We start from the raw sequence: 121,491 nt of genomic DNA on the forward strand, positions 1-121,491 counted from the left end.
AAAATGATGTTACGTACTATGAAGTAAACCAAAGTAATTGTTAGCAACTATGAGAACAGCTTTTATTTAATGTACAAAACACCTCGATAATGATTTCTTATTTTGTGATGATTTTACAAACACGACAGTGGGAACTCTTTTGACTTTAGAATCTTTTTACAGTCAAGCGTGTCCTTTTGACCAATGCCAGCTGCTCTGTTAATTCCACCAGGGGAAACAAAAGGTATATAATTAATTAATTTCAGTTAATTGATCTGGGGCTGCATAATTGCCTGTGTAGGCATCAGTCTCAATTACAATCAAGAAATGTAGCCAGATGTTGCGTTTAATCAGAGGCGCTCTTCAAACGCAATACACAATTATTTGTCGTGTGCCCTGTGAGCAACAGCTGAAGAGACCCAGTTATGTTAAAACAGGGACCAGACTATACTTTGTCCTCCCAGTCTCGGTTTGGTTGTACACTGATGTGAATGGGAAAACAAAATGGCAGCACACTGATTAAGTTCTATAGCAATACCGAATTTCTTCATTGAAGAAAAATCTATAGATTGTGTTGAATACAGACATTCTTATTATTTGTAAGATTTTCCCAGGTGTTGTCCTATGATACCTTTTTAAAACTGTTATCCTTATGTGGCACTCATTAAATAATGGGTCACCTGTCACACTTATAAAAACATTGCATTTTCGCTAAGCATCAGAATTATGTCCTATGTTTTTCATTAAAAAAATACAATGTCGCTCTCGTATACGCCCACTATGTCTGAAATTCAAATATGTCCGCGAGCCTATATTGAACAATCCTGTATTTTCGCGCGGGCTACAATTTCTTTTTACAAGTGCCATTCCATAGTATTTCCTGGCAGGCAGTTCTAACTTCAGAGTCGTGCTTTGTATAGCAGCAAGTTTCATAAAAACAATCATTGCTTGTGCGTGTGCTCGTGTAATAAGTCCTTCAGAGTAAGGACTTTGCACTCGCTGGTTGAAATCATATTTTTATCTGTTTCCTTAAATTTCACTTTTAATGAGCTTCACGAACAGAAGCTGGAACAATAAACACTTCTCAGTAAAATAACACACAATATCGGCACTACTTCAGACTCAAGCTCCAATAATAATAGTTAGTCTTTTACTTCGCCGTCAACAACTCTTGCAATAATGTGCCTCAAGTTTCCACGTGGTGTATTCCCATAAGTCAGGACTATCGTCATGTGGGAAAACATTTATGACTAAGCAGGCTCTTTTAAAAGAGTTTGGATACTTTTTGTGGCAAAAAACACAGTGTCCACATATTTACATTAAACTTACACAGTCTAAAAATAATTATATTAGAATGCTTCCCTTAAAAACATTACTTGCTTAGGTGCTGTAGTGTTTCAGAAATGAGTAAAACAATGTCACCAAAATGCTAAATGTTCGTGACTTGTTTTACTCGTTTCTCAAAAACTACAACACCTCATTAGTAAAAAGTACCCAAACCCTTTAAACCGGGTTTCCTTAGATCACGTTTTTGGTCTACGAATGAAGATGCCCAGCAGGCACAATCTCGTCATAATAACGCTATAATGACGTTAATTTCTAACGTTGGATGACGGTTGGTCTGTTGTTTTAAGTGAAAGTTTTTTAGACGTCGGCTCACAAACCAAAATCAGACGTCTTATACTTAAACCATAATCCGACGTTGCATGACGGTCAAAATCTAACGCTTGTTAGACGTTATAAACTGACTCAAATATGACGTCATTATTTTACCTCAATCTCACCATCCCAAGACGTTGGATAATGGTCACCCTATGATTATAATTTAAAGATATTTAGACGTCGTCATAATAACGATAAAATGGCGTCAATTACCTAACGTCGGGTGATGGTTGGCCTGTTGTTTTAAGTGAAAGCTTTTTAGACGTCGGCTCACAAACCAAAATAACACGTCTAACTTGAACCGTAGTATGACGTTGCTTGACGGTCAATAACTAACGCTTGTTAGACGTTATAAACTGACTCAAATATGACGTCATTATTTTACCTCAATCTAACCTTCCCAAGACGTTGGATAATGGTCACCCTATGGTTATAATTTAAAGATATTTAGACGTTAGGTTTGGCAAAAATATTTGACGTCAAAATTTTGACCTTGGATCAACGTCTTTAGACGGTCTAAAATTCTTCTAACGCGAACGTTTCTTAGACGTTATGATACCCGACCCAAATCCAACGTTGGATGAAGGTCAACTTATGGTTATATTGAAAGTTTTTAAGACGTTGAGTTTTTGACAAAAAATTCCATTTCAAAATCTGACTATGAAACGACGTCTTTAGACATTTGTATATCTGACCCTAATTTGACATAAGATGAAGGTCAACCTATATTTTAGTCATCATAGTCATGGTCATCTTTCAACCATTATACGACGTCCATACGACGTTATTAACTTACGTTTGAAACTTGTCGCCAATCTCACGTTGTAATCTAGTAAATGTTGGGTAACCTGACGTCACGACTAAAAATATACCATAATCTGACGTCAGAAAGACGTCGTGTGCCTGCTGGGTGTGAATGAAGATGTAACGTAGAAATAGTATATGTAGAAGTTTCAGCCTCATTATAGCTAGGTAAAAAAGTGAAAATCACTGCTTAGCGAGTCACGCAAACTCGCTATGCACGGGGAAAACGTGCATTTAGAAGCAGTTTACCAGCTGTAAAACAAACACCTTGCATTCTGCATTGCTCAGCATGATTGGTTCCGAGAAATAATGTGTGTCTAAATCATTGTTTTATTCATTAAACGAAATTTGCTATGCGTGATAAGGCTACCCAATAACCTGCTATATTCTCATTACTTTGGCATCAACTGTGTTATTTTTAAGAAAGATGCATCTAAGTCGGATCTATTTTTAATAAACATGGCAGTCGTGCTTCGTTATCATTGCAATTCATCTTCCATTGGCACCAAGGCCAAACCTCACGCAAAATCTCAAACAGAAAAACATTGCTCAACAATTTCCTGCTTAGCAACAAATGAGCGGGTTACCAATCACAAATGGTACACGCGACATGGTAATTTAGCTGGTAACATTAACGACTGTTATAAACAAAATTGTTTTTTTTTGCTAAGCTACTTTTTGTGCTTAAAGGGAAGGTGTTTGGTAATTACTCAAAACAAATATTAACTTAAAAACTGACTTGGTAGCAAATATTGGAGAGCTGTTGATTATAGCATAAAACCTTGTGAGAAACGGCTCCCTCTGAAGTAACGTAGTTTTTGAGAAAGAGGTAATTTCTCACTAAAATTTTACTTTATTCCTATCTGAAAGCACACAAATTCATCCAACAAGGGTGTTTCTTCTTTCATCATTTTCTCGCAACTTCGATGACCGTTTGAGCCCAAATTTTCACAGGCTTGTTATTTTATGCCTATGATGGGATACACTAAGTGAGAACACTGATCTTTTACAAATACCAACCGTGTACAGTGGCTTTAAGCAGCTCTGTGAAATTGATCCATGGTCAGTTGTCTCTGTTGATGTACTTACTGACTTGGTTCATCGTACTTCTTGACAACCTTATTGTGACACGCAAACTGAAGTACTTTTCTAATGACATTTTTTCATGTCATTCTTCATACAGGTTATGCTATAATGTTAAGGTGTACGTTCTGATCATTTATATACTTATTTTGTGGTAACACCATGTGACTGTGTATCTACTTCTTGTCAGGTAGAGTTTGTCTTTTAGAGAACTGTCTTTCTATATTCTACTACCACGGAGCAGATTGATCGGATTAATTGTTGGGGTGTATGGGTATTCGCTTGTTTGTAACTTTTTTTCTAAAAAACAACAAAAACAAACAAAAAACAATCGAACACCCATTAAAATATATTCATAAATACCTCAGACAGTTTCGCTATTCCTATTGGTGGAGAGCGCATCACGTGGGTGTGTAGAAACCTTTTTTGACCAGTAATAAGTGTTGCAACATGGGCGTGACACGCGAGCTTGCACCTGTTCTAATAAGACAGTTTTTCCATTCCTATTGGTCAAGAGCCACAGCTGAAACCTTGATCTCCATTATACTGGAGATCAATGACTGAAACAGTGTTGTGCCGCATCACGCGATACGCACGACGTGCATAGCATTCCCTTATAGGGAGTTGTTTACCCGAGGGCGGCGGAGGGCTTTACCATTTCATAGCTGAAGGGGTGTTGTGTGGAAAGAAATCATCGAAAAATTATAATTTTTGCATTTATTTTACTTTTTGACCTAAAAGTGTTGATGTTTTTAACCGAAAAGGTATATGAATGGGAATCATAGTGTGTTGAATCGGTTTTCAACTAGTGGTTTTAAACCCGCCGAGGCCTGGTTCTTGATAATTTACCCCGGCTTCGTCTCGGTAAAATTATCAAGAACCATGCCTCGTTGAGATTATTAAACCACAAGTTGAAAACCTCTTCACCACACATTGATTCCCTCAGTTAAAACTCTGTAGCAATTTTTATTTATTTATTATACACAAACCTAGGGGTGTGACTTTGCATCTTTGTTCTAGCTGGAAAGGATATGGCATTTAACTTAAATTCATTCAAGGATCAAACAAGTGTAATATTAAGTATCCCTCCATGATAACTATACTCAGGGGCGTCAATCCGTCTTGAAAGGTGGGGGGGGACATAACATTTACGGCGTGGGGTCCGGGGCCCGCTTAGGGCCCCGTGAATTTTTTAGTCCGTAGATGCTCTCTGGTGCAATCTATGGAGTCTGAGGGACGATGTTCCCCCTCTCAGATTTAATGCCTATTTCAAGCTATGATGCACCTATTTTTGCTATCATGGTTATTGTACCTAAAAAACAACTCAATTAGAAGCTTCGTAATATCCATTTTGTTTCTGCATTCTAATGATCAGACGGCAGTTCATCCCTGGTGGGTATTAAAGATGAAGCCTGCTATAAAGCGGAACGCGAAGCCTTTTACGGCCTTGGGTCCGGGCCTAAGGGCTCGGGAAAATTTTGCATTCTAGATGCTCTGAGGTGCAATCTAAGGCCAATAAGAGGCATACAGAATGGCACAGAACATTTGTAAAATGTGAGCAGCAGTAGAACCTTTTGAGTTAACAGCATCTTCAAGTTCGGATCTATGAACCAAGTTTTAGGGGGAAAATCTGTCGAGGAGTGAGCACTCGAGTGCGAAACCTTTACGGCATGGGTTCGGGCCCGCTTAAGGGCCCGGGAAAATTTTGCATTCTAGATGTTCTGTAGTGCAATCTAAGGCCAATAAGAGGCATACAGAATGGAACAGAACATCTGTAAAATGTGAGCAGCAGTAGAACCTTTTGAGTTAACAGCATCTTCAAGTTCGGATCTATGAACCAAGTTTTAGGGGGAAAATCTGTCGAGGAGTGAGCACTCGAGTGCGAAACCTTTACGGCATGGGTTCGGGAAAATTTTGCATTCTAGATGCTCTGTGGTGCAATCTTTAGGCCAATAAGAGGCTTACAGAATGGAACAGAACATCTGTAAATTGTGAGCAGCAGTAGAACCTTTTGGGTTGACAGCATCTTCAAGTGCGGGTCTTTGAACCAAGTTTTAGGGAGGGGGGAATACTGTCAAAGAGTGAGCACGTAAGTGTGAAACCTTACGGCATGGGTCCGGGCCCGCTTAAGGGCCCGGGAATATTTGGCATTCTAGATGCTCTGTGGTGCAATCTTAGGCCAATAAGAGGCTTACAGAATGGAACAGAACATCTGTAAAACGTGAGCAGCAGTAGAATCTTTTTGGTTAACAGCATGTACAGGTGTTGATCTATGACACGAATTTTAGGGGACAAATCTGCCAAAGAGTGAGCACGCAAATGCGAAACCTTTACGGCATGGGTCCGGGCCCGCTTTAAGGGCCCGGGAAAATTTTGTATTTTTAGATGCTCTGTGGTGCAATCTTTAGGCCATTTAGCAGCCAAATGGCAAACAAAATAGAACAATGGGAATATTGTGTTCCAGTGCTCCACAGTTCCACAGTGCAAAACATGAGTTTCATGAGAAAGGTGGTCAAAAGACACGGGGCACAGTTGATACTGTGTCCCCCACCCTTCGAAAATGGGGTGGGGGTTCACGTTCCTTCCACTCTTTCAGGGGGAGGTGCAAATCTGTCAACGATGAACCATGCGTGTGGGAAGCCTTTACTCCGTGAGGTGCGGGCCCGATTAAGGGCCCGGGGAAATTTTGCATTTTAGATGCTCTGTGATGCAATCTATGGCCAATTTTGAGGGGGGACATTTGATATAGTGTCCCCCACCCTTCAAAAAATGGTGTCATCCTTTGCCCACAGGATTAATGCCCATATAGGGACACCGGGTTTCGTCTTACACGGGGCAAAACTTGGGCTTCATTTTAAAGGTGGTCAAACAGGTGGGGGGGGGGACATTTGATATTGTGTCCCCCACCCTCCAAAAGGTGGGGGGGGGGGGGGGGGGGGGGACTTGTCCCCCTGTCCCACCCCTGATTGACGCCCATGACTATACTTAACGTATAAAGGTTCAAGAGATTGAAATGAAAAGCTTCTTTTTTTTTACATCTCATTTATTTTCGTAATTTTAAAGTGAAGTTGAAAACAAACTTGAACAATCTCTATAAAACAAAAGGTGAGGTAACTTACTATTGTACGATGCCACAATGCATTCGAATTGCAATTATGTCTAAAAAATAAACTTACGATTTAGTCAAAAGACTTATATAAACAAGTGATTATTTAACCCCCCCCCCCCCCCCCCAGTGTTTGATCTGGTCAAATTGAAGACGTATAATTTTGACGTAATTAAACAAAAAATTACCGTCGTATGGTCAAAAACAAAAGACGTCTGTGCGGCCCCTAAATGTTGCCAGAGCCCTAAATGTCGCCTGACCTAAAATGTAGCCCCAAAACCTATAGTTCGGACGTAATTTATGTACAGGTTTGGGGCTACATTTAGGTCCGGGCTACATCTAGGTACATGCTTGGGGCTACATTTAGGTCCGGGCTACATCTAGGTACATGCTTGGGGCTACATTTAGGTCCGGGCTACATCTAGGTACAAGTTTGGGGACGTTTAGGGCTCGGGCTACATTTAGGGGCCTTTTCCCTTCTTTTGCAATTTTGTGACTGGTTTTGGGGGAGACGAGGATCAGACCGAATATTGGTGACGCATTATGAAATAGTCAAATATTCACCTTTGATTTTATATTTCGATTCTGGGGAAAAATAACGTACAATACTCCCCGCTTTTCTTATTTCAGAGTGAACATGTTGGCTAAGACAGTATAGCCAAGACCTATACCATTAGGGGAGCTAGGAGTAGAATCAAATGACGTATTGGAGATTTTCTTGAGAGGTATGTTTTTCTCAAATGACTCGTGTTGTGGTTGTTTGATTTCTGTGGGATTTGAAGGTTTACGGTCATCGCCCGAGGGCGGTACTTCGGGTTTAGTCTCCCCACAAGCCGGTCTTCTTGAATCTATGTGAAGCCGAATCAAAGAATCATGTTCCGCATCTCGATCATCGTCTGTGTCGCCATCTGACGAGATGTAGTGTGGTTTAAGCGGCTGATTGGAGACTACGTGTTGCACACGTGACACTGCAATGCTGTCTTCAACACTGCTAATGGTGGATTTAGTGGACTCCTCATCGATTGAGAGGCTGGGGCTAGTCTCTTCACAAGCCACTGCTTCTTCTTGACCTTGGAATTTGAGGTGGATTCTTGGGGTGTCAAATGTTTCTTTCTCCACATCACGGTACCTCGTTGGACTGTATGTCTGAGAAAATGCTTTACGCTGTTGTATTTAAGCAGAACAGAAAACATAAAGACGTTTACAATTAGAATCTAGATGAGATAGTTTTGTGCCAAGTACCTCAGAAAAAAACGCCCTAAAAATATGTGTTCTACCCAAACCGTCTCGCTGCCCGTTTTCATGAAGCGAAACAGGACCAACTTTAAAGCCTAAATTTATCAAATCTCCTCAAAAAATTGAAACACAAAACCCACAGGTTCTGATTACAATTTTCTGCATGATCCCAAAATCATTTTTTCAAAAGTAAATAGGTGGGCTACAGGAAGAGTGGGACTCCGCTGTGTCGTTTCAATGTTCTTGTCGATGCGTTCATTATTTTGATATAGGTGCCCATGCAGATAAGGAAGAGCTCGATGGGTGCATCGCATTTTTCACCCGTCACTTAGAAGAACATTTTTTTTGTGGTAAATTTTATGTCGATATCATTCGCTTGTTACACAACAAAGGAACCCACCAATCTGTCAAAGTTTTAAAATAGTTTTAATAGCATGATAAGTACACAATTTTGAGTCGAGGGTAAATTAACAGTGGTGCGAAAACATTCTTACGAGGAGGTTGAATTTTGTGTAACTTCTCATAAATACCCACCAGGAACGGATCGAGACTACTGAACGTCATGCTGCTACGCTGAGATTTGATCACGTGACAGGTCGCCATCAAAATCAAGAGCATGAAAGTGAGGAGTCCGACAGCCAAGGGTATAAACACTTGGTGTTGTTCTGGAAAATAATATCATTGTTATGCAACAAATGTTAATTACGGTTTTGGGGTTAAGTCAAACATTACTGACTACAATCTAATATTTGCGTTTTGGGTTAATCATTTGAAGATGACCTCAAATTGATGAATGTTTGAATGATGTAAAGCTATGATTACAATGTTGGTAAGCATGGTCGGGGGAAACTTACTGTTGTTTTATTTGAATATTCTTAACCTTCTTGTTAATCTTAACTTTTGGGCAGAAAGTTCACACAAATTAATATACAAAACAACTGCAGCGAGGGCAGCTGATGTTTAAACGCGTTGTGCACACTGGTCAGCGCATTGTGCCATCATATCCCATGTTGGACCACGCCACACGTCCACAGAGGGGTGTCATTTAAGATGGGTCATCAGTGATTTGGGTGAGTGAATGATGAAACTTAATTTATTAGGCGAACAAACTAACTTACAGGCAACAACTGGACATGTAAGAAACACACGTATAGATAAAGAAATCATTGTGGGGAAAGCAAAATAACCCCTCTTAACCTTTGGAAAAAGCTTGGAAGCAAATGCTGACAAAGGGGTTAGACCTTACAGGTCCATCACTGGTACCGGTGTTCATTGAAATTGCTACGGATGGCTGTAAATTATTTGTTATTGAGGTGGACAATTATTTTAGAAGTACACAAAGAAAACACTCACTCGATTGTGCAATGTTCAGGAGAAGGCTCGCTGGTAAACCATAGTCTGACACGTAGTTCCTCCCTTTGGCGATCACAGACACTTTAGCAACGTAAGACCCGGGTTCAAGATCTGAGATGTCAAGGAAGGTTGCGTTCTTGACGTCTGTCTGCCACACTGTTTGGCCGTCAGATTCGATGAGTACACGGTACTCGAAGCTGCACTCCTCGTACCCAGAGGGCGGTCTCCATTCGATGATTTTAGCGGGCAAAGAGGAATGCCTTCGGTTGAGATCTTCTGGTTTAAAGCCTGTCTTAAAGAGACATTGTGACAGTTTCAGTGGGATGTCATGGCCGTCTGAGTGGTCTATTGGCGGTGGACTTAAGTGCTGCATTGCAGATTTTGGGATCGAATCCTGGCCTGTCAGTAGCGTCACTTGTGTTCTTGAGCAATAAATGCTTCTCTCCACCAGGAGTACAAATGGGTACTGGCGAGAGCTGGGGATCGAACCTGCGATGGACTGGCCCCTATTTTGGTTAACTTTTTAGCAAGATGCATTGTGTTATGTTTTTAAAATGGCGCTCGTGCAAATAATAATAATGGGCAACTGGCTCTTAACTTACCGCTGTCTGCCCCCGGTAAAGATCTATGTGAGCTGGGTATCCCGCCTCCCAAATTATTTGCATACACGACAATGTCGTAATTGTCCAATCGGCTGAGAGCACGAACAGTCGTTGACGTCGATGACACATTCATAATGACAATTGACGTCATGTTTTCGTCACCGCCTTTTACTCGGTGAAGTCTAACTTCATAATGAATGCTCCGGCCATTCCAGTATTCCTTTGCCGGAGCCTTATGAGAGAAAAAGTTTTAGTTTTTAGGTTTCAGAATAGAGTTGCGAAAAATTCATTAATTTATTCATTCACATATTATTATTTATCATGATATAAAAACATTAGAACCATATCCCATGTTAAAAACACCACTGTTATCCATAGAAAATACCAAAGAACAACGAAATTTGTTATCAGAGATATCCTTTTAAATTGGTGTAAAAAGTAGCGATGCGACGGAATGTAATTTCCTGTTTTCCTGTTTTCTGTATAAAATTACCACTTTTGGGTACAGCAGCACCTAGTGTAAGAACCTTCCTCATAAACATTAATTTTTGGGGGATGAGTTTGAAAAAAAATTCTACCAGACTTGTGATGGTTTTACCCACCTTCCATTTGATCTGAACATCTCTGCTATTGAGGTTGTTACAGTCAAGTTCCTCATCAAAGGGAGTCAGCAATGCCGGACTCCTGGAAGGGGCTACAACGGGGGAAATCGTGGCGCATATAAATTAAAGGTTTAAAAACTTAAAAACCTTTAGTTTAGAACCCTTATAATATACAAATGTGCCTATAAAAGAACCGAATGTTTCAATATGTTTGCTTCGAGAGCTTTCGGAAAACATAACATTTTCATTACATTTCTATAAAAGAAACTGCTTTTTCGTTGAATAAACGTGCAGTGACGTAAAGCTTTCCATATCTGTGTTTTGATTGGTCAGAGAAGATTTTTCAGCTACACTTTCATGGATTGTGTGTGCATGCGGTGTGCATGCTGTAATGTTTGATGTACCTGTACTTGCATGTTATGTGTTTTATTTTTATATGAGTGGACTTGATGAAAATTGCCGTCTCCTGAATCCCTTATATACTTGATCATGTACCTGCTTCTTTGGTTCGGAAGATAAGAGTCGAGTTGTCTTTACTGTATCTCTTGCCTATTCTTGCCGATACTGCTAACATGTAAAGAGTGTAAGGTGTGAGCTCGGAGAGAGACACTACATTGGATTTAATATCGTCCAGTGATTCTTCATAAACCTGCCAATAAGTGCACAAGCATTAAAAGTGAATGACCTATACATGTAATAATCACTCTAAACTTAATTGCGATAAAAATCTTTTGTTTGAATCCTACGGCAGCTTTCGGTAGTACTCTAATGATTGAGTTTGAAGGGAAACATTTTGAGAAACAAAAATACATTTTCAAGTAGTAAAAATATATCAGTATTTATAGTGAACCTATTCGCTCCAGGTTTGCAGAAATCTCAAAAAACACTGCCACCTTTTGAAATGAAATTTTCGTTTAGTTATTTTTACATCCACATTTAATTAGTTATCTATACATTAAATCATAATTAAAGCCGTTGGACACTTTCTGTAAACAATATTGTCCAAGGCCCACACTTCGTGTATCACAACTTCTATATAAAATAACAAACCTGTGAAAATTTAGGTTCAATCGGTCATCGGAGTCGGGAGAAAATAACGGGAAAACCCACCCTTGTTTCTGCGCGTTTCGCAGTGTCATGACATGTGTTTAAAATAAATCCGCAATTCTCGATATCGAGAATTAATATTGTTTTAATGTTTTCTCAAAAAGTAAAGCATTTCATGTACCAATATTTCAAGAGAAGTCTTTCACCATTACCTTCTGTAAACCCTGTAAGTTATTTGTAAATCTGTGAACTTTTAATTTTTTTCTGTACCGAAAGTGTCCAAATGGCTTTAAGTCGAGTTGTACAACTCATAACAGACGTCAAACCAATTTTTGTACGAGACAGGTTGGCCTTTGTCAGCTGGGTGTTTATATCCCCCGTGTGGGAGTTTGTCGAGCTCCATTAACGGGAAGATCATAGCTTCTTAGTGAGCTCCCCTTCGTATCATAAAAATATATGTATTTCCTCCTGGCTTAACTGTATTGTTTGAAACATGTATATTATTATTGCCTGTTTTACAACGTTAATGTGAACGCAATATAAACCTTAAACCGTAAACCTTAAACAAGCAAATAAACAGAACAACAAGTTAAATTTTCATTTCTTAACCTTATTCGCGTCTTGAACGTCTCCTGGGATGTTCCACAGCGTGTAGTTAAAGTACACGACGGAGATACCACCGAGCCTCTTATCGTCCATCCTAAAATGCTGTTGCGTCTCACTGTCGTAAAACAGGGTCTCCGGGGCCAGTAGGCCCACTTTAATGGAGTCAGACGTTAACTCTGAGATGTTGATAGCAGGTGCGCTAATAGTTGCTGGGGATGAACAGGGTCGAGGTTATAAACAGAGATAAATGACTTCAAAAGCTTCAGTTTGTATAATAGTTATGCAAAAAACTCATATGGTGTGTTTGTGTTCGTTTGATCTCAACCTCGTTGCCTTTGGCCAGCACGCCACGGTCGCACGTTTCCTTACCATTTTAATAGTTATATGGGAAGGCGACACAGTCATGGTAAAAATGGTGCAACATGGACACGGCAATAAGGTTGCTACGATATTTATTTAAAAAAACTTCAGCCTTGATTGGCTTTATGTTTGTTTAAAATATACCCTAGTCCTAGTTTTGTTAGCTTTATCTTTTGTTGCCCTTTCACCATGGTGAGATTGCTGGCAATGTGTTTTGGTAAATATACATGCAAATTTATGGAAAGTACTTTATGGAAAGTGCTCAGACAACTCGTTCGTAGGACAATTCGACCGTCCGGACAACCTGTCCGATCCTAAGGACGGTTCAGACAACTCGACAGTTGAGACTACTCACGGTTGAGAAAACTCGACGGTTCAGCTATAGACAACACGATGGTTTGGACAACTCGACCGTTCGGACAACTCGACGGTTGAAACCACTTTGAGACAAGTCTGTGTATCCAAAGTAAAACAAGCAACATAAATAAATAAACAGCCATAAAAGGCTGAAACCAAGACTTCAAATCTAATTCTTACCATCATCGTATGGGAACACTTCAACAGTGAAGGATGCTGACGATTTTTCAACCAATGAAGGCTGCTCGAGTCTCGTAATGAGATAATACGATTTCGTTAATAGCTTTAGCTTCATTAAGTCTGCTCCATACTCAGCGATGAGGTAGTCTGTGATGCCCGTGCACTCAGTCTTCGTGATGTTAGTACAGTGTGGAATAGACCGCCAACTTTAGAAGAGAGACAAAAAAGAAGTTGTAAACACGGCATTTCGTGAAAACGTTTGGTTGGCCTTCTACAATTTTTGAACCACTTTTTACGTAGTCAAGATATTTTATCGAAAGTGCAATATCCCTGGGTATAAAAGTCCTTGATATCCTAGATTAGACCATTCCATGTAAGTGTGAGGGAGGGCAGGTCACATCAGAGCCGTGTTTTATTTTTGAGGAGCTGAACATATTATTTTCACTAACACACTTGGTGCACAAGATAGTGTGTACAGACTACAAATCTACCTTAAGTGAAGCCATCTAATATAATATGGTGTGCAGCCCCCCCCCCCCCGCCCCTGACAATCCAACTTTTTTGGCTTACTGTGGAGCCAGTAACTAGTTCAACCTTCCTGCATGTGTATAAGTCCTGTTTGTCATTCTTGGACTTATGGGTTTGGAGGAAATTATTTGCCGTTTTGTGGCAGTTGGTGTTGGTTCAGGGGGTGTTCAATAACAGTGTCTTAGTCAGGGAGGATTGCGACCAAACAAACAAACAAACAAACAAACAAACAAACAAACAAACAAACAAACAAGCAAGCAAGCAAGCAAGCAAGCAAGCAAGCAAGCAAGCAAGCAAGCAAGCAAGCAAGCAAGCAAGCAAGCAAGCAAGCAAGCAAGCAAGCAAGCAAGCAAGCAAGCAAGCAAGCAAGCAAGCAAGCAAGCAAGCAAGCAAGCAAGCAAGCAAGCAAGCAAGCAAGCAAGCAAGCAAGCAAGCAAGCAAGCAAGCAAGCAAGCAAGCAAGCAAGCAAGCAAGCAAGCAAGCAAGCAAGCAAGCAAGCAAGCAAGCAAGCAAGCAAGCAAGCAAGCAAGCAAGCAAGCAAGCAAGCAAGCAAGCAAGCAAGCAAGCAAGCAAGCAAGCAAGCAAGCAAGCAAGCAAGCAAGCAAGCAAGCAAGCAAGCAAGCAAGCAAGCAAGCAAGCAAGCAAGCAAGCAAGCAAGCAAGCAAGCAAGCAAGCAAGCAAGCAAGCAAGCAAGCAAGCAAGCAAGCAAGCAAGCAAGCAAGCAAGCAAGCAAGCAAGCAAGCAAGCAAGCAAGCAAGCAAGCAAGCAAGCAAGCAAGCAAGCAAGCAAGCAAGCAAGCAAGCAAGCAAGCAAGCAAGCAAGCAAGCAAGCAAGCAAGCAAGCAAGCAAGCAAGCAAGCAAGCAAGCAAGCAAGCAAGCAAGCAAGCAAGCAAGCAAGCAAGCAAGCAAGCAAGCAAGCAAGCAAGCAAGCAAGCAAGCAAGCAAGCAAGCAAGCAAGCAAGCAAGCAAGCAAGCAAGCAAGCAAGCAAGCAAGCAAGCAAGCAAGCAAGCAAGCAAGCAAGCAAGCAAGCAAGCAAGCAAGCAAGCAAGCAAGCAAGCAAGCAAGCAAACAAGCAAGCAAGCAAACAAGCAAACAAGCAAACAAGCAAACAAGCAAACAAGCAAACAAGCAAACAAACAAACAAACAACACCAGCCAAACTTACGTTTTCTTCTCCTGGCACGCCACTGTGTATGTAGTTATATTGGATACGTCATCCGGTGGTTCCCAATACAAAGATAAATCCAGATTGAGCAAATCTTTCATCACATTTTGTGGAGGCTTTAGGGCTGCATGCATGGAACAAAGTATTAGTCAATTATTTGCAGTAAATAGGTTTTGCGAAACATTCAAACCTGGACTGATTTAAAGCCCTTAAGTACACTGAACACTATTGGTAATTGTCAAAGACTTGGTGTATCTCAACATAATTATGCACAAAATAACAAACCTGTGAAAACTCAATTGGTCGTCAAAGTTGCGAGATAATAATATAAGAAAAGCACCCGTGCCACACGAAGTTGTGTGCTTTCAGATGCTTGATTTCGGGACCTCAAAATCTAATTCTGAGGTCTCGAAATTAAATTCAAATATTTTGTGGATAATCTTTCGCAAAAACTACGTTACTATAGAGGGAGCCGTTTCTTACAATGTTTTACACTATCAACAGCTCTCCGTTGCTTGTTTTAACTTAAAACGGGGTCAGATCTCATATAGGCCTAATGCAAATTTCCGTACATGAACTGGGCATCGACAGCATATAAGTTGCTTTAAAAGAACACTATTGGCACAAAATGAATTAATTTTTCTCACGAATAATGTCGCCAAAATTTACGACTTTGGGCACAAGTCGTGTAGTGGATTTTTTCATGAATATTTACGACAATATAAATGTTCGATGACCCTTCATGGCCACTTATTACATGACATTTACAGTTGAAAGCCAACATTATTTGACTTCTTGTCTGAGATTCGAACTTTGTCTTGTGTGCGCACACAAGGCAAAGTTCGAACTATATTTGTGGGCGGTGAGTCCATTTTCAACCGATCGCGACACAATTTTATTAGTCAAAGCATCACAATATTTTTAACCAAATACATTTACCAAAAGCAGGCCTAGCCCAACAGACTAAAACCAAGTGGTTATGGGCTTTGTCATTTAGTGAGACATTGTATTAAAGACATTCTGGGTCATTAAATTCAATAAAGGATAATGAAAACAAGTCCCTGAAGTTGGTATTAGTTTTATAGGCATTTAATATTAAATTTATGATAGCAGTGTTGTTTTGTGTGTGTGTATGTTTTTCCTTTACTCAATGCGCATACGGGGTACGAGCAAACGACGGTGGTGGGTATTTTGTTATTTCCAGCTTATGGTCCCGATCTATAAATCAAAGTGCTTGATCGCTGTAAAAATTTTATGAGTGCTAATATCTTTGAACTGACAAAAAAAACGCTCGTTAAAAACCTCGCCACCTATTTAAAAAAAAATACTTTTCCTCGTAGTCTCCTAAAGTGTCCAAAATAACCAGACACAGTTCAATGAGACTGAGGTCATAGATCTCCGTGCACTTCAATTAAAAGGCAGCTGACACTATTCTTTGGTAATTACTCAAAATAATTATTATCATAAAACCTTAGGCCTACTTGGTAACGAGTAATGGGGAGAGGTTGATAGTATAAAACACTGTAAGAAACGGCTCTCTCTGATGAAGGACCGTAGTTTTTGAGATAGAGGTATACCGTAGTTTCTCACTCAAAATATCAAAAGACTTCAGGCCTGAAGCCTTGAATTGTTAGACATCTGAAAGCACACTAAATTAATATGCAACAAGGTTTTCGTTTTCTTGCATTACTCCCAGTGCAGCTTCGATGACCAATAAATGAGTCCAAATTTTCACAGATTAGTTATTTTATGCATAATGTTTGGACACACTAAGTGAAATACTAGTCCTTGACAACATAATTACCAAAGGTGTCGGGGGCGATTTCACAAAGAGTTAGGACTAGTCCTAACTTAGGACTAGTCCTAGGAGATATACAAATTGCATGTTTAGTCCCTGAGTTAGGACGAGTAACTGGTCCTAACTCGAGATAAGACTAGTCCTAGACCCAGTAACTGGGGCGCTGTACTCCTTTTCAACAATTTTTGACTTTATCTGTCGTACGACAGATAAAGTCAAAAATTGTTAAAAAGGAGTACAGCGCCCCAGTTACTGGGTCTAGACTAGTCCTAACTCTTTGTGAAATCCACCCTATACTTCTGAATGTCGTAAGGGGCATCCAGCTGTCCGAATGCCTGTGTGCATTTCAGATGTTGTGATGAAACAGGTTCCATACAAAACTAACTAATGACTGGCATAATTATATTGTTCCTAATAAACATGAGATTTCACCTGAGCTTGGGTCAATCCAACCTGTGAAGACAATGACCAGGAGAGGACATAGAATTACAGCTCCCATTTTAGCTGTCTTTGTAGCATTGGTAGCGTAATACCATGTTATACATTCTAGCTGTAATGTTATGCATGTTTCCCACGCCCAACGATAACTATTTTGTGGACAGCTTTCAGCACAGAACATTGGTGAGCTTTGAACCTTTCTATATACACTTTGACTTTAGCTAATGACTATCAAACATGACACCCTTACAATGTTGAACACAACTTTGCGAATTAAAAAATTCAAATCGCAAAACAGATTCGGTGGGGGGGGGGGTGACGGTTGCCCTTTAATGGGGAAACATGCAAATTGAACATCGTGATCTCGCCCTCTAGCGCAACATGGCGGGCAACATAATCGCACATTGCTACGGGGAGTGGTGGCATGGCGTATACATCAAAGCTGCGAGGAACCAATGTGTCCTGCGGTACGCCAAAATGGTGTAGGCCAACCGCTACAAAACCAGTATTGGCACATTGAAGGTTTTCTACCATTTTGCCAAATAAATTGTGTGTGGCGCTACAAATTTAACCAGTATCGGCCCAGGAAAGGTTTTCTATCACTTTAAAAAAAAAAAAAACAGTATTAGTTGCCGAAATGGTTTGCCGCTGCAAAATCAGTATCGGCACAGTATAGTTTTTAAAACTATTTTTTGCCGAATTGGTGTGCCGCTAGTAACAAGTGGCCAAGTGTGGGTTTTGTCATCATTGCCGAAATGGTGTGCCGCTACAAAACTAGTGGGGCCTAGTACACCAGAAGGGTTTATGCCATTTTGCCGAAAATTGTGTGCTAGTGCTAAAAAAACAGTAAAGGCCTGGTATAGGTTTTTCTATAATGTTTGCCGAAATTGTGTGCCACTAGCTATACAAAACCACTGTTTTGGCCTAATAAAGGTTTTTTACTTTTTTGCCGCAATGTTGAGCCGCAACAAAACCAGTATTGGCCCAGTGTAGGTTTCTACCAAATTTACCAAATATTAATGGTGTGCCGCTACAAAACCATCTGTAGCAGGCCTAAAAATGTTTTCTACCCGCAAAGACTCTCCTGGTATCTCCCAATGATCTATTGGAACAAGAGGGCGTGCTCTCACATTGACTGATATCACTAGGCCTTCTGTGGCTCGGAAACAACTCGAGCTTGTAAATTCCAGCATTATAACTCCGGATTTTATGTAAGTTTGGAAACACTGTTTATGTAAACTGATTTATTGTTGAATTTTAAAATTAATCGTATAAGTCTATCCATAGAAAGCATCTTGGGATTCCATTCTCAGTAAGAGCGCCACCATTCGGCCGTGGTAAAATTTATTTACCACACGGTACCGCGCGCCGGCCGACGTACACACACACCGGAGATGCAGAATTCAGATGTAGAATTTTTCATTTTGACTGTCACTCTTTCTTACGTTTTATCCAATGGGAATTGCTGATCATTGTGCCGTTTTGGGCTGCAATAATGACCGACGATATCCAGAAAGGTATGGAGGTGTTGAACATCAATTTTAGTTGTTGTCATGTACAAATTTATGCCTCAAATCGTATACATTTCATGTACAAATTGAAAAATGTTTTCACCACAAAATGTGTTGACTGTAGGGGGGTCCTACTACTTGCCGTCAACTCGCCGTCAACTCACTTGCGCCGTCAACTCGCCGTCAACTCCTCCAATAAACATTTAAAATCCACAAAAGAAGCATAGCACTGTAAAGTATCAGCTCAAAGAGCATTCGCGTAAGTTTTAGGTCGTATTTCGGAATAAAAATTGAGTTTTTTTCTCGTGAAAATTTTTTCTCGAAGCCGAAAAACTGTCGGCCGCCATCTTGCTTTTTCACAATGATTAGTCTTGGCCCAAGATGTCAATGATTGGTACTTTTTTTTTATCAACACAAAGTCGTTTTTGTGAATGAATTTGTACCGAAAACCATGAGAAATATGTAGTTTAGCCCAGACTTAACACTTCCGTGCCCCCTTTTTATAGATTTTCCATGTAAATTTAATGAGTTGACGGCACGAAAATGAGTTGACGGCGAGTTGACGGCAAGTCGGTGAGTTGACGGCAAGTAGTAGGACCGACTGTAGGCGACTGTAGTGTACTGTAGTGTTACTGGGACTTGGCAGACTTAGTAGTAGTACTTGAGTAGTAGTAGTAGGCATACTGCCTGTTTCCCCGCCGGCGGGCCGCCCGTGCCTGACCCCGACGTTAGTAACTAAACTAGTGTAGTTATTGTCATTAACAGCGTTTACAAAGCAGCTACCAAATCAGTTTTTAATGTGTAAGTAAGTACGTGCATTACTTTATTTAACAACTTGACCCTTCAAAGTTCATGAAGTTCAACCATGTCAAGCCAAAAGTTGGCACCAAGACCAAGCTATGTATTGCTTGGTGCAGTGTTTTTTAACTTAATAATGTTAGTCAAAAATAGGCTGATGATGAGTTTGTTTGTATCGATGTCAGACAACTCATCTGTCGGACAACTCGACTCGACCGTTCGGACAACTCAATGATTCGAGACAGCTAGCCTCGACCATTCGGAAAACTTGACGGTTCAGACAACTCGACTTTGAAACAACTTGTGGACGGAATGGATGGCCAAGACAAGTCGACGGTTGAATGGTCGACCACCGTTACTGACAGTGACATGTTAACACGAATTTCCTGTAAATCCTAACCCTTACCCTAACCCTAACCCTAACCCTATACAAGTATTAGTAACCCTAACCCTAACCGACCCGCCCCCCCCCCCAATTCTAATCCTAACCGATCCCCCCCTCCCCCCTCCCCCATGCCCCGTGCTGAGGTCCTCATCACGGCCATCTGTCGATTTGTCTTGGTCCTAAATCAAGTTGTATGACAGTTGAAAAAAAGGTGTCGGGACACTTTGTACCTTTGTCACTTCGTACCCTGGACACTTCGTACCTTTTCAAGGTACAAAGTGACTTTGGACACGTCGTACCTTGGACACTTCGCACCTTCTCATGAGACACTTCCTACCTTCATACTAAAATCCTAAATTGGGATTTCTGCATCTTGATCAGATGATTAAGAAATAAAAGCAAACAAACCAATTATTACTGTTTTGTTGGGACCAAGGAGCCATTTTTGCCGGTTATTGAGTTTTTACGTCAAAATATTTGTAACAAATATGGGCGGAAGATGTTGTCCTTGGCGGTAATTAACTTCAACAAAATATTGAATTCACACTAAAAAGGACATAAATTTACATATTCAAACAAAAATAACAATTAAAGTATTTTTAATTTGTATCTCAATGAACATTAACTTACTGATGAGGAATACATATTTTAATGAACCAGTACGACGTGACTTGGCTGAGGGTAGGAAGTGTCTGACGTAAAATAAAAATGAATGGTCGAGCTGTCACAATCGTCAAGTTTTTCGAACAGTCCAGTTGTCTGACGTGTCTGAACAATGTTTGTATGGTGCCGACATTCCTGGTGCCAAGTTTGCAGGGTGACGATTTATTTTATTCACGATATATCGCCGACAATATATCGCAATATTCGATATAATCGCGATTAATTAAATTTGACATCATCAGTCTTCAAACTCCCAGTACAGTGAAAGTTGTAGAAGAGACAGTCATAGCATGAGAGAGGTGTTCTAATGACCTATGCTCCTGGTTTTACTCCAAACCTATGGGGTGCAAGATGTCTCAGCTAGGAAATACATCGCGATATTGTGATACTTAATCGATATCACGATATATCGCGATATATCGGGATGTATTTATATTTCGATTAAAACCAAATCGATCCGATATCGAAATCGTTTCCAAATTAGTATCGCGATATTCGATAATATCGTGATATCGCCCAAGCTTAAACTGCTGATAATGTTCCAAAATTGGTTCTTGAGAGAAAATATCAAAACAAATTAACACAAAAATTCTTGGTGACCTTTGACCTTGGCCACAGTTGCCCACCAACAACTTAAAAACTTTATTTTTTTTTAAATACAAGTCCTATACAATATATTTGGATCAAATTTTGTTTTGCAAACTCATCTCATTCATTGTTAGGCAACATTTTGCCCATTATGGTTGCCACAGCAATGCAAAGGATATTATGCATACGTACATCATGTATACAAGTTGCATTACACGTGTACATTGTTTCTATTGATCTCAAAACATGGTATAATTTGACAATTAAACCACTTTTTTTCAACAAATAGTGATTTAATCTGATCTTACGCCACCAAATTGGCAGATTACATCATTATTTTACAACAAAAGTAAAAAATTTAACTGATTGTTACCATTTTTTGATTGCAATTTCGGACAAGTACGTCCGACACTGCGAAATGTACGTCCGACACCAAGATATTAAATGCCGTTTCTTAAAATTCAAGTTTAAAAAACAAATGTCTTATGGTGAAGTGTATTAACAGAGGTCTGATGAATCCATAAATAAGAAAAAATTGCACTAAAGTTTGAACACATCACAGAGTTTGAACTACAAATGTTGGTTTTCATAAAAAGGCATTTCTCTGAGTAAGTCCGACACCATGGTGTTTTGGGCGAATGGCATCTATATCCAAAGATGTGGATGAATAATTTTTTGAAAAAATTACTTTAGTGACTGCCTTATACCTCTCTCCAGAATAAAAATTCCTTTTATTTATACCACTGTAATAATACACTCTGTTAAAGTGTCCGAAATGTACGTCCAACCCCGTGGAACTGCCCTGTGCCTGACCTGGCGATGGCATGCTAAGTCAAGCATTGTTTTTGTTGCTTTTCCAATAAATGTGTAAATTGTAAGAGACCTTTTCTTTGCCCCAAAAGCTACTTTTATTTTAAAGATTAAACATTTAGGCCCTATATCCCTCCTACAATCGGCGCCTTTTTGTAACAAGTTGATACACCATTTGAAACCATTCAAGTGAATGGTATTGAATGGTATGATAGCTGTGCAGACAGTTGGTTCTCCAAATGGTTTTGAATGGTGGTGCAGCTGGTACAGAATCCTATGAGGATTGTTTTAAGTGGTGCATCAAGGATCCCACTTTGTCATGACTGAGTGATACCAGGCGGTGTGGGGGTGACCAATCTGTCCTTGGCTACAAGGTTACCATACACTATGTCATAGACACTACAGGATTTGTTAAACAGCTTGCTGACCATCTGAAACCATTTGGCTATGGTAATGCACACAGGTACAGCTTATGCACAGCTCGAAACCATCTGAATGGTTTTAAGTGGTAGTACAGCTTATCATCAACCCTGCTCAAATGGTACTGCCATGTGTGTACAAAAAAAAAAGGGGTTGTAAACGTTAGTGAATTTTGAATGGTTTTGAATGGTGTATCAGTAGGAGGGTTAAAAGGATGATTGATAATGTCAATGACTCATTGATTATTGTTGTTGTATGCCATACAGTGATCGATTTCCCTTGTATAGCAGAGCAAATTGCTACACATCATGTAGCACTACCAGTTGCTACTCAAAAATCACCATTTGCAGGCATTCAGTGAGCACAAAACAAGTACAGTCTAAATATTTGCCTATTGCAAAAAATGCTGGACAAAATAGTTCTCTGCAATGGCGCTCTTGCTTCCTGCAATGGAAATATATAATAATAGACCACTAGTTCCTTGTCAGATATGTATCTTTTTTTCTTTTTTAAAATTTTTTTTTCTCTTATTAGGTAAAAGGCAATCCATTACACAAACTCATTTTGAGCTGGAATAAGTAAATTTCAGATGTTATAAAATTGCAAAACCCCAAAACTTCAGCCCAAAAAACAAAATCTGAACTTACATAAAACTAAAATGTGTTAATTTGAAATAGTTTTATTTGTTTGAAGAAACAAAATAAAAATCAACTTACAATTTATGTGTTTTGTTTCCGCTTATCTTGATAGATATGTCATCAAAGGTTATGTCAAAACACTAAAGTTCCACACATGCAGGAATAAGAAAAACTATGCTCTTTGGACCAAACTACTCAAACGGCCAGATTTCACAGTGAAAGAATCAACAAAAGTCTGCAGCAACCACTTCAAAAATGGCCAGCCCTTTCCCATTGATCCGCACCCGGTTTTGTTCATGAACGGATACGACACTCCTGATGAGACCCCAAAAAGCACACCACCAGTAAAGGAGAAGCGAGCATTGGACCTTCCTAGCCCACGGCCACCAAAGAGAATCAGAACTTTGCCATACGTTTTTATATACAAGTCCGTAGGTACTCAGGCTAATCCTGAGGAAATTGACGCATCATTGGATGACGGGCACAAAACGCTGGAGAATGATCACAGTTACGTACATCCCCCTTCCCCTAGTAACAAGCCAGCCAGTCAGGAATATGTGGCATACCTTGAAGATGAACTCGCTCGACTAAGCGACACCTGTGACAAACTCAGGCAAAGTCTATATAAAGCCAAGATTGACCTAGAAAGACGTGAAACAGCGCACGCCAAGAAGGCCATGGCCTCTGTTGTCTCTGCCCTTGGTGCCCCTTTAAAAGTTACCATTTGACTTTAAGATTTCACGATGGAAGTACCCTCCGCAAAATGAAAATGGCCTTGTCCTTTCATCATTTGCAAAGATGAAATTCCAGGCACAATGAAGGAAGGATTGCTGGGAGTCCATGCAACAAGAGTGAGACGTTAGAGATTCTCTTGAGGGCAACTGGTGCCTGCACCTATTTTACAGGAATTTCCACGTTCGTCAAATCTCTAGGCCTATCATCCCTGATGACACTATTATCGAGTGATGGACCGACCTAGAAACTGACAGATGTCCTAGACACGATCTGTCTGTTCGAGCAGAAAAAGAGAGTTTCGTGTTCGGAACGTGTACAGAAATATCCAGGGCTGAAATGCCTTCTTATTCAAAGATACTTGAGGAGAGCAAGAAGAACCCTCAGCCAACATTCTTGTGTCCAACTTGTGGTCGATTGTTTTACAAGAAATTTGTGTTTGACCGTCATGAAAAAAAGCACATTTCAGAGAAATACAAGTTGGATTGTGTTACGGCTGCAGTGGAATTCATGCAGGACAAAGTTGATGGCGTTATGAGAAATACCTCACAAAAGAGATGGGGAAAGAAGGGTTCTAAAGTCGATACAGAAGCCAACTCCGATGAAAAAAAATTAAAGTGTCAGGTCTGTGGAAAGGGTTTTACACACAGAAGTAACAAAGCAATGCATGAAAAGATACACTCTGACAAAAAACTGTTTGCGTGTGCCGTCTGTGGGAAATGCTTCTCGCAAAGGAGAGTTCTTGTCCGTCACGAGAAGATTCATCAAGGAACAGATAGAGTGGAGTGTGACATTTGTGGTCGGACGTTTTCACAGCGGAGTAGCTACAACAGACACAAGAGAATTCATGCCGTGGAGGAAAAATTTATTTGTAGAATCTGTGGGAAAGGGTTTAAGCAACTGAGATATCTTATCGAACACAAAGATCGACATGTGGCAAGCATGGATGAAAAGGTCTTCTCATGCCAATATTGTGGAAGAGGGTTCCCAAGACGCAGTGGGTACATGAAGCATATGAAAGTCCATAACAAAAAAAGCACTGGTGCAGGAACAGTTGCCAGGCATGAGGAAACTGGTAATAAGGACTTGAGCAGAACTGAAAATGATGATGATATTATTTTAGAGAGTGATGGGGCTGGGATTAATAAAAGTAGCAAATTACTGACGGTGACAATGACAAATTGTGTTGTCATGGGGGATGATATTGTTATCTCTGCAATAGATGAGGGTGCTGTTGCTCTTAGCGACGAAGTTACCATGGATATTGATGGAGTACAAACAATGGGGTTGGGAGGCGGAGCTGTTGCTGTGAGAGATGAAGGGGTTACCATGGTTAATGAGCCCGTTACCATGGGAGGCGAAATCACTGATACTGAAAATTTATCACTACTCGTCAGCAGTGAGGTGGAAGTTGGGACAATGCTGGATGATTTTACTGTGATAATGTAGTCGTGTTCAGGGTATGAATTTTGGGGGAGAAAATCTGCAAGACTGCAGGGGCTTGTATTTTAAATCTTTTACTGGACCAGAATTTATTTCTCAAGGGCAGAGCCCAATTTCATGGCTCTGCTTACCGCTGAATTCTGCGCTTACGATCACCAATCTCCGCTAATACATGTAGGTGCAAGCGCCGAATTTCTGCGCTCGCTGTGTAACTAATGTAGAATGCCTAGTAGCGTGGAGTACCCAAGTGCATGAGCCAAAAATTGCGAAATACACTTGATGTAAGCACAGAATTCCCTGCTTCCCCAAGCGGCGATTCCTTGCTTTAGGGTAAGAAGAGCCATGAAATTGGGCTCAGAATCAAAACAAGAACAAGCACCAAGAAAAGTCCGTCTCATTTGTGTTTAATGTGTAAACTGTGCACTTTGATGCTTAACAGAATGGAAAGATTATACTCCGTCTCATACATAGTCAACATTTGGTTTCGATGACAGGGCTAAAAATTACCATTAGACCACCACAGGCCCAAGGCCAATGGTTTTAGCCTCTGGCCAGTAAACTTGGGACCAGAAGTCCAGTGGTCTAGTGTTTTCAATTGACTAAAAGTACCGTACTGAATATCTTTAAATATCTTATCAATTGGTAAAAATGTTTCAAATGTGTTGAACATTGAAGCATACTTACAACCATAAGATTCAAGGGACACTTTCTTGGCTGCTTGTTTTACAAATCAAAACAGTTTTCATTTAACTGTGTAGAAAGTTCTCTCTGATATTGGATCAGCATTTATTTTACAAGGCCAGGGGTGGACTTCACAAAGAGTTAAGACTAGTCTTATCTCCAGTTAGGACGAGTTACTCATCCTACTTAGGACTACCCTTATGTTTTTAATATCTCCTAGGACTAGTCCTAAGTTAGGACTAGTCTTAACTCTTTGTGAAATCGACCCCAGAATGTTATACATCTAGTCTTGTAAAGTAGATGCAGGGGTGGATTTCACAAAGAGTTTAGGACTAGTCTTATCTCGAGTTAGGACCAGTTACTCGTCCTAACTTAGGACTATCCATGCAATTTGTATATCTCCTAGGACTGGTCCTAAGTTAGGACTAGTCTTAACTCTTTGTGAAATCGACCCCAGAATGTAATATACCCCCGTATGTAGTCTTGTAAAGTAGATGCAGGTCCAATAAATACTATAACCTACAAGCCCTGCAGTCTTGTGGATTTTCCCCCAAAATTGGAGCCCTCACACGGTAGCCTATTATTCAATTGAGAAGCGCTAGACAACCCTGCTTGTCCGTATGGGTGTTAACTAGCCCCATGCTAAATCACTGGCCAGTAGTTCAGTGTTAATTAAAAGCACTGATGTCCAGAGGGATGTATGTTGATCTAAGTGCTACAGTTGAGCAGAAATGCTGTATTTAAAACAAAAGTTAAATCCAACTCAAAAAGTATGCATGAAACGGTACTTTGATAAGTAACAATATTCTAGTAAGCAAAATAAGTTGTGTGATCAAAGGCAATACTGTAAGGCCCAGGGACCACTTTCATGCGATTCAAATCATAGGGCTGCCTAACAATTTTGCTAAAATTTTAGGAAACCAATTACCGGTATACAATCATACATGTAGTGGAATGGTATTTTAGATTTCAACTTTATTCTGTTATAAAAGCAGAATTGTTCCATTTTTAGCTAATTTTTGTGCTGAAGCAACTCTATTAATTTCATAGATCTACATAAGCACAAAAAGTAGAGAACAACAACAAAGTTATGCTTTCCAGAAGGTTACCAGCCACACTACCAGTTTTTGCTTTTAAAAAGTAGCTCTATGAAATTGGGCCCAGGGCCCATACAACTTTTCACTTTTAAACACCTCTTTCCTGCTTTAAAGGCAGTGGACACTATTGGTTATTACTCAAAATAATTATCATCATAAAAACGTTCTTGATTACAAGTAATGGGGAGAGGTTGATAAAATAAAACATTGTGAGAAACAGCTCCCTCTGAAGTGACGTAGTTTTCGAGAAAGAAGTCATTTTCCACGAATTTGATTTCAAGACCTCAAGTTTAGAATTTGAGGTCTCGAAATCAAGCATCACAAAGCACACAACTTTGTGTGACGGGGGTGTTTTTTTCTTTCATTATTATCTCGCAACTTCGACAACCGATTGAGCTCAAATTTTCACAGGTTTGTTATTTTATGCATATGTTGAGATACACCAACTGTGAAGACTAATCTTTGACAATTACCAATAGTGTCCACTGTCTTTAAAAAGAAATGAGCAGGATACCAGACAGAAATTGTACGTATTTTGGCCGGTAACCCAAATCTGGCAAGCATTGCTGCCAAGCTAAGCTAGTTTTGGGAAATTGTGCCTAGATTAACCTTAGCCTAGATCTTTGTGAATGTCATTAACTTCTCACCTTGAAGTAAACATTGTGGTTAGATGCAAGAGACTTGCTTCAGTGCATTCATCCACTAAACATGACAAATCTAAAGGATTTGTTCATTTTGGTTTTACCTATTTGGTTTTATCTATTCATTTTGGTCATTTTTATTCAACCCAAGAATTTTTGTATAAGAAAGAGAAAACTTTAAATAAACTACATCCAAGCAATTGAGATTATTGTTCTTGAACATTTCTTTATTACTTCAGTGTTCAAAAACAAACCTTTACATTGGCATCAAATTGTATACACATGTAAGCACTAGTAGTAACTGCAATCAGCTTACATTGCAAGGTAACATAATCCAAGCCTTAAATTTGTAAAGTGTTTTAAGATAACAAGCTGCTGCGATATTGTTCCCGGCATCTTTAGCGTACCACTGTCTCTGATCTCTTCTTCAAACATATTCTCAGATGCAGGAGGGTGGTTCATGGAGACAGGCAGTGGGAGTTATCCACTGCCACTCCCCCCCCCCCCCCCCCAAATGGAACTGATGCATAACACCTTAACAAATTAACTGCTGGATGATTTTGTCATCAGCTATTTTTAGGAAAATTAAATTGAATGAAATGGGGAGAAAACATTTTGTCACTTGCCCCCAAGACATGATTATTCAGTTCAATTTTGAGTGACATGACCAGCATGACAATTGCACTCTTCCTCTAGTGTCATAGCAATTTATAATCGCTGAAACTAAAGGGAAAACAAGAGACACATTTCAGTACTTAAAGGGTCTATGTAACTTTTGTAGGACAAAAATCACAATGGCCACAGATTATACTAAACTTACACAGTTTGAAGATAATGATAGTAGAAAGCTTCCCTGAAAAAAAGCTTCCCTGAAAAAATAATTTTCGTCTCATGAGACGAAAATTATTTTAATCGTTTACAAACAAATTTTCATGAAATTGTTTTACTCATTTCTCAAAAACTACAGCACCTCAGTAAGTAATATTTGAAGGGAAGCTTTCCACTATCATTATCTTCAAACCCTGTAAGTTTATTGTAAATCTATGAACATTTTGAAAAGGTACCCACAGTCCTTTAAAGGCAGTGGACACTATTGGTAATTACTCAAAATAATTATTAGCATAAAACCTTACTTGGTAACGAGTAATGGGGAGCTGTTGATAGCACAAAACGTTGTGAGAGACGGTTCCTTCTGAAGTAACATAGTTTTTGAGAAAGAAGTAATTTTCCACGAATTTGATTTGAGACCTCAAATTCTCAAGCATCTGAAAGCACACAACTTGGTGTGACAAGGGTGTTTTTTCTTTCATATCTCGCAACTTTGGTTGAGCTCAAATGTTCACAGGTTTGTTATTTTATGTATATGTGGAGATACACAAAGTGAGAAGACTAGTCTTTGACAATTACCAATAGTGTCCAGTGTCTTTAAATATAAACACAGTAAAATAGAAAAACAAAATTGGGTGAAGATGATCGAGTGTTTTGAAAAACACAAAAAAAATTAATACACGTTCAATTCTGACTTTAGATAAACTGTCATGTTTGTTTAGGTAGGGTAGTCACTCCTTGTTTATCCAAGTGAGGCTGTGTCCGAATTAATGGCTACAGCTATGGCTACGGCTGTTGCTAAGGTCGTACTAGAATTCAAGGGACGATGATGCTGAAATCTAGCTGTAGCTACCAATTTTGACATGGCCTGTCATCCAAGCAAGGCAATTGTCAAAATGCTGAACCGCCTTAATAAAAAAATACTGCATGCATCTCCAAAACCAAACCAAAGTGCCAAGGTGTACGCCAACCTGTCGAGTAAGGAACACCTACAACACCAATTGAAAAATTTACTTCACAAAGTACCCCAATTTTCCTTTTGTTTTTATCAAACAAAACACAAACACACCATACATGTGTATATTTATCTTCAAGTACGCGCTATTCCTCCAATCAGATTGGCAGAATGGAGTGGTGATAAAAACCTATATTGCACGGCTAATATCACTACCATGCGTCTTGTGTGTTCTATGTCAAGCGCAAAGTTGGCTTGAAGATAAATACGTTATCACACGCGTGCTCGTGGAAATACGGAAAATATAGCGCGTCTGCGTCCCATATCCCACTCGGCCTCGTTGGATATGGGACGCAGAAGCGCTATATTTTTCCGTATTCCACTCGCGCTTGTGTGATAACTTATAATGTCACTACTCCTCTAAAATAATTTTAACAATTTTAACAAGTTTTATCAAATTTGATCCATGCTCTGCAGAGATTGGCTCAAATATAAGAGAATACCCAAAGGTAACCCCAAGGGAAATCAATGCACCCAGTGATAAAAGAAGTCGAAGTGACTTAAACCATGCTGGATATACCTTTGTGTTTGCGTCTACTGCCCAAGCCATTAGCAGGCCAGTCATAACACACAACTGACTGGACTGCAAGGGCATTAGCAGCCCCAACCAGGCAATAAGGGAGGGTATAACACTGTAGCTTAGCGTAGACCATGTAGGCCCTTGCCCTTCGGTCAAGGCAAACCCCCACCTTACACCGCCGAGAAAAGATAAGATTGAAGCACCATAAGCCACCTGAGCCCACAGAATGTCGAGCCCAATTGTAGAAGTAGCGGCAGTGTACACAGCTGGAACAACAAACGGAACCAACCCAGCGATGCCTAGTGCTAAGGCTGGCCGTGGCACCTCCCGGAACCCTTGCCGATGTCTGCTAAAGAAGCCATTTAGACTATTTGAAGTATGGAAACTTGACACGTTAACATTTTCCAAAATTGAAGAAGTACCCTGTACGAGTCCAGGAAGACAATTAATTTGTCCAGGTCGTCTTGACAAACATGCAAAACTTATGACGTGCTTTCTCATCCTTGCAGCTCCTGTCGAAAAACCTGATGATTCTAAATGTTTAGATAAGACCATTGAGGCTAAGCAGCTCCGTGATCTTGATCTTAAGTCATCACATTGATAAAGTTTGGACTGTATGGGAGGCGATGCTCTTCTCGCACCTTGGAGCGCTCTCAGAAGTACTGTTGACATCATAACGAAAACTTATGATACCTAGAAGGCCTGAAAAACGCAAAATAATAAAAACGTCACTTGAAGTATTTATTAAAAATTTAGTCGCAATTGAAGATGACAAAGTACACAGCGACCCACTGTTACTTTCACTCAGGGGGCTTAACTTTTACTAAAAAAAGGAAAACGGTACAACTGAACTAGTACAGTACTTTTACTACTATACTAGTTTTTAGTTTAGTATTTAGACAGTTACTATAAGTGTGTTTATCTTCAAGTACGCGCAGAATGGAGTGGTGATAAAAACCTATATTGTACGACTAATATCACTACCTGCATCTTGTGTATTCTATGGTCACGTGCAAAGTTTGCTTGAAGATAAATACGTTATCACACACGCGCTCTTGGAAATAAGGAAAATAAAGCGCCTTGTTGGATATGGGACGCAGAAGGGCTTTTTTTCTTCGTATTCCACTCGCAATTGTGTAATAACTTATATTAGCACGGAGCAATAAATTTTTGCTCCATGGATTTAGACAGTTAATAAATAAGGGCATCCCAGGCAAAAGCCATAACATAAAGCAAATCCATGTGGTTTAAAAACATCAAATTGCCCCAACCACAATTTACATATTTATGTTATGGAAACTGTGATAGGTGTATCTTGATACACCTATGTGGAGTACACCTATTAAACGATCAATGATTATTTATAACTGTCTGGGTTTGTTTTGCCATTTACATATCGAGTATCGTGTCTCTACACTTTCGTGGGTGAGAGACGATATGATAGATAGTGATTCCTACAGTCTACACGGAGCGGGGGGAAGAGTTGCCCTATTCATGGAGGTAGCTACCTCCATGCACTACCCAAGCATGGAGATAGAATCAAATAAGGCAGGGGTTTTCTGATTTGAATCCTCTACTAATAAACTAGACAGCGAAGCTGCCATGGCGAGCTGCCGATCGCCAGATAGAACCATGGATGATAGAACCAATGACCGACAGAAAAACCAATTGTTTGATCAACTGATGGTCAAAGGGGTGGAGACATTGACAAGTATGACATATGAAGCAATGACCATTTAAGGTTTTCAATGTTTTAGGTCATTCAACTGGAACCAGTGATAAATTCTTTGAGTTTCATCTGTTCATATTATCTACATGCAAGCAGCAATATTTGATTGAAGTTTAAAATCTGTACATCATTGCAATAAGGAGTTATGACCATTTAAGGTTTCCATTGTTTTAGCTCGTTCAACTGGAACCAGTGATGCACTCTTTGAGTTTGTTCTTTTCATATGCATCTATTATGTAAGAAGCAATATTTGATTTAAGTTTTAAGGCAATACATCATTGCAATAAGGAGTTACGACCATTTAAGGTTTTCATTGTTTCAGCTTATTCAATTGGAACCAGTGATGCACTCAATTGAGTTTTATCTTAACATCTTTATGTAAGAAGCAATATTTGATTTAAGTTTCAAGTCAGAACATCATTGCAAAAATAAGGAGTTAAGGTTTTCATTGTTTCAGCTCATTTAACTGGAACCAGTGATGCACTCTTTGAGTTTTAACTTTTCATATGTATCTAATATTATGTAAAAAGCAATTAAGTTCCAAGTCAGAACATCATTGCAATAACTGAAACCAGTGACAGAGAGATTGATTTTTGTTAAATCATATTATTTCAGAACTTTAAGTTTGAGTTTGGTCCTTTAAAATCCAGATTTCAATGTTTAAGCCACTGTCTGTTTAAGCCTTAAAAAAAACTTTAACATTTGTTTTATTCCAAAAACTTAAAAAAAAAAAAATTATCCAAAAACTTAAAAAAAATTTTTATTTTATCCAAAAACTTTGAAAAAAAATTATTCCAAAAAACTTCAACATTATTGGAAAACATAGCTGAAAAATTACCAAAAACGACTTGCAAGTTTATATAACAATCCTACTTGGGCTTGTACTTGTATAAAAAAAAACTCAACTCAAAGACTGAAGTGAAACGTAAACCCAAAACTAACATTTCCACTCAGTGAGCGCGGACGGCCGGACAAAATCGGTTACATAGGCTCGCATTCTGCTAAAGCAGCTCGCCAAAAATATGACTGAACCCTCATCAGTATGATCAGAACAAGACAGAACATCAGCAAATTAAAATTCAGTTGAACAATTGTTTACCTCAGTCATGCCAGTGGTTCGATGTTTGTTGTGATTTGTTAAGATTTGTTATGTCACATTCACATTGTGCATGTGGTGGATTGCGTGTGGTGGATGTTCAATTCAATCGATCGAGCGTTTAATACAAACGCCGACCTCAACGGCAAGGGAGTGTGTGGTGGGTTATTTGACCTTTGACCTAACAATTCGCGAATGATTTGATTTAGTAACTGCTTAAAATTGTATTTTGCGATGGTTTTCGTTCATAAAAATGTGAAACACATACTCCAGTGTAAAATGTTAATTTTTAAATGAGACATCCGCTGACAGATTTGTAAGTAATGGCTTTTATTATTTTGTTAATGTCCACTTTTTCTCACGGGATTTGACGAGAATTTACGAGAAGGAGAGAGCAGACTCCATGTTGAATTTACAAACTTCTAAAACTTGTTGACAATTTTGAGTTGGATTCCTTGTCAAACTTTTTCGATCAGTTGAAGCTGTCACTCTCTAATGTGCAGTTATGTGTAAGTATTTGGTAGTGTCTATTTGGGGGATCTTTGGTGGGGTTTAACTTCTCAATTTTAGTCAAAATTCCATTTGAATCATGTAAATTTGTACTCCTGAGTCCCCGCCGCGAACATGTTCTGTTTCCATTCTTTTGATTTCTACCACCACCTCGCCACCCCGTGTGTTGTTGTGTGTGACTGATGAAACTGAAAGATTACAAAATGCGAACTTTCTAGATGTCTGTTGATGTGAATATACATGCCTATCATCTCAAAAAGTTAAAATAGTTCTACTTACAAATAATACTATAGTATTACATAATAAGCTAGAGTTTCTGATTGAAAATGAAATGTTAAATAATAAAATGAATTAATTAAAATCGAATTGTTGAATTGAAAGATTTAGTTAGATGGCTGTTCAGAAAAATCCATTTCTAGTTCCATCCAGTCAAATTTTTACCAAGTCACAGACTTTAATAATAGGTGACAAACAGTTTCTTGTCTATATGTCAAGCTTAGATGGAACTAACTTGAATTTTGAAATCCATGTGAGAGGATGGAATTATAAATAAGAATATCGGACACTTCGGCACCATGCAAACTCGGCACCTGCAAACTCGGCACGTGGCAAACTTGACACCTTGCAAACTCGGCACCTGCTCGGAACCAAGAATGTCGGCACCATACAAACTCGGCACCCGCCTTTTTTTTACTAACAAACTCGCACGTGTACTTGCACACTAAAAAATTGTTTGGTAGTTAGTAGCTTTTAAACGCTGTTAATGGCAAAATCACTAGTTATGGTAGCTGATAGGATTCCTATTAGGAATTAACCGCTTCCAAACTGCTTAACAGCTTCGAGAAAATTGGGGCCCACGGGAAATAAGTTACTGTCTGCACCGTGTTCCAGTCAACAATTTTTAACTTGAACATTACAATTAGGCCTGCGGTCGGGCCAAGGCTGAATTGCGTCCATGTCGGTGAAAGTGCGGTGCCATTTTTTGACTTTTTGGGCTTCGCAAAATGTTATAAGCGTTTGGTTAAGGGTTTTAAATGGATTTTTGCTTTTTAACAGCGTAATTTGCCGAAAGGCGCTGGCCGTGATGGGGACTTATTTCCTGATGGCTCGGCGACCAGTTCTGGGCGTCACACCGTCGCTTCTATTTTCTGTTAATTTATTTACGAAAATAATTATATTCCAATAACATTTGTAATGTTATTACTTATTACTTTACAAGATCAAGCTTTTTATGGGCATGTGGGACTGAACTTTTACATCAAATTTCGCAGTGTGAAAATCAAACATTTTCAACTGGGTGCCGAGTTTGTATTTGTGCATGTGCCGAGTTTGTGGGTGCCGAGTTTGCAGGTGCCGAGTTTGCAAGGTGCCGAAGTGACCGGTACCCATTTATAGTGCAAGTCATGAAAAGAATGAATTTGCAGGTATTTTCATAAATAATCTACCACCATGGGATGGTATTGAGAGAGTCTGTTGATCAGGTTGTTTCTCATGATTGTTGTTTTCCTCAAAACTAATAAGTAATCAACACACATATATTTTTATTTTTGTATGCGTATTTCTACTATTTTTCTATGTCTGTTTCAAGGGATTGTTGCAGTGATTATTTTGCCAAAATAGTTATTTATACCGATGGAAAGACCACTGTGTGTGCACAAAGATTTGGAAACTTTGATGGTGAAAATTGTCAGTCTGTCAGTAGCTGTCACAGCGTCTGTTGTGGGAGAGTGACACAGCGTCTGTTGTGGGAGAGTGACACATCTATGTTACTTTAAAACGGGTCCTCAGGAATTTTACTTGATGTTTATCATTGGTTTAAAAAAATACACATTCAGGCTTGATACTTCACAGAGCCAAAAAGGTGATTGCCTCCATGCCCCCTGTCATTGCCTTGGTGCCCTTGAAGTGCTCCAGTAGAAACTACATTTTCTTCAGGGTGCCCTAATACCAAAGACTTTCTTGCCCTGCACATTTTTGAACAATTTCTTGATATGCTATAGTACAACTCAAGTAGCTGTCTGGGTGGAAAGAAGCAACAATTTGTATTCATTTTTTATTGTATTATAAATTTATGTTATAAAACACAGAATCCATTTCAGAAATGTTCTCTCTCTTAAATTTTACAGGATATCTGCTCTCCGATGTTCAGTTTGACAAACATGTATGAATAGAGTTTCCAACTTCTGTATTTTCATGAAAGAATTTCAAACCACTCTGGAACCAACTGCATCAGTTCATCAGTGTGACATTTTCTCTACGCAACAAGCATGATCATCAGATGTGCAATGTCGTGACACAAGTTAAAAGTGACCCCCCCAAAACGCTGTTGAAGTTTAAACAAGGAGCCATAAAATATCCATTCTTTGGAAACAATAAGAAGTTGAGTCTATAATAATAAGTTGCACAATGTAACCGAGATTGTTGTCTTCCAACCAAAAATTTACTGATCAGTGCTTCCAAAAAGTTTTGTTTTTGTTCCAAATTTGTGTGTTTTAGTTTTTCGGTTTTGTTGTATATATTTGAAAGTCTTTCTTGGATATTTTTGTTTTAAACCCAAAATTTAAGCATTTCAGAAACAAAAGAAAAAAGGAAAACATATGATGGCACTTTTGATTAGCAAAACTAAGATAATTGCAAAAATGGTTTAATAGTAAAGTTTTAGTTGATGTGTTGGCGAGAGCCATTTGTTTCTGCTGAAAAGAGCCTGCCAGACCAAGTTTTGTCATGTAGATGAAACTGCTTAGTAGCGTAAACATCTCTGTACAAAAACCATAAAATACAAGCAAAGTACAATGACCGAGTGGCTGTTATAACAGTGGTCCCAAGATTTTAGATATAGAAGTAAAATTAACAGAAACCATAGTGCCTTGACTCAATGTGGTTTTGGGCTTTTTGCCCGAGAAACATACTACTGCGAGTCAGAAAGTAAACTCCAAGACATCTTGGCTGCAGTGAAAGAATAACCCATTTTGCAGCCACCGGAAAGAGCTGACAAAACTAAAATGGCTAGGTAGCCCAAGCTAAACGCCGACTTGTTGGGCAGTTGGGCAGAAAAAGTGAACAAAAAACTTGAAAAGACTTGTGTTGTATGCAAGACGTGAGACGTAGTGAAGACACAACAAGTGCCTGAAGACGGTGAATGCGATAAGCCTTCATTGTCTGCCCACTTCAGGAGGTAAGTTGTACTTACGCAGGGTTCTGCCCACGGTGGTCGGTGTAGGAAAGCCTGCCCGGCAATCATGACTTCCCAGCCACCATTTGCGAAGTTGACCCTTTTTCCGCCCGCCACACATTTTCCAACTTTTAGAATTAAACTTGCCAATTTCCTTCCACATATTTTCAAAAAGATGTACAAATTTTACATTTACCAATGTATCAAAAGTTATATCCCATTGGTTTGAGTCTGTTTTAATAATCAAGGATCGGCGAGTTGGGCCATTGTATCTGCTGTTTACAACAGACGACGAAAAATGCTTGCATTGCTTTTGGGGGTACATCACCAGGGCTCAAAGCTTTTCGTAAAGTAGTCCATCGGGCTAGTAAACTTTGTATTTTGCAGGCCCCAGGAAGGTCTACTAGTATACAAATATTGACTGCTTCGAGTGCTATGGTTAAAACTATGACTCCCGAGGTGATCCCGGGAGCGTTCTATGCGCCGAGGGAAAATGGAACGGTACGGGTATCACCAAGGGAGTCGTAGTTTTAACCATAGCATGAGTTAGAGCAATCATTTGTTTTATAACTCCCCAACAGACTATTTATCATCTTCGTACACGTAACGTTCATACGCGCGTTTCAGATACACGGATGCACAACTGATTGGGTTCGAGGTGGGTAAAATGACGTCTGGGTACTGCACGCCGTGTGATAGTCGTCGGACTATCAGACGGCAAACGATGCACTACATAACGTGGCAACGATGCACTATCACACGGCAAACAATGCACTATCACACGGCCGCCGTCTAGTAAAACTAAGACATGTCATGTGACGCGTTCTAAACTAATGGAAAGGCAGAATATTCGTAAGGAGTGTTATAATAATAGCTAATAATAGATATTGTTTACATTGTTTTTTATCTTTCTGATGTATTAATGAATGGTAGCGATCCCAAACAGTTTATTGGTCAAATTAAAATACAGTCGCACAGCAAAAATAAGTAATCACATTAAATCACCTTAAAAAAGATATTATTATTTACATTTAAAAAAGAAGGAAGTATGAACATTTTAATCAAGTAGGTTGTACAGTTTTTAGGAGTCCACAGGGCAGTTTGAGAAGTGGTGTTTACTAGCTCCCTATTCGGATAGCACTAGCAGTTTTTATGAACCAATGTACGACAGGGCCCAATTTCATAGAGCTGATTAAACAGAGAAACGTGCTCAGCAACTTATTGCTAAGCAAAAATAAGCAGGATTCCAGTCACAGATTGCACAAGTGAAATGGTACTTTGGCTAGTGCCAAGGGTGAGCTCTGAACTACCCTAAAAAGGGGACAAATTTGACGTCACATTCAACTGTTTTACTTTTACTTTTTGTTAGGGGCAGTATGATATGGTATTGGCTGACATGGCCAACCCTCCTGAGCATGACTTCGCTCCCGCTTGGCTCAAGATTCCCTCAGAACAGGTAAGATATAGATGCAAAGGTCGTGGGTTGGAATCCCACCCGAGTAATATGCCTATGATTTTGTTCACAGAACACTGATGTATACAATGCTAACATGTAGGTAAGATATACATTGTAACTTTTGAACCCTCTGAAGGATCTTGAAGTCTCTTTCAATTGAAAAGGCTGTTTTGTTGACAAAGTTTTGTTTTGCGGGGACAACAAATCTAGCAGTGGTGACCACATCATTGCGTGGAGCCTACGTCAGGATCTCTCCAAACGCACCTTTGACCTTGCATTCATTGCAGAATGGAGATTCACAGTCAATCCCTACGTACTTTTATATACAAAAACAACATTTGAAACATCACATTCACAAAAACATGCACGCTGCATGCAGCTGGCGAAGATCACCTCGGACCAATCAAAACACAGATATACGCCTCTCTTAATATTTATGCATGACTTCACAATTCTTACCCAAAATGAGGCTATGGGCGCACGTCCCACATCACTTGCAGTGGCTGCGCTCATAGCCTCGTTTTGGGTTTAATAGCATTGTGACATACCTCATGCATAAATATTAAGAGAGGCGTAAGGATAGCTTCTGTCATTGCCAGTTATCCAATGAAATCATTGGGTTTGTAAAACCAGTACCTGTCTTTATTCTTGCGGATAGAGACCGGGGACCAGTCTAGTGGAACAGTACTTTGTTGTGTGACAATGTAATTGTGTTTTTTGTTTTGTTTTTCAGCGGTCTTCTAAGACACTTAATGTATTAAATCATAGCTCCACTAGTGGTTTAGAGACCGGGGACCAGTCTAGTGGAACAGTACTATGTTGTGTGACAATGTAATTGTGTTTTTTGTTTTGTTTTCCAGTGGTCTTCTTAGACACTTAATGTATTAAATCATAGCTCCACTAGTGGTTTAGAGACCGGGGACCAGTCTAGTGGAACAGTACTTTGTTGTGTGACAATTTAATTGTGTTTTTTGTTTTGTTTTTCAGCGGTCTTCTAAGCCACTTAATTTAAATCATAGCTCCACCAGTGGTAGACTCGGACTTGCAGACGACCATCAGGATAGATTTAGAGCAAGACATTACTCTACCGACTCACAACACAGCTATGGTAGATCACCGACACATGACCAGCCCGGTTACAGGGGAAGAGATGGTAAGTCTCCATTTGTTTAAATCTTTCCCCTTTTTTATGAGATATCACCCGACTCACAAGGCCAGCCGGCCACTTCAAGGTGAGGGCTACTGATTTGGGCTACCAACCCAAATCAAATGTCACTGAGGGCATGTTGCTACCTACATGTATTCCTGGGGCTGAAACATGGTTATCCCCTTCACAGTCCGTAAGGATGAAGGTATGGGTATCATCCACTTAGGAGCCTGATTATAATACCAAAAGATGTTAAAGGCTTCTATCAAAAAGATTTTGTTGCCATTAATTTTAAGTGATTACCAACTTAACTTAACTTAACATAATTGCATTGATAAAGCACTTTAACACTGCTCAAAATGTATACAATCCCTTTAAACCTGTACTCCACAAACCGTCTGAAACCACCCTACCTGCTACTCCTCAAACTGCCTCAAAGAATTACTGCAGGATGAGACTTTTTATGTCTGCCTGGTGACGAATATAAGAGGATATTTTTTCCATATAGAAATCCTGCTCTTTGGTCTACTTCTCTAGTGCTTTGGACAAATCTGCATTATTTATTTCTAAAAGCTTCTTTAAATCTTTAACTCCAGGGGTCACACCAAAAGATAGAAATGCCATCATTTCAATATACCTCAGTTTTTATACCTCAATTTGTATCCAAGTTTCAGACTTTTTTGTTAGCAATTACTCTCACCCATTTTGCAAAACAGTTAAACATCTGCCTGTGTTTTTTTTTTGTTTTTTCCTCAGAGCGTCGACACTTTTCCAATGCCAGCTCACGTCACCATTCTGTCGATGATCTTCCATGGGATCCAGACCCTACCACCAATTGGAACTACTCCCAGCTCAACGGTACCTCCAGTGGCACCTATGGAATGGGGGGTTACCCTCGCAGGGGGAACTCTGTCCCAAGGAGCGGTCAGCAGTACTCTAACAACGGACGATTTGACGGCGGCAGTCTTGCTGCCACCAGGGGACAGTTTAATCAAGGGAAGCCACCAGCTGGATCTGGGCGACAAAGGTATCAGAACTTGGGTAGTTTTAGAGCCAACACTATTAAGATCCTAGTGTATTAGAAGAATTCTCTGTAAATTGAGAAATTGAGAATCAAGGCTGAATGCGCCGTGACAGCACTTTATTAACCAGTACAAGGTGCTACATAAAACGGTCTCATAATTCAAAAACTTTCAAATCTGTCTGGGAATAAATAATGATAAGCACTTTAAGATGCCAGTAGATAAATGCGATTTAAAACTCAGTTCGGTCAAATCTGTATTATTCATTTCTAGAAGCAAACACAGTTGGGGTGACCACACCTTTTCTGTTGTGGGCCCTAGGACATGGAGCAGTCTTTCTACAGACAATCCCCTACAATACATAATTTTAAGACCAGTCTAGTGGAACAGTACTTTGTTGTGTGGCAGTGCAATTGTGTTTGTTTTTTTTGTTTTTCAGCAGTCTTCTAAGACACTTAATGTAAATCATAGCTCCACTAGTAGTTAAGAGACCGGGGACCAGTCTAGTGGAACAGTACTTTGTTGTGTGACAATTCAATTGTTTTTGTTTTTTTCAGCAGTCTTCTATGACACTTAAAGGGATTCTGCAGTGAATGAAAATAAAACAGTTAATTTTGCTGTCATTTATTTCTGATATATGTATTGAACATCAATAAAATGTGTTTTGTTTTTTCCCCGACATATCTCACTTGCGTAATTAGCGAATAAGTCATGCCCCCCCCCTTTTGTGGATTGTTACCGCCCCCCCTACCATCGACATAATGTCGGGAATTCAAACATATCGTCGGCAAAAAGAGTCTGGTCCCTAACTACATGCGCCTAGGTACCAGGCCACACAGTGCACACGTCTCTATATGCACACAGCCAGGGGGACCGACGGCTCGGGTTCCTAGCGGCTTGGGTTCTCGACGGCTCGCCTGACATGACGTCATGTTTATGCAAACGAAGGCTCCCTTTTAGGGGCGGGGTGGGTTCCCCTAATCTCTTGAAAACCATTTTTAAAATACTTGCGCATTTAATAAAAAATATATTAAAATATTTTAGGTTTAAAAAGTTATGTTTAATCGTTTAAATTATTTTTAAAAACACTGCAGCCACCCTTTAATGTAAATCATAGCTCCACTAGTGGTTTAGAGTCCAGGGACCAGTCTAGTGGAACAGTACTATGTTGTGTGACAATGTAATTGTGTTTTTTGTTTTGTTTTTCAGCGGTCTTCTAAGACACTTAATGTATTAAATCATAGCTCCACTAGTGGTTTAGAGTCCGGGGACCAGTCTAGTGGAACAGTACTTTGTTGTGTGACAATTCAATTGTTTTTTGTTTTGAACTTGGGTGGTTTTGGAGCCAACACTATTAAGATCCTAGTGTATTAGAAGAATTCTCTGTTAATTGAGAAATAGAGAATCAAGGCTGAATGCGCAGTGACAGCACTTTATTAACCAGTACAGTCTTTCTACAGACAATCCCCTACAATACATAATTTTAAGACGTCACTCAAATCTCACCTGTTTACAAGAGCTTACCGTACGGCATCATGAGCAATGATTAGTAATAGTGGCAAATGGCTCCATATAAATTTTACGATTGATTGATTGACTGACTGATTAGTTGGTTATTATGGAGACCATATTTGTTATTAAAGGAACATGTTGCCTTGGATCGGTCGAGTTGGTCTTTGAAAAGCGTTTGTAACTTGTTCCTTTAATATTGTCATCCAATCCTACAATCTTAGAGACACCCAGAATCACCTTTTGACTAATACCTTGACTCTTTTGATCGTTGTTCAATGCAGATATAATTCGGGACCCAAGACTGGCTATTCAGATCTTGATGATCACAATGATGAGACGAGCAGTAAGAAGGAGGACGGACAGGGTGACGGACCCGACGACAAAGGGAAAGAAAGCGACAAGAGTGCCTTATCTAATCAGGACTTTGTAAGTTGAAAAAATTTCTTAGTTTGTTTTATTTGATTACACATCCAACAGCACAAGTAGCGCCAATACCAGGATGAATAAGAAACAGAGAAGAAATGTTCAGTTTTAGTTGCGAGAGAAAAAACCCAGTGTGGGGGAAACCCAATCCACACGATAGGCTTCGGTCTGAGGTGGGTTTCGAAACAGGGGTCCACAGTGAAAGGCAGGTAAAGAAACCACTGAGCCAACATGATCCCCATATGGAGACCTGTGGCTGTAAGCCAAGTACTTATTGCATGATGTTGGACTCTGTCACCATGCCTGAAACAATGGTTGACAAGTCGTGGCGTGTCCTGGCCAAGTGGTCTAGTTCACCGAACCCAAGCTCTGGTGTTGTCTGCAGCAGAGTGAGGGTGCAATCCCCGTCATGACACTTGTGCCTTGGAGCAGGGCACTTAACCATAATTGCTTTGAGAAAGTTGGGAAGGTAGTGCATTTTACTTTACCCACCAGGCTCCTAAGTTGATGGCACCCTTGCCTACAGGACTGTGAAGGGGGTAACCCTGTTTCAGCCCCAGGAGAAGGTGGCAATGTGCTCCTGGTGGCAGTTTATTTGGGTCGATAGCCCAAATCGGTTATGTGTAGCCCTCACCTTGAAGTGGCTGTCCAGCCTTAAGATGTCAGGCGAAATCTCATTAAAAAAAAATTAATTTGATCTTGGAGCCCCTCTGCAGAGCATACCCCTCTCAGAGTTTATTCTGTATTTTGCTGAATACCAAGTGTTATATTTTGACTGTGATTATTAACATTGCTTTCTGTGCAAAGGGATACATGACTAAGGTAAACAAAATGAACAACCAAATATCTGATTAATTGTGAATTTTGTATTCTGGTCTCATTACAGCCATCCCTGTCTGGTGGAGACATACACATAAAGAAGCCAAGCATATCAACCAAGACAAGCGTCCCTCCAGGCGCCTGGGGTAAGACATATAACGCTTAGATTTTAAACAGCTACTTGAGCGGAATGTTTTTAACGAAATGCTATTTTAACTTGTTTATAATACGTTTGTAATTATTGATTAAAAAATCAGGCCCAACCTCAAGGTTTTGAAAAACTGAAAACACTTCTGTTGTTGTCAAAATGACAATGCTTTGATGTCATGTCTGGGAGTTTGCTTTGTTATATACCTCCACGCTGCAACAAAGCGGCTTTACAAATTGGAGGTCCCAACTATGACATCACATGAGTGATTACGTAACAGAGCTTTTCGCAAATCTTTCAGAAAAGCGCTGGATAAGGGTATTCAAAATGATTGGTTTTTTTTTACACAGTTAAAATCTATAGTCATATGACTCGATTTCCTTATTAACTGAAAACATTCAAAGTTAAAATTCCGCAAAGTTCATGACTTGACATTTTCGTTCAAGCAGGTCTTTAAAATGAGAAAAATACTAATTAGTGGATTTGTATGACACCAATCATGATGCCATCAAGCAAAATGAGCCGATTGCCGAGCTAGGTCATTTTTGTTTCTAATACATTTGCAAATTACACAATCTATGCTTTAATACTGTTAAAACCCAAGGTTGATACCACCTTTGGTTCTTTTGTGCAAGTAGAAACACCAAGAGATGTGAGAGAATAAAACTGAGAAAAAGGTGTTTTAAGTTGAGTTGTTTCAAGGCACCAGACACCTTTGGTAATTATCAAAGACCAGTACTTTCACTTAGTGTTGTGTCCCAACATAATATGCATAAATAATAAATCTGTTAAAATTGTGGCTCAATTAATCAGTCGTCAAAGTTGCAAAAAAAAACGGTAAAAGAAAAACAAATTAGTCTTCTTTCAGATGCAGTCTTTTTTAGAGTCGTATATTTTAGTGATAAATTACTTCTTTCTCAAAAACTATGTTACTTCAGAGGGAGTACACAGTGGTTTAAAAAACTGTGTGACCCAGACATCTACAAGTTTCAGTACAATAATCGGTCAAAATACCTTTATAATATCTCAAGCATGTCTCAATGTCATCTTTAGGCATATAAAAATTGGTTGTCTTTTAAAATAATACACAATTTACAGATCCGTGTCATTGCGCCCTCTTGTGGCAGTTTTTATGATGTGGTGTTAAGTAATGAAGCGATTTCAAGACAAATAGATTATTAAAACAACCAAGTCAAGTCTTTAGACAAAGCAACTCTTTTTATAACAAGTCGATCAAATTACCATTTGCCATATGATTAAAGAGGCTTGGTAATGAAATGTCAGTTTCGGTGTGAAAAAAACCCTCAAAATATTGTGTGTGTTTTTTAATTTGAAAAGTATTATGAGATATGTCCATTAAAAGCATTAACAAAAACTGGAGAAATGTCTGGGTCCCAAACCATTGTGGAGTAATTTCTCACAATGTTTTAACCTTGCTTGTACCAGATATATTCTCTGCTTAAGCACCCCTGTGAAATTGGGCCCTGGTCATGCTGGAATGATGCAAGGTGGGCTCAATTTTGCACACTTAATTCAAAATAACAATGTATTAAATATAACATTTGATTTTATTGCAGAAAAACCCCCTGGAACCACCAAAGTCATCAGTGGACGGAAACTGCAGCTGATTAAGAAATCTATTCCTAACTCCTCGGACGGCAAACCCACACAGCGTACCATGACCCTGTCATCCGCAACGATTGTTGACCCCTCCCTGGGTTCAAAGGTCACAGCTCAGACTGGGGCAACAAACCAGAGTTCAAAGGGGTCAGCCTCTTCCAACGCTGGCTCGGGTGTTGTGTTGAAGTCAATGATATCTGTTACACCAATGGTAAGAAATAGAGACTGTGTCACTGCCTCTCCCTCCTCCTTGAGGGAAAAATGTTATCCAGTCTGAAAGCATCTTTCATTTCTGTTTGAGTAGCGTTTATCTACTGGCAATACTTACCTACTTACAAGTTTTACCTTCTTGTGGGTTTTCTCCCTAAATTCAGCCCTGACTATTTTTTGTTTTCTCAAAGGTTTCATCACGAGCAAAAGAGCCATCGATTCGGTCAGCGCCTGTACCCGTTTCATCAAGCCGCATTTCACCTGTTCCAAGCAAACCATCACCCGTGCCTGTCCCTATTCGATCTGTACCCAGCAATCCCATACCTTCACCCGCTATCAAGGTCCCCACACCCGCTTCAACCAGGTCCTTGCCTACTCCTATTCCAAGCCCAGCCGCAACCCCCTCACCAAAGCAAAAAGCACCCGTCGCTGCCGCCAGTAAAGCAGAAATCGCTCCTGACAAACTTGCAGGTGTCAACAACGGGAAAACAGTATCCATCCACAACATAGTTAGTTCCACAGAAACCAAGACGACAACGGTGACTTTATCCAAAGTCGCTGCTTCAGTTAAGCCGGTTCAACAACCCACTAACAACAAGCCCACGATGGTCACCAGCATGTCCACGGTCTTAACCAGCAGACAGACTCCTACCCTTAATCGTCTGACTGCATCGTCTGCCGGTACCAATCGACCCAGCAGAATAGCACCTGTATTCTCCCGGCCTGTGCCCGTCTCGACCAGTCGCCATAACCCAGTGGCGATCATCAATAGGCCGATAACATCATCCTCGGTGATCACCAGCGGACTAACATCTGTTAGTCTCCGTTCAGCACCAGTTGGATCCATGAATATCAGAAAAGAGAAGACTGTCGTTCCGCTACAGTCGCCCAAGGTGCTGCCAACTAGTAAACAGGTGAGTGCTAAGTGGACTCAGTCCAGGAATGTTGTCTTTGAGGGGTCAAGGCTATTTTTGTTCTGCAAAGGGTTCTTCCTTTGGATAATCTTTGGGAAACTTTTGAAGGGGCACCAAGGCCAACAGATACCATGGCCAGACCTGCGGACCTAAAATGATATTGCAGTTGACATCTTTGGAACAATTTTTTGAGCTGGTGTAGAGACATTGGACACCTTTGGTAATTGTCAAAGACCAGTCTTCTCACTTGGTGTATATCAACAAATGCACAAAATATTGTTGTATCAACAGCTCTCCATTGATTGTTAACAAGCAAGTTTTTTATGCTAACAGTGATTACCAATAGTGTCCAGTGCCTTTAAGCTTTTTACTCCCTACGAAAGACATACTACACCATTGTAGGCCTGAAATAACACACGCAGGCCATGGAGGCAAATTAGAGAGAGAAATGCCCTTCTCTCTCTTGCTCATTTTACCAAGTTCTCTTTTTTCTTCCTTATAGCCACCCTCCCCTATTTCACTCAGCACCACGCCTACTGAGCTCCCCAATCCGAGTCCATCCACACCTAAAGCCAAGAAAGGAGACAAGATCGGCTTCCTGACCGAGCTCCGTCGCTCCAGCAACGGAGACGTTTCCAAAGAGGTCAGCCAGAACAACGAGGAGAATCTGAAAGGAGTCGGTGAGACCAAGAGGCAGAGCAGACCAACATCAACATCGGTAAGCTGGGGCAACAAAAATCCTTAAAACTTACCTGTCACTTTCCTGCAATCTGGGACTTTATAAAGCAACTAAATGCATTAAAACTAAATTAAAGCTATGTTTTTCCTTTTTCTTAGAAAACAATACTACAGAAGCAACACCCCCATAGCAAGACCAACGGATTCAACATTCACAGCAACTTGACAACGATGGAGAAGGGCACCAGGGAAGATACAACCCCAAACTTCTTCCCAGAGTTCTCGCCTGTTCGAGATCTGCCGGACATGTCGAGCAGTCTAGAGGCTGAGAAACGGTGAGAAATGGTGTTCTCATTTTGATTCTAGTCTTGTTTCATTTTGATTCAGGTCTTGTTAATAAGATCCCAGTCCAGTGACAAAATAGGGAGACCGCCAATATAGGGCTAGTTACCTCAGTAGGTAGAGCACTAGCACGTAAGGCCCCAAGTCACAGGTTCAAATCCCACTCAACACAATTTTTCTTTATTCAACCCAAAATTTATTTAAATGTAGAACACAAAATAATTTCAATTTCAAAATTTTCTCAGGCTTTTGCAAGAGATGGGCTGGCACGAGCACAGCGATAACGAAGAGGGGTATGCACCGCTGACCGAGGACGAGAAGAAAGAGTTCCAGAAGAGAAAATCTCAACAGGTAAGTTTTCATTCTGTGTTTGGTTTGCGAGAAAACCCTCAAGGCCCAAATTAATCAAGCCGGTAAGCACAAAAAATTGCTAAGCACAGAAAAGTATTGCCTAACAGAAATAGGTTACCAGCCAAAATTACATTAAGGTTACATTGTTGTGACTGGCGCCCCACTCTGTTTTGCTTAGCAAAGAAATCTAGTCAGCGGTATTTCCTGCTAAACAGTTTTATGAAATTGGACCGTGATTGTAACTTTGTTGTGAACACTTGCTCTTATAAGAGCTTGTCCTGATGTATTTACTGCCCTAAAGTGGAATCGGGAAAATGCAGAGAATACATTATTTTCATCAAGAACCTGCTGAGTATACAGTGTTAACACACGTCGGTGTATGGGTAAAAAAACAAATTAATATTCTTTATCCCCGATGCAAATTTAACATCTATTATATCGTTGCGGTACCCGCTGCCAAAACATAGGATTCGAACTGCCTCTAGCTACCGGGCAACCTCGGTAGTCTAGTTGGTAAGACACTGCTCTAGAATTGCAAGGGTCGTGGGTTCGAATCCCACCCAAGTAACATGCCTGTAATATTTTTTCACAGGACTCGGGAAAGTACTGAGTATACAGTGCTAACACACGTCGGTGTATGGGTAAATAAATTAATAAGAACCTGCTATCCGGCTATTTATCTACTGCCCCAAAAATCGGGAAAGTTGGGAGACTATCTTGCTGTGATCAAGAACCTTTTCTGCTATTTAATTAGATCAGAACAACTTGGAGGCTACATTATTCTGATACCAGGTCTGCTATATCTACTGCCCCAAAGTAGATCAGAACAATCAGGAGACTACCTTTAACCTGTCCTCGGAAGAAGACAAATTGTAGTCTAATTCTAAACTTACCAAGAAAGCATTACACACTAGAAACACACAGTTGCCTATGAAATACTAATTATCACAGTGTGGATTCACTATGTAAAAACACTGATACATTTTTTTCTAGGAGATGAATGTTAAAAAACAGGACTCATTGTTTCACATGCAAAACTTTAAAATCTTCTTTTTGATTATTCCCACCACCACCAGTTAAAGAAGAACGGCTTCACCACACGAATCCTACCCTCCACATGGAACAGTGCGAGTCTGCCAATCAGTTCTATCACCCAAGTCAGTCTGGATGACACCCTCACAAGTAGTGACTCGGACTCCTCCGATGATGACGAGACGCACAGCTGAGACCAGTTTGCAATTCTCTTCGCAGCGATGTTATGAGAAGAAAGGGGTTGTCTGGACACCTGTATAATTTGTCAACATTTTGAGAGACGTTGATTATCAGAAGCAATTTGTTTTTTTGTGACAGAACAGGGCTTGAATTTGGGGGGAAAATACGCAAGACTGCAGGACTTGTAGCTCAAAGTCTTTACTGGACTGACTGACGTATCTTATTTACAAGACCATAATCAAAATTAAAGGGAATAGAAGCCAAGTGAGAACACGGTTGTATCATCTAAAACACTAAGAGATGATTTATCTCTTCAGTTTATGGCCTATACTCGGCAAGGTTGAAAGATATTTGTGAGACTCAATCTCGACATTTGAACATTTGTTCTGAGTTAAAGATGTTGATTTTATAAAGAAGAAGAAAAAAACAAGATCACCGGGCTTGTCCTGTCTTGAGTTTACTGTCCTGACACTGAAATCATTTTCCTCTGGCGAGTGGTCCAGTGTGACATTCGAGTCCTGCAGTACGAATGGCCTCATTTGTGTGGTTTCTCCTGTTGATTTTGGTATCTGCATGTATGGTGAAGTCCACATGTGATGTTTTCAACATATTATGTGGTTTATCACCGAGTGCACTTCCTGCATCACGCTATATGTGGCCACAAAAAAAGTTTTTATTCATACAGTGACACAAGGTGGTTTTTGCAAGAACTGACTCTGAACAAAATTGACAGGATGATCATACTATGTAAATGAGGCCTAGCTTAAAAAACCTTCCTTTTTCCTGCTTCTACGCCTAAAAAGATGAAAATGAATACCTGGTTTTACACAATTCTTTTAATTACTAACACAATGGAAGATGGTGCTGTATTCACCTCCGTTGCTGTTTGATTGCTTGGGAGTATTTCTATTTTAAAGTAGATGAGAAGATATCCCCTCCCCCCTCTAAAAAAAACCCTAAGAAACTTAACATTGCTGTTACAACAATTTTGTCATTTGTCGACACGTTTTTTTAATCTTTTGCAATAGCATTTTCTGTTTGTACCCTACAATGCTTTTGGGAGTCCCAGGAAATGGATTTTTTTTTATTGACAATTCATTTCTCTCTAGTAAACATAACACATGTTTCCGTGTAGCAAACAAAAGTACATACTCAGTTGCCAGTATTTCAGCAAGTGTCAAAGGTACAGCTTATTTTGCATTTTTTTAAATTTCTTTCTTTCTTGCATTGTTGCTACATATCAGAAGTCAGTGTGTGCTCTTCAAAAACAAATATGGATTTATTTTAGTGTACAGATTATTCGCTTGTTGCATAACAAGGAGATCTTCAATTGGAAAATAATAACAATAATTCTCAGGAAACTTAGGTGGTTATAGAAATGAGGAAGAAAAGGAATAAACAAATAATAAACTAGGCACTAGATTTTCAAGGGAGGATACAATACGGCTGCAAAATTATCAAACTAAATTGGCTAACCCACTTGTTTGTGAAATCAGTGGTAGCCCACCTGGGCCCATTTTTATAAAGCTGTTCAGCTGAAACTACCGCTTGACAAATTTCTTTGCTAAGCAAAAATTGCATTGGGCACCAGTCACAAGATTAATGTAGTTTTTACTGGTAACTTGTTCAGTTAAGCAATAGTTTACTGTGCTTAGCAAGTTTTTGTGCTTACAGGCTTTATGAAATTGGGCCCTTGTATTTAAAAAAAAATATCCCTCTCTGAAGTCCAGATGTTCTACATCAACGTTTCACAAAAAAACCTTTGTAACATGTATCCATCTTTGACTATAGTACACAGACTTAAATTGTACAGTGATGTTTTTATTTTTGTCATGAAAGACAGAAGTCAGAAGTGTGTCCTCCCTTGTCAATCTCTGAGACTTTGCACCTTCTGAGGTTTGTGGCAGACCACTTGGTGGCAGAATTATGAAGAGAACGAAACAGTGTTGTATCCTTCTTCAACAATAATCTTCGATTTGGCACATTGAGTGTGCTGATTTGTAAACAGAATCTTTCACAAACATTACTTTCCCACGGGCTAAGACGACTATCGGTCAAGTTTGCAGCCAAATAAAATACAAACAAAGAGCCATCTAGTTAGATGATTTTAGTTTATTCGAATGGAAGAACCCAGAAATAGTGTTTAGCATAATATTAGTGTTTTGTTGTTGCTATTCTCTTAATATTTGTTATTGTCACTGTAAATCAAAGAAAATCCACAGAAAAACATATTTTGTATTCAAATAAATAATATTTAAATTTTGCTTCCAAAAAAAAAAGATGAAAAGATAAAACAAATGTAAGTCCGTAATTGAGTTGTTATATAAACCAATACTACATAAAAATGTTGTTTTAATTTTCATTTAACTCCAAGATTGTTTTTTTCTTGTTTTTAAAACTAATTTGGGTTTTCTTTTTCAATGCATATCTCGTTGGCACTTCCAACATTGTTATTGGTTATAGCATTATTCATTTTTGGCTTGTGTATATTTTTTGCCGAGTTGGCAAATATTTTAGGGGTTTTGGTATTTTGTTGTGTGAGCGCAAAATCTGTACAGTTTCCTATAAAAAAAAAGAGCGAGAGCGAGAGAAAAAGGTCTCAAAATGACAAAAAATAGACTCTGCATTTGCAGGTGTTTGTGTACAGTGTAATAACCTTTGCAATGATTTATAAGTTTGCCCATCAGACGGATTATTATTATAATATGACAATAAAACGATTTTGCTACTTGAGCTTTTTTCCTCTCCACCGTCTCCAAGTGACAAGTAAATTACTCGTGTCGTCTATTTTGCGTAGTGTCCTCGGTCAGTGATGTTAGGTCTAAGCCATTTGCGCGTTAGATTTCAATATTGATTGGTACAATGACTTTTGCTTGACCACAAGTTACCACTTAAATTTGAAATCTTCAGACTATCGGGACAGTTACTATTTCACACGATTAGGGGCAAGCTTTTGCCTAGTTATGTAAGAGACGGTGAATTGATGTATATGGTACCAGGGTTTGCTCATCTGGAGGTTGCTATGCAAAAGCTTACCCCGAACAGTTTGACATAGCAAATAAATGTACATTGTAATTGGTACATTGTCACTAAGAAAGTCATTATACCAGACATTCAAATCTACAATCCTGGCCATATCTCGTTGGGCCCCCCTGTCCCCTTTCAATGTTGGTTCTGATTGCTAGTCTTCTCCATTACAGTCAACATTGAGCAGGGGTCACGGGAGAGAATGATTATTGTCAATGGGAAGTGTACAGTGTTTGGTTTTATGTAACGTTAGGAATGGGTGGCCCAAGCATTTTGGCCAGGATTGTAACCTGCTAATTGCTTATTGTCCCCAGATCTCCCTGTCTTTCATGGATGCAGATATGTAATCTGCTGTCACAAACCCATTGTCCCTTTTAAGTAAATCAACATAAATCAGGTGACCTCGACCTCTTTTGGGTCGACCTTGCTTGGGATCCCTGAGGACAATAGCAAATATGACTACTCTTGTGAAGATGTTTGCTCTAAGTTTGGGGAACCCGAGATAGAGAGCTAAGTTAGATATGTGTTCTTCCTTCCTAACGCAAAGGACCTGGCACAGAAGATGTTTTTCTAGAACAGATGTTTGCTCCTTTTTAAAAGTTAGTTCTTCTTTTTCTCGACAGAGTACTCTGTTACAAATTTGATAAAAGCAGTCGAGTGTACATTTTAATGAGGGATTTTATAGTCTTACAAAGCAAATTATAATATGTCAAGCAATTTTTTTCTAGAGAATGGATTGATGACATAAGTTGATTACAACTTTCTACATAAAAAAAATCAAGTACATATTTGCTTCTCATAGTGACTTGGTGAATGGACTCTACAGGTAACCAAAGACAATGTAGAAAGTCGATTTTTAAGAGTTAAACTTAAACAAGAGGAGTTTTACAAACTGAAAGCTTGTCAATTATAAAATTCGTTCCAGTTCCTCCAGCACAAACACAGTCGCAAAAATAAATAATGACATACAATGACATAGTCTATGGCTGACCGTGAGTGAAATAGTCAGATATTCCATTTAAAAACTACAAATTTCCACTACTTGCTTCGATGCTTCTCTTGCCCTCTATCGAAACTAATGCATTAAAATTTCTCACAAAGCCAAACCGTTTTTCATTGTTCACAAAAAAGGATCACATGTTGGCTGTATAGTGGTTTATTAAAAACTAGAGGATTAGTTTCTCACAAAGCATAAGTTGGTTTGCTTTTCACAAAAAAGGAGACTACATAAATCACATGGCGTCTTTAGTGGTTCAATATTGGAAACTTAGGGGATTAGGCTAGTTTCTCACAAAGCAAAATCGTCTTTTTTTTTACTAAAAAGGGGACCACTAAATCACATGTTGGTTGTATACATAATTGAAAACTAGAGGCAGTCCCTACAAAGCAATGTAAAGCATTTTGAAAAAAAAGATCACATGCTGGTTTTATAGTGGTTTAAAACTAGGGGATTAGTTTCTCACTGCAAAGGAAAACCCTCACGTTTTTCATTTTTCACAAAAAGGGACCACATAATCACACTGGTTTATTGAAAAAATAGAGGATTAGTTTCATTCAGAACCTTCAGAAATGTATACTGTGAAGACGGCGCCTGGAGGGGCTTTCTAAACATTGTTTGTCATGCTTGCTACACCTTTAAGCTTTTGGGGTCAGGTTGTCTGGAATTGAAGTACTAAAAGTCTGTGTCTCTTTCATGTCAGCTGATATTGGAGATTCCATTTTGGTATATTTATTGTGTATAGGTGAGAAATTGTAGCAATCTTTATTTACTGTTGGTTAAGTTTCCTCATGTGTCACCTTGAGGTGGTCAATGTTGGATGGAGCTAAAAAATAGTGATTATGCTTCTCCACACAAATGAAATATATCATCCCTTCAATTTTTCTTCTATGCCCGTGTTATCTTGTTTGGTTTGGATTTCCCGTACATTAAACAGTCGTCGGGGTGATTCACGACGGAATTAACTGGTTCCCTCATGAGGTTTTACGCGAAAGTCTACGCTATAAGCGTCGGTTACCAGCCGTTTCGTAAGTGGAACCAGTGACCCCAAATTGACCCTACACACATGTCGACTGCTAGCTAACCACACCACCAGCAGATCACCGTGCACTCGTCTCATATTTGGTCATTTTTGTGGTTGTAGATTCACTCCGTTGAGCAAAATTTCACCAAAGTGTCGACAATGACCTCCAGAAAGAAGGAAGAGGTAAGCATGAAATATAATGTCCCCTAATTATTGCGTACAGTTGTTTTATCTTCCCCTAGTTTACACGGAAGTTGCAAATTATGCAAACAACACCTTCGACAACCGACATCATGCATAATGCATGTCGACACGCCTCGTTTTTTGTCGACATGCGCAGTTGATCGATCTTTGTTCTCCTTAAAGTTAAACCTAAGACTACTTCCGCTCTGAAGAGGAAGCATGTTATTCTTCGGCAATCTTTTCACCTTTTGCTTTTCTGCTGAGTAGAAACACGTAACCTTTTGTTTGTCGACTTTCGGTGGAGACAAGTTCAAGTTGCGGTTGGTCTGCCGACCCACTTGGGTACAGGTCAATAGTGATACATGTACCACCAGCACACCAACTCGTTCGACACTTTCGTTTCATTTCTGCATGCTGCCTCGGCTCTACTCCACAAATACACCACAAGGTCCAGCTACGGAAAACTCGGACAATCATAGTGAATGTCTAAAACAACACTTCCTTCAAAGTCAAAGTTGAACTTCACTCAGCTACTGCCTGGTCTGGTGCCCATGGGCTTGGTGTTTGTTTTGCTATTAATATCAACTACTTTTTTGATGTAAAAATTGTATGTGAACCAATGTTTTCTGCTGAACAGTTGTTGTTTCCTGCTGGCAAAGGGATTGAACTTCATGAAAGAGACACAAGAACATTTTATAATATGGACTTGTTTTGGAAGATTTTCTTTTCTCATTGTCTTTTTAATTTTTTGATGCAGAGTGATTATTTGGCCAGAGGGTTAGTTCCTTTTGACCTTGTCTTGTAATTTGACATTGCAAGACAGTGATTTGACTTTGAGACATTTTAGCTATAGCAGTATAAGGCCAGCCAACTTTCATCAATAAACTTCTTACTTGGATGCGCAACATCTTCTCAATACAGCAATGGACTCGGAAGATCAGAAACCATCAGCGGATGAGCTCCAAAGATACATTGATCAATCAGGTGCAGAAGACAGCAACGCGTTAGATAATAATAAATATCATCCAGAAACGTCCATTTCAGATGACCTGGACTCGCCAGATTTGGAGCCTTGTATCGACACCACAGATCATTTTGGTGTTAACTCAAACACAAGTGCTGATCTGAGTTATGACTTGGATAACGAGAGAACGCAATCTCTGTCTAACATTGTCTCAGTTATTGCCTTGAAGCGGGGAACTGGAAAGGGTTACGTTATCCAAGATTATGTCTTCATCAGGGATCGAACCAGAAACGGTAACATGTACCTCAAGTGTCGGAATCGTTCTTGTAAGGCACGGGCGATTATCAGCCGTTTAAACCAAGTTTCCCTTGCTGGATCTAGGCATGATCCCCTCTGCCATCCATCAGGCCCCGTCAAAAGTTGTTCATACCCTCGGCAGAAACTTCCATGCCCTGAAGAAATCACTAGCCCTGCGTTTCCAACTGAGCCGGGGTCGCTAAATTTGACTGAAGTGTCGGCTGCAGAGTATCAGGAACTTGAAGAAATTCAACGAGCAAATTATCATCAACCGAGGTCAAGCGTCTCTTTTGGGCAATCTAGTGCTGTGTTCCAAAATCAAGAAACTTCCAATGCTGGATGTAGCAACATCAACGGTAATGGTTTGGTACAAAATACATCGCTGTATCATCAACAGTCAGCATCAAAGGGGATGTCGTCTGCTGTTCCTGCCTCACTTTCACAGCAATTGTCTTCAACACCAATTTATCCAAGTATGACTTGGAAGAGAAATGCAAGTCTTGAGGACACAAACGTAGCGAGTACAAGTTGTAGTCCTTACCCAGTGAGGTTGAATTCTGTTGGAGGAGAATCCCTTAGGCTCCCCGCTACGAGGACGCATACTCAGCACACTCAGAGCCACTCACAGTCAATTCAGACCATCCTCAGATCATTCAGAGACATTCGCCAAACTGTTTCTCATCTAAAAACTCAACAGGTTAGAACAAGGACGTATAAACCAAACTTCTTTTTTAAAAGAAGGACTCCAAGGTCAAGTTCAGGGCCCAATTTCTAAAGTAGCTAAGTCCCCAAAAAGTATGCTTACCAGAATATGGTTACCAGACAAAATATTGTGACATGGACTATTCGTAACCAGTCTACCCTGCTCATTATGCTAAAATGTTAACTGCTTTTTAAGCTATGAAAATGTGCATAGTTTTGTGCTGCACTCATTTTCCAATAGACATAATTTACTCTTTCACAGAGCGAAATTTAAAACATGACATATAATCAGACAATCCCTGTGCAAAAACCTTTTGGATTAAAACGAAAAAAATGAATACAAAAAGGGAATCAAACTTAGCATTTTACAAAGTCTAAAAGATGAGGTTAGAGACTTTAGGAGATCAATGAGCATGATTTCTTCACATCATCAGAAGAAACTAACACTTATTTCATTCAGCTTATATTTTGTATTAGACTTTCTGTTGAAAATATGATTAGATCATGAAACTGATATTTGTTGAGCCACTTTTATTCAGTCATTACAAAATAAAATGAGATTTCCGTTTGGTAAAAACTAATGAAAAAATTTGTGGCAGGATTAAATGGATCAGATTTTCTTCTAGGGTTTTACAAAACGGAGCTTGCATCGGAGCTAGCATTAAAAAGTAGTCTTTATGGAAACTTTTACTTCAGCCTTTAAAATTTGCCTACAAAACTTACCTCAATCCTCCAATACCCTCCTCTCCTATGTATGTCATTCATTGCTAACATATTTAGCCTTGGATAATATTGGAATTCCTGACCCAGTACTAAGCAATTGTTTATTGGTCCTACAGACCTCAGTCCTCCTGAATCTTTCATTTCTTGAAGGTTTTGTGTGGCGGAATGTTAAGAAAAAACATTTTTGTCTTTTTGTTTCTTTCAGAATTTCCCAGCTCTCAAGAACGACCTCATTGTGCGAGCAGCGAGAGGAGACAGAACTGAGAGAGTACCAGTATGGGTTATGAGACAGGCTGGCCGATATCTTCCAGGTCAGTGGTCAAAAATACAGAGATGGATTGCCCATGACATTGGTTGACTTCCATCTTTGATGGCAAATAAATGATTAAGTGTTTGCGCCAACTCTCAGCCAATTATAGGCCTTTATGTGTGCATGATCCATCAATGATGGCTACCAATTCAGGGGGTCTATTTTACGAAAAATGTGGTCCAAATTCTGCAATCTGGGCAAAAATTGCAAATATTGAAACATTTTTTTTGTTTTGTGTCCGCATTTGAAACCATTCAACTATGGGATTATATTGTTAAAGGGACACACCGGCTCACCGTTTACGCAATTAAGGGGTGTAGAATCAAAAATAATGTTTTTATAGATGGTTGCTATAAAAAAAATCATCAAAATGTCACGTATTTAGCGAAAAATTATTTTTAAAAACCAAAGCGGCCATATAACAAGCTTCCGTTACACGGACTCTTTGAATGTGAATCTTACGTTAGATTTTTCACCATTATTTACATTTTGTAGGGATAATTTGAATACATGATCTTTTTCGTCAATTATTCGTAAATAATTTTGTAAAAAAAAGATTTAAATTTGGTTAAGTAAGTTACTTTTAGACGGCTGAAAGTAAAACTAGCCCGGAAGGTCACGTGATTGTTTGTACCACTTTTTGGTTAGAACAATCACGCGACCTGCGTTTTTGTCTTAAAATGCTCAAAAACGGCTAAATTTTATGATTTTTTTTAAATACTGTTCTTCTTCATTCCTGGAAGACCGTTGAAGTCATATCTTAGTCTATTTTGTAGCCCAAATAGCCCAATTCGGCCGGTGTGTCCCTTTAAGTTTCAAAGGTACCGCTTTTATCATGACTTTGTTTGGTATGTATTTCTTGTAAGTTGGGCTGATTGTCTAAGCCAAACAAAATATGTTTTTGGGGGGTTTTAGTTTCATTTCCTGGCATCTCTGTATTATTCAAACCCATCTTTTTATTAGGGGATCAGGTTGATTTAGTGGTTTCTTTACCTGCCTGTTACCTCTGTGGACCCCAGTTCAAGTCCCACCACAGACCTGCAGAGCGTTGCATGCGGGTTGGTTTTCAGTTCCTACCTAATAGTGTGTGTTTTCCCCATTTGGGTTTTTTCCTCCCACATCTAATCTATCCTGTTATCAGTGCTAACTCTGCTGTTGGGTGTGTAATAAATACTTATAAATAAATAAATAAATAAGCAAATAAATGTGAATAAATAATTGTATTTTTTTGCAGAGTTCCAAGCCTGTAGGAGGGAGCACGATTTCTTTGAAATATGCCAGACACCTGAATTAGCTTGTGAAGTTACATTACAGGTAAATGAGTAGGGTTTGTTTGTGTCAATCAATAGTGCTTAATGGTACCTTTTGTTCATCAACAATTCTAAGTTTTCTTAAACCTTCACGGTCACCAATAACATGTTTTTGAACATTATTGAAATAATTTCACTTCTGTCTAAATAATTTTCTAATTCAGGGTTAAACAAAGAAAAAATTAAAACTAACCCTAACCTATAGCTCAACTAACGTTTTTCATAATATTTTGTTCATTCCTCCATAGCCCATCAGACGTTTTGAGCTGGATGCAGCCATCATATTCTCAGACATCCTTGTTATACCTCAAGTGCTGGGGATCCAAGTTGAAATGATCTCGGGAAAGGTGAGTTCAAAGTTCAGGAGGTTAATCATTGGGAATAATTAAGAAACTAGAAGGGCTACCACCAAATGAACTGTGAAGTTTTCTGTCGATGTCTTAAGCCTCAAGGATTTTATGCTTATGTGAAGAACTTTGTGAATCTTTGTTGGAACAACCCAAGACCAATCAAAATCGGTTATCACTCTGTTCTGTACTTGGAGCAAAGACCCATCAAAATCAGATAGCTTATTCTGTTATCATTCTGTGCTGTACTTGGACCAAAGACCCATCAAAATCAGATAGCTCATTCTGTTGTCATTCAGTTCCGTTCTGTACTGGTACGCCAAGACCCATCAAAGAACAGTTAAAAAAAACCAAAGGTGTACTCTTCCTTAAACCACTAAATGTTTTAAACTGTGTTTAATTTACTTTTAACTTTTTTTTAAGGGGTTGGTTTTTGACAACCTGCTGACGTCCCCTTCAGATCTAGAGAGGTTGAATAGTGATGTTGATGTTGCAGAGGCTTTGAGTTACGTCTTTGATGCAATAACATTGACACGCCATCGACTACAGGGCAAAGTACCCCTCATTGGCTTCTCTGGAGCACCGGTACGTGATGAAAGATGACATTTTACTTTTGCTTGATTATGTTCTGCTTATCTGCTTTTTGTGCTTAAAGGCACTGGACACCTTTGGAAATTGTCCAGCAGCCGATTTCACGAAGCGCTAGGATTGTCCTAACTTGTCCTAACTTAGGAATAATCTTAAGGTCTGCATGCTACAGTGCAGGGTTGGGACTCAACCTAAGTCCTAAGATTAATCATAAGTTAGGAAGAGGTTGGTGAAATCTACGACCGGACCATTATTATCCATTGGTGTATCCCAACTTGTAATGCATAAAAATATGTGAAAGTTTTGACCTATTTGGTCATTGAAGTTGCAAGAAAATAATAAAAGGGAAAGAAAAAAAAATTGTTGCACAAATTTGTGTGTTTTTAGATGCCTATAAAAGGCCTCGGTCTTGAAGTCTTTTAATATTTGAGTGAGAAAGTACCTTTTTCTTAAAAACTACGTTACTACAGTCTCTCAGAATGTGTTACACTATAAACAGCTCTCCATTGCTCATTACCAAGTAGGTTCTTATACTAAAAATTATTTTGCGTAATGACCAATATTGTCAGACTGTGTCTTTAAACAGCTCTTTGAAATTGGGCCCTGGATCTTTGAAATTGTGTCCCTGAAACCTTTGTTTTATGACAAGACAAAAAAAATGATAACGAATCTCCATTTTCTGATGTCATCAGTGGACACTCATGGGCTACTGCATCGAAGGAACCGGCAACTCGATGACATTGAGTAAAGCCAAGAAGTGGCTGTATGCACACCCTGAGCATAGCCATAAGTTCCTGCAGTTACTCACTGACAAGACTGTGGATTACTTGGTGGGACAGGTGCTGGCAGGTGCACAGGTGAGATTGATTATCTGATACGTATTGATTGATTGATTTTTTGTGACTTTTTTGTGACTTTGATGATCGATTGATGATTGTAAAAGTTAGATTTTTGTCATTGACATACTCAATTGTTATGTGGGATTTAAGGCATTGCATTATGAAGTATCAATGTATATTTGATAATTTTGTGTAATTGGTCTGCGGTAACACCATATTTTAATGTGATCTTTTGAGAACTTGTCCAGCTTTATATAATTTCTATATAAACTTTTAAAATTCATTAGACTTCTCAATTTTGAAAAGATCTTTCCTTCAATAAATCGACAACTACCTGGGCGGAAGGTAGAAAATTTGCCATGACATATACTTTCAATGATTGGATCGAGGTTTCCAGCCAAAACATTATCTTAGTATAAATGTACCATCTGTGACTGGGTGGTAGCCTGTTCGCAGCCTCGTGAAAAATTATGGTTTTTGTTGTTATAATTATTGACTGATTGAATTATTGTTTGATTTTATTGATTGATCGAGTGATTTATTTGTCTCTTTTTTGTTACCCTTGAGTGATTAATTAAATAAGTCTTTTGGACATTGTATTTACTTGGCAATATTTATATGGAGTAATTGATTGGGAGTTCGTATTTAATCAGTGATTTCTTCATTGTAAGGTCTTGTTTTTAATATTTTACCATTTGATTAGTTTATTAATTGATACATGTATATGTCTTCTGATTTTTGTTGTTGACTGACTGATTTATTTGGCTTTTGTTTGTTGAATTTGATTCATTTATTTGCCTGATTGTGGGGTGGTCCATAATTTGTTAGTGACATTTACTATTTAATTGATTTGTTGATTGATTGATTTGGTTATTTATGTGTTTATTTATTTATTTATTTATTTATTTATTTATTTATGTTTCTGTTTATTTATTTATTTCAAGAAGTGTTATTGATTAATTATTATATCAGTGTTAGGTAAAACTTTTGATGAATTGCTGAAATCAGTATTATTATCGTACGGTTAACTTTTTCATTTTTTACTTAATATCTTAAATATAATTCCTTCTTTGGTAACTTTATAGAATAGCTGTTCTGAACAAGGTTACAAAGCTTAGAAATTATTTCTCAACTTCTAAAATTACTAGTGGGTTTTCTTACTTTTTTTTCCTGCTGATATATCATCAATAATTTTTTATTTTCTTATTTCAGCTCCTGCAAGTTTTTGACTCCAACGTTGGTGTACTAGGTCACGACCTCTTCCTGACCTTTTCCCTGCCCTACTTGACCCAGATAGTGACCAAAGTGAAGAGCACTCTCAGGGAAGCAAACATAGATCCCGTTCCAATGGTAATCAATATGTAGGGATACCTTAAAGGCACTGGACACCTTTGGTAATTGTCAAATATCATGCCTGTCTAATGTCTAAGACATTTAGTATTTAGATTTTCAGGTACATATATGCTATCAAAACACACGCCCATTTTCATATAATCATTTATGTTTGATCGTTTCAGATTGTGTTTGCTAAAGGTGCCCACCATGCCATCAAAGAGTTGTCTGAATCTGGCTATGATGTCGTCAGCCTGGACTGGACAATGCAACCAGAGGTAGCAAGGTAAACAGCTTCAACCAGAAAGACAAAGCATTTTTTTTTTTATTTTATGTTTTATCCTTCATTGATGTGTGATATAAGCACTGTTTGCTGTTATTATTATTCATGGTTTATTTATTAAAACACTGCAATACAGCGGCTAAAAGCCGAAATGTACAGTTTACAAAATAGTAATTAAAAACATTACTATATCAAATTAAAATAAAAAAGATTAAATATCAAATGTATAAACACACTGGCAGCAAATTTGTGACAGAAAAATATTAAAGGAATATGTGCCCCGGATTGGTCGAGTTGCCAGTCACCGAAAAGCGCCCGAAACTGCCGCTACTAATTGCATGCGGCCGGATAGATAATTCGAAAGTAGAACAGAATAATCAACACAAACACCCCCACATACTGGGTACCTTCTTTGAGTCCTGGGAAAAATCCATAGGTATACCTTTGAGTTTCACATTCAAACCCATGACCCCGGTGTCTAGAGCAGTGCCTGATTGATAAAGCCTGTAAATACAAACATTTGCTTAGCACAAAACAACGTTTGCTTAGCACACAAAGTACTAGCCAGAATTATGTACTGTTGTAGGTTTTCAAAGTTCAAATGTCTCCTCTCTCCTTTGTTATTCTGTGATAGTTTTATACACTTTTTATTGTAACAGAGTTGTGTGTGGTTTTAATTATTTGTGTATATAAACTTTTCACTCAGAGAAAAGGAATTATATGTACGTTTTAACATGACTAATCAAATATTGAATCGAATTGAGTTGAATTTAATGAAAGCAAACAGTAAAAAGAAGTTAAAATTCAGTAAATAAAAATGTACATTAACTTTACCGGTATTTCCCCAATTTTCCATTGATATTTCAGGGCTACGGCTTCCACCGACGTGTCACTTCAAGGCAACTTGGACCCCTGTGCAATGTACAGCAGCAAAGAGGAGATTCAGCAGCTCGTTGGGAAGATGTTGTCCCGCTTTGGCACCCAGAGGTACATCGCTAACCTTGGGCATGGGGTGTACCCGGATTTCGACCCGGAGAATGTCGGAACGTTTATAGACTCCATCCATGAGCAGTCTGAAGCAATTAATAAGAAGAATGGTGCGGAGAAGCTTTGAGAATAGGTGATTTCATGTAGCGGTGTTTTTGGCCAATCAAATTGGTCTATTTTTTGGGATTGCGCGTCGGCAGGGACTACTATTTTGGCATAATTTGAATCGTATTTTGCATTGGTTACAGCACACTACGAGACCTCAAAATGAACTATGCGAAAAGGTCAAATTGTAATAATTTATGAAAAGTCAACTTTGAACTTGTGTACGCCTTGATTGCAGTCAGGGTTTCAGAAGGTTCTATTGACATTTCTCGGAAAAGTAGTTCATACTTTACAGCTCATTGGTGTTAGCAGTGGTTTTAATGGTTGTTATGGGCTTCCAGAGTACACAGAAAGTAGTAAAATTCATTTAACTTTATATACACCTGGAATTCTTGTGTTGGGAGTATAAAATAAGAAGATTTTTTGAGAGCTTCAAGATTGATACACAGTTAAGATTTTGTGAAAGCAGCCACCTGTTTTTACAATAAGGTTAAATCAGTATTTATTATTTTTAGGGTGTTTTGATCAAGGGCTGTGGTGAAGGAAGGGAGTTCATTGCGTGGTGTATATTATTTTTTGAGGCATCTTTTGTAGCAAGCACTGAAAATGTTCTGAGGCATTATAAATATTTTTTGATACAATTATGATTTTACTGGTGTTAAAAGAAATATTTATTTACAAACACCCAACTTGGTAAAAGTTCAGCAGAATAGGTGACCTGTGCTGGATTTCACATAGCACTAAGATTCGTCATAAAATGAGTTGTCAATATCACTATAGTGATTTGAATTGTGACATTACACTTTGCTAATGCACACACTTAAGATTAGTCTTAGCCCCTGCTATCTCTCTAGTCATATGGTTATGAACTATTCAAAATCAAACCATTGAGCGTTCCTTCCTGAGTGATCTAAGAAATCTAATCAATAAAAATCACGTGATTCATCATTGAGAAGGAGGGAATTTTAGAGTCAAGAAAGATAACACCATGGAAACGTGACCTCACTGTGCAATAATATGCATCTTTTATACAACTTTGTATGGGATGTTGTATTTTATTTAAAGCGACCTTTTGTAATGGCAAAATAGAAATGAACGGAGTGCATGTAAAAATTGGGAGTCCAAGCACTAAAGGCTGACATTACTGTTGGCTGGTGGCACCACACTCGCACACCAAACTGCCACAAAGTACCATACCTTCCAGGCTAGCATTGGGTGCATGGGTTTCTCATGTGTGTACAGCTGACACTGAATTTCAGAAATTTTGTGGATAAATAATTATGATCGACAGCAGCTGAATATGATTTAATATGAAGGTTTCTTTTTTTATATTTTATATTTGTTTTCTGTAATAAACAAATATGTGACTCGACACTAAATAAGGTTCTCGATACAACATACCAGAATTTAGTAAGCCCCGCCCACTACTACTCAAGGGATGGGTGTAGAGGGTCGATCTTATGTTTGAGTTAATTAATATAAAATTAGTTTACATATTTTTCGCATGGTAACAGGTGTTTGTGGCCATTGTCTGTACTTCCCTATTGTATGTATTTATTTGTTATTTAATTTGTTTTGTTTTGAGGGTTTGTTGGGGGTGTTTATTTGTTTGTTTCCTGGGGGAGGGGTTTGTAAAAATAAACCTGACTTATGTTTCCTTACCGTTAGAGTTAAAGGCTCTGTTGGTTGTTTCAGATATGGAATTTGAAGAAGGTGCTTGCAGCAGTGAAACAGAAATTAATTACTTTTGGTGAGAGTTAATAGGTTACAGAAAAACTTTGTGGACAATTTCTGAAAGGAACTTTGTTTTAATTGATTATGGTTATATGGACATTTATTACATGTACTTCCACCGTTATATTTGTTTTTGTTCAATACTCTTTACCATTTTAGTTTGTCTCCGTTTCGAAAGATTCTTCAACAGTCATTTTATGGTAATAAAAGGATATTTTAGTACATCTTTCGATTCGTAATTTGCTCATTTGTGATGAATATTTCACTTTTCTTCCACCTGAAAGCAAAGTGAAAGGGAGGCATGGTGTGGTCGCCTACTTGAAGGTGATGGGGAGGGGGCACCCACAATCTTCTCTTGATAGCGAGTAGTGGCCAAGCCATCTATGTGCTTCAAACTCATGATACGGTGGCTAAGTCACCAGAGTGGTGTGGGTTCAAATCCCAGTTTCCTTGGGCAAGACATTTTACTTGAGTATGCGCAAGACATCGGAGTGTAGGTTCGAATCTCGGTCATGACTCTTACTTCCTTGAGTAACACACTTTACTGTATAAGTTGCTTCCCTCCACCCAGGAGTAAATGGTTACATGTGAGGGTAGAGATTGTTGTTGTGTATGGTCAGCAACCTGTGCACCCATTTGGGTGTTGGTGCTGCATACTCCAAGGAGTTGACATGGTATTAGGAATGCTTAGCGCTCACTGAACAGGGGTTGTTGCTGGAAGGTGCTTTGGAAGGACCTACTTTGTTTGAAAAAAACATGCAAGGTCAACAGAATAGGTTAGCTTTAAGCATAGAGATAGGACCCGTCTTTAAGCTATAACATTTCTGACTTGGTCTCAAAATGTACACCCGTGAGTTCCGACTCTGAGTCACTGCTCCCTCGACCATCAAACAGGTCACTGTCCTCGGTGACCCCATCATCAATGGTGTCATTGCAGCTGTATAGATCCTTGCCCTGCATCGCGAGGATGTACATGTCCTCTGTTTTCCTCATGATGTCTGCTAGAGCAGATGTGTTTACCTGCGGTATGACAAAAGTATAGCTCTGTTTGTTTTATCCTTTTAGAAGAGTGGTGTTTTGAGTCTAGTGGTCCCCTCACCAAACCCCGTTCATATACAGAAATGCTCCAAACGAAAGAGGCTAAAATGAAACACCATTTTCCTCTGACAACTCACACCTGTTATCTCAATGTAATTGATTTTCCAAAACGTGGACTTAATTCGATCATGCACTAACCAGTAGTGCTGCTGGAATATAACTCTGTTCATCTATTTAGTGTCATGTCCCAAGTAATTCAATGTTAACACACTCCCACACTAAAAATTATGTAGGCCCTATACTATTCGAGATTTTTGGCGCGAAACTCGAAAAATCTTTAAGGAGCTTTCCCAAAATGTGTTCTTAATACTGGTTTTGTTGGTTTCTTACCCTGAAGAACCCATTGAATGGTGAGTCAAGATCAGCCACCACGTAGCAGAGAATGCTGATTGAGAATACAGTCATAATGCACATACAAAGCTCCATGCGATAGGACTGGGCCTAAAACGAGGAAGCATGAAACAGTGAAACAGTCGCCTCAAAATCACAAGCGAATGGTACTTTTTGTATGTAAAACATAAAACGAAATGTCCACAGATTTACATTAAACTTACACGGTTTGAAGATAATGATGGTTGACAGCTTCCCATAAAAATATTACTTGCTGAGGTGCTGTAGTTTTTGAGAAACCAGTAAAACAATCTCACGAAAATTATTGTCGTCTCAGGAGACGAAATTTATTTTAGCATGTACAATGTATTTACCCGTACTGATATTTCATAATGATTGTTATGCTCAACGCAAATGTATTTTCCTAACACGTCAAAGAATTGACTTGTTAAGATTGCATGTAAAAGGTAATAGTCCTTTTCACACGATCGAGAGCAATTTTAGCAGGGGGCCCCTTGCTTCCAAGTTCCCAAGTGAAATCTTCTCAAACATTATTTGTTGTTCACACGAGGTACATTTTGTAAACATTAATTAACAACCGCATGATCCAGTTTAGCAAGGGACCCTTGCTAAATTGCTCTCGTGTGAAAGGGGCTTTTAACTGCACGCACACTGCACAGTTAACACCCAGTCAATCTGACTCAAAGATTTATAGTCTGTGGTCATGAATCGGAGTTTAAAAAAAACACAGGGTCCTTACCTGAAGAAGCAGGACCCCAAAGAAAGCAAAGAAGCCCAAGAGCTCGAGGAATAACCACTTAAATGGATGAATGGTGGCAGTCATTATCTCATAGCGCTCAGAGGAAGCCGAGTTGATCATCATTCAAAACTTTTGTCTGCAAAATGAAAAATTTATTAGTATACTTTGTTTTTGTGTTTACAGCACTTTATCACAGCCTATATGTAGGTGATTATCAAATCACTAGTTATCAGTTTTAGCAGAGCTATATGCTTTGAATAATGTAACACCAGTTAACTGTCACAAACCGCCCCCTTTTCGAGAAAGTTTAAATGGAACTCGTTTCAGATTTTGTATTTCAAATACTGACTATAAACATAGTAAAACTTCGCGTTTAGAAGCGCTGGTCTTTCTTAGATAACATTTTACAAGAATGTTTTCACTGTAAAATATAGGACTGACCCAATTTGTATTCTTAATTTATTTTAACTTGGGTTGCAAATACGAAGAAGGCAACCTTTTTGTTTTAATTACTGAAATTGCCCCGTACAATATTTTTTAAGAAAAAACAAATTACACGATTTGGTCAACAAAAATTCATGTCACCAGTCTTACTACTATTTCCTTGTCTAAATTCCATTTTTCCTCTCCCTGCGTGGAATATCGAAGGTTTCGTAACATCTAGGAGTAATAATAAACAATAAAAACATTTCATCGCCGAACATTATTTTCCCCAATCATCATACGAAGAACCAAAGCGAACCATTTAAAAAATGTTTTCAAAGATTGGACCGCGCGCTACATTGCTTGAGTTAGGCCTACTGTGTTGTAGAATTTGTTTACAGTCGTTTTGGTTTTTGGTATTTTGCCTGTATCTGTATCTGTCGAATACTGCAACAAACTCCTCACATGATATAAGTTGCAGGTGTGGTGTGGTGAGTGGACACAAACTAGTGGTGAGCTCCCCTTAGCCTGTGCTGCAACAGCTTCTATGTAAGTCCCGTTTCAAAAGTCGCGCTCTTGCCGTGTCGAATTCAAATAATCCGGTTTCTTTTAGATTCGACATCGCACGACGTTTGACACTACTTTTGGAATTCGGCGCGGCAGAGCATGCAGAGGCACTTATCTTGACAGAACCTGCCGTGCTATATCAACGTTCGGCAGAAGCGCAGCAACCATCTATACAAATTTTATTTATGATTCTACACCACTAAATTGCGTAAACGGCGAGCCGGTGTGCCCCTTTAAATTCGACGTTTGAAACCACTGCCGCCCCGATGCCGCGCTATTGAACACCCAGCAGGGTGGATATGTGCGCATTACAAGTCTTATTATTATTATTATTATTATTATTATTGCCGATCTAGAATTCGACACGACAAGAGCGCGACGTTTGAAACGGGCCTCGTGCTAAAAAAGAGAGCCAACAGCCCAACAAGGTGATGAGCTATAGAGCTACCATGTATCATGCTTACTTTCCACACTTGACCACTAGTCCCATTTCCTCTGTAGTCGGCAGTACTCTCGCCAAGTTTGTTTTGAATCTGAAGATTTATTGATATAATCTCATCCTTGATACATCTGTACATCTGTGTGTCGTAGGGGAGAAGTGATATCAACTTTTTATAAGTACGCACAACTGTGACAAAACTTTCATTCCAGCCTCGAGTTGTTTACGTTAGGCTTTACGTTGATTTGAATTGACAATGAACAAGGTCTGGGCCAAAATGCATAGCTGCTTACAAGCAGAAAATATTGTTAGCAATTTCCTGCTTAGCAGAAATGCGCAGGATACCAGTCAAATATTGTACATGTGACATGGTATTTTGGCTGGTAGGGGCCTAACCGTATTCTGGTAAGCATTAACTATTTTGGTGTTTGTTTTTGTGCTTAAAGCATTCAGGTCTGTGAAATTAGACCCAGGTTGGCGTATGGTAGCTTTCTTCGCCTTCCACCTCCAGTTCGAATACCACCGGGGCACCCTGTGGATTGAGATTTCGCTCCCTGCCTGATTGCCTATAACCACATCTAAAAGTTTTGAAACTTCATTTCTTGTCTTCTATCCATTTGGGTTCTTTCTAGTACAGTTACAATTGTTGCTTTTCTGAGAGTCCATGGTTTCTTCACAACCTTAAAATGCACTGAACTGAATAGGTGGTATTGCAAAAGGCCATACCAAACGCCATTTCTTTGCCACGTTTACCGATTTTGTAATATCCTGATTTTTAGTGGTGCCGAAACTTTTTTGAATCCTTGATTTTTCCTGATTTTTTTTGTTTTTGGAATGAGCTCTTTACGTGAGTAAGCCGCATGCAATTGTGTCTGTATTGAATTGTCACCCTCAAGAAATGTCCTGATGTTTTTTTTTAAGGATTCCTTTTTTGAAAAGCACTACGACAGTGGCAGTTTTGATGTTGAGAAAAAAAAATTGCAAACCGCATACTTGTGCCTTCTGCTGGTAATTGATGGTTATCATGTGTGACGTCAGGATGATGATTTGATCTAAGAGGCTGACTTCGTGTGAGATGATACTGATGAGAGATCTCTGCTTGTTCATTGCTGACTGGTAGGAAAAACCGACAGATGTGCTGACAATACACCCTCCAAAAAACAGTGGTGTAAAATACAAAATAGTACATAGTACATGAAAACGAAAACAGAACATTTTTAAGGTATTGCTATTTAAATGAATTCATTCAGGAATTTACAGATTATGATAAAATCATTTAGATTGATCGTGTAGGTAACAGCTGGTCTGGCCTAATTTTATAATTATTTGTTTTGGGATTTAATTGGGGAATTTAGGCCTATAAGTTTTTGTTTTCTTGTGATGCTTTTCATTTTACAGCTACCTGAGCGGAATGTTTTCAACGGAAATGGTATTGTAACTTGTTTATAATGCACTTGTTCACCATTTCAATGTAATTTTGATATGTGCGCACTTCTGAATTTTTCGTAATTATCGATTAAAAAATCAGGCCCCAACCTAAAGGTTTTGGAAAAACTAAAAACACTTCTGCCGTTGAGAGCGCGCGTCAAAGGACAATGCCGCTGACGTCATCTCTGGGAGCTTGCTTTGTTATGCCTCCACGCTGCAACAAAGCGGCTTTACAAATTGGAGCTCCCGGAGATGACGTTTTGAGAGTGGTTACGTAACAGGGCTTTTCGCAAATCTCTCAGAAAAGCACTGGATAAGGGCATTCAAAATTATTGTTTTTTTACACAATTGAAATCTTTTTATAGTCACATGACTCGATTTCCTTATTCTTTGAAAACATTTTAAGTGAATTTCAGCAAAGTTTACGCTTTGAGGAATGCCAATTCATATTGCGCTAAATAAATACTGTTTTATTAGCTGTTCCGACCTACCGCGTCGGGAACAGGTATTGTTTTCGTCTGAACATTTTTAAGGTATTGCTAAATGAATTCATTCAGGAATTTACAGATTATGATAAAATCATTTAGATTGATCGTGTAGGTAACAGCTGGTCTGGCCTAATTTTATAATTATTTGTTTTGGGATTTAATTGGGGAATTTAGGCCTATAAGTTTTTGTTTTCTTGTGATGCTTTTCATTTTACAGCTACCTGAGCGGAATGTTTTCAACGGAAATGGTATTGTAACTTGTTTATAATGCACTTGTTCACCATTTCAATGTAATTTTGATATGTGCGCACTTCTGAATTTTTCGTAATTATCGATTAAAAAATCAGGCCCCAACCTAAAGGTTTTGGAAAAACTAAAAACACTTCTGCCGTTGAGAGCGCGCGTCAAAGGACAATGCCGCTGACGTCATCTCTGGGAGCTTGCTTTGTTATGCCTCCACGCTGCAACAAAGCGGCTTTACAAATTGGAGCTCCCGGAGATGACGTTTTGAGAGTGGTTACGTAACAGGGCTTTTCGCAAATCTCTCAGAAAAGCACTGGATAAGGGCATTCAAAATTATTGTTTTTTTACACAATTGAGATCTTTTTATAGTCACATGACTCGATTTCCTTATTCTTTGAAAACATTTTAAGTGAATTTCAGCAAAGTTTACGCTTTGAGGAATGCCAATTCATATTGCGCTATATAAATACTGTTTTATTAGCTGTTCCGACCTACCGCGTCGGGAACAGGTATTGTTTTCGTCTGAACATTTTTAAGGTATTGCTATTTAAATGAATTCATTCAGGAATTTACAGATTATGACAAAATCAATTAGATTATCGTGTAGGTAACAGCTGGTCTGGCCTAATTTTTATAATAATTTGTTTTGGGATTTAATTGGGGAATTTAGGCCTATAAGTTTTGTTTTCTTGTGATGCTTTTCATTTTGCTGTTAAGCGCTTTGAGGAAAGCCAATTCATATTGCGCTATATAAATACTGTTTTATTAGCTGTTCCGACCTACCGTCGGAACAGGTATTGTTTTCGTCTAGATTTTGAAGTGGGACCATATCTCAAGAACTATACTTTATTTTTCAAATTGTTTTTCAGTTATATAGACTCCTTGGTCATTAAAGCACAAAATCCAAGCAAAACAACACGCAACAGCTTTGTGTTTGTTCACATTCCAAACACCTAATGTCTAGTTATTGTTATTATTATTAGATTAAATTATTTGCAAAAAAATGGACAAAGATATGAGGGGTGTTTTTTTTTTACAATTATTTTGTGTTCGTCCTCCTTTATGTTCTTATAACTTACGCATAAACGAGTCCTGCTGGTGCCAGAAAACAAGCTGAAAATTAGATACAAACAGAGTTACATAATCTCGTTTCCTCGTATAGCTTAATTTTACTCTTATTATTTTAGTCTAGGTTAATAATAAAGCACATGATGGAACCTAATGGTAATTGCCAAAGATGTATCCGCACTTTATGTCACATAACTTAACCCAAACTTCATTGCTTATGTTTCACTTATAAGTTACCTGATCATGTTTGTTGTGTTGTCATTTAGCCTCCGAGAAAGACTCTGCTAGGGTCGAAACGTCAGGCCATGCATCAATTATTTTTTTGCAAACTTAACAAGCAAAGTTTAATGTTGGCGAATAATAGTTGGACCAATTTATGGGTCATTTTGACGCAGATTCCGGGTCGTGACTATAGCTCATAAATGGGTCAGGGCCCATCACGGCGCCAGGAATCCCCGGGTCAACTCTGACCCAGGATTTCCTTTTTAGAGTGAATCGGTATATTTACCAATGACTTCGTTGATATTTGGCGGTCCGTGCGGGAACAGCTCACGGGGCCAGAACAACTGAATGAGCGGCTTGTGGATGAACAGGACGAGAGGGCAGAAGGCCAGAGACAAAAACCCCGGTATTGCGATACGGCATAGACCTATTGGCTGATTGCAGAAACATTCCATGCTGTCCAACACATCTATATCAGCCGTGCTCAGAACTGTAGAAGAATGAAGGGTGAAATCTACTCTCCTAATGTAAAAAGAGTGAACATTTCACTCTCTTGTCCGAGTGGTGTCAGTTTCTCTTTTTTGAGAGTGGAAGCCGATGTGTGTCACGTAATCTTTTTGAGTGATATTGGAAGTACCCGTCTATCACTCTAACAAGAGTTGTCCGACAAATGGGGTTTCTTCAAAGAACTTGGGAAAGTACTGAGTATACAGTGATTTAATACACATTGGTGTTGTAGGGGTAGACACAAATTATATTCTTATCCCTGATGCCAAACTCAGGAGACGAAATTTATTTTAGCATGTACAATGTATTTACCCGTACTGATATTTCATAATGATTGTTATGCTCAACGCAAATGTATTTTCCTGAACACGTCAAAGACTTGACTTGTTAAGATTGCATGTAAAAGGTAATAGTCCTTTTCACACGATCGAGAGCAATTTTAGCAGGGGGCCCCTTGCTTCCAAGTTCCCAAGTGAAATCTTCTCAAACATTATTTGTTGTTCACACGAGGTACATTTTGTAAACATTAATTAACAACCGCATGATCCAGTTTAGCAAGGGACCCTTGCTAAATTGCTCTCGTGTGAAAGGGGCTTTACTCCACGCACACTGCGCAGTTAACACCCAGTCAATCTGACTCAAAGATTTATAGTCTGTGGTCATGAATCGGAGTTTAAAAAAAACACAGGGTCCTTACCTGAAGAAGCAGGACCCCAAAGAAAGCAAAGAAGCCCAAGAGCTCGAGGAATAACCACTTAAATGGATGAATGGTGGCAGTCATTATCTCATAGCGCTCAGAGGAAGCCGAGTTGATCATCAGAAAATGATTCAAAACTTTTGTCTGCAAAACGAAAATTGTATTAATACTTGGTTCTTGTGTTTATAGCGCTTCATCACAGCCTATATTTAGGTGATTGATTATCAAACCACTAGTTATCAGTTTTAGCAGAGCTGTCATATGCTTTGAATTATATGTAATACCAATTAAACTGTAACAAACCGCCCCCTTTTAGAGAAAATTGAAACGGAACTCGTTTTAGAATTTGTATTTCAAATACTGACAAACAAGTAAAACTTTGAAAGCGTTTTGAAGCGCGCTGGTCTTTCTTAGATAAAATTTTACAAGAATGTTTTCACTGTAAATATAGGACTGACCCAATTTGTATTCTTAATTTATTTTAACTTGGGTTGCAAATACGAAAAAGGCAACCTTTTTTACAGAAATTGCCCCGTACAACATTTTTTAAGAAAAACCAAATTACACGATTTGGTCGACAAAAAACTCATGTCACAGTCTTACCATTATTTCCTTGTCTAAATTCCATTTTTCCTCTCCCTGCGTGGAATATCGAAGGTTTCGTAACATCTAGGAGTAATAATAAACAATAAAAACATTTCATCACTGAACATTATTTTCCCTAATCATCATACGAAGAACCAAAGTGAACCATTTAAAAAATGTTTTCAAAAATTGGACCGCGCGCTACATTGCTTGCGTTAGGCCTACTGTGTTGTAGAATTTGTTTACAGTCGTTTTGGTTTTTGGTATTTTGCCTGTATCTGTATCTGTCGAATACTGCAACAAACTCCTCACATGATATAAGTTGCAGGTGTGGTGTGGTGAGTGGACACAAACTAGTGGTGAGCTCCCCTTAGCCTGTGCTGCAACAGCTTCTAGTAAGTCCCGTTTCAAAAGTCGCGCTCTTGCCGTGTCGAATTCAAATAATCCGATTTCTGTTAGATTCGACACGACGTTTGACACTACTTTTGGAATTCGGCGCGGCAGAGCATGCAGAGGCACTTATCTTGACAGAACCTGCCGTGCTATATCAACGTTCGGCAGAAGCGCAGCAACCATCTATACAAATTTTATTTATGATTCTACACCACTAAATTGCGTAAACGGCGAGCCGGTGTGCCCCTTTAAATTCGACGTTTGAAACCACTGCCGCCCCGATGCCGCGCTATTGCCGATCTAGAATTCGACACGACAAGAGCGCGACGTTTGAAACGGGCCTCGTGCTAAAAAAGAGAGCCAACAGCCCAACAAGGTGATGAGCTATAGAGCTACCATGTATCATGCTTACTTTCCACACTTGACCACTAGTCCCATTTCCTCTGTAGTCGGCAGTACTCTCGCCAAGTTTGTTTTGAATCTGAAGATTTATTGATATAATCTCATCCTTGATACATCTGTACATCTGTGTGTCGTAGGGGAGAAGTGATATCAACTTTTTATAAGTACGCACAACTGTGACAAAACTTTCATTCCAGCCTCGAGTTGTTTACGTTAGGCTTTACGTTGATTTGAATTGACAATGAACAAGGTCTGGGCCAAAATGCATAGCTGCTTACAAGCAGAAAATATTGTTAGCAATTTCCTGCTTAGCAGAAATGCGCAGGATACCAGTCAAATATTGTACATGTGACATGGTATTTTGGCTGGTAGGGGCCTAACCGTATTCTGGTAAGCATTAACTATTTTGGTGTTTGTTTTTGTGCTTAAAGCATTCAGGTCTGTGAAATTAGACCCAGGTTGGCGTATGGTAGCTTTCTTCGCCTTCCACCTCCAGTTCGAATACCACCGGGGCACCCTGTGGATTGAGATTTCGCTCCCTGCCTGATTGCCTATAACCACATCTAAAAGTTTTGAAACTTCATTCTTTGTCTTCTATCCATTTGGGTTCTTTCTAGTACAGTTACAATTGTTGCTTTTCTGAGAGTCCATGGTTTCTTCACAACCTTAAAATGCACTGAACTGAATAGGTGGTATTGCAAAAGGCCATACCAAACGCCATTTCTTTGCCACGTTTACCGATTTTGTAATATCCTGATTTTTAGTGGTGCCGAAACTTTTTTGAATCCTTGATTTTTCCTGATTTTTTTTTTTTTTTGGAATGAGCTCTTTACGTGAGTAAACCGCATGCAGTTTTGTCTGTAATGAATTGTCACCCTCAAGAAATGTCCTGATGTTTTTTTTAAGGATTCCTTTTTTGAAAAGCACTACGACAGTGGCAGTTTTGATGTTGAGAAAAAAAATTGCAAACCGCATACTTGTGCCTTCTGCTGGTAATTGATGGTTATCATGTGTGACGTCAGGATGATGATTTGATCTAAGAGGCTGACTTCGTGTGAGATGATACTGATGAGAGATCTCTGCTTGTCCATTGCTGACTGGTAGGAAAAACCGAAAGATGTGCTGACAATACACCCTCCAAAAAACGGTGGTGTAAAATACAAAATAGTACATGAAAACGAAAACAGAACATTTTTAAGGTATTGCTATTTAAATGAATTCATTCAGGAATTTACAGATTATGATAAAATCATTTAGATTGATCGTGTAGGTAACAGCTGGTCTGGCCTAATTTTATAATTATTTGTTTTGGGATTTAATTGGGGAATTTAGGCCTATAAGTTTTTGTTTTCTTGTGATGCTTTTCATTTTACAGCTACCTGTGAGCGGAATGTTTTCAACGGAAATGGTATTGTAACTTGTTTATAATGCACTTGTTCACCATTTCAATGTAATTTTGATATGTGCGCACTTCTGAATTTTTCGTAATTATCGATTAAAAAATCAGGCCCCAACCTAAAGGTTTTGGAAAAACTAAAAACACTTCTGCCGTTGAGAGCGCGCGTCAAAGGACAATGCCGCTGACGTCATCTTTGGGAGCTTGCTTTGTTATGCCTCCACGCTGCAACAAAGCGGCTTTACAAATTGGAGCTCCCGGAGATGACGTTTTGAGAGTGGTTACGTAACAGGGCTTTTCGCAAATCTCTCAGAAAAGCACTGGATAAGGGCATTCAAAATTATTGTTTTTTTACACAATTGAGATCTTTTTATAGTCACATGACTCGATTTCCTTATTCTTTGAAAACATTTTAAGTGAATTTCAGCAAAGTTTACGCTTTGAGGAATGCCAATTCATATTGCGCTATATAAATACTGTTTTATTAGCTGTTCCGACCTACCGCGTCGGGAACAGGTATTGTTTTCGTCTGAACATTTTTAAGGTATTGCTATTTAAATGAATTCATTCAGGAATTTACAGATTATGACAAAATCAATTAGATTATCGTGTAGGTAACAGCTGGTCTGGCCTAATTTTTATAATAATTTGTTTTGGGATTTAATTGGGGAATTTAGGCCTATAAGTTTTGTTTTCTTGTGATGCTTTTCATTTTGCTGTTAAGCGCTTTGAGGAAAGCCAATTCATATTGCGCTATATAAATACTGTTTTATTAGCTGTTCCGACCTACCGTCGGAACAGGTATTGTTTTCGTCTAGATTTTGAAGTGGGACCATATCTCAAGAACTATACTTTATTTTTCAAATTGTTTTTCAGTTATATAGACTCCTTGGTCATTAAAGCACAAAATCCAAGCAAAACAACACGCAACAGCTTTGTGTTTGTTCACATTCCAAACACCTAATGTCTAGTTATTGTTATTATTATTAGATTAAATTATTTGCAAAAAAATGGACAAAGATATGAGGGGTGTTTTTTTTTTACAATTATTTTGTGTTCGTCCTCCTTTATGTTCTTATAACTTACGCATAAACGAGTCCTGCTGGTGCCAGAAAACAAGCTGAAAATTAGATACAAACAGAGTTACATAATCTCGTTTCCTCGTATAGCTTAATTTTACTCTTATTATTTTAGTCTAGGTTAATAATAAAGCACATGATGGAACCTAATGGTAATTGCCAAAGATGTATACGCACTTTATGTCACATAACTTAACCCAAACTTCATTGCTTATGTTTCACTTATAAGTTACCTGATCATGTTTGTTGTGTTGTCATTTAGCCTCCGAGAAAGACTCTGCTAGGGTCGAAACGTCAGGCCATGCATCAATTATTTTTTTGCAAACTTAACAAGCAAAGTTTAATGTTGGCGAATAATAGTTGGACCAATTTATGGGTCATTTTGACGCAGATTCCGGGTCGTGACTATAGCTCATAAATGGGTCAGGGCCCATCACGGCGCCAGGAATCCCCGGGTCAACTCTGACCCAGGATTTCCTTTTTAGAGTGAATCGGTATATTTACCAATGACTTCGTTGATATTTGGCGGTCCGTGCGGGAACAGCTCACGGGGCCAGAACAACTGAATGAGCGGCTTGTGGATGAACAGGACGAGAGGGCAGAAGGCCAGAGACAAAAACCCCGGTATTGCGATACGGCATAGACCTATTGGCTGATTGCAGAAACATTCCATGCTGTCCAACACATCTATATCAGCCGTGCTCAGAACTGTAGAAGAATGAAGGGTGAAATCTACTCTCCTAATGTAAAAAGAGTGAACATTTCACTCTCTTGTCCGAGTGGTGTCAGTTTCTCTTTTTTGAGAGTGGAAGCCGATGTGTGTCACGTAATCTTTTTGAGTGATATTGGAAGTACCCGTCTATCACTCTAACAAGAGTTGTCCGACAAATGGGGTTTCTTCAAAGAACTTGGGAAAGTACTGAGTATACAGTGATTTAATACACATTGGTGTTGTAGGGGTAGACACAAATTATATTCTTATCCCTGATGCCAAACTCAGGAGACGAAATTTATTTTAGCATGTACAATGTATTTACCCGTACTGATATTTCATAATGATTGTTATGCTCAACGCAAATGTATTTTCCTGAACACGTCAAAGACTTGACTTGTTAAGATTGCATGTAAAAGGTAATAGTCCTTTTCACACGATCGAGAGCAATTTTAGCAGGGGGCCCCTTGCTTCCAAGTTCCCAAGTGAAATCTTCTCAAACATTATTTGTTGTTCACACGAGGTACATTTTGTAAACATTAATTAACAACCGCATGATCCAGTTTAGCAAGGGACCCTTGCTAAATTGCTCTCGTGTGAAAGGGGCTTTACTCCACGCACACTGCGCAGTTAACACCCAGTCAATCTGACTCAAAGATTTATAGTCTGTGGTCATGAATCGGAGTTTAAAAAAAACACAGGGTCCTTACCTGAAGAAGCAGGACCCCAAAGAAAGCAAAGAAGCCCAAGAGCTCGAGGAATAACCACTTAAATGGATGAATGGTGGCAGTCATTATCTCATAGCGCTCAGAGGAAGCCGAGTTGATCATCAGAAAATGATTCAAAACTTTTGTCTGCAAAACGAAAATTGTATTAATACTTGGTTCTTGTGTTTATAGCGCTTCATCACAGCCTATATTTAGGTGATTGATTATCAAACCACTAGTTATCAGTTTTAGCAGAGCTGTCATATGCTTTGAATTATATGTAATACCAATTAAACTGTAACAAACCGCCCCCTTTTAGAGAAAATTGAAACGGAACTCGTTTTAGAATTTGTATTTCAAATACTGACAAACAAGTAAAACTTTGAAAGCGTTTTGAAGCGCGCTGGTCTTTCTTAGATAAAATTTTACAAGAATGTTTTCACTGTAAATATAGGACTGACCCAATTTGTATTCTTAATTTATTTTAACTTGGGTTGCAAATACGAAAAAGGCAACCTTTTTTACAGAAATTGCCCCGTACAACATTTTTTAAGAAAAACCAAATTACACGATTTGGTCGACAAAAAACTCATGTCACAGTCTTACCATTATTTCCTTGTCTAAATTCCATTTTTCCTCACCCTGCGTGGAATATCGAAGGTTTCGTAACATCTATGAGTAATAATAAACAATAAAAACATTTCATCACTGAACATTATTTTCCCTAATCATCATACGAAGAACCAAAGTTAGCCATTTAAAAAATGTTTTCAAAGATTGGACCGCGCGCTACATTGCTTGCGTTAGGCCTACTGTGTTGTAGAATTTGTTTACAGTCGTTTTGGTTTTTGGTATTTTGCCTGTATCTGTATCTGTCGAATACTGCAACAAACTCCTCACAGGATATAAGTTGCAGGTGTGGTGTGGTGAGTGGACACAAACTAGTGGTGAGCTCCCCTTAGCCTGTGCTGCAACAGCTTCTATGTAAGTCCCGTTTCAAAAGTCGCGCTCTTGCCGTGTCGAATTCAAATAATCCGGTTTCTTTTAGATTCGACACGACGTTTGACACTACTTTTGGAATTCGGCGCGGCATAGCATGCAGAGGCACTTATCTTGACAGAACCTGCCGTGCTACATCAACGTTCAGCAGAAGCGCAGCAACCATCTATACAAATTTTTATTTATGATTCTACACCACTAAATTGCGTAAACGGCGAGCCGGTGTGCCCCTTTAAATTCGACGTTTGAAACCACTGCCGCCCCGATGCCGCGCTATTGTCGATCTAGAATTCGACACGACAAGAGCGCGACGTTTGAAACGTGCCTCGTGCTAAAAAAGAGAGCCAACAGCCCAACAAGGTGATGAGCTATAGAGCTACCATGTATCATGCTTACTTTCCACACTTGGCCACTAGTCCCATTTCCTCTGTAGTCGGCAGTACTCTCGCCAAGTTTGTTTTGAATCTGAAGATTTATTGATATAATCTCATCCTTGATACATCTGTACATCTGTGTGTCGTAGGGGAGAAGTGATATCAACTTTTTATAAGTACGCACAACTGTGACAAAACTTTCATTCCAGCCTGGAATACTTGTTTTTCTCCTGATTTTTGTATCAATGAGACGAGCTTTTTACGTGAGTAAACCGAATGCACCTTTGTCTGTATGGAATTGTCACCCTCAAGAAATGTCCTGATTTTTTTTAAGGATTCCTTTTTTGAAAAGCACTACGACAGTGGCAGTTTTGATGTTGAGAAAAAAATGCAAACCACATAATTGTGCCTTCTGCTGGTAATTTATGGTTATCATGTGTGACGTCAGGATGATGATTTGATCTAAGAGGCTGACTTCGTGTGAGATGATACTGATGAGAGATCTCTGCTTGTTCATTGCTGACTGGTATGAAAATCCGAAAGATGTGCTGACAATACAAACAAAAACAGTGGTGTAAAATACAAAATAACAAATAATTATTATTATAACGAAATGAGAACATTTTTAAGGTACTGCGATTTTAATGAATTCATTCAGGATTATAAAGTATATTTATTTGCCGAAAATGAGTTTTAGTTTTTATTATGTTGTGTTCGTCCTCCTTTCGTATTTATTAAAACTTACGCATAAACGAGTCCTGCCGGTGCCAGAAAGCAAGCTGAAAATTAGATACAAACATAGTTACGTAATCTTGTTTCCTCTTTCAGATACAGAAGCTGAGTATCACTATTGTTATGTGAGCCTAGATTATAAAAAAGCACATGAAATATAAAGCACATGATAAACAAAATAATATATTTATTAATTTCATAACTAATATCAAGGAAAGTTTAATGTTGGCATTTTAACTTGAATTGTGTGTTATTATGAGTTTGACATGGGTCTTTTTGACCCAGATTCCGGGTCGTGACAATAATGTAGCTCACAAACGGGTCAGGCCCACGGGGCTCATAAATTTTGACCCAGGTTTTTGTATAAAGGTGAACCGGTATACAAAATTATTTACCGATGACTTCGTTGATATTTGGCGGGCCGTGCGGGAACAGCTCACGGGGCCAGAACAGCTGAAGGAGCGGCTTGTGGATGAACAGGACGAGTGGGCAGACGGCCAGAGACAAAAACCCCGGTATTGCGATACGGCACAGACCTAACGGTTGATTGCAGAAACATACCATGCTGTCCAACACATCTATATCAGCCGTGCTCAGAACTGTGGAAGAATCAAGGGTTAAATCTAGTCTCCTAATGTAAAAGAGTGAACATTTCACTCTCTTTTGCGAGTGGCGTCAGTTTCGCCTTTTTTGAGAGTGGAAGCTGATGTGTGTCACGTAAACTTTTTGAATGATATTGGAACGAGCTTCACTCGAAATCGAGTTGAACGTACCCGTCTATAACTCTAAAAAGAGTTGTCTGCCAAATGGGGTTTCTTCAAAGAACTTTGGGAAGTACTGAAATATGAAGGCCTACAGTGCTTTAATAGACATTGGTGTTGTAGGGGTAGAAACAAATTGTATTCTTTATCCCTGATGTCAAACTATTCTTCACAAAATAATTGATCTTCTATTTCGCTCCACCAACAGACACTTAATGAGTGGAGATCCTTTTGATCTTACATGCTTGGCTTTGATCCGGTTGAGGTTTGAGTTCCTTCATACTTGGTTGAGCCATAAACATGGCTTGTAGTCTTTCGTCGTGTCGTGATCGTCTTGTTATCTCAGTTCGCAAAGCCAGGTAAGACAAACCTTGGGAGAGCAACACACAAAAAGGAAACCAACGTGAGTGGATATAAGTAATTTGAATATACTGACACAATAACACATTGTTTTGATACTATAGGAAAGGCCTACAGGATTGGTGGTAACAAAAACATAGTTAGTCTGAAAGATTACTTTATGAAGTTCATAATTGTTACCATTTTTATGTGAAAAATTATTCTATGAAATGAAGTCATATTTGAGGAAACTGTATCATTCTGAAACCCTTAATTCTGCAACTGATGATGTCGATTATTACAAACAAATTAAGAAAGATGTGCATGCGTGCGGAGAAAAGATGAGTATATTTGAAGATCGTACATGGGCGATTCCATGAAAAGGTGGAATTTTCTTAGAAAAATCAAATTGCTCCCAGAATTGAATTTTTATCTTTATATCATTCCAAACATGTCCAAGTGTCAAGGGATTTTTGTTTATTCTTTTCGGATACTGTAAACTGTGGAAAAAATTACTTTTCCAATAGTGCACTTTGGTTGGAAAAAAATAATGTTTTTTTTATGGTTTTATCAATTTGACCTATTTTTTTAGTCAGTATCAATTTTCTTTAAAAAAGTATAAATGAGAGCAAGTATGGGCAGTATTCTTTCAGAAAAAAATATGTAAAATTTCAATACAACTCAATGTACACTTATGTCAACACTTGGTTTGAGGTACTCTCAAAGAGCGTATAACGCGTGTTACCAAACACACCCTTTTAAATATAATTACTAAAAACCTGGTTTCAAATGCTGCAACTTTTAATTTTCCTCCTACTAATAAGGGCTCATGTAAAAACAGTAAAAACTTAGATGAATTCTTAATCACCGCTTCACAATGAGCCTCCGAAAACTGTATAACGCGTGTTTCCATGTAACGCGTGTTACCAATGTAACGCGTGTTACCAATGTAACGCGTGTTACCATGTAACGCGTGTTACCAATGTAACGCGTGTTACCAAGCCCAATACACTGTATACAATGGTCAAATGGGCACAGCACACAGTTTAAAAACTAAAATATTCCTGCCATGTTCCATGGCCTGGTAGGCAAGCATAATGTGAATGAGGTGGAATTACTTTTCAACATCCCATGGAAATAGGACATGTCGATGGAATGGGGGGGGGGGGGGTAAATTAACGATTCTAAGCGTGGGGAGTTGTTTTTTGTGGTAAATGATTGGGATTATTTCTGTGGTGAAGTAATGCAAGTAGGTGAAGAAAATGACCTCAGTGTTTTAGGGATGCCCCCTGCTTGAAGGAATTGAAAGTTGGCAAGTCCTCAAGCTGACAAAACATTTTATTTTAGGAATCATATCATTAGGAAATTGGAGAACCCGTGATAGTAAACAATCGCATGCACTACAAATTTTGGGATATGTAGAGCAAGTACAAAAATAAATGGATAAAAAGGTCGATACTACTGTTTTTCTCTTCAAGTATGATGTGCAACTGATATTGGTTGATAAATTTGAGAAATTGTAACTCAACAATTGAAATAACATCAATAATGTAGCAAGACAAATTGTAACGCGTGTTACCGTAACGCGTGTTACCTTAAATTTTGTGATATGTAGAGTAAAACGTTAAGAAAAAGGTATATTTAATTTTTTGCTCTTTAAATATGATGTGCAACTGGTATTGGTTGATATTTTTTGAGAATTTGTAACTCAACAATTGAAATAATATATAAACATGTAGCTTGGAAAAACTGTATCGCGTGTTACCGTAACGCGTGTTACCGACTATTTTGCAATTTACTAAACAAGTTACACTTGGATTATTGTAATTATTTTGGTATGATAAACCTTAGCATAGTACTTGATGACAATAGAAACAAATGTGTAGTAGACCGGTTAGTTTTTGGACAAAGTTGAAATGAACGTCGGTATTTTTTTGGTCTTTCCATTCAGCGTAACGCGTGTTACCGATATTCGCAGAGCTCTCTCAGCTAAATCAGTTGATCTTTCACTTTTGTGTGAACATGGGGATCTAGCCTAGATATTCAGGTTTTAAAATACAAAAGATGAACACTTAAATCAAAGTAGTCTTGCAGCCAGAGAATGGAGAATGATGAAGGACCCTCAAAAGCGTAGTGCGTATTACCGCGGAATCGCCCATATACGGGAGTCTGTGTACGGAGTTTACAAAGGGAGCCATCCCGAAGCTTTGGTGCACATGAAACAAAGCTTCTGTCACGTCACCCGATTAGTCTTACAATCTTTGACAACAGTTTGTAAATATAAAATAAAACATTTTAACATGTCTAACAAAAGGAAACTTCCATAAATTGTTGATTTTTACCGACAATCAAGATTGTGATGAGAATGAATGGAGGGAGAACTATCTCTGCCGGTGATGCGTAAAATGTGTCCTCAGACACGGGTATAATATTATCGTCAGTCGGTTCCACCTCTCCTTCGGGTTCTCTGGTCGGTTCAGCCTGTGGTTCTCCGGTCGGCTCAGCTTGTGGTTCTCCGGTCGGTTCAGCCTGTGGTTCTCCGGTCGGCTCAGACTCTGGTTCTCCAGTTGGCTCTGGTTCTGGTTCCCCGGTCGGTTCCGGTTCAACTGTCGGCTCAGCCTCTGGTTCTCCAGTCGGTTCCGGTTCGCCAGTTGGCTCAGGTTCTGACTCAGGTGTTGGGTTTCCAAGCACTCTGTGTGACCATGACGCGAGTAGCAACAGAGAAAGGCTGGCGGTGAGCAAGACATGTCTTAAAGATGATCTGAAACTACTTTGCTTATTAAAAATAAAGGTTATTGTCTTCTTCAGTTTGGTTCATTAGTTTTCACAGTGTCACAAATTATATCGAAAGTATATCTTTTCTACATCTGTTTTTATTTTTTATTTTGTATTACCATTAGCAAACCTACACCTTAATGCGGACCCTTTATAGCTAGCTGCAGCATGCGTGGTGGCTAATAACACGAGCAGTACAATAAATTTATTTGTAGACACCCCCCCCCCCAGTGATGTTTAATACAATTGCACTCTTGTGTGAGTTGTAATTTAAAGGACCATACTCTAACTAATCTGACATATGTGACTGTATGAAGTGAGTTTCACTCAACATGCTCAGAATTAATGTTTAATAAACCAAGGTGAAACTGTGGAGGACCCGTATGAACCGCATCTTGTACGGAGCGTTAAATGACGCACATGGGCATAATGAACATGATAGCAATTCAATCCCTACGACCAGAGGGCTGTAGCTCATGCACAGAAATATCGCTCAGGCCTACCTCATACAATTTTGATCACCAAAAAGTACATGCCAGCCCAATTTCATTTAATATCATGTCCATCATGCAGTAAATGGTCGAATGTCGGCCGTTTAAAGTAAAGTAGACTACACTCTAAAAATTAAAAGTATTTTACCTCAATCCTGTGATATCTCCTTTCATGTAAGTCCACATTTTGTATCGCTATATTCAAAAGCAGTTTATTCAAACTGTCTGTGTGCGTGTTTTTCATCCAGTTTTGAAAAGTGCACGCTCTCAATAAAATTGCGTGCGTTAAACCATAGATATAGAATTAAAATAACTAGATCGGCCGCGCGTACATACGCGCCATTGCCTGTGTAGAAAAAGTTTTTGTTTTGGACGCGGTAAAAATTTCACGTTCGAAAGGCGATGCGCGGAAATGAACACGGGAGATAGGCCTTTGACGCGCTAAATGTCGCGTGCTGACGGCAAAAAGTCACGTGCTGACGGCAACGCACAGAAAATGTACACGGGAGATAGGCAATGGGGCCTCCATGCCAGAACCCGCGTATGTACGCGCGGCCGATCTAGTTATTCTATTCTATATCTATGCGTTAAACGCGCTTGCGCACGCGATGAGCACGCCATTATCGGAGTAATTTTGTTAACACCCCCACCCCCTGTACAATGGACCCTTCCCATAAAATATGCTAATTACATTCACGCATGCGTACAGACCCTGTTGGTTGGCAAACGCCATAGAGTTGTGCACTAAGCAGACGCGCCACCGCGTCTGCGTCACGCACCCATTAGCCGTGTACAAAACAGCGCGATGTTCCCTCATTTTGCCAACCAAAACGTTAGTGCGCACGCGCTTTGTGCAATTTACATATTTCATGGGAAGGGTCTATTCAAATAACACGTAAAATTTATTTTCAAAAGTTGCAGTTTGTTTTTAGATACGGCTGAAAAACCGGCCGGAGCTAATGCCCCCGGTCTACGCAGGGAAGATACGACCAACTTTTGAAATGAAATTATCGCGTTATTAGTTGTAAATTGTAGGATTAATGGAACGACTCCCTAGAAAAGGTTACACTTTGCCTTTACAATCTGGGCCCAATTTCATAGAGCTGCTTAAGCACAACATTTTGCTTAACCCAAATAAATCCTGGCTTAAAAACAGATTACCGGCGAAGACTCTACTCAATTGTTATGCTTAGTGAACAACAGCTAATTACCAGTCACAATCAATGTATATGGCATATCATTTTGGCCAGTAACATTAATAAGCGAGCTGTTATCGTATTTAGCAAAATTATTGCTTAAGCAACTCTATGAAATTGGCCCCTGTTATGGTCGTACAAATTCAAGCTTGTGATTTGGCAATTTTAATTTCAAAATAAGCGATCATCGTCACTAAATGAAATTGTGTTTTAATTAAATTGTGTAACAACCGTTTGTACATTAATACCACAATTCAGTTTTGTGTTACTGTTAGTGTCTTTTATGTAAATATTGATGAAGTAAATAAACCATTAATAATAATAAATAATACCTATAGTTTAAGTTTAACCTAAAATTTTCGTTTAATTTGCACTCTTAATAAAAAGGTGACAAAGACGCATTTATAAATTTCATTCATTTTGCTTTATTGACAATAAACATCGGCTTACATAATGATTCGTTGTTAATAGGTCTAGGCCCCTATATTTAATAAGGGAGTCAATGTGTGGTGAAGAGGTTTTCAACTAATGGTTTAAACCCAACGAGGCCTGGTTCTTGATCATTTTACCGAGACGAAGTCGGGGTAAATTATCAAGAACCAGGCCTCGCCGGGTTTAAACCACCAGTTGAAAACCGATTCAACACACTTTGATTCCCATTCATAAATAACTTTTCGGTCAAAATGAGAATTTTTAATCAAAAAGTAAAATAAATGCAAACATTATAATTGTTCAATGATTTCTTTCAACACAACACCCCTCCAGCTATCCCTCGGGTAAACAACTCCTTAGAGAATGCTGTGCGAGTCGCGCGTATCGCGTAATGTAGCCTTGCTCAAGGCAGTCGCATTATTCGCTCCGACGCTGCTGTTAACCCACCCGTATACCCTGTGCATGGTGTGTGCGATCACACCGCATGACCCACCCGTATACACACTGTCACATCGTACGAATACTGTTCACACAAGTCATCGCACTCGTACCACCAATAGGAATAGCGTAACTGTCTTATGTATTTATGAATAAACTTTAACTGTGTGTTTACTCTACGCATTACAGGCAAAGTCTGTCTCGATTTACGTCACGAACAGCGCCCTCTCGGGTCGGGGTCTACTCTTAAATTTGTAACCTTAGTTAACTGTTTATTCACATTCCACACATATTAGTGACAAAAGCTTTATTTTGAAAAAATACCACTTCCAGGTGACTTTAAAGTCACCTGGAAATATAATTTGTTTTTCTTTCAAACATAAGAGTTTATGCTTACGAACAATAAAACAATTTTTTTTTAGTAATTGTTTGTCACGATTTATATGTTTAAAAAATATATAAAGTTGTTTGGGGGGCTGACTCCGCCTACTCCTTTTGTGACGCCAATCGAGGCAGACTTTGCCTGCAATGCGTATAATAAACACACGTGCAAAGTACATGTACGTCCAAGTCGTGAGTTGGTACATTTCAAAAAGTGTTTTTCTGCATTCAGCAGCAATACACCTGGTCGGCATTGCCGGGAAAAAAAATTGAAACGTACAAACTCACGATTTGGTCCGTACATGTACTTTGCAATTGTGTTTACTCTACGCATTACAGGCAAACTCTGCCTCGATTGACGTCACGAACAGCGCCCTCTCGGGTCGGGGTCTATTCTTAAATTTGTAAATAACATGAGAACTGATTTTTTAAAACCTTAGTTAACTGTTTATTCACATTCCACTAATCAAAACACATATATTAGTGACAAAAGCTTTATTTTGGAAAAAATACCACTTCCAGGTGACTTTAAGTTTAGGAGTTTAATTGTTTAAGGATTATGGTGACATACAAGTCAACAAGATACAACAACAAGTGTGTGAATTCATTGAATGATCCTTAGCCTTTTGAAACGAGGTGTTTCTGCTTAATGATTGATTGATTAAGTTGATTGACTGATTGTTTAATTTAGTAAAATAATATGTAGGTGTGAACTTTTATTAACACAAATTTTTTAAATGGAAGTGGTTTTATTATTTAAAGAGATGACTGATGTTTTGTTCATGTCACACGCGCTGTATACCTTTACAATAGAATCAACCACGTAGTCTTTCAGAACAACATTACAAACCAACTGGATATTTTCAGAGCCACATCTTTTTCCCAAGCAGAAACAGCTTGTTATGAAATGCGGTGTATTCGAAGAGATTTTATTTTCTACTTTCAGAATGCAAATCCTAAACTCACAACTTATGACAGACGACACAGATTAACATCCCATAGGCGAGCAATCCTGCGCACACATTGGATTGTGCAAATACACAGGGCTATAACCAGGGAATGATATCGCCCAGCAGCAGAGTTCAGTGATGTACTGCCACGACCTTCCACCACAGACACTGGGGTCGTACGAAGCGTACACGTAGATCTTGTTGCTGGGTGGGGCGTTACGCCTGACGATCTCACAGGCGTTCAGACCGGACCCACTGGTGAAGTGGCTACTCGGGTTGGCTGCGGTTCCGAGCCATACGTGGGCTCGGTTGAGGCAATCGTTGGGGCAGTTCCCGTTGACCCGTTTGCAGCCTACGCTCAGCCAGTTGGTGTAGGAGGGGTTTGGGAGGTCATAGAGAACGGGGAGGCTGTCGATGCTATCCCCGGTGACGAGTCGAGAAGTGCTGTACCGAAGATCACAGAAACACCTGTTTTGGGGAGAAGGACATTCGGCAATTAGAAATCAGGCAATTTGCAAACAGATTTGTGTTATTTCATTGGTTATTGTAAAGCAAGGAAGATTTTCCACTCCAGTGGTGGTATCTCAACAGGTGTCCCATATCTCTGCCATTCCATTCCAAGGCTCATTCCAACCTTGTAAAACACAACATACACATTCCTTGGCTATGGCCTCAAGGTCCCAGTACGCTTACCATTTTAAATGGTAAAACCTTCTTGCTCTGTGATCTCACATTACTCTATATAGGAAACAATGTAACCAATCATAAATGTTATTTCTCTGTGACATCATTTCTAAATCACGAGTTCACTAACATTGTATGGAACCATAAACCATCTCCACACCATCACCCTCGGTCTCAACTATACTCGTTATCCCTTCGACGTTCCCTCTTGCTTTTTTATAGTGCAAAAGAGTAGACTCGCCTATCAAAATACATAACGAGCTAAGTCCAGTATCTCTTATTGTTCTATTGTCAAAGTCACGTATACCATGAAGAAAACTTCATCATACGGAGAAATTTCCGCCAGGCTTATACTATAGATACAAATATCCCAAACTAGTAATTTAAACTTCATACAACGCCGAAATTTATCATTGTGCAAAAAAAAACCACGACAATTCATCCAACCCCGACCGAATAATGATTAAATATTATGTAATGAAAGAGGAGATCCGTCGCTATACAGGGTGTCTCAAAAAAAAGGTAATCCTACTTTCAAGGGTTTTTATGGCCAGTCTGAAGGCCAGAATGACAAGGGTTTAAAAGTGAACCAACTGCATTTTTGCACCACATTTTCAAGACAATGGTGCTCACCGATGCGTGACCCTGGAATATAACCAAATGTTTCATTGGAAAGCACAAGGTTTCAGCTTTAAGATGATGCCATGCTTTCTGCTGGTAAACATATAGTCTGGCCATAAAAACCCTTTAAAGTAGGATTACCTTTTTTTTTAGACATCCTGTATAAGGTGATGCTAATCATTTTGGTGTACCCATAGAGCAAGGATGGTCTAAATCTTCACTTACAAACATTCGTCTTATGAACTCCCTGTATAATGTGCGAATAATTGCAATGAAACACTGTCTGGTAAATATTATAACCTACTCCTATAGAACCATGATGTTCGTTCCGCTACCGATAGCGAAACGAACAACGTTATTACGATTACGAAGTACCCCAACAGAGAACTGTTTACAGAGAACGGTTTTATCTTCATCGTCGGCCAGCACAAATAACACATTTAACTGTTACACTTTACAGCATGAGAGCATCTTGGTGCATGAAGTAGGAACTAAACATTTACTTACGTTTTTCGATCAGCTTCAGTGCAGACAATCAAGGCAGCGACCAGGATGGCCAAAGCTCCACCAGAGAAGTTTCCAAAATGCATCTTTTTGTAATTTAGTTAGTGGTTGATGGCAATAGTGGTCCTGTACTGAAGCCGGTGTCTGAAAATGTGCCAGCTGCTAGAGATGGGGCCCGGTATTTATAGGTTCGCCGAGGCGAGAACGCTGTGGTGGCCATGGAGAACCAGGATATGTTAAAGGGAAGGTGTCGACCTTTCAATTATTGTTGATAAACAAACCGCCCTGGTGGGCCTATAAAACACTCAATCAAAATAAAGATGTGTTATAACCATAAAGGTCTCTGCACTCATGTACAAAATATAATAGTCAAAACAACACAACTAATATAGTCACATGAGACATGATTTTAATGAATTAGTCAAAAATATGTCTAGTATGACCATAGAGTAAGGACTGGTATGACTAACTAGTTTTGTTTTGACTAATATATTTTTGAGAGATCTCTGTTAAACTTTGCTCTATGTCCCTTCAGGGCCACCATACTATGCTCTATGTTAACCAAAGTCAAATTTATTTTGTCTGCAAAAATACCCCTATAAGTTGCTTTGTATTCAACAAAATCAACACAATTTTGAATATCAGTTTTAGTAAAGATTTTTGTTGTTGCATTTTTAGGGATTTCCCGATATATTTTGTTAAACCTAGGTTGGCAAAAACTCGGGCTGTGACGTTGTATAAGTATAAAGTTTTATGCCGAGTAATTGGTATCTGAAAAGCGTTACTGTTAGAAACGTTTCTCAGATTGGATTCCCATGAGGAATTTTGTTCCTGTTGGACATATAGGCCTATAAATGTCATTATAGTAAATAATGACATTTTTTAATGAAATTTACGCATGTAAGTTGTACCATTTAATACCAATGGAACGTTCCAAAAACTTTGCCTTTAATTCTTCACCGACTATTGTCACTCTTCCCATATCTTTCACCAAGAAAAAAATGCCTTGAAAGATCATTTACGTAGTATAAGCTTTGTGAACATCAACAAGCGTTTCTTATCTTCGTAAACAAGGATAGAGTTACACCACACAGGCAGGCTATAATTATAATATACTTGAGCCGATGGGGAAAACAAGGGGAACCTACAGTATCCGGTCTTGACGCGACGCCAAGGATTTTCCGGTACAAGAGTGGTTCTGCGTGTACTGTCTTCAAAATTACTTTTGCAGAAAATAATTGATAATAATGGCTATTATCTTATTATTTAACGGTAGTGCATTGCAGGAGCCTAATGCGCCAGCGCAACATAACAGAACATAAAACAATTATGATCACGGGCTCAGGCCCACGCCTACAGCATGGAGGAATGGAAGAAATTCAGGTAGTTTCATCAGCAGTTGCGATTGCGCACTCGATGGGCAAGCTGACAAAGGGAGGAGGACGAAGACCCCCACCTACCGCCCCAACACCCTTAAATAAACAAAATCACCAAATGCGAACAAGAAGGCAAAAAGACGCACAAAAAGCTTAACTTACCATAAATTTGACGTTCATCTTCAACAACATTTTAGCACCCATCTCCTTCCACAGGAGGCCTATATAGTTTTAGCTTCCTCTCCATGGACCTCCCCAACAACAGAAAGCAGGGGCCTTATTCATGAAGCCCTTGTAAGTCGGTCACTTACGTGTCTCTAAGTAAGACGTTAGTAAGACTTTAGTAAGCCCTTACGTGTTATTCACGAAGCATTCGTATCGCTTTACTACCGCGTTACTTACTAAACCTCTCGTAACGCCCTCTTAAGCGGGAACGCGCTTGAGCTGAACAGTAATGGATTTGTTATGTAATTCACTGGAGCGTGATCTCATTGTCCAGAACGAGTATTTATACAGTGACTGGACTGGCTACGGTCATTTAGAAGATATAAACTGCGCCAATAAAGTATCTAAACACTTACAAATGGTCAGATATATCGGAACCTGAAATAGTATGCCAAAAATTAATTATTCATTTCTATTCACCGTTAATTTCTGCACATTTTGACACATCTTATATTGCGCTACGATGTTGTTTGGTGGATTTATGGGCACTTGAGTGGCTTAAGGTCGAATTTCAAAAGTTGCAAAAGCCCCTATTCAAGCTAAATCGTTGTATTGTGACGAGTAAGATCAGCGTTTCTTTTGCCCGCCCTTTATAAATGATTTGTTTGTCGCGTTTTGGATAAATCGGTTGCGATGAACATCAGCAGTAATTGTCAGTAACCAAGCAAAGGGGTCAAAGATGGGTGGCATACAACAAAATGGGTTAAGAGCCAGAATCCCTGATTATGGTAAGACAGGGAAAGGTGTTTCAAGATAACAGGAAAGATGGCCATAACAGGAAAGATGGCTCAACTGACCAAACAGGAAAGAGGACGGATCGTTGGTTTGATAGAAGCCGGTATGTCGATTCGAGCTGCAGCTCATCAAGTTGGAACGTCACCAGCGACGGTCAGTAAAATGGTGGAATGGCTACCAAGCTCAGGGAAATGTGGACAACCTGCCAAGGAGTGGCCGCCCGAGTGTGACTTCTGCAGCAGAAGAAAGTGAACAAGTCCATCAAGCCTGACACCACTCTCGAGGGATTGCGACGCATCCTGATCAGGAAATGGCAGGGGATTGACCAGGGACAGATCAGATGTCTCGTTTGGAGTATGAGAAGACGACTCATTGCCGTTAACAGTGATGGAGGACACACCAAGTATTGAGGACAGGATATCAGCAGTTTTAGAGTTAAAGATACGGCCATAAATTTCATGGTCAAGTAAACGAAACGAGTTTGTGTCTTTTGTCTTGATTTTGTCTGTGTGTGAGGCTTGTGTGAGTTCCCTTCTGGATCGAATTGGGGTGAATAGGGGCTTTTGCAACTTTTGAAATTCGACCTAAGCCACTCAAGTGTCCATAAATCCACCAAACAACATCATAGCGCAACACAAGATGTGTCAAAATGTGCAGAAATCAACGGTGAATAGAAATGAATAATTATTCTTTGGCATACTAATTCAGGTTCCGATAAATCTGACTTTTTGTAAGTGTTTAGATACTTTATTGGCGCAGTTTATTTTGTCACCCTGCAAACATGGTGAGCCAGACTAAAGCAAGGAGGAAGACCATTGTCCCGCAACGCGACGAGGAGGCAAAGGGGAATCACTGGAAGGCGAAGTTTCTCGCCTGCTGAGATAGTGAAGTTAGTTGACCTTGTTGCATTGAATTGGTAGGTGCTTTATAACAAATGTTCAGAAGTTGTAACGCTGAAGAGAAAGGTCGACACCTGAGCAAATCGCGGAGAATCAACTGTGTTGGAAAAGTCCTCAGAACTACCAAAGTGGTTCATCACAAATGGGATGACATTCAGAGATTTCGCAAGCTTTCACATGACGCAAACATGCAATGAGAGTACAAAATGTAGTTGGCTACCCCTAAACTAAAAATACAAAATAAATAAATAAACGAAGTAAACAAACGAAATAAATAAAGTAAATGAAGTATATACTACAGAGCAACTCGTTCGCGCCTTTGTAACCTCCCGACTAGACATGAGAAACTCTCTTCTCTATATGGACTGCATAATAAATTTACTGCTTGTCTCGCCTTCAAAATATTGCCGTCAGAATTGTAACCCGGTCCAACACTCGAGTCACATCACACCTATCCTACAAGATCTACATTGGCTACTCATTAAGGATAGAATCATCTTCAAGATCCTTGTGTATGTCTATCGCTCATATCAAAAGGCACTTTATCACCATATCTCTCAGAAGGACTCCAACCCAATACTTCCAACCGCCAGTCTTTTAAGGAAACCCCTGGCCCAAACATCATGGGGTGAAAGATCAACTACTTCTGTTGCTCCTTCATTATGGAACGACTTGCCGGATCATGTTAAACTTTCTCCATCAATAGCTTTGTTCAAAACTTCCCTCAAGCCTCATCTAATGAGGACTTTTTCCCGTTTATTGTGTAACTACGCCATGAGCATATTTAGATGGATACCCGCGCATTGTACATGGCCACTATTATTATTACTATTAAAAAAAAACTTAAAAAAACATAAATAATTATTTAATGACGAAATAAAATAACAAAATCACGAAAAATTTACTAAAAAGTGAAAAAATATAGGTTAGTAAATTCTCAAACATTTTGAGAAAGTTTGAGAAAATGTCGCAAGGATTGTAGAACATATTAAAAGTTGTTGTAATTGACATGAAGCTCAATTCGCACGAAAATATTGGCCAGGAATGTTGAAAAAGGGTTTAAGAAAACGCTACGAAGCTGAAAACACCCCACGTAGCACTAGTAAGGACTTACGCACTCGATTGAAGTTACGAGTGCTTCGTGAATATGACGCAACTCGCTAAGAACGAACTAGTAACACGTAAGTGCTTACTAAGGCCTAAGAAGGCTTCATGAATAAGGCCCCTGGCTACTACACGCGCCTGATTTGTTTCGTATTCACAGGTTTTGACTTTAGTATAGTGTTTTTTATGCACTGGACACTGTTGAATATTACTGAAAATAATTGTTAGCACAAAAACTTACTTGGTAGGCCTCTACCAAGCAAATGGAGAGCTGTTGATAGTATAAAACATTGTGAGAAACGGATTTTTTTCACTAAAATATTTGAATTTGATTTCTCAGAATTAGAATTTGAGGTCCCGAACAAGCATCTGAATGCACTTTTATAGCTCCATGGTGGGGATGGTGTGACCGACTCTATGGTGTGACAAGGGCCTGTTTTTTCTTCCATTATATATCTCACAACTTCGACGACAAATACTTGAGTTCAAATTGACAGGTTTGTTTTGATCTTTGACAATGGGTGTCCAGTATCTTAGCTTTGAAATGTACTGTTCAATGTTCCAATTAGGGTATGCACGTCTCCATGCACGTGAGGCATTCCATCACGGACCCCCCAATAAGATCTGGTTACGCATCCGGGTTGGCTTTTTCTTCCTCCAGCATGCTTCGAGATAGCTACCTCCGTGCTTCAACAAGACAAGAATTCCTCCATGGGTAAGGCAAGATTGAACGACATCTCAAAAAAAAAATTAAATGTGTCTTTCACACCCGAAGGACTTGGGTCTGTGTGCAACAATAGTTGCTACAAGCGATAGGCCTTCTTCAAATTGGGTTATATGACCAACATGAAGAGTGTTCTATTATGGCCTAAACGTAGTTTATTTATTGCTCCATGGTCCTACCATTTTCTTCCTCCATGGTCCTACCATTATAGCTCCATGGTCGGACCCTACCAAGAAAAAAGTAAAACAGTCCACAATTTCCACATTTCTTCCATAATATTCAATGATTAATTATTATTTAGTTCAAAACAACATTCAAATTGTTCGATTCACACTGCCTCGAGTGTACAAAAGAAAACTTCGAACTGGCAGGACCTTTAGGGCAAAGGTCGTGGCGCCATCATGAAAACAACTGCAAATAAAACAGTCGTCGGATATAGAACTAGATAATTATAGGCAAAACAAAATGGCGGATCACAAGGAGTAGGACGATGTATGCGATACGTGAGTGTTTTCAATACCGTGTGCAACCTGTTAGTTTGTGGTTTTGTCCGTAAACCGACCATCGATCGTACATCACCGAAAGCAACTTGAGCACATTCTGCGTTCAATTTTGCACAAAATGTCTGACGTTAGGGACATTTTTGAGTGGGATGTTGACGTACAGGCAGAGCCAGGAACTGCGCCGCCGCCGAGCGCGTCGACCTCCTCGACCGCCGTCAACAGCACCGAGACCACGGCACAACAAGTACGGAAGAAAGATGAGATCATTGGCATTATTGGCTCACATTCATCAGAGAAAAAACAGGTTGGTTGGAGCATGGAGGCTGAAATCCTGAAAACCTGAAATGTTGAGATACACCAACTGTGAAGGCTGGTCTTTGACAATTACCAATAGTGTCCACTGCCTTTAAGTCTGTCGGTTGGATTGCAAGAATATTTCCTTTTAAATATTGTTTACTTTTTGTGAAATTGTGCCTATTTTAATTTTATAATTTTTTAAACAAATTAAAAAATTAATTTCCTTATTAAATTGTTTTAAAAACAGGTAAAATAATTATGATTTATGTTCTTGTTATTGTTTAAAACCCTGCATATTTGTGTAATTTGATTGTATTTTGTTTGTATTGTGTCTGTCTTGTTGTTACACTTTTGTCCTGTTTATGGCAAAACAGCTGTAAAAAATCAAAATATGGGGGATTGGAAAAAAAAAGCTAGAACATGTTGGATTACTACTAGAACTATGAATACGATCGATAGCACAACAAACCTCATAGTTCTAGGAGTAATGTTGGATATTTTGGATGATGTGTACATGTGCGTTTGAAGTGAATTTTGACTTGTTTTCTTTCTTCTCTGATATCCGAGACTGTCTGGCTGTACAGAGTTTCTATTTTGGGTATTGCATTCAAGTGGGACTGCTGGGAAGTGCTATTTCAAGACATGAATACCCAAACCTCCAGAATTATGCATAGTGGTTGGAATTTCATCTTTGATAGGGCAAGGCTACTTCTAGAAACTAATGCTCCCCGTCAGCTTTATTTAAGTTTATAGTTCATAGTAACAGAAACCATGGCCTATGTTTAATCCACATGTAGCCTATTTAGTGGGAGATTGCTCAATAATAAACTTGAAAATTCTTTGCAAACAGAAATCAAAGAAAAACCATGAGTCCACATTTAAGAGACCTGAGGGTATGCACAGAGAGGTATATGCCCTGCTCTACTCCGACAACAAGTAAGTTTTAAATTTAATTATACAATTAATTTTAACAATAACACACGAAACAAAACCCCCCCCCCCCCCCCTTAAAACTTACAATTACCATTTTAAAATCGGATGAAATATAATTTTTCATTCATTTTGGTTTGAGCAAAGACAATGACTAGAGCGAGATCGATCTTTTTCCTCCATGCTAAATCCAGATGTCCTAGGCTCAAATCCAGCTGTTGACAAATTTTCTTTCAACCCAAATTAAAGAAGAGATTATGTTAGTCTGAAGGTACAGGGATTCAATTTGTAGTTTGTCAATGCCCTCATTACAAAAGTTGAGAATTATGATCATTGATGAATTTGCTGCCAATTTATTATTAATCCTGCCTCCCTCTCCCAAGCCTGGTTGGTCCAGGGAAATCTTAACTAATGGGTGATTGTTAGGCTACATCAACAACATACATTCCTTTGATGGCTTTTTGGAATTAGTGGGCACCTAGTCCCCCCAACCCAGATTGTGTATTCCTATTAGGGATTATTTTTCCTGCATGGACATATTCGCTCACAGATTATTGGTGATAAAGTATCACAACCATATTGAAGTGAAATTTTCACATGTTTGTTTAATTGTACACACTTACATGTACATTTATTAAAACAAGCAGTCTGTGCAGTTTCAGACTTTTTATATTGTGAGCACATACATTAAGAAGTTTGTATCATCTGTTGTTGTTTTCTTCGGTGATTTCATCTACTTTGGATAATGACCTTGGTTCTCTATTACGACTTTGTTGGATTTGTAGGGATCCTCCAGCGCTAATACCATCGGATTCCAACCAGGGTTATAAACAGATGAAAGCAAAGTTAGGACGGAGTAAAGTTCGGCCCTGGAAGCGGATGTCATTCACCAATCCTGCAAGAAAGGTAGGTTGATATGTGAAAATTGTAAACAAAAAAAATATATATCCTCTTACCAGTTTTCACGGTATTATGCCTTTTTCCTCGAATTGGGAAAAAAATAATGATGCCATATATCAACCGATGCCCTTATTATCTTCATTTGTTAATATGAAGTATGCAAACATATTAAAACTTGATGGACATTGAAATGTTCACACCACACACCGATCTTCTATGACTTCAACTGGCCCCATTTGTTTTGAGTTTTTCCTGTTTTCACGGCAAACAAGAAAGTATGGTTTCCCGGTGAAGCCATACATGGAAGAAACATCTGCAGTGACTACAAGTGTTCTTTGAGACTCTGTCTATGACTCTATAGCCAGCAGTTGTCTTCATTTTATTCAAAATATTTTTTCATTAAATTTTAAAAAATACCATGGTAACTTGCAAAAAATTAAAAAAAATTAAAAAAAACAAAAACCACTGACAATTTAGCTCTTGCTTTACTTACAGTCAAGCAGCAGCTACTAATCAGAAATTTTGCTAGGGGCTACATGGCGTGTCATGTCAGATTGGGAAAGTCCACTGGACCAAAGCTCTGGTGTTGTCAGCAGCAGAATGTGGGTTTGATACCAAAAGTCGTGACACTTGTGCCCCTGAGCGAAACACTTAAAGGCACTGGACACTTTTGGTAATTACTGAAAATAATGTTTAGCATAAAAACTTACTTGCAAGCAATGGAGAGATGTTGATAGTATAACACATTGTGAGAAATGGCTCCCTCTTTAAAAATTAAAATTAGACTTGAAATCAAGGTGTTTCATATAGCTATTTGTTATTTTGCTATACAGGACGGTGCAGTGTTTTACCACTGGAGGAGAGTTGCAGATGAGGGTAAAGACTACCCGTTTGCTCGATTCAATAAGGTACAAGAATTTAAAGGGTGTGCACAACGTTTGTATACTGAAAATGTCCACAGATTTCAACATTAATGTGGTACAAAGTTAATCATAATGGAAAACTTCCCTTCAAATATTTTTGCTTGAAAAGGTAAAACAATATAATATTGATCTTGTGAGTCCAAAACCTGATGTTAGGAAACTAGCACTCCTTAAAAATGGATGGTCTGTAGTAATAATTGGGGTAGAGAGAATTATAAATATGTTTGTACTCTCTGTATTTTTTTGTTTGTTTAGTATTGAAACTCTTTACATACCAGTGCAGTATTTCATTGCTCAGAATCTGTATTCCAACAGGAGGTGTCCGTGCCACTGTATACCAGTCAAGAGTACCAGCTGAATTTACATGATGAGAAATGGACCAAACAGGCTACCGACCATCTCTTTGACCTCTGTAACCGCTTTGACCTGCGATGGGTCGTAGTTCATGACCGGTTCGATTACACATCGTATGGGGTAGGTGTAAAACCTTTTTTTTTTTTCAAACTTCTCCTCATGGTTTACAAGTGTTTGCATGGTCTTTCTCCTCCTGACTTATCTGATTTACTCACTTTGTACCAACCAGACAGAGTGGGACTTCGATCCTCTGATGATAAACTTCTTCTGTCTATTCCTACTGGTTCAAATTCTCTTAAGGACAGATCCTTTTCTATTGCTGGCTCCAAACTGTGGAACTCTACCCCCATCAATATCAAGAACGCTCCTTCTATCGCCATTTTCAGGAAACGATTCAAAGCATTGTTCTAGTAACCCCCGTCTTTGTATTTGGTTTCTCGCCTAATTCTGTTCAGCGCTTTGATGATATTGTGAAGGCGCTATTGTTATTATTATTAGGGAATAAAGTTGTCATTTGTGTCTTCATTGTGTGCTTGGGATCTTAGGAGCTCTTCAGATAATTTTGTTTTTCCTTTTTACAGGAGGGAAATAGTGTGTATGGGAACATTGTGAGTGGGGGGTTCTGTTTTTTGAGAACTGTTTTAGCTTTATATTTGTGAACTCTTAGCAGCTCTTAAACATTGATTTGTGGTGTGGATACTTTACAGAAGCGTAGTATTGAAGATATGAAGGAGCGTTATTACAGCATCATAAACAAATTGTCCAAGGCTCGAGCTGATCCCAGCCTGAGCAATAGAGCGGCGCAGGTGTACGACGCTGAACATGAAAGGAAGAGGAAGGAACAACTGCTGAGATTGTTCAATCGCACTCAAGAACAGGTTAGTGTTCTCCCTTAACATCATTTATCATCAGTTAGTGGTGTGCAACCGAGATTCCATTCACAACTTCACGCCAGAGGTGTTTATCCCTAATCATGTTTGGAAGGTCCTCTATTTCAGACTCTGTATCTCTACCGATCACGTCTATGCAGTTGAAAGGTCTGCGTCCTCTGTTAGGGCATGGAGATCTTCAAAATAGCACATCCTGCCATAGTGTTACTGAGCCAGAGGGGTGTATGGGTAGTTTTTTGTACACCCTGTTTTATCTGTCATTTACATGGAAATGCATTGTAAGTGAACAATTTGGGCGACCAGTGTTGAAGTTTCCAGCAAGTTTTGTCACCCTTTTGCTAAATCCTCGCTAGAACCTTGTGGTCTGCTGTCCAAAATACAAACATAATCACTACTTACAAAAGATATAAAGTCATACAAAGTGACTCCACAGAATACAATGTACACATTGGGAAATGAGTGCATCACAAATCTAAATTTGACCTTGCAGCCCTTTTTTGGGGTGTCGTGGTTGTGGCTGAGTGGATAAGAGCACTAAACTGAAGCTCTGGTGTTTCTGTGCAGCAGAGTGTGGGTTCGAGTCCCGTTCGTGACATTTGTGTCCCTGAGCAAGACACTTGACTAGAATTGCTTCTCTCTACCAGGGATAAATGGGTGCCTGTGAGGGCAGAGATGGTTCTTGTGAGTGATTTAGCTTAGTAATAGCCCATATTTGTTGCACAGGCTGTATACTCCTCAGGGAGCTGAGATGGTTTAATGAATTAAATGGCCCAGTGACCCGGGGGTAATAATGTTGGAAGCGCTTTGAGATGCACTTCGGATGTTAAAAGCGCTATATAAAAAGTGTTTATCATTTTTAACAACTTGAGAATAGTTAATTTATAAAGATTTTTTTTTATCCATGTAGGTGGAAGAGGAGGAGATGCTGATCGCAGAACTAAAGAAGATCGAGTTGAGGAAGAAAGAACGCGAGAAGAAAACCCAAGATCTCCAGAAACTTATCACAGCGGCAGACAACAATGCAGAGCTGCGTCGGACTGAGCGAAAGATTACCAAGAAGAAGATTCAACTGCCTCAGAGCAAATCAAGAAAAGAATTGGAAGGAAGCTCCAAAGTAAGTTTGTCCGTTTCTCAAATATCCTGGATTCCTCAGCTGCTTGTTTTCCCACTATGGCAGCTTTTGTTTAGAGTTAAAAGGGTGTTGTTAGGGTTTTTTGTGGTTGTGAATGTGTTTAGGATAACTCATATATATATATATGATTCCGCTCTAATGACTCTGTATAATAATCGTGCCAGGAGCCCTAGATCTTAAGATCTGTCCTTACTTGTTGTCTCTCTCACTCACAATCATTGTCCTAAGTATTGTTTGAAGCTTTGCATGGTGTGGAGAAATAAGAGGAACCTATAAATAAATAGTGAACTTGCGGGTACAACCATGTGTAAATTTCTTAGGGTGAGTGTTGGCTCTGAAAAGAGCCTGTTGTGTCTCGTTGTTCGAACGGTATACTCTGCTCGTCTTCAGGAGAATGTCCAATTTTGCAGCTTTCATTGAGCGGGACTCTGAAAACGGGTGTCGTTAGGGGTGCACTATTTTACCCGAAGTGCAGATGTGTTTAGGATAACTGTAAATAAAATTCTGCCCAATTTCTGCAGTTCTGTATCACTGAAGAAGTCAAAATAATTGTGGTACATGTCAAATTTAAGAGAAAAACTTTCTGAAACAGCAGTTTGAAAAGTAGTTTAACTTTGATTTCTTAAAAGCTTTTGGCTATAATGCAGATTCACCATGTTATGAAAACGCTGACAAAATGCATGATTTTCTCTCATTTGATGCATTTTGTATTATCTTAACATTTTTTTAAGCAGCAAATTCTGGAAACTGGAGGAATTAAGTTTCCAGATTTCAAGCAGTCGGGAGTTTACCTCAGAAGCCAAAAGGTAAGATTATTTGTCTCTTTGTAATATAACAGTTTAGTGTCATGTCTGCACTTAAAGCCATTGGACCCTTTCGGTACAGAAAAAAAAAAAAAGTTCACAGATTTACAAATAATTTACAGGGTTTACAGAAGGTAATGGTGAAAGACTTCTCTTGAAATATTATTCCATGAAATGCTTTACTTTTGAGAAAACGGTAAAACATTATAAATTCTCGTTAACGAGAATTACGGATTTGTTATAAACACATGTCATGACACGACGAAACGCGCGAAAACAGGAGTGGGTTTTCCCGTTATTTTCTCCCGATTCCAATGTCCGATTGAGCCTAAATTTCCACAAGATTGTTATTTTTTATATAAGTTGTGATACACGAAGTGTGGGACTTGGACAATACTGTTTACCGAAAGTGTATAATGGCTTTAAAGGAACACGTTGCCTTGGATCGGTCGAGTTGGTCTTTGAAAAGCGTTTGTAACCGTTTTTTATAAAATGCATATGGGTAGAAAGATGTTATAAAAGTAGAATACAATGATCCACACAAACATGCCTCGAAATTGCACAGTTTTCCTTTTACCTCGTCGACTAACACGGTCGGCCATTTATGGGAGTACAATTTTTGACTCCCATAAATGGCCGACCGTGTTAGTTCGCACAGTAAAAGGAAAAGCGCGCAATTTCGAGGCAAAGTTGTGTGGATCGTTGTATTCTACTTTTAATACATCTTTCCAACCATAATATGCATTTCATAAAAAAGGGTTACAAACGCTTTTTATAGACCAACCTGTCTGATCCAAGGCAACGTGTTCCTTTAACAATTTAGACGGAGAATAAATTCTGTGAAAGTAGTTTTTATGTATACATTTAATAAGTTTATTATTTCCTTTGATACTATTCCATTAGCCTTTGTGATATATAGTGACCACTACATGTATATGAGTGCATTGGGTGGTTTGGGTGTAAACAGATAGATTTAAGCCGTGTTCGCACTGGATTAATATTTTGGGTAACTTAACCATGACGATGGGTAACATTCCGACGGGTTTACTTTCCCACTGTCCGCACTTGGATTTATTTGACTCCGAAGGTAAACTAACCGAGATCCCTGCATAACATTAAATAGTTTGATAATCACGAAAATCTTATTCTTCCATGACAAAACATGTCAGCTTCTTCGGGTCACGGACGGATGGGAGATTTGATCGATTCGTCGCGTCCGCGTTGGACTTTCTGGCTTGGTTAAAGAATTTGGGTACTTTTTCAAAGTGTCCATAGATTTACATTAAACTTACAGGGTTTGAAGATAGTGAGGTGCTGTAGTTTTTGAGAAATGAGTAAAACAGTGTCATGAAAATACATTTGTAAATGCTTAAAATAATTTTGGTCTCATGAGACCAAAATTATTTTCATGACATTGTTTTACTCATTTCCCAAAAACTACAGCACCTCAAAACGTAATATTTTCAGGGAAGCTTTCTACTATCATTATCTTCAAACTGTGTAAGTTTAGTGTAAATCTGTGGACATTGTGTTTTTTGTCCTACAAAAAGTACATACACCCTTTAAACTGACCTGGTCAATCTTCCTGGGCACCTTTGGCTCGGTTAAACTACCCATTTGAATTGGGTAAGTTACCTGGGAGGAAAACTTACTGGGCTGTTCGCATTGGACTTAAAATAGGTAAGTTACCCATTGGCTCGGTTAGTTTACCAAAATTAAGTCCAATGTGAACAGGGCTTTACACAAACCTTATATTGTTGTAGTAATGTGCCCACCATATCTCAAAATGGCTTATTGTTTTTTGTGTAAAGTAATTTTCATCTGTTTGCAAGAGTTACTGTCTGGTTTTCACTAACTGCAAATATTTACGGTTAACTCAGTGGAAAATGTTCCAAGAGTAGTAGACAACAAATTATTAACAAAACGGGGATACCGCCAACATAGGGCTAGATAGCTCAGTTGGTAGAGCGCCCACCCAACATAGGGCTAGATAGCTCAGTTGGTAGAGCGCCCACCCAACATAGGGCTAGATAGCTCAGTTGGTAGAGCGCCGGTACCTTAATCAGGAGGTCATTGGTTCAAATCCCACCTTAGTAATTTCTTTCGTTGTTCAACCCCAAATCAAGAGTAGTAGGGTTAATTTAAATCATTATCACTCAACTTCTGACAGCACTTTTGGAAATAATAACCCATTTGCACGCTTTCTTGATGTAGATGAAGTTGCCGTCCTCAGTCGGTCAGAAGAAAACCAAAGCCATAGAACACCTTCTTGATGAGCTAGGGATACCCATTCAACCCATGCCAACTGAGGACATCAGTTTGCTCTACAATGAACTCAGGTATGTTTTGGAATCTGGGCCCAATTTCATCGAGCTGCTTAAGCACAAAAAAAAGGCTAAGCATTTATTATACTTATACATACAACATAATTTTATATACCGCCATTCCGTCAAGATTACATCGGTTTGTGACAATATTATCTCTAGCAAGAGCAATACAAATCAATATGAAAAATATATACAAACGGGAAACAATCAATAGACCGTATTGAATATGATGTCACGCGGTGCAAATATCTGACCTACTAGATGGAGTCTGTGTGCGTGCGTGTGTGCGTGCATGTGCCGTATAAATCAAACCGGGAATTTTGCGTGCTTCGATGATGTACGCGTTTGGACGCGCATACAGTTCGTCCTACAAGATGGCGACTTTTCATAGCAAAAAAGGGTTATTCAATACGGTCTATATTATGAGAAAATGTATGTTTTCAAGATTCTTCTTTAAAACGTTCAATGATTTTGCAGAACGGAATGTAGGTGGGAGATTGCTCCATAATGTTGATGCAACAAAGGAAAATTATCTGTTGGCGGCTGATTTGAGTGTCTTAGGACGAACTAAGCACCAAATGATGCTTACCAGAATACAGTTACCAGCCAACTGCAATGCCACGTGTACAAATTGTGACTGGTATACTGCTCATTTCTGCTGGAGTCAAGCAGAGTATGCTGTTCAAAACGTTTTCAGAGCCAACACTCCCTCAAAAGAGAACTATTACATGGTTGTACCCCGCATGTTTACTATTATTTATAGTTTATGCTTTTCCTTCACACCATGCGAAGCTTCAAACATTACTCACCCTGAAGTTCTTGCACCTTATCTCATGGCCATCTCTTCATCCCATTCCCCACAGGTCTGACATGGTCCTCCTGTACGAGCTCAAGTTGGCACATGCCAACTGTGAGTTTGAACTTCAGACTCTGCGCCATCGTTACGAAGCCTTGGCTCCAGGAAAGCTCCCCTCATCAGCCCTGTCCCTGATCAACGCCATGCCGCCAATGGAGGATCCCAACGAGATACTACCAATGTTGCTGGAGGAAGGAGGAGTGATTGTTAAGATGGAGGACGACACCTCGGATGACCAATCCAACAAGAATAAGAAGGTCAGGAACTCAACTTCCTTTTCTCCCTGTCTCTTCTTTCTTAACGTAGGGGACGATTCTATCCCACACCATTCTCATACTTTATCTTTTTCCTTTTTAAATTAGATTTTAATGTTTTGGACAAATCATTGTAGAGTGTCATGGCCGAGTGGTTAAGACACTGAATTTAAGTTCTGGTGGTTAAGTCAACGAGTGGTTAAGTCATCGAGTGGTTAAGAGCACTGAATTCAAGTTCTGGTGGTTAAGTCATCGAGTGGTTAAGATCACTGAATTCAAGTTCTGGTGGTTAAGTCATCGAGTGGTTAAGAGCACTGAATTTAAGTTCTGGTGGTTAAGTCATCGAGTGGTTAAGACACTGAATTCAAGTTCTGGTGGTTAAGTCATCGAGTGGTTAAAAGCACTGAATTCAAGTTCTGGTGGTTAAGTCATCGAGTGGTTAAGACACTGAATTCAAGTTCTGGTGGTTAAGTCATCGAGTGGTTAAGAGCACTGAATTCAAGTTCTGGTGGTTAAGTCATCGAGTGGTTAAGAGCACTGAATTCAAGTTCTGGTGGTTAAGTCATCGAGTGGTTAGGCCATTTTTTTTTAATAACTTGGATTACGGGAATTGCCGCCCGAAAAAATTGTGTTTCTGAAAAAAATTTTAAAAATCCCCGCCCGAAAAATCTAATTTTGTAGGGGGGAAAAAAAAAAAAATACACAACACTTTCATACAACAGTGCCACCGATCGCGTACATGTACAAAACACCATCGTGTACATGTTTTTACTAGCGATTTTTTCTTCTGGAATTTACAACGAGACCCATACATGTACACATACATGTACTGTACAATGTACATGCACATGTACACGTATTAAGCCGCGGCGTGAGTCAGTGTCAATGATGTATGATGGAAACCAGACCAATGGTATGCATTCACGTACAAAAGTGTGAGTCCGTTTATAGACTATACTATTTGCCCAAGTGCATACAGTTTGGCCATTTAGTAACAACCTCGAGAGCATCGACCCAAACTCATGCAATCAATTGATGCGTCAACAAATGGTCGGTAAATTTGTCTTTATTTCAATTTTGTTCTAACATTTGTTAATTTGGTGAAAGTCTGACTTTTTGTTCGACACGGTTTTAAAAAAAATGAATAAATTTTTTTCAAGCCGAAACTGAATAATTTAGGGTCGCGGTGTAAATGTAAGGGCCGGTCAGTAACCAGAAACCGAACATTTTGTTTGGCCTAAAACACTGGCGACATTCATTCAGTGAGTGGTTGCTTTTATCTACATAAATTGTGTATATATGTACGTGTTTTAGAAGCCGCCCGCATGCATTTTTTTTTTAAGTCATCGAGTGGTTAAGAGCTCTGAATTCAAGTTCTGGTGGTTAAGTCATCGAGTGGTTAAGAGCACTGAATTCAAGTTCTGGTGGTTAAGTCATCGAGTGGTTAAGAGCACTGAATTTAAGTTCTGGTGGTTAAGTCATCGAGTGGTTAAGACACTGAATTCAAGTTCTGGTGGTTAAGTCATCGAGTGGTTAAGAGCACTGAATTCAAGTTCTGGTGGTTAAGTCATCGAGTGGTTAAGAGCACTGAATTCAAGTTCTGGTGGTTAAGTCATCGAGTAGTTAAGAGCACTGAATTCATGTTCTGGTGGTTAAGTCATCGAGTGGTTAAAAACACTGAATTTAAGTTCTGGTGGTTAAGTCATCGAGTGGTTAAGACACTGAATTCAAGTTCTGGTGGTTAAGTCATCGAGTGGTTAAAAGCACTGAATTCAAGTTCTGGTGGTTAAGTCATCGAGTGGTGAAGAGCACTAAATTCAAGTTCTGGTGGTTAAGTCATCGAGTGGTTAAGAGCACTGAATTCAAGTTCTGGTGGTTAAGTCATCGAGTGGTTAAGAGCACTGAATTCAAGTTCTGGTGGTTAAGTCATCGAGTGGTTAAGACACTGAATTCAAGTTCTGGTGGTTAAGTCATCGGAGTCTAGGTTTGGGTCTCAGTCGTGATACTTGTGTCCTTGAGCAAGATACTTTACTATAATTACTTCTCTTCACCCAGGGTATCAATAGGTACCTGCGAGGATAGAGGTCGATATTGTGTTCTAAAAAAGTCTTTTGAGCGCAACAGCAAGTCGGGCGCTATACTTGAGTTGAGAAGGGGTAAAGGAATGTTATTGGCCCAATGACCAGGACACTAATGTAAAGCGCATTAATACATTATTGTAAAATGCGCTATATACGTGTAACAACTAGTTGTTATTATTATCTTGTTCCTTTTTATATCAATATTAGATTGTTTAGTTTTTTTAATGTGTGTGCATGGCCATTTGCTGTGACTGTGTTGTTTTTTCTGTGTGTAGTATTTCAAATTAAAAGTAACATAATATCATTGGGTATGGGTACTTTAGGAAATCATGCTTTTAGTCAGCAGCACCTAACGTATGGAATAATTTGCCATCACATATTCGTAAACTGCACACACAAAGTCTTTTTAACCCCAAGTTTTATTGGGGTTTTTTTTCTTTTCGTTTTTACAGTATTATGGTGTTCATTAACTTTTTTTGTCAATGAGCCTTTGATTTATTTTTTCTTAGTTTTACTTGTGTACTTTTTCTTATTGTTTCTGTGTAATTTTCTACTGTGACATTTTTACTGTTTGGCGCCCTCAAACAGGCTGGTCCTGGAGAGAGTACAATATAAATTCAATAAAATTATTAAATTGTCATTATTGTTTCTCACAGCCTGTGTCAGAAATCATTGATGTTGTCACCACATCTCCTTCAACACCTGTAAGTTGATTTTATAATTTTTATTTTAACTTGTCTTAATAATTAATGAAATTTGTAATGGTGCCAACTAGAATTCCCTTGATAAAATTTGATACAAACAAAGACCTGTGGATTCAAGGGGCCTTTCTCAAACCTTGGCCTGGGCTTCCTTTCTGTCTCCGTATGCAGTGGAAACACAGCGAGAAAGAACCGGCCTTCAGGCTTATACTTTTTGGAGTAGCGTGTATTTTGTACACGGTAGTGGTTGGAACATTAGACGGAGCCTGGAGCCAGAAGCTTAGGTTCAGGAGAGGTCCCTTAAGGCATACCAAATGCCTCAAGTGGGCATACAAGTGGCATGGATGGCTCGCCTCTCGCTATTTTGTCCCTGGTTTTCAAATAAATGCTGAATTTGTTTTCTTAGCTGAGATGTAAACAATAACTAACGATTGTCTTTTTCTCTAAACAGCGCAAGAGACGAACAGCCATTGAGCCGCCGACTGTAGTAAAGAAAATCAAGAAATTATGAGGACTCACTTCACCAAAAGAGGTCGTCTTATTTTTCTTTCATTAAATAAATATTCTCAGAGAGATGTGGACCAGGGTCATACATGTAGCTCTTAAATTATTCAGTTGGAGAGAAAAAATAGCTTTTCAAAAAGTCAGCATACAGGAAGTTCTGAAAAGGGAAAAACTATTGGGAAAAGTCGTTTAGAAACTTTGGAGCGGGCAACAGAGACCAACGCAACTGGTGTCTGAAAGCCAAGACCAGAGCAACAGATAGTGCAGAACTCCAACTTTAGTTCCTGATATAATGTCATCCATGGATTGATGGTTAGTTATGAACTCATCATAACTGTAGTTAGGGACACCTAGAATACATGAACTGAATTTCAGCTTCTCAAATCAGGTAAAAGAATACAACAAAATTGTGTCAAAATTTGCTCACATTGTAGGGAAGCTTTATACCCAGGACGTCAGTGGCACTCCTACCAGGTCTAGGGTGTCCCTAGCAAACCCTTACGGTCATAGCCCAAGCTGTAACTGCCAATACGGGTACGGCTTTGGTTTCTTTGTAAAAATTATTTTATCAAAGAGATGTGGCACATGGTTGGTTTATCAAGCAGGTGTTTCTGCCTAAAGCACAGAAGAAAAAATGTTTAATAATTGAATCATCAGTCTTGTGTTCTACTGAATAGTTGAAAAGCAGTATAATTAAATACTGTATCTGGAGTGGTAGCTACAGCTACCATTATTTTAAGCAAACAGAAATACCTTTGCTCCACATGAGCTACGTCTACCTATTTGTTAAAGGGTCTGGATACCTTTGGTTTTTTGAACCCTTTGAATGTTTCAATCTTATATAAATGTAAATAATATACAATAACCGCATTCCTTCAAAGTGAACCGTTTCTCAAAATGCATATCGGTAATACTATCCAAAGTTGCTGTATTTCCTACCACGCAAACTGTTATTTACACTATAATTTTCAAACGTATACAGACCCTTGAATTTGCTAATTTGTTTTCAACCTTTCCTGTAAAATAAAATAATAAAACAGTCCAGCGAAATTTCATCCGTTGAGTGTCTTTTTTGTTCAGTATTTGTTTATTTAAGTTATGTTTTTGGAAGTTGGACACAATCTCTGTGCTCTGTAGACTTGTGGACAAGTCGTTAGTTGTCCCACACGGTGAAACAGTCGAGTTATCACTGCTCTCGCGCGAACTGCTGGTTGCCGACTTTTATGGTGAGTAGAGTCGGGCAGTGCGTAGTAGTCGCGCAACCAGCAGTTTGCGCAGAGAGCACCGCTGCAACTCGACTATCTCACCGCGTGGGACCATAAACGACTTGTCCACAAGTCTATGTGCTCTGCTGATTCACTTCATATTATCAAGAAGCATCTGAAATCACACCTGTTCCCACAATCATTGTTTTGCTGTTTATGATGTTTATTTGCAGATTTGTTTCATCGTTTCCACGTTTCTTTGCTTCATCACAAACCGCTGTGGTCTCGATGAAATTGAGGTTTATAAAACATTTTTGTATGTATGTATATAAATAATGCTGGAAAAAGATTTGTATGAAATGTGCATACTTGCTGTCTGTGACTGTTAGCTGCGTTGTTAGTTTGAGGAATTGGAAGATGCAGTCATCTTAGTCAGAATCTTAGTCAGAATCTCAGTCAGAATCTCAGTCAGAATCTCAGTCAAAAGTCATTCTGTCCAACAGCCTAAACTTTGGGGATATGTTTTGATTGATTTCCTTTGGCTGTCACTCCAGTGACAATAAAGAATTGGAAGATGTAGTGATCTAGCCAGAGTCGCAGCCAGAAGTCATTGTGTCCAACAGCTGGTAAGCTTTGGGTCTGTCTGTATTGACTTTCTGTGGCTGTTGGCAGCCTAAGCCTAAGGTCTTATTGAATGGTTTGCCAACAACCTGTGGGACAGTGGATTAATTAAAAGATCCAACCAGAGTTGTCATTTCCAGGAGTGAGAGTCGTTGCTGACAAAAAAGTCTGAAACCGGGATCTAGATCTTAGGAGGTACATGTACATGTACATTGAAATGATGGCATGTCCACCTTTTGATAACCCATGGAGTTATATATTCCAAGGAGCTTTGAGGGACAGTATCCTCAAGGCTAAAGTAGGTGATCAAATATTACAACTTATCTATTTTGGAGAAAAGTACAGCAATTTTGATTTCCAGGTAGACTTCGAAAAAGTCTGGATTCAGATAAAAGACTGAAATAGCCCTGCATTTCTGCGCCCTCAAGCGTGGTGACATTCATCCTTTATTTATTGGATCATCTGTTTTTAACAAGTGTATCAACCTCCACGTATCCATTTATTAAGGAATAAACCACAGAGAAGACAAACTGGGTAAATTTTAATTAATTTATTAGGGATGAACATAAACAAATTGACTACAGCAAAAAATGTATATTCAAAGACAGACTTTTTTATTAGATTATAATATTGCATAGATAGACGGTCAGCTTCTATTCCTCAATAATAATCATGATAATCCCTTGAGTAGTGAATGAGATCGACGACTATACACAAAAAAGTACAGCCGTTCGTTTGCATCATTAAGTTACTCTACTCAAGTGGATAATGATTAGATGACATTTTCGTTCCCACAGGCTTGCTGCATTTAAAATGCATCTCTTGTTAGTGCACAAGCACTTTCAATAAAGGGTTTAATTTGCGTCTGTGAGTCCTCACAAAAAAAATGATAACAAAATATTTGTATCAAAAAGCACTTTAAATATTTATAAGCAAAATAAACATATATATAAAAAATTGAGGGTCAAGCTGCATAATTAACAATGTGCATTATAAAAAAGAAACTTGCTGAATATAAATTGTATAGTTCTTATTTCATCAGTGAAATGATTTGTTCATAAATTTGTATAATGTTGTCTTTTGTGATGCAGGGCCCAATTCTGCGCTTGTAATAACCATTCCTGTTACTGTGCAAGCGTTAAATTTATGTACCAGCTATGTAAGCAAAGATTGCCTAATATCATGCGGTATTCACTGCTTACTCGTGAAATACACTTGAACTAGGCACGGAATTTGCTGCTTCCATAAGCAGCAAATACTTCGCTTATGGTAAGCAGAGCCATGAAATTTGGTCCTGTTTGTCTGAAAGGCATTAGACCAAATGGAAATAGAACAGTGCCGTCACTACATTAGAAATACACAATGGACATTGTGCTGTAGTCTGGGTGTCAGACAAAGATTAATTTGATCTCTCAGACAACGAATAATTTGATATCTCTGACCATTTTTAACATAAAAAACACTACTATAAAATAAAAAAAGCACTCAAAATCTTTGGAATAGTTGATTACGCAGTAAATTATACAACCATAAATACATTATTTACATTTTTAAATATTTATATAGTTTTTACAAAATATTGCATCTCCAATCACAGTTTGTTCATGATATTGCATAATGCTTATTTGTTTAACTTCAAACATCAGCCTAAGAGCCTGCCAGTATCTCCTTGCAAAATAATTGTCAGAATTTTCTGTTCCCTTTTTCAGATTGTTAGCTTAGAACTGTGGCCTGATACTTAACAGGTGCAATTGCCTTCATGCCCCGTAGCCAATGCATCCAATCGCCACATAAAATGTTTCTGTAGAAATTGTCAAATTTCGCACACAGAAGTGGATTTTTAATGAGGGAGAAAACTGCCTCACAACATGCATGATACTCTTCCTACTTATATATGATTTACTATCTTAGTTTTTGCCCTCAGAAAAATAAGCAATTTCTTATTAAAACGCCTGAAAAGCCAATCAAATTCTACACCATATGTTCATGTAGGTATACACCATATGTTCATTCGAACGTTCCTATTTATTTTTTCCAAGGGCCAAATTTCATGCCTGTTGCAGGAAATAAGTAACGCGTCTGGGCATCATACACATGCATCAAACTCCCTAGGTACCTATCAGAAATATTAATATTATCTGGACCAAAAACAAAATTAAAATTTGCCATTCTCTGAAAAAAAGCTAAAACTTTTCCTCCCAGTGGGTATATCAGAGGAGCAAATAACTGACACTTTACCCTAAAATATTCTACCGAAAGGCGTCTTTTTTTCTGTATGAAAAACAAAGTAAAAATTTGCCTCTCTCAGATGAAAAATGAAAAACTTAATCATAAGCAGCTGGTGTTTATATCAGAGCCACTTTATAAACAACTGCCACTTTACCTATTGATATTTTATTTTAAATTTGTATAAAAAATGGATTAATGTTTTTGACAGAGAAATTTCATGCAGGTATTAAATTATTACTAACACAATGTTGTCAGGTACTTTTCTTTGACAGCTGGGCAGAAAGGCTCATCTTTTTTCCCAAGACGTTTTGTAACACTTCAGTGTCGGTTTGTGTTGTTATTAATTTTAGAGTAGTTTACCTGGCTGGATAGGAGGGGAGGGGGATGAGGTTTCATTTTCCACAGATGAATATTACACTAGCAGAGCTGCCAACATTTAAATCTTGCAATCCGGGAAATTGTGTACAACAATCAGGGGGACATTGAGATTGCATTCAACACATTAGGGACAAAGTTTCCATAATCGGGGAAATTTTAAAATCTGTTCATCAAAATATTGGAGGTTGGTTGTATAATCTGCAGAATCAGAAAGAGTTGGCAGTTCTGCATTACGCCATGGTCATACTTACTGCGAGTGCGTCGACGTCACATGGCTGTTTTGGTGGCGAAAAATTTGCAGCAGATGATCACAGTTCAACTGTTGCGAACAATTCGTTGCCATTTGTGACGTCAACATTTGTATTGCATTCTCATTCATAGGAAGTATGAACCGGGCCTGAGTGGACCACCGGAGCATCTTTCCCCCTAGAAACACTGTCTGTTCTCTGTTCACATGGCACTTGCCATTTTAAATGCTGAATATACAGAAATTCACCAACTTTTGTGAACCCTTCGATGTAAACGGTTAAAAGTTGGAACTTTCCTTGTGGCAATGACCTGCAGTCAATTCCCCATGGTAGCCCCCAAACCTTCCCTTGTCCTACACCCCTATCCACATTGACTAAACTTTTACTAGTGATAACACTTTACATTCTATAGATTGATTACTGTTGCGTATAGATGACCCGTCTCGCTTTGATGTAGTCCTCTCCTTTCTGTACTGTCAGATCCGTCTTATCTTCGGGGCGTAGGTTTATCGCTCGGATTCGTTCTCTGTTCACAAATAATAATAATGATAATCAGTAAGACATGTAAAGCACATTTTCAAATGATACAATGCACTGCTAAAGAATGCTACAAAATGGACAGTTTATGGACATGAAGAGAACAGATGAGTTTTTAATTTAGTCTGGAGTGAGTTGATGTTGCGAATATGATTTGGTAGAGAGTACCAGCATCGGGGACCAGCATCTGAGTCGGGCGGGTCCCATGCCTGTTTGTTATTTGTGGCTAGAGCAGAGGCCACTCCGGCCAGGTTGAGAAACTCTGTAATGTACTTTGGAAATTTGTTAAAGGGTTTTAACACACAGCGATGAATGCATGAAATCAAGTGCAATTCATCCCAAGACATAATCTAGATTATTCTCATTTTCATTTCAAGACACTTACTTCCATCCCAACAGATTATCAAAATAACATACGAAGAACAGTATTGAGGAGAATTGTAAATGGGGCATAACCCATTATGCTCATTATGTTTATGACTTTTGGTGGTTCTGAAAAGAACAGGTGGTGTGCTCAGGGCCCACTTTCATGGCTCTGCTTATCGCAAGCAAATAATCGACGCTTACGAAAACAAGGAATTGCTTTGGCCTGCAAACCTGTTGAAACAGCTCATACACTGACCCTGTGCTACAATGGCATGCAAGATTCAAAACTATCACTTACTGCATCATGTTGTCTCGTGTATTTCTCTCTCGTTTGACTTTGGAGTTGAATACACTTTGGTGACCGTTTCGATGTTGGGCGTCTTCATGACGCTGAAAGTCGTATCGTCCGGCTCCAACAGGATTCTGTTTCAAAATGAAAATTCATTGAAGAATTAACTTTTGGTTGTTCACAAGGTTTACCAATTTTGTTTGTGTGATGTTATTTTGTTGCCTCATCTTAAAGATGATGATGTTTTAGAGCATTAAGGTTGGCTCAGTGGTTTCTTTCCCTGTCTTTTACTTCAGTTGACCCCAGTTTGGTTGGGTTTCAATCCGTATCATTATGTGAGGCAGGCATGATATACTTCTTAGTCTAATTTCCGATTTTGTTTCCCATGGGAAAACTATAAAGAATTTTGACTGAAAAGCCTGAAAAGCTCATTACATTTTTGTTTACATATATGAACTATTTTTTACTTGTAAATGTACTTTTTCGGCCTGCTTGCAGTTAATAAATAAACCAGAATAAAAAATAAAAATAAATAAAAATTAGTCTAAAGATTATGTATGTTAGTCAGCCCTTGTACACATGTTTATACTTTTTCCCCAAGTTTACAACAAATACTATGGGAGTGGTTGAATCGAATGTTCGCTTTTTTTAAGTTTGCATTCAACCCTAAATTATCTTGTCTTCACTCACATTCTGGCCTGTGAAGAATTTACGAGCTCGTTTGTCAAATCTCTCAGCTGAGGAAATAAATGGCGGTAGATTCTTGCCTTCCACTCTGGTTAACTCCCTGGCAGTGTAATGGCCTGGTCCTGGTTCACTCTGGAATAAGAAGAGCCATAATGCTCATTATTGTCAAGCTTCTCATGAACTTTGAATTCCCACTCATGATTTCACATTTATTTTAATAATATAAGAACACCAAATTAAGGAATGATTAAACTATTTATCTAGACTGGAGTAAGATGATATACAATTTTCAATTTATAAAGTTTATACAATAATATTTGTATAATTTTGAAACAAAATAGTGTTACAAATAGGGTTTGACTTGGGAAGGTATTTGTTTGTGCTAAGCACCTTTTTATGCTTAAAGACCTTATTATGAAGTTGGGGAATAAAAAAAAAATGCATGTCACACAGTTTTGTCCCGCCAAGTCACTTTAATTACAAAAAGTACTTTGTCAGCGAATGGTGGATCTAGCTTGGTGCTCATATACCCTTGCGGGTGTTTGCCAAGTTTCTTTGCCGGAAAGATCATCTAAACAAATAAACAAATAAAACAAACAAACACTCACCCCACTTCTGGGCCACTGTGAGAGAGTGGAGCAGTTGAGGCGTTCTGAAGGTCTTTCAGGATACTGGGAATGTTTGCCGAATTTTCCCTGCCATGAGTGGTGTTCATCATCCCACTTCCCTGCAAAGGATTTCAGGTTGTACTGACCAGGTCCTAAATTATGCTGACCCTACAGCGGAGAAAGAGGGCAATCAATCAATCAGAAGATATTTATATAGCGCAAAAATCAACAGAAATTGTTCAAGGGCACTACAAACAGATAAATGAAATTAATAATAATAATTTTGTGAGGGCTAATCGTCCTTACTTGCAGCTCAGAGCTGAACTTGCGAAGGACGCGGCTACGTGTTTGAGAAACAGCCAGCCACATCAACCCGTTATGAACACGGGGCATAGCCAGAGATCTAACGTGTTTGATTGTTTTCAATAATTACAATACACTTGTAAAAAGCAGTTTCTTGAATAATGTAAAGTCTGGGCATCCTTGATGTGATTTTAAAGAGTGTTCCATTCTTTTGGTCCATAGCAGGGAGGTTGCAGCTGTTGTCCAAAACCTAGGTTTGGAAAACGCCTAGTTGCTTTCACAAAAAACAACTTTACTTACTGTTTTGGCAAGATGTCCTGTTTTAATAGTAGCGTTTCTGTCCCCAGTAAACAGATCATAGGGACCTCTGATGCTGGTGACTTTCTTGGCAAGTTCATCCGTGAAGCTTTGAGTTTGATATGTTCCAGGCCCCAACTCGCATCCCTGTCAAAACAAAGAGTGGTCGAAATTTAATTTCAGGCTTTAAGACAACAATATGTTCAAATATTCTACAAATTCAGTGTTACAATCTTAACTGGTGCTTGCGGGAATAACTTACCACGGAAGGAAGATGTCTTGGTGTTGAAGACCCTGCGTCTAGTAGACCTATAGTACTGGCTGATACTTTGGATTTCTTCTCGACAGCTGAGTGAGGTATACCACCTTCACCATAGGTACCTGGCCCTGGAACTTGACTCTAGAAAACAAAACAAAAATATAGATAAGTGGCTGCATTTATTGTCTCTCTCTCAGTCTCTGCAATTTTTTTTCTGCTACAATGTAGCTGTGCAAGAGAAGAATTCCTAGTAAACGTGGAGTACCCACATGCACTAAGCAAAAATTCCCTGCTAACTAGTGAAATAAGCTTGATGTTAACGCGGAGTCCTCTGCTTAAGCACCAATTTTTGCTTACAGTATCAGAGCCATGAAGTTTGGTTTCGCATGCACCATCCACCTCAAAATCTGTGTATGCTGGTTAATCGTCCCATCGACACCACTGAATGGTAAAATCTTTTTTAGGAGAAAAAGTGGAACATTCTAAAGAACAAATTAAGTACTCACCGTTGCTGTTCCTCTGAATCTTCTTTCTTTGGTCTGGCAGATTCCACGTGTACTTCTTGGTTGTTTGTCCATTGCCTCAAGAAAGTCTTTGATATTGTATGTGCCTGGTCCCAGATTCCTAACCTGTTTATGGGGAAGCAGGGGTGTTAGTCACTGCTGACAAAAAAGTCTGAAACTGGGATTCCGATATAAGGAGGTACCTTGAAACACTGGCACTTCCACATTTAAGTACCACTGGAGTTATAGATTAAGGAGATTTTGGGAGTAGTATCCTCAGCACCCGAGAAGTAGATCAAAGAGCCTGACTTATAAATGTGGAGAAAAATATTTATCATTTTACCAGGCAGACTTTCAAAAAGTCTGAATTCAGATCATAGGAAAATTTGCTCATCCCTGGAGAAGATAAGTTATCCATTAGTCTGCTGAGAACTTCTTGAAAGATGATGAAATTAACAACTTGAGTTCTTTTCATCATTGTTTGGTTAATCAACCATTTTTGCTTGAAAGAATCTTCTGAGTGATTTGAAACTACTGTTATCACTTTCAACTCCTCAAGACAGACATGCAACTTTCTTATTGCACACAAAAAGAGGAAATGGCCAATCACCTTTTCTACAGTGTTTTTCAGTCTTCTATTGCATTATTTTGAAACGAAAAAGAGAAAATCAGCTGATGAGCTGAAAAGTTGCATGCCTGTCAAGACCTTTCTTTTCTCCTCTTACCAACAACTTCTTCTTCTCCCACTGATCCTTATGGAGAAGGTGAGGCAAGGCGGCCATGCGAGCTGTCTCATATGCCCTTGCCCATCCCGGCCCAGAGGCTCGACGATCTACAGCATTCTCACTGAATGTTCCGACCTCTACAGCATAAGTGCCCGGTCCAAGCTTCCTTTTCTGAAGAAAAAAAAATGTTCCAAAAGAATTTTCATTTTCCTGATAAACGTGCACTTTACAAAGCGAAACGCCTCAGTGCTTTTGCCCTTTCAAAATCGAGGCATCAGGCACAAAAGTGGCCTGAATGTCAAAGCGGAGGTCCGATACTTCATAGTCAACAACAAAGGGGCTCAATGGCCCTGGGCTCAATTTCATAGTGTGCCTTTTGTCAGCAAATAATGATAAGGGTTGCTCTGAATGCAGCTTTTATTTATAGGCTTTATGATTTTACAAAGATAGTCTTAACTTAGGACTAGTCCTAGGACTATTTAGGATTTATTAAAAACCTAAGGGCTAGTCCTAAACTAGGACAAATAACTTGTCCTTACGCGAGATAAGACAAGTCTTAACTATTTTTAAATCCACCCCTGGTCAACGAATATCTTTCTTAAGCCTCGGATAACTATGATCTATATATATATATATTTTTGTTGTTGTGTTTTTCCTTTCTCGCGATAACGACGGCCGTCAGGAGGAGGGTTACTTTATCACAACTAATCCTACAGTTGCTGTCTTACCAGTGGAGTCATTGATTTGTTGTCATACCAAACCTGTGTGTAGGTTCCAGGCATTTTACTCTGTGGATGTACTCCCGACACATCAAATCTGGAATATAAACAATAACAAGAAATAAGTTACTCTGACTACCAGTTCAAATAAACAGCATTTTCAAACCAGTGATATAGCCTACAGTACACTCGCGTGAACTTTACTCAGAAGGACATCAGTCTCCATTGCACTTCCACTGGCAATGTTATTTATTCACCCCAAATATATATCTAAACACCAAATAAAGGCCTTTAAAATACATACTAACTATAGATTGTAAACAATTTGTTTAAGTTAATGTTCTATTTTAATGGTCCATTTGAACAATTAAGTTAAGTTAAGCTAAGGAATTAACATGTATTGCATAACTTAACATAAAATCTAAAAGAAAACAACAGACTAAATAAAATGTATTATGAAATTGAATTGATATACCGTTCTCAAATTCAAATCAATCAGTGATTTTTTTTGTTTAGATCAAATCAAACGAGGATTCACCATAGAGTTTAGTCCTTCATGGGGTGGAGTCTGTACCTCATTTCGATCAAGATGAAGGAACTATTGTGGTTAAATAAACTTTTGTACTCATCCAATGCAATTATTAAAAATTAACAATCCATCCACACAACCCCCGGGCGCTCGCTCCCATCCCACCCACTTTACACTACGACGGTCGTTAAAAAAGTAAATAAAACTCACCGGGATTTCTGCGTTCCAAATGGAGCACCTTGAAATGCCTTTACCGCGGCCATCTTTCGAAACTAACTCTTCAAAGACAGCCTATTATAGTTCAATTCTGTAAAGCTTGTAAATAGCAAAACACAATTTACTTTCCACCAAAAACACTTGTTGAGCAGTTTAGTTTACGTTAGTGTGTTCCCCCTGTCGGACACACACACACACAAAAACACCCACATGGGTTGTCCCGGCGACGAACGCAAGCAATTAACATAAAATACCGCCCTCTCTAGTTCAATTGGCGCAACAGTTTACCAATGTGGTGTGTTTTAAAGGAACACGTTGCCTTGGATCGGACGAGTTGGTCAAAACAAAAGCGTTTTTAACCGTTTTTTATATAATGCATATGGTTGAAAAGATGTTTTAAAAGTAGCATACAATGATCCACACAAGTTTGCCTCGAAATTGCGTGGTTTTCCTTCTACTGTGCGAACTATCACCGTCGGCCATATGGGAGTCAAAATTTTGACCCCCATAAATGGCCGACGTGTTAGTCGACGAGGTAAAAGGAAAACCACGCAATTTCGAGGCATGTTTGTGTGGATCATTGTATTCTACTTTTACAACATCTTTCTACCCATATGCATTTTATAAAAAACGGTTACAAACGTTTTTCAAAGACCAACTCGACCGATCCAAGGCAACGTGTTCCTTTAAGAATGCCGTGTGCAAGTCATGGAAATAATGCAGATAATAACAAAAGCGCTGTATTCAGGGGCTTTAGGAAAGATTTAAGCAGAAAATATCGTTTTATAGTTGACCAGAAATGTCATCAAGAAAAGCTGTTTTGCCTCTCTAAAAATAGTTTTACAAAGTTTCGTAGATGGAAAAAAAGATAGCTCATAATAAGTGGGACATGAATCAATAATAAGCACACTTTTGTTTTAGATATCGTTTTCGCATTACTATGGTTGTTACATTGTCATAATACTTATTCCAATGATCAACCTTGTGAGGTAAGTTGGAAAGAAAACACTGCGTTCCCAACGGCCAGGAAATAATTACGAAATAATCCCCTAGGCCTATGGTTTAAATTATGATCTTTTATTTTTAAAAAACGTATAGAGTCGCACAAAACCAGCGAAGTCGTACACACAATTCGTGGAAGACACAAGGTTAAGTGAATTGGAAACAAACACAGTTAATCTGCCATTGGAATACCCAATCTGAGAAACGTTACTGCCGCTTCTCAAATCAGATTTAAAATGTCGATGACTTTTTTTTCATAAACGCAGTAGGCCTTCTTTGAATTGTAAAGTGTCTTATGCAATCTATCCAAAGCTACTTCGAATAAAACCCAAGCCAACAACGGCTCAGGGGTCGGCCTGAGGGTCCCTGGATGATGGGGTCCAGGAGCGAAGCCCTGGTGGGGTTCAGCCAAAGATATTGTCATTACTTTTCAGAACGTGTATACAGAGTCTCAGACCCTTCAATCTAGACGTCTGACACGTACGATATATAGAGAAGAGAATCAATCAATCCAGTGTAGTGGAAATCTTGCATAAAAGGCTTCATTTTTATCTCACTATAGCTGTTGCCAAGCAACAATGGTTTGAAGCAGCAATGTAATATGTGACAAGATGGCTAAGGAGGCGCTTCAAGTACGGACGAGAAGGGTTGGTCATAATCCGTATACGTGGGAAAAGGGTATCGTGACGTCCCGGGGACTTGAAGGGTTCACGCTATATAAACTCGTCTAAACATAATAGTACATTGGATAGGGCGAATTGATCTGAAAAAGCGTTTGAAAATCGTTTGTTCTAAAATGCCTCGAAATTGCACGGTTTTCCTTATACGTCGGCACGCCATTTTGTGAAGTTAAAGGCAGTGGACACTATTGGTAATTACTCAAAATAGTTATCAGCATAAAACCTTTCTTGAAGACGAGTAATGGAGAGAGGTTGGTGGTACAAAACATTGTGAGAAACGGCTCCCTCTGAAGTGCCATAGTTTTCGAGAAAGAAGTAATTTTCAACGAATTTGATTTCGAGACCTCAGATTTAGAACTTGAGGTCTCGAAATCAACCATCTAAACGGACACAACTAAGTGTGACAGGGTGGTTTTTTCTTTCATTATTATCTCGCAAGTTCGATGACCGATTGAGCACAAATTTTCACAGGTTTGTTATTTTATGCATATGTTGAGATACACCAACTATGAAGGCTAGTCTTTGACAATTACCAATAGTGTCCACTGCCTTTAAAACGGAAATTAGTTTATATTAATTTTTCATCAAAACATTTCAGACACAAATATTTCAAGGGATGTTTTCTACTAAGTGATCATCACAGTTTTTTGTTCCTTTGAAAACGTTCCTTTGAAAGAAGAATGGGATCAAAATGGCGGCGAATTAAGAATGACTTCAATTTGACAAGTCTGAACCATCGAGCAAAATCCTTGCTCTATATGACAATAGAGTTGACAATTCTTCAACGTAAAGCCTGTAACACAAATAATTGACAATTCTTCTTTCATGGTTTAATCCTGTCAAGATTTGGCGTTCAACAAATGTTTCCATGTTTTAATCTCTTGTGTAAATAAACCATTGCATTGTGCGAGTTGGTTCAATGAACGTAAGCGACCACACTGACAGGTTTATTATACACACAGTTTTGGAAATTCCATCGTGTTTTATTATAACTGTCTATCAATTATTGACAGGTGTTAATAATGATATTTTGTAATGACTGAAACTTTGGCTAGACTGTATTCCATTGAAGCTCATTCACAGAGTAGGGTCCCGGATTGATACCCAATAGGCCCATCGAGGTAATGGTGTCCCTAGGTGGGGAGAAGCCCTGGGCCGGTAATGGGCCAGTGTGCGAACCCCCCCCCCCCCCCACCCCCCGAAGCTGACATGCATGTGAGCTTTTGGCGTTTTAAGAGGTGAAGAAATCAAGCCCCCGCGTGCCTAAAGCAGAGAAATACACACATTTTCTGATCCATATCAATCTCCCATGTTCAAAGAAAGTTATAATCCCACAAATCTCGCGCTTGGATCTGGTCGCTGCATTTAACTTGATTTCATGCATAATTCATTAACAACGAAGGGTTTGAAATCTGGCGTTTCTCAAATTCAAGCTTAGTGTACTTGAATGCCGGAGCGACATGACAAAATATTTTATCCCTGACAAATCGGCACGCCAGGGTGCAAATCTAAACAATTGCAAGTGACATATCACGAAAGATTCACTTTGACAGAAAGAAAAA

At 38.9% G+C, this 121,491-nt stretch overlaps 10 protein-coding genes across 19 annotated transcripts; 4 read left to right on the forward strand and 6 right to left on the reverse strand.

Moving 5' to 3' along the window:
* Positions 1-6,638: 6,638 nt before the first annotated feature.
* LOC139946160 (tyrosine-protein phosphatase Lar-like) lies at positions 6,639-17,056 on the reverse strand. Its single transcript, XM_071943780.1, has 10 exons — positions 16,901-17,056; positions 14,671-14,794; positions 12,978-13,183; positions 12,084-12,289; positions 10,923-11,076; positions 10,428-10,519; positions 9,826-10,057; positions 9,224-9,511; positions 8,405-8,535; positions 6,639-7,798 (listed from the first exon to the last, which is right to left on the reverse strand). The coding sequence occupies exons 1-10, from the start codon at positions 16,965-16,967 to the stop codon at positions 7,256-7,258; spliced, it is 2,043 nt and encodes a 680-aa protein (XP_071799881.1). The 5' UTR covers positions 16,968-17,056; the 3' UTR covers positions 6,639-7,255.
* Positions 17,057-18,278: 1,222 nt separating this feature from the next.
* LOC139945990 (uncharacterized) lies at positions 18,279-23,447 on the forward strand. Its single transcript, XM_071943562.1, has 2 exons — positions 18,279-18,423; positions 22,832-23,447. Exons 1-2 carry the CDS (start codon positions 18,362-18,364, stop codon positions 23,445-23,447), a joined length of 678 nt encoding a protein of 225 aa, XP_071799663.1. The 5' UTR covers positions 18,279-18,361.
* A 4,088-nt stretch (positions 23,448-27,535) lies between these two features.
* LOC139945991 (transmembrane protein 69-like) lies at positions 27,536-32,617 on the reverse strand. The gene is made up of 2 exons (XM_071943563.1): positions 32,505-32,617; positions 27,536-30,378 (listed from the first exon to the last, which is right to left on the reverse strand). The coding sequence occupies exon 2, from the start codon at positions 30,349-30,351 to the stop codon at positions 29,509-29,511; it is 843 nt and encodes a 280-aa protein (XP_071799664.1). The 5' UTR covers positions 30,352-30,378; positions 32,505-32,617; the 3' UTR covers positions 27,536-29,508.
* A 268-nt stretch (positions 32,618-32,885) lies between these two features.
* Positions 32,886-50,770, forward strand: LOC139946232 (uncharacterized). Its single transcript, XM_071943850.1, has 13 exons — positions 32,886-33,010; positions 35,138-36,186; positions 37,553-37,639; positions 38,627-38,792; positions 39,543-39,813; positions 41,602-41,746; positions 42,630-42,708; positions 44,288-44,541; positions 44,732-45,454; positions 45,957-46,172; positions 46,292-46,467; positions 46,720-46,825; positions 47,902-50,770. Exons 3-13 carry the CDS (start codon positions 37,565-37,567, stop codon positions 48,049-48,051), a joined length of 2,361 nt encoding a protein of 786 aa, XP_071799951.1. The 5' UTR covers positions 32,886-33,010; positions 35,138-36,186; positions 37,553-37,564; the 3' UTR covers positions 48,052-50,770.
* Positions 50,771-53,020: 2,250 nt separating this feature from the next.
* Positions 53,021-64,011, forward strand: LOC139946233 (uroporphyrinogen decarboxylase-like). Of its 2 annotated transcripts, none has more exons than XM_071943853.1 (9): positions 53,021-53,268; positions 56,160-56,265; positions 57,499-57,578; positions 57,823-57,921; positions 58,345-58,506; positions 59,202-59,366; positions 60,561-60,698; positions 60,866-60,966; positions 61,831-64,011. In XM_071943853.1, exons 1-9 carry the CDS (start codon positions 53,245-53,247, stop codon positions 62,075-62,077), a joined length of 1,122 nt encoding a protein of 373 aa, XP_071799954.1. In that variant the 5' UTR covers positions 53,021-53,244; the 3' UTR covers positions 62,078-64,011. The 2 variants fall into 2 exon arrangements, with proteins under 2 accessions (XP_071799954.1, XP_071799953.1); XM_071943852.1 differs by lacking the exon at positions 53,021-53,268 and adding an exon at positions 53,448-55,226.
* LOC139946235 (uncharacterized) lies at positions 63,963-79,001 on the reverse strand. 2 transcript variants are annotated; one of them, XM_071943857.1, is made up of 5 exons: positions 68,400-68,422; positions 67,432-67,545; positions 65,978-66,113; positions 65,218-65,328; positions 63,963-64,809 (listed from the first exon to the last, which is right to left on the reverse strand). In XM_071943857.1, exons 3-5 carry the CDS (start codon positions 66,098-66,100, stop codon positions 64,603-64,605), a joined length of 441 nt encoding a protein of 146 aa, XP_071799958.1. In that variant the 5' UTR covers positions 66,101-66,113; positions 67,432-67,545; positions 68,400-68,422; the 3' UTR covers positions 63,963-64,602. The 2 variants fall into 2 exon arrangements, with proteins under 2 accessions (XP_071799958.1, XP_071799959.1); XM_071943858.1 differs by lacking the exons at positions 67,432-67,545; positions 68,400-68,422 and adding an exon at positions 78,729-79,001.
* Positions 68,411-84,089, reverse strand: LOC139946234 (uncharacterized). 3 transcript variants are annotated; one of them, XM_071943855.1, is made up of 11 exons: positions 83,953-84,089; positions 82,881-83,230; positions 80,441-80,569; positions 79,834-80,037; positions 79,452-79,485; positions 74,417-74,561; positions 73,450-73,563; positions 72,663-72,728; positions 72,060-72,203; positions 70,645-71,345; positions 68,411-68,519 (listed from the first exon to the last, which is right to left on the reverse strand). In XM_071943855.1, the coding sequence occupies exons 1-10, from the start codon at positions 83,988-83,990 to the stop codon at positions 71,340-71,342; spliced, it is 1,230 nt and encodes a 409-aa protein (XP_071799956.1). In that variant the 5' UTR covers positions 83,991-84,089; the 3' UTR covers positions 68,411-68,519; positions 70,645-71,339. The 3 variants fall into 3 exon arrangements, with proteins under 3 accessions (XP_071799956.1, XP_071799955.1, XP_071799957.1); XM_071943854.1 differs by having other exon boundaries at positions 70,645-72,203; XM_071943856.1 differs by lacking the exon at positions 73,450-73,563 and having other exon boundaries at positions 70,645-72,203.
* Positions 84,090-85,401: 1,312 nt separating this feature from the next.
* LOC139946555 (uncharacterized) lies at positions 85,402-89,172 on the reverse strand. The gene is made up of 2 exons (XM_071944251.1): positions 89,014-89,172; positions 85,402-87,669 (listed from the first exon to the last, which is right to left on the reverse strand). Exons 1-2 carry the CDS (start codon positions 89,094-89,096, stop codon positions 87,240-87,242), a joined length of 513 nt encoding a protein of 170 aa, XP_071800352.1. The 5' UTR covers positions 89,097-89,172; the 3' UTR covers positions 85,402-87,239.
* Positions 89,173-94,514: 5,342 nt separating this feature from the next.
* Positions 94,515-108,583, forward strand: LOC139946330 (DNA methyltransferase 1-associated protein 1-like). Of its 6 annotated transcripts, none has more exons than XM_071943958.1 (12): positions 94,515-94,880; positions 95,724-95,809; positions 96,580-96,709; positions 97,537-97,611; positions 97,942-98,100; positions 98,688-98,858; positions 99,778-99,984; positions 100,737-100,808; positions 103,020-103,144; positions 103,996-104,245; positions 106,980-107,027; positions 107,476-108,583. In XM_071943958.1, exons 1-12 carry the CDS (start codon positions 94,695-94,697, stop codon positions 107,533-107,535), a joined length of 1,569 nt encoding a protein of 522 aa, XP_071800059.1. In that variant the 5' UTR covers positions 94,515-94,694; the 3' UTR covers positions 107,536-108,583. The 6 variants fall into 6 exon arrangements, with proteins under 6 accessions (XP_071800059.1, XP_071800061.1, XP_071800062.1 ...); XM_071943960.1 differs by having other exon boundaries at positions 96,589-96,709; XM_071943961.1 differs by having other exon boundaries at positions 94,515-94,875; positions 95,718-95,809.
* Positions 108,584-109,889: 1,306 nt separating this feature from the next.
* On the reverse strand, positions 109,890-118,431 carry LOC139946365 (ciliary microtubule-associated protein 2-like). The gene is made up of 10 exons (XM_071944004.1): positions 118,242-118,431; positions 117,512-117,599; positions 116,784-116,954; positions 116,062-116,184; positions 115,559-115,696; positions 115,300-115,443; positions 114,697-114,864; positions 114,092-114,220; positions 113,411-113,535; positions 109,890-112,735 (listed from the first exon to the last, which is right to left on the reverse strand). Exons 1-10 carry the CDS (start codon positions 118,292-118,294, stop codon positions 112,627-112,629), a joined length of 1,248 nt encoding a protein of 415 aa, XP_071800105.1. The 5' UTR covers positions 118,295-118,431; the 3' UTR covers positions 109,890-112,626.
* Between the last annotated feature and the right edge of the window lie 3,060 nt (positions 118,432-121,491).

This window comes from Asterias amurensis, chromosome 13 (genome assembly GCF_032118995.1).
Source record: "Asterias amurensis chromosome 13, ASM3211899v1".
Classification (NCBI taxonomy): domain Eukaryota; kingdom Metazoa; phylum Echinodermata; class Asteroidea; order Forcipulatida; family Asteriidae; genus Asterias; species Asterias amurensis.

Coding starts and splice junctions, on each gene's coding strand:
- LOC139946160 (XM_071943780.1), bottom strand. CDS start 16,967: ATGGGAGCTGTAATTCTATGTCCTCTCCTGGTCATTGTCTTCACAGGT. Junction 14,795..16,900: donor TTGGATTGACCCAAGCTCAG/GTGAAATCTCAT, acceptor CCATGCATGCAG/CCCTAAAGCCTCCACAAAAT. Junction 7,799..8,404: donor GTAGTCTCGATCCGTTCCTG/GTGGGTATTTAT, acceptor TAAATACAACAG/CGTAAAGCATTTTCTCAGAC.
- LOC139945990 (XM_071943562.1), top strand. CDS start 18,362: ATGGGAATTGCTGATCATTGTGCCGTTTTGGGCTGCAATAATGACCGA. Junction 18,424..22,831: donor GACCGACGATATCCAGAAAG/GTATGGAGGTGT, acceptor TTATCTTGATAG/ATATGTCATCAAAGGTTATG.
- LOC139945991 (XM_071943563.1), bottom strand. CDS start 30,351: ATGATGTCAACAGTACTTCTGAGAGCGCTCCAAGGTGCGAGAAGAGCA.
- LOC139946232 (XM_071943850.1), top strand. CDS start 37,565: ATGGTATTGGCTGACATGGCCAACCCTCCTGAGCATGACTTCGCTCCC. Junction 45,455..45,956: donor TGCTGCCAACTAGTAAACAG/GTGAGTGCTAAG, acceptor TCTTCCTTATAG/CCACCCTCCCCTATTTCACT. Junction 46,826..47,901: donor AGAAGAGAAAATCTCAACAG/GTAAGTTTTCAT, acceptor CACCACCACCAG/TTAAAGAAGAACGGCTTCAC.
- LOC139946233 (XM_071943852.1), top strand. CDS start 54,192: ATGGACTCGGAAGATCAGAAACCATCAGCGGATGAGCTCCAAAGATAC. Junction 57,579..57,822: donor CTTGTGAAGTTACATTACAG/GTAAATGAGTAG, acceptor ATTCCTCCATAG/CCCATCAGACGTTTTGAGCT. Junction 57,922..58,344: donor TTGAAATGATCTCGGGAAAG/GTGAGTTCAAAG, acceptor CTTTTTTTTAAG/GGGTTGGTTTTTGACAACCT.
- LOC139946235 (XM_071943858.1), bottom strand. CDS start 66,100: ATGATGATCAACTCGGCTTCCTCTGAGCGCTATGAGATAATGACTGCC. Junction 65,329..65,977: donor TTGGGGTCCTGCTTCTTCAG/GTAAGGACCCTG, acceptor TCCTCGTTTTAG/GCCCAGTCCTATCGCATGGA. Junction 64,810..65,217: donor CATTCAATGGGTTCTTCAGG/GTAAGAAACCAA, acceptor GTCATACCGCAG/GTAAACACATCTGCTCTAGC.
- LOC139946234 (XM_071943854.1), bottom strand. CDS start 83,990: ATGTGGACTTACATGAAAGGAGATATCACAGGATTGAG. Junction 80,570..82,880: donor CATCACAATCTTGATTGTCG/GTAAAAATCAAC, acceptor TGCTCTCCCAAG/GTTTGTCTTACCTGGCTTTG. Junction 72,204..72,662: donor ATTTAGACAAGGAAATAATG/GTAAGACTGTGA, acceptor TTCGTTTTGCAG/ACAAAAGTTTTGAATCATTT.
- LOC139946555 (XM_071944251.1), bottom strand. CDS start 89,096: ATGCATTTTGGAAACTTCTCTGGTGGAGCTTTGGCCATCCTGGTCGCT. Junction 87,670..89,013: donor ACTGAAGCTGATCGAAAAAC/GTAAGTAAATGT, acceptor TCCCCAAAACAG/GTGTTTCTGTGATCTTCGGT.
- LOC139946330 (XM_071943958.1), top strand. CDS start 94,695: ATGTCTGACGTTAGGGACATTTTTGAGTGGGATGTTGACGTACAGGCA. Junction 97,612..97,941: donor CGTTTGCTCGATTCAATAAG/GTACAAGAATTT, acceptor GTATTCCAACAG/GAGGTGTCCGTGCCACTGTA. Junction 104,246..106,979: donor AATCCAACAAGAATAAGAAG/GTCAGGAACTCA, acceptor TGTTTCTCACAG/CCTGTGTCAGAAATCATTGA.
- LOC139946365 (XM_071944004.1), bottom strand. CDS start 118,294: ATGGCCGCGGTAAAGGCATTTCAAGGTGCTCCATTTGGAACGCAGAAA. Junction 116,955..117,511: donor ACAAATCAATGACTCCACTG/GTAAGACAGCAA, acceptor TTTTTTCTTCAG/AAAAGGAAGCTTGGACCGGG. Junction 114,865..115,299: donor CAGGACATCTTGCCAAAACA/GTAAGTAAAGTT, acceptor TCTCCGCTGTAG/GGTCAGCATAATTTAGGACC.